General features: G+C 40.3%; 2 protein-coding genes across 2 annotated transcripts; one reads left to right on the forward strand and one right to left on the reverse strand.

Annotated features, from left to right (window-relative positions):
* Positions 1-41,097: 41,097 nt before the first annotated feature.
* LOC149029121 (uncharacterized) lies at positions 41,098-51,662 on the reverse strand. Its single transcript, XM_089142153.1, has 5 exons — positions 51,365-51,662; positions 51,156-51,284; positions 48,083-51,069; positions 41,559-41,665; positions 41,098-41,458 (listed from the first exon to the last, which is right to left on the reverse strand). Exons 1-5 carry the CDS (start codon positions 51,660-51,662, stop codon positions 41,098-41,100), a joined length of 3,882 nt encoding a protein of 1,293 aa, XP_088998279.1.
* A 12,325-nt stretch (positions 51,663-63,987) lies between these two features.
* Positions 63,988-114,545, forward strand: LOC149029122 (ultraviolet-B receptor UVR8-like). Its single transcript, XM_089140474.1, has 11 exons — positions 63,988-64,338; positions 64,458-64,602; positions 65,128-65,238; positions 65,317-65,377; positions 65,453-65,571; positions 85,476-85,561; positions 85,682-85,883; positions 111,127-111,180; positions 112,254-112,364; positions 112,564-112,620; positions 113,481-114,545. The coding sequence occupies exons 1-11, from the start codon at positions 64,307-64,309 to the stop codon at positions 113,694-113,696; spliced, it is 1,194 nt and encodes a 397-aa protein (XP_088996600.1). The 5' UTR covers positions 63,988-64,306; the 3' UTR covers positions 113,697-114,545.
* Positions 114,546-144,179: the final 29,634 nt, after the last annotated feature.

A 144,179-nucleotide genomic window follows, 5' to 3' on the forward strand; every position in this document is an offset into this window, starting at 1 on the left:
TTAACATGCTCAAACTTAATATTAAAACCTTTATTAATTACTATATCTCGAAAGATGAGCCATCTTCTCTGGGAAATTTTATTTTCATTCAAATTCTTGTAGAATTTAACTATGGCTTCGCAATCAGTGCGAACCATAAACTTTTTGTTTTGTAAAAAACCTCAAATGCTTCAAGTCCCTTGATTACAGATTCTACTTCAAAATCTATTGTAGAAAGAGTTTTATTCTTATGTAATCCTAAAGCATATCTACATAGAACTTCAGTATTCTTAGTAGAATACTCATTAGGTCTGATTTTAAGGATTGCTCCCCATCCATCCGTTTATATAGAGGTTACCTGGAGGCGGCGATTCCTTAAGTTCCAGATCGATAGTTGAGGAGTGAGTGGAGTAGTGGAATAATGGCTCCTTCTTTGTCGCACCTGATAGTGCCGTTATGCTAACTCACCTCCCCAATTCTCGGAATAGATATGCTGAGTATTTATGCGTAGCTAACTCTTCTTGACTTGGTCAAGAGAATCTTCTGAGAAATGCTAGAGTTGGATATAGATATATATTTTTCCCAAGTGTGGCACTCGGGACCCTTCTCCAACGAAGAAATGAGCCTGCTCAAGAGGGAGGTATCTCTCCCGAATGAGGCCCTCGGGACCTTCTTCAAGGATGAGGTGAGCCATCCCAAGAGGGAGATATCTCTCCCGAATGAGGCCCTCGGGACCTTCTAAGAGGGAAGAGATGCACCCGCCCACGGGGGTGCCTCTCTCTCCCGAGATGGGGACTCGGGACTTTAGCTCCCCACAACAGAGCCCCCCATTCCATGCGATTGACTTCTCGAACGTATGGAATGTTACTCCCAGACTTCTTAAAAAATTTCCTTTTTTCTTGGAGAAACTTTAAGACGTCGTCTTGAATAATAGCCATTATTCGAGGCCTTTGTAACTCCCAACCATCGTACTAATTCACATTATTGCTGCTTCTGATATGCGAATGGTCATGCTTTCTCAGCCGTTGATTTACTCGATCATGGGCCATTTGATTGAGATCTTGAGTCCCTCAATCTCAACCGTTGTGTCTGTTCATTGTTGGTCGTTGGATCGCGACCTTTCATGTGCCAGATCTCAACCGTCGCCTTGCTTGATTCACGACCGTTGGATGTGTCTCTTCATCTTCCTCCTCCTCACTATAAATAGAGGTTCAATCTTCTTTTTACTCTTTTGCTTGCAAACTCTCTCTGAAGTCTCCTGATTGCGTTGCTTGCTTTCTTCAACTAGCTATTCCAATCCTTCAACCAGTAAGTTATCTCTAACCTTTCTTCATTTCTTTCCGTTGTCATTTATGTATTATGGATAAGTTAAGAAAAGGCAAGGAAATAGCCCGAGCCACCTCCCGACTGGAGGTCCCGACTACTGAGATCTCCAGTCCTGAGATGTCTTCCCGAACTCAATCTGTGCACTATTCCAATGAAGATGATTTCTCTGATTCTTCTATTGTTAGAGCTGCTGCTGACTTAGCTAGGGACGACCCTCTTGACCAAGAACCCCTATGCTCTGATTTAGGAACAGACTTAGTCAATTTTGATGTTTCTGTGAATTCTCTGGCTGAGCAGGAGGTTGACAGTATTAGTCTATCTCCTACTAAATTCTGAGTTGCTAGTCAGAGGCATTATTCGCCTCGTCCTCCCCTTTCTCGTCCTCAAGATTACCGGAATCGTTGGCCACCCTTTCTCCCTGCTACGTTGCTTTCTGAGGAGGAAACTCTTGAAGAAAGGAACAAACCAAAGACACCTTCTCACATTGATTACGATCTCAAGTTTTCGGGTCCCGAATTGGACATTGACGCTCTTCGAGCCCTTACTCGTGGGAATTCCAAAGAGGCTTTCGCTCGTAAGCCGGTGAAGAAAGGCGGAGCCACAGAGATGGGTCCCGTCGTCCAAGTCCCGAGCGCCCCTAACTCGTCCAAGCCTTCGGGCAAGAAGACCGCCAGGAAGAGCTCCTCAGTTGGAGGAGGTCCTCCCGAGATAGGCGTCCCTCAGGTGTCCCCATCAAGACGCTCGTGCAGGCCTTCCAAGAGGCATCGGGACAGCGAGGATGCTGCCGGGAGGGATTCCCAGAAGTCCCCCGTGTTCTTTCCCGGGTGGGACTTGACCTCGAGCGATACTGTGCTGGGGGATTCCAACGTAGCCAGGACTTGGCTTCTCGAAGGGATGATTCCTTCTGATCGCCAATATTTGAAGAATCTCTCGGATGACAAGTTTTATGCCAGTGCCTATAGGTAATTCTCTGTCCTTAACTTTCATGTTTCTTCAAGTGACTTCTGTAACATGATATTCCATATTTTCTTCAGGTACTTCTCTGGAGGGACACACTTTATGGGAGAGTGCATAATTCCCACGAGTAAGGGCTCGAAGAGTGTCAATGTCCAATTTGCTAGCCACTGCAACAACAAACGAAGAAGATTAGAAAATGCAAAGATAAGAAAATCCACAAAATTGAAGAACGTCAATGAAGAAGGGGCTCACCCGGAGAAAAGCCCCACAATTGAAGAACAGACAGATACTCAGACAAGTATCCATGAACTGCGGCTGAGTCTCCGTCAACTTGGATGATCTTTTCTAAGGCCGCTTCTTCGGCGGCGGATAACTCAATGAGAATATTGGGTTCTTTGAGATCTGATTTAGATTTCTTCACAAAAATAGTTGGGAATGGCGGCGGGACCGGGGGCTTGCAGAAGAAAAAGTGATGTCTCCACCACTTGGTGGACGTAGGCATAGACCTCAGCAAAATGATGTTGCCCGACCAGTCCACCGCGTCGGTTGCCCGACGTTGAAGAGAGAGCCAACCCCCCCTTCGACTGACTCTTAACTTCGAAGAAACGCTGGAGAAGGGGGAATGTTGGTTCGACTCCAACATTATGACAGAAACCCACGAAACAAGTGACATTTCTCCAACTATTTGGAATAAGGTTGGAAGGAGAAATTCCATAATGAATTAGAAGGTCTTCAATAATTTTCTGGACGGGAAGGCGAAGACCCCCTAAGAAAGCATCGTAATAAAGGGAGAAGGCCCCATTCGGGGGCTCTCCAACCCGACTGGATGGAGACGAGAGCAAGAAGGAATAATCCTCTGGAATTTCAAAGAAATCCCTTAAACGTTGGAGATGGTGTTGGTTAAGATCTCCGGGATAGAATTCGGGACCCGAAAACTTGAGATCATAATCAATGTGAGAAGGTGTCTTTGGTTTGTTCCTTTCTTCAAGAGTTTCCTCCTCAGAAAGCAACGTAGCAGGGAGAAAGGGTGGCCAACGATTCCGGCAATCTTGAGGACGAGAAAGGGGAGGATGAGGCGAATAATGCCTCTGACTAGCAACTCAGAATTTAGTAGGAGATAGACTAATCTTGTCAACCTCCTGCTCAGCCAGAGAATTCACAGAAACATCAAAATTGACTAAGTCTGTTCCTAAATTAGAGCATAGGGGTTCTTGGTTAAGAGAGTCGTCCCTAGCTAAGTCAGCAGCAGCTCTAACAATAGAAGAATCAGAGAAATCATCTTCATTGGAATAGTGCACAGATTGAGTTCGGGAAGACATCTCAGGACTGGAGATCTCAGTAGTCGGGACCTCCAGTCGGGAGGTGGCTCGGGCTATTTCCTTGCCTTTTCTTAACTTATCCATAATACATAAATGACAACGGAAAGAAATGAAGAAAGGTTAGAGATAACTTACTGGTTGAAGGATTGGAATAACTAGTTGAAGAAAGCAAGCAACGCAATCAGGAGACTTCAGAGAGAGTTTGCAAGCAAAAGAGTAAAAAGAAGATTGAACCTCTATTTATAGTGAGGAGGAGGAAGATGAAGAGACACATCCAACGGTCGTGAATCAAGCAAGGCGACGGTTGAGATCTGGCACATGAAAGGTCGCGATCCAACGACCAACAATGAACAGACACAACGGTTGAGATTGAGGGACTCAAGATCTCAATCAAATGGCCCATGATCGAGTAAATCAACGGCTGAGAAAGCATGACCATTCGCATATCAGAAGCACCAATAAATGTGAATTAGTACGATGGTTGGGAGTTACAAAGGCCTCGAATAATGGCTATTATTCAAGACGACGTCTTAAAGTTTCTCCAAGAAAAAAGGAAATTTTTTAAGAAGTCTGGGAGTAACATTCCATACGTTCGAGAAGTCAATCGCATGGAATGGGGGGCTCTGTTGTGGGGAGCTAAAGTCCCGAGTCCCCATCTCGGGAGAGAGAGGCACCCCCGTGGGCGGGTGCATCTCTTCCCTCTTAGAAGGTCCCGAGGGCCTCATTCGAGAGAGATATCTCCCTCTTGGGATGGCTCACCTCATCCTTGAAGAAGGTCCCGAGGGCCTCATTCGGGAGAGATACCTCCCTCTTGGGCAGGCTCATTTCTTCGTTGGAGAAGGGTCCCGAGTGCCACACTTGGGAAAAATATATATCTATATCCAACTCTAGCATTTCTTAGAAGATTCTCTTGACCAAGTCAAGAAGAGTTAGTTACGCATAAACACTCAGCATATCTATTCCGAGAATTGGGGAGATGAGTCAGCATAACGACACTATCAGGTGCGACAAAGAAGGAGCCATTATTCCACTACTCCACTCACTCCTCAACTATCGATCCGGAACTTAAGGAATCGCCGCCTCCAGGTAACCTCTATATAAACCCACCTCCTACATGGAGAAAGGTACGAGAACTTTCATCTGAATAATTACTCATTACGTTCTTGAGAACTCTCTCAAGAACTCCTATTGTTGCCTAGGCTGACTTGAGCGTCGGAGGCGGTTCCCCGGCCAAAACTAGGCCGGACCGTTCTTGCTTTCTTTGTGTGTACAGGCATCCCAGTTATTCCAACTTGGCTGGAGAGCTCTTAAGGTGGTCATCTCAATATCCGGCCCTCGAAGAAGTTCTAGACGCAACACCATCAATTTCAACAATGTGGAACCAATCTTCTTTAGGGTATCTCATAGGTTGTACCTTAGAAATAAGCTCTTTTATTTTCTTGACTAAGGTAATATATTGCTGATTAAATATTTTTTATCCTTTTTGCGAGGTTTTCGCATAAAGGGGTCCAAGCATTTTTCCTAGGTCTTTTATAAAGTCTCTAGCCTGGTTAACTAGTCCAATAAAGAATCTTATTTGGGTAACTCCTTTGAGTTTATCTAGGAATTCAGGGGATTTTCTGGCAATATGGTCTTGTAAAGATACAAGTTCTTTACCTAAATTTAAGCCTAAGAATTTTATTTCATCTCTTCCTATTTCCATTTCTTTTTGGAAATAACTAGACCATGATCTTTAAATAATCTAAATATCGTCAACAGATGTTGGAAGTGGTCTTTTTCATTCTAGGAATATACCATAATATCATCTATGTAAACAACTACAAATTTCCTATAGGGTAAGAAAATTTGATCCATTCTTCGCTGGAATACAAAAGGGGCATTTTTCAGGCCAAATGACATAACTAGCCATTCATAATGTCCCCTACTTGTGACAAAAGCAAGTCAAGGAATGGAATCTTTATGTACCATAATCTGGTGGAAACCTGATTTTAAATCAAATTTGCTAAAAATCTTAGCTTTATCAATGTGAGTTATAAGGAAATATCTTCTAGGAATATTATAAGCATCATCAACTGTGTTATCATTAAGACGCTTATAATTTATTACCATTCTGCTTTTTCCTTTTTTCTTTTCAAATTATTTATTGACAATAAAAGCAGCTGATCTATGAGGACTATCAGAATTCCTGATTAATTCAAGCTTTAAGAGTTCATTTATATGTAAATCAAACTCTTCATCATCCTTAGTATTGTATTTAGGAGTGCCTGTAACAATCCTAAGATCTGGGTTTTTTATCTCAAGCTTAATATAATGTTTGTCTTTATCCCAATGTTCAAGAGGGTTTACATCTTGAATAACCTTAGCCTTTTCAAGCTTTTCTATGATCTGTCTTATCTGGTTATCAACTGAAATGTTTAACCTTCTGAAGTCTACATAATCTATATCAATTCATTTTCATATTCGAAAATATCTGTATCTTCAGAACATTTTGAAATTTTACCAGATCCAAGGATCTTGCATTTGCAACTGTGCTTATCTTCCTTGTTCCAAAGCTACCTGGACCTTTAGGTCAAAAGATCAAAGATTCTTGGGAACCAATACCCAATGCGTTGTTGACGCGTCCCCTTTGTGATGGCGACATAAAGGATATCAGATTTAGGCAGAAGCCATTTAGCTTTAATTTGCATTTGCATTAAAGACTACTTTTTCTCACCTATATAAGCGAGGCTATGTACATGTAAAGAAGTAAAAATGAATGATAGCAATACAATTTCTCTGTTAGAAAAATCTCCTGATGTCTCTTCTTCTTGCTCTCTGAACTCTGAATCCCAACAGCACAAGATAAGGAGAAGGTTGTTGCCTCCTTTGGTAAGTTCCTTTCTTTAAACCTTAGGGATGGGCCTGGAGTAAGATATCAAATATGAATTTCTTTATATTTTTCTTTTCTTCTTCAGACTGGATAACCATAAAGCATGCCTACAGTCGTGCCTCTGTTGTTGGTGACGACCAGTGTTATAAAATAATCCTTGACGAGTAGCTCAGAACAAAACTCCTCTGTAGCATGGCCAGTGAAACAATCGGTGATGCCTTGCATAGCTGCGTGAGGAGGTGATGTTCTTTGCGAAAGAAAACGATAATATAATCCCAGAAAGTATTAGGATTATATGATATGTTCACAATTCCGTGAAACAGTCATTGAATCTCACATTGTCATATAATCATAATATGAGTATGAAGCATAAGTAGACTTAAAGAGTCCTATCACCAAATTGAGATGAAGTGATTGTGACTGTTAACAGTTGGGTAAAAGCCTCTCGAGACTCTTCTAAAGGGTAAAAAGTGAGTAAGTCCCTGCATATAAGTGATGAGAGGTGCCAAAGAACTCAGTCATGAAGTGCCTATCTTAAAATGGAGAGACAAGGTTTTGTAAAAGACCGGACCACTCCTCAAAAGTTTTAAAAAAAATCTATAAACCATCTGATTATAGACACCCCCCCCCCTTTTCCCTAATCTATATACCATCTGATTATAGACCCCCCCCCTTTTCCCTATTAATCTGTAAATGGCATCTTCTCCAACCTCAGAGAAAAAGGAAGTACTTTCGAATCTTTCTCGTACGGCAAACTTCCTTTTTAACTTTTTCTTAGTTTTTGCCAAGTATCTAACATCTAGTCCTAGATATAATTTACATCCTGAACTCTAATATGGAAACTTCCTGCTCTATGTTTCCATGTATGTTTATCTTTTCCACAGCTTGATTTCATCATAGCAATATTTATCAATTGATGAAATAGATCTGTCACTTCTTCTTCGCAAAGATTTTCTGTATCTTCACAGCGTGATTCTATTAAGACAATACTATATATCTGATTTAGGCAAGTGTTTATACACAATCAATCTATCTATCATGTGAAAGAAACATGAATAAATCTGGAACATTCTCTTATATTAAACTTAGGGTCTATTTCATTTATCAAATATGAGAAAATAGTACATAGTTCCTTAAGGAAAGAAACTGCTCTGATACCATAGGGAAAAGGGGGGTATACACAACCAATCTATCTATCATGTGAAAGAAACATGAATAAATGGAACATTCTTTTATATTAAGCTTAGGGCTTGTTTCATTTATCAAATATGAGAAAATAGTACACAGTTCCTTAAGGAAATAAACTGCTCTGATACCATAGGGAAAAGGGGGGTCTATAATCAGATGGTATATAGATTAGGGAAAAGGGAGGGTCTATAATCAAATGGTATATACATATATATATATATATATATATATATATATATATATATATATATATAAATGTAGATCGAAAGTAATAAGAAAGATTACAACCAATTCCCAAAATAAGAGGAATAGAAAATAAGTAATAAAAAACTAAACTAGTGTCTCTTCAAGCCTATAGAGAACACTTCTAAAAGTATGTCTTAGTATCCACATAACGCTGAACTAGCACATGGGTGTGACTAATCCTAGTACGATACACTGTCACAGTGGAATTCTTCACCGTCGTAGTCATTGTAGCCAGTACCTTGGGCGTAGTATGTGTCATCCAGTTGGGGTTCATAGTACTGGCATTCATAGTCATCAGTACCTGCAGATAAGTCTAACAAAGATGTTTGCAAAAATGAGTGAGTTCAAAAGAACTCAGCAAGGTGATTTATTCCATAATAACACAATAAAGCATGATAGCAAAACATAAGGAATGCAAGATGATATGAAACAGACAATGCATGTATGATTCTAACTCTATGTATGTTGGTCTCTATTGGCAAACATGATTTAAGTCATAGTACCATAGTACCATACTCCTCTGGGTAGGTCTCAAATCACTCTCCCTCAACCATCTCGGTATCTTGGGTTCTCTGGTAGTAATTCTGTCACATCCACCCTAAGGGTACCCTATATGGATTATCCGGTGGAGTGTTCCACAGCTCAAAAGATCAAGTTTAGGAACAATCATATCCATTTAGCACAATAATTTAATCGAAAGCAAGAACAAATCAAAATTTTCAAATAACTTAATAGTAAAAGTCAAGGAAGAATCTCAGAAGAATCACAAAGAGCATCAGAGTGCGGAAAGATACTAATAAAATAATTATTCGAAATGTGAAATGAGGCGGAAACCCATTCTATAATAACAACGGAAGGTAGATCGAGATAAGGTGCAAGTTCCAACCAGTTCTTAAAAGAAGGGAAAGGAAAGGTAAACAACTAAATTACAGTTTCTTCTAACTTATACAATGTTTCCTAAATAACAAACTTATAAGAAACTAAGCAAGGCCGCATCTGCTCCTGACAAATATCAGTCTCGGACTGCTAATCTTTATCAATGTGTTCACCGCCACCAGTGTGATACGAGTCACCAACTTGGTCTTCAGAGTGTTGACTATCACGAGTCCAACGATAGTAGTACTGCGAAAAAAGTCTAACAAAATATGTTGCAAAAGAAGTGAGTTCAAAAGAACTCAGCAAGGTAGTCATTCCATAAAACATAAGCCATATGATGCAAGCCATAACATGATGCAATATGATATGAAACACATGATGCAAGTATGGTTCTAACTCTATAAATGCTGGTCTCTAAGGTAGACATGCTTTAAGTCATAGCACGATACTTCTTTGGGTAGGTCTCAATCACTCAAGCCGGTGGGAATTGGGTCCTGAAACCTTCCGGACAACCTTGGCTGGGGTTTCGGTCACCGCTCTCTCACATCACCATTTGGTCTAAGTATTGGCGCATGTCAAGGTAAAGCTTAGCCCAATGCAAGTCATCTACTCAGTCATATCATGTCAGATCCAAATACGTCCATTCCTCACCCCTGGCAATCCTTTCCGGTATCCTTCACACTAGAGTCAGCGTAATCCCGGATTACGGACTCATCAACCCTATTATTGGTCATCCACAAATAGTAAACGGGAAGCTCTGACGTCCTCTCACAGGTTGGTTACCTGTCTAGAGTGCCCGTGAGCTCAGGTCTATCCATTTGCAACCCTACCAATAAATGGTCCTTTTCGGGTATCCACAGTATGGTTTATGTCCTCTCACGGGGTGGTTACCGGTCTTAAGTGCCCATCAAACCATACCCTACCACAGGTCGTTTGGTCTCAATGCCCTTCCGATTCGGGTCTGATACGACAAGGATAATCCTAGCCATACAACTAGACAATCCTATGTATGTCATCCAATAACCCGGAAAAGTGTCGATGGGCACCTTCGGAGAACATCCCATACTATTCCCTCTGATGCCCAAGGACAGAAGCGTCAATAGAACACTCCCCAATCCCAAGTTATACCTAAGCAACCACATACTCAAGTCCAACATCTCGCATAGAAGTTCAGTCATAATATTGAAATGATTCATCATAAGTATAAGTGACAATAATAATTAATCATTATAACAAGAATATATGAAATCACAATACTACTATTCTAAAGCATGTATAACAGTCCTATGATGTTCAAAAGTAATAAAGAGACCATGTTCACCATGTTATGAAAAATCAAGGCATAAGCACATAGCCTATGTATTTATGGTGATAACCATCCTTACCTTAATCGAGTAGAAACTAATCCCAAAGATCACTTAGAATAGCCCAAAAGTCAGTGTTTGTACCCTAGACAACACACAAGTAACATCAGAGAAGAAAACAATCGAATCGGAGGTCAAACAAAGCAATTCGGCCAAGTACAGGGTTGTTACCATCTCTTGGTTGACTGGCTTGGTCGACTGTCAGTTGACCAAGGCAGTCGACCAAGACTTGTTAACAATGGGCAGAATTGAAGATTTGGCCCAAAACTGACCTTCCAGTGCTCCGATCGACACGAAATTTGGAGGGCATGATTATAACAATATGAGGACACTACACACTAAATTTCATGACGATCCAACGGTCCAATTATAAATACCCAAATCGAAGCCCTATGTTCTATATGATAAATATCAAAAATCGAATTGGAATTGATTGAAAATGTAAAGAATGATGGGAATCAATCAAGTGAATGTTAAGGATTAAATTAGAATCATAAATTCATAATAATCTAGACCTAACATGCATCTACATATCAGTTTTGAATCAAGAATAGGTTGAAATGAAAGGAATCAAAGCAATGAAATGTAAGCAATCCTAATGGGAGCATAACATAGCAAGAGTGGGGTGATAATCATGGAATTGAAAGGGGGAAACTCATGGTTAAGTGTTTGCAAGGTTGCAGCACTTCAACCATGGTCTTAAGATCATAAATTGATAGAATAATTAATAGATTAGAACTTAATAAGAGGAATCATACCTTGAGTTGATGATTGAGGTGAAAAACTAACGATTGAAGTCAAGGATCTTCACAAACACCAAGGAAGGCCCAAGAGAGTGTCACTTTTCGTTCTCTGGAGTGACAAATCTTAGTTTAGACCTTCATTCACGAGTTTCACAAAGGTAGGTCAAAACAGTCAAGATTTTTTATGTTTTTCGAATTCCATTACTGCTGGTCGACTGGCTTGGTTGATGGGCAGTCAACCAAGGCATGACAGCAACTTCAGGAGTGGATTTGAAAGGCTATACAAGGTCAAATTGAGCGGGGTTTTCTCCTACAAGTCAATAAAGAAGTCTAGTTTCCATAATTAGCTTCGGATCAAGAATTGGAGTTCATTAGGTACTTCAAATAATTCAATCTTCTTCCATGCGCAGGCAGGATTGGCCAGACATAGTTCAGCAACTTCGGACAAGGATTCAGAAGGCTATACAAGGTCAAATTGGGTGGGGTTTTCTTCTACAAGTCCATCAAGAAGTCTAGTTTCTGAAAATACCTTCAGATTGAGTACGGAAGTTCATTAAGTCCACCAACTAAGCTCACCTTCTTCAGGCTGCAGATTCAAAACTAACACTGATAATGCTCTCAAGTGAGGGGGCATCATCGACAATGTCCAAGGGTTGGGCTCCGACACCAAATCATTAATCAAAAGGGCCCACAAGTCTCTATTTCCCCCACTTTGGGTCTTCAGACCTACAAACATAACAGATTCCGGGCCGGGTAAAGGTTAGGATAAGGCCGGATATTATAGATCTACCCTAAGTGAAGGGTCTGGCATGATTTCTTAAGGCTTTCAAAGATAGAAACATTGAAATCAAGGTCCGACTTCAAGGTCTAACATTAAACAAGCCTTGCTTCACCCAAAATAAATAGGGTGCCCCAGGCTAGGTTTGGGCTGGATTTCACAAATTGGGTCCTGCATCCCTCTCAGACATTCCATGGCTGGGGTTTAGGCCACCACTCTCTCACATCACCATTGGTCTAAGGTTAAGCCTAGCCCAATGCAAGTCTTCTACTTAGTTATATCAAGTCAGAGTCAGATACTTCCATTCCTCCTCGCCTCTCACGATCCTTTCCGGTATCCTTCTCACTAAAGTCAGCGTATCCTATGGCTACAACCAACTCGAACTAGGACTCATCAACCCTATTGGTCATCCACAAATAGTAAATGGAAAGCTCTCATGTCTTCTCACGGGTTGGTTACCAGTCTTGAGCGCCCATAAGCCCAAGTCTACTACTGCAACCCTACCAATGAATGGCCCCCACAATATGATTCATGTCCTCTCAAGGGTTGGTTACCGGTCTTGAGCACCCACAAACCCCCATTGCTGCCACAGGTTACTCAGTCTCAAAACCCTTCCGAATCGGGTCTAATATAATAGGGACATCCTAGCCAAAACACTGCAAGACAAGCCCTAGGTATGTCAGCCAATAATCCAGGAAAGAGTCAAGGGGCACCATAGGAAATGTCCCATACCACTTCCACTAATGTCCAAAGATAGAAACGTCAAAATGACATTCCCCATTCCTAAATTATACTTAAGCAATCACATTCCCAAAATCAGTCATTCACATACACAACCGACAATTCAATACATAGAAAGATAATCAATCATACATGACCAAATTGATAAAAGAGTCACATGAACAAGACCTATTGTAGTTGAAGAAATTACAACAGTAATATAATTATAAGAAAACTAAGACAACAGTAGTATGACCATGCAAATCCGAATCATAAACCAAGATCATGCATTCTAGGTTATTAGAGAATCAACTGTCCTTACCTTAAATAACTTCGAATAATTTCAGAAGAACAAAGAGGATAGGTCCAAGGTTAGCAAATAAACCCTAAACAATCATAATTTAATCATTAGGAACAAACCCTAGAAGATTAGAAGTCCAATGGATCGAAACAGACGAACAACTATTGTCAGCTTGGGCAGCTTGGCTGGTCGATTGGTCCAGTCGACCAAATGAATAATACGAAGCAAAAATCAGAAAATTGATCCAAAACGCATCTTTCGGGATTCAAAACACTCCAAAAATTCAAAGGAACTTCTAGAACAGTAAACTAAGATTAACTAGCATAGATTAGACATCAACATTGCTCAAAAGAATGGAATTCTAAATTGATCAAAAATAGGGTCTTCAAAGAAAACAATCTGTTGATTCAACAAAGAGGCTAGAGAGAATGAGAATTCACTCTAAAAGAATAACAACAGTAGATCAATGATAGAAACCAATATATGAGTGAATCTAGCATGCTTTGAAATCAAAAACAAAAGAATGATCACACCTTCATGAAGATTTCACAAGAACTCTTCATGAAATTCAATTGTGTAGATCATAAGAGCATTGGAGTGAATGGAGATTCACTCACAACTACAGAGATTGAAGAAGAGGTGTTTGCAAGGATACAAAACCATCTTCATAAACACAGCGATGAGAAGAAATCAATAGAAGATTAAGAGAGATTACTAACCTTACTGAGGAATAATCACCGAAGAACTTGAGAACTCGTAATGGATCTTTCACAACACCAAGGAGAGGGCTTGAGAGAGGTTCTCCACGTTCTCCAGAGGTTTTAGAAACAAGTTTGGTTGAAAACCACGTAGTCCTATTAAGTAGAGCATCAAAAACCCTAAGATTAGAGGTTTTACAAAACAGTCCCTGTGACTATGGGTCGATTGGCCCAGTCAACCCAAGCAGTTGACCCAGGGTGGCAGAAAGCCCAAGCCAAGGAATTGAAGCTCCAAACCTCAAAATTTTCAATGGGGCTTCTCCCAACTCACCTAGCATTGAGGGGTGGCTTCAAACCATGTCCAAATAGGCTTCAAGTCCATCAACCAGGCTCTTCTTCATCAAGGTGCAGTTTCTTCTCCAACTCTGACAAGGTTTCCAAGTATGGAACTCCATCATTAATCTCCATGGGTTTTGGGTCAAACACCATGTCTTCCATTGAGATAGCCCCTAGTTGTCTTCTACCTTCACTTCGAGTCTTCGGACCTACAAACAACTGGGTTTTCGAGTTAGGGTTAGGGCTAGATTCCACAATCTAGACCTAGTTGAAGGTTTCTAGTTATTGTATCAACCTAATTCTTCTACCATTTACTCTAGAGTGAATCCCAATTCATTCTGGCTTATCCATGAATCTTTCGGATCGATATCGAAGAAAACCTAATAGGTTTTCATTCATTTTGCTTTGTTTGATGTCTAAACTATGATAGATCGTGTTTTCATATTATTTCAGAATTTTCTAGGTATTTTCAAAGTAGTTTAGAACCCAATAGGGAAGCCTTCTGATGATCAAAGTCAATTTTGTTCGTACTCGTAGGCTAGTTGATTGGCCTAGTCGCTAGAGGCGACTAGCCCTGCTCTTGTCGCTTGGCCTAGGCAACCACTCCAACCAACCTCTACCTGTTGGTCTTTTGTTTTCCTTATCAATATAGGACCTCTAGGGTTATTTCTAACTTTGAACCAACACGTTAGGAAGCTTGAACATACTCTTTGACTTATTTTTCAAAGTTGCAAGTCAATAGCAAGGTGAGGACATTCACTTGCACATAACCATTGTCGCTTTCTTATTTGATTTGAAACTTGCATATTGATATACATGCTGCTGTTATAAGACTTAGGAATCATGATTATGTTCCAAAATTATAGAATACAAGATGATTGTTTATGATATTTTTGTATGGTTTAAACTTGAGGCATTATGGACTTGAATTGGATTGTGGATTGTAAATAATTTGAACCTTTTATTCTTTGTGGGAGGTTGATGTTGTTGTGATTGTGAATTGGGGAATACATATGGGGTGCTCTTGTCTTGGGATATTAGTGGAGGTGGTATGGGACACTATCCTTTGATGTCCCTAGCACTTTTCGTGGTTACTATTTGCCATGACTAGGAGGTCTAGAAGAGTATGGTTAGGTACCCCGTCAAATCATCACCCTATTGGTGGGGTATTGATGCCAAGTGATCCGTGGTAGAGGTATTTGGTTGGTAGGTGCTCAAGAGTGCAAGAAGCATGAGGGGACACAACATTGCCATGTGGGCCACTAATTGGTAGGGTTAAATATAATAGGTTTGGGCTCGTGGGCGCCAAGAAGGCGAGAAGCATGAGGGCACATGAGAGCTTCCCACCCATTATGTGTGGATGACTAATATAGTTAAGGGAAGGCGTAGTCCGAGAAGGAAACATTGACTCTAGATAGGGAAGGATACTGAACCAAGAAGGTGAGAAGCATGAGGGGAGGTATCTGGACCTAGAATGATGTGACTACGTAGATGACTTGCATTGGGTTAGGCTTATCCCTGATACGTGCCATTTCTCATGCCAATGGTGTGGTGAGAGAGTGGTGGCCTAAACCCCAACCATGGTGATAGTCCAAGAAGGATGACTATACCCCTTACCTAGGATCTCAAGGCCGATAACCAACCCATGAGATATCTGAGTGATGAGACCTACCTAGAGGAGGCTGGTGTCCTATCTTAATGCATGTCTACCATATAGAGACTAGAATCCGTTAAAGTATAGTAGCATTGTTGCATTCCACATCATGTCACGTTGCATTATATGATGTTTTGACTTAAATTGTGATCATGGTTATATGTTTGTGAACTACTCGCTAAATTCTTTTGAGCTCACCCTTCAAGGGATATGTTGTTTTTAGATGTCTATGTAGGTGAAGAAGAAATCATGGGCATGAATTCAGAGAACTTTTCCTCTATTTATACAGCTGAGGAAACAATGGGAACTGACTGTGACACGTGGTACGATCCCAATACCAGTGTGGAGTACTATTATGGCCCCGATCAATAATGATAGACGACACCTTATTTGCTGGTGGGAATTCGAGCTAGACATTGACCCTAAGTTGCAAGTGTACAAATGGATGGAGAAGAATGCAAAACATTAGAAGTTTTAGAATTTTGACTTACCTTATTCTTTTCAGTTTGAATACTTTAGTTTTGTCATCACTTCTGCACTTTGATTTGGTTTTGAGATCCTTTTAAGATCCTTGTTACTTGATATATTCCTTTATTAATATTTATGACATTAATTTATTTTTGCTCATGATTGGTCTATTGTGTGGAATGGTTAGTGATTGTTTGAGATCTGATCTGTTGGGCTGTGGATCAATCCTTCGGGTATTCAAGTGGATGGATACCGGTTGGGTGGATGTGACATGAGTAGATGTTGTAAAATATAATATAAGCCAAATCCGAATGGAAACATTTGAAAAGCAAACATATCAAATTAAAGGAAACCCAATTTATCATCATTAAGTAAAGGTTAGAGTCAACATGGTAAATCATATAGTCATCAAGTAGTTGAATGGAATAGAAAATAAAATGTATTGTAATCCAAAGATTGGAAATGACAAAACCATCATCTTCATTCCTTGCTTTACAACAGGATAAGATGTCACACCACCTTCCAAAATATATCATTAACTTTGCTTTTTTCCCCAAATTCGCATATGTGCTTCTTTGGTAAATTACTTTTGAGGCTCATACTTTATCTCTATTCACTGTACATCTTGAATGTGTTAAGCAAGACAAAGCCCTTGCTTTGTCTCTTTAATTATGTTTAATGTATTTCCCTTCCCTCTTGAAATTTTAAATGATGCTTACATTGTACATTACACAAAATATCTATCATGACCCGAAACTGAGTCTACACACTCTACCTTGATGTGTACAAGTATGTGCTCTCCCATCGTTTCTCTACCATATAAAAAAGTATGGGTTCTCTTTTGAATACTAATAAAATTAACCAGAATAAGACTAAAGTGTGTTGATCTACCCTTACCCTTCTTAGGCCCCAAACCCCCGGCATTTAGCTTGTCAATAAAAGAACAAATGTCTTTACTATAGAATTAAGACCTCTGCTTACGACATAACCAATTCACATATACTCACGTCACCATAGATTGCCACTAAATAGAACTCATTCAAATCCACAAAGCATAGAGTTATAAAGAAATGAAGCAAACCACTATAAATTAAACCCACTAAATAGAACTCATTCAAACCACAAAGCATAGAGTTATAAAGAAATGAAGCAAACCACTATAAATTAAACCCAAGACTATGAAGAAAATACCAAACTTTAAAACAAACCATTTCTCTCAAGAAAGATGGTTGATAAATCTTACCTGCAGTGGTACTCACTTTGAAGTAACCATGGATTGAACTTGTAAAGGTTGATTCATCAATCAATTGCAGAGAGAAATTCTTGTAGGCTTGTAGTGGAAAGACTAAATAACAAACAACAAGAAGTCAAAATATTAAGTCAAAACAATTGCCCAACAGAAGTTATAAAAATAAATTCAGTGACAACAAAGAAGTATTTGCTTCAAGATATAGGGGATTTGTGGTTTTATATTTTGGTTGGTGTGAGGTTTTCAGCCGATAGGTCCCTGGGCAGTAGTTATTGGCATTTAGCATTTGGTAATGAGGGTGTTGTTTAGGTTGGGCTCAGCCCTTTTTTTAAATTGTGGTGCTCCATTTGGGTGGGGTGGGGTAGGTGTAACAACCCCTGTATTTCTAACCCGGGATCCGTATTGCAGGTCCGAGAACCCGAAGGTCTAGTCGGGTAAATTTGTGGAGTGTTCGGATAGAAGTCCATGATCCATACCCTGAACCCATGGATCTGGATTCTCTGACTGAAGAGCCTGCCTTACTTTGTAGTTGGACTTATGGAAGGCAAGTGATGTCTGGAGATGTCCGGAATGAAAGTAAGATCTCCCCCATGTCTTCTTTAGGGCTAGGTTGTACTTGGACATCAACCCCCTGGAAAAAGCACCCTTGTATAGCAAAATACATGGGACGGTTGCTAGTGGCGGTTGATTGAACCAAGCGACCGCCTGGAGAGACCGCCTGGTTCTGGTTGCGGGGTTTTGCCCTATTTTGCCCTATTTTGCCCCCTGACTTCTATAAATAGTAACCCTCGCCTATTTTACGAATATTTTATTCGTGTTACCGTTTTTGGAAGTTAGACGAAGTGCTGAAGGCAGATCTGAAGTCTTGGTTGGAGTCCCGAAGGTTCCACTATCTTCCATAGTTGATCTGGTTGAGGTAAGTGATTCACTGTTCACTTATGCTTCACCACTTGCTATGATTAAGGTAGTTCAGTGTTCATCTTTGGTTGTTCTTGATCCTTCAATTTCATTGTCTATCCTTTTGATGATCTTGGTCAAATCAGATCCGAAAACGAAACCTTGCTTTCATGAAAAGGGTTGATCTGATCAAGGGAAGGTTTCTGAGTAATCCATTTGTGATGATTGTTAGGTTTCATATCACCCAATGGTTATGGGAGTAATAGATTTGAGATTTGGACTATGATCATCCAAATTTTGGATTGAAAAAGGGTGATCGAAGCCTTGAGTTTCAGATTGAAACTCTCTGTTTTTGGGGCGGTCACTAGTGGCGGTCGCTCAACCTAAGCAACCGGCACGAGCGACCGGCTGGTTTCCAGTGACCAAATGGCTTTTGGTTTTTATCCAATTTGATTCATTTGACTTATACCTTATTGTAACCCTATGTATAGGTGTCCTCCGTTTGAAGAGAAAGTTTTATGATTGTTTACGGATTTGTTTTTACAGACGAATTACTTATATGTAGGTAAGGGCATACAATCCTACCTTTTTGAATTGACTTGAACATGCTAGTCTAGTGTCTGTTAGTATTAATCTTTCATTTTATATACTGTTGTAACCTTGTTTCATCTGCTGATCTTATTATATTACTACTATTTGTATTGTTTATACATGCACTTTGTTGAATATGAATGTGATATGATGTTGGTTGATGGTGCGTGGTTCTGATGGAATAGATATTCTAATTGGATATCTTAGCATGGGATATCAGAAGGATGTGGTATGTGACACATGCCTGCTGATGTCTCCAGCACTGTCATAACTATTGGATGACATTCTTAGGTAAAGTCTAGAGTTGCATGGCTAGGTACCCCACATGCTACTACCCTTTCGGTAGGGGAATTGAAACCGGATGACCCGTGATGACAGTGATGTGACGTTGGTCCACTGTTAGTCATATAAATGGTAGGGTTGCATATGTTAGGGTTGGGCTCATGGACGTCCAAGGAACGAACCTGGTGTCATGAGGAGTCATGAGAGCATTCCGCCCCAACAATATGTGGATGACCTATGGTTATGGAGTGAAGTCCAACAGTAGTAGCCAGTCCGTGAGGATTCTCATTCCTAGGTTGCGAAGGATACTGAACCGAGTTGGTTGGTGCCATAGGGGATTTATCTGGACTTCATGTAGTGTGTTACCTGTATGACCTTGCATTGGATTAGAAACCCCGACATGCGCTAGTACTCATTGCCAATGGTCGTGGTGAGAGAGTGTTGACTTAACCCCAGCCATGGTTTGAGAGCCAGGTGTGGACTTTCCATTTTACCCAGGATCTCTATAGAGGTAACTAGTCCTTGCCGGAGCAGAGTGACTAGACCTACCCAGAGGAGGGCTGGTTTATATCTTAAAGCATGTCAACTATTAAAGACTTGCATAGTTAGATCTAGCAGCATTCATACTTTGCACTCATACATGTCTGTTGTGGGGAAATATGGTCCCGATCATCCCCCCTCGGGAGAGAGGCACCCCCACTCGGGAGAGAGGCACCCCCACTCGGGAGAGATGCACCCCCCTCGGGAGAGATGCACCTCCCTCGGGCTGGTGCATCTCTTCCCTCATAAAGGGTCCTGAGTGCCTCACTCGGGACAGATGCCTCCCTCTTTTTGTCATCTGGTTTCTTCCTTGAAGAAGGTCCCGAGGACCTCAGTCGAGAGAGACACCTCCCATGTGGGATGGCTCACTTCTTCCCTAAAGAAGGTCCCGAGGGCCTCATTCGGGAGAGACACCTCCATCTTGGCAGGTTCATTTCTTCGTTGGAGAAGTGCCACACTTGGGAAAAATATCCAACTCTAGCATTTCTCAGAAGACTCTCTTGACTAAGTCAAGAAGAGTTAGTTACGCATAAACACTCAGCATATCTATTCCGAGAATTGGGGAGGTGAGTCAGCATAACGGCGTTATCAGGTGCGACAAAGAAGGAGCCGTTATTCCACTACTCCACTCACTCCTCAACTATCGATCCGGAATCTAAGGAATCGCCGCCTCCAGGTAACTTCTATATAAACCTACCTCCAACATGGAGAAAGGTAACGAGAACTTTCATCTGAGTACTTACTCATTACGTTCCTGAGAACTCTCTCAAGAACCATTATTGTTACCTAGGCTGATTTGAGCGTCGGAGGCGGTTCCCCGGCCAAAACTAGGCCGGACCGTTCTTGCTTTCTTTGTGTGTGCAGGCATCTCAGTTATTCCAACTTAGTTGGAGAACTCTTAAGGTGGTCATCTCAATATCCGGCTCTCGAAGAAGTTCTAGACGCAACAATGTCATATATGCATTTCTGATCTGTTGGACATATGGATGGAAATTGTTATTGTTCTTACTGAGTTCTCCAGAACTCATTCCTTTATTTGTATATGTTTTATTAGTCTCGTTAGATGGAGGAAATGTGTCGGAAGATGGATTGGTTTCCTATGAAGGAACCTTCCCGTATGAAAAAGATGTGGCACCAACAATGAAATGGAGATAGCCTGTGCGGGAGCTCCTGTGAGTGCATGGAATGTGCTTATCGCACCCATTGATGGGCGGAGAAGACAAGTTGCCAAACAGTTTGCTCACTGTATAGAGGAGAATTGGAGGACCCCTCATCTTGATAAACTTGAGTCTAAGTTTATTTGTTTAGAAAAAGAAACTGGGAAGAAAATAATTTAACCCTTTTTGAATTGCTTCCGCTGAACTCGTATTCTTTTGATTTATTATTCTTTCATTGATTATTTTATTGGATTATTTGGACTCCTGTAATCCTTTAATTCATTAATTGAACTATTATTGCTCTTGATTGTCTTTATTTGTATTTATTATTATTGATAGACTAAAACCGTGGATCCTGTGACGAATCACTCCCACAGGTTGTCGGCCGGATAACCGAGACCGGCGGGTGGGGTGTGACAATAGGTGGCATTGTATTTGGTACTTAGAGAAAGTTGATGTATGTTGGGTATTTAGGTATGTCGTTTGGGTTGAGACCAGGGTGCGAAATATCAGATCGCCAGCTCGCTACCCATCGAATCGGTATTGCGAAATATCGACAAGATTTCGCCTATATTTCGGTAGGTATTTTTGGTCAATTTGGGCTGAAACTTGTATCTACCCTAATTTGATGCCAATAAACACAGTGGAATGACTGGTTTTGCCTAAAACTCATCCAAATTAGTGTTCTCGATCAGCATATACCTGACCATATACATGTAAAATGCTGTAATTCTATAACATTATGTTAAACAATTATACCAACATAAATATGCACAATGACAATAGAGTGATAAACATCATTAAAAAAAATACTACTATACTAGTATAAAAATACAAGTATACAACTATGTACCTGTCAATACTCAATACCAAGTACTATGCCTCGATGGATCCGTCAGCTCTATGTTCTGTGATAGTGTGGTACAAGGCCCAAAGGCTACAACTTCAAGCTTTTTTGAAGTCACTCCAAGACATCTCATGCTGATGGTTGTTGACATACAAAGAAACCAGAGCTCTGTAATTGGCATCATCTATGGCTGGAAAACTACTCCCATCAGGGGGGTAACATGAATAGAGCTCTTCAATTGGCATCGTACGATCCAAAGGATATTGGTATGCTGTCTCCAACATAGCAGTCGTCTCCAAGCCAAATGGAGGAATAAGCGGGACACTTTGATGATGATGACCCCAACCATCATAACCCCCATAAGTAGATGTGTTGCCATCCTGCAAACCCAAGCTCATGGAAGATCCATCATTATACCCATGGTAGTGCAAACTCCTAGAAGACATGCATGTATCATCGTGTCCATAAGCGGAAGGGACACCATAACCATAAGCCCCGTAGCCATAAGCAAATGTGGAGCCTACAAACTCCTCCAAGCTCATGGACTCCATCACTGCCGACAACCTATCCATCGGATCGAAATGGTTGTATGAGCCATACAATCGAGTATCATCACTATAACCATAGCCATACGGCCCATACCCATGCATGTGTTGCTGCTCCCCCCCCCCCTCATGAGCCTCCCCCCTCCCTGGCCGAGTGTAGCTATTAAGACGACCACGATAAAGCTCACCACCATGATCGTCATCCTGGGTGGCATGCGTGTACTGAGTCTCTCCAGTGTATCTCTGGGGGGGATGTTGTGTCTCTAATAATGGAACATGTAATCACTCATGTACTCCTCCACCACCACCACCAAGACCATCATCATCATCGTCATCATCATTATCATCCCTCCGAGTCTGACTGAGATTGGGAACAAGGGTGTCATTTGGATCATCCTCGTGCGTGCCAGGCTCCACCATCCAATCCTCATCCGCAGTGGTGGAAGCCGCCTGTCATGTATTTGCCCCTCTCGAGATGCCATGTACTCATCTACTCCCGTAGCTTAAGCAATGACTGGGTTTGGCCTACCTCCAGGCCGGTCTAACACTGACTTAGTGAGATGGACAGGGACATCCAGCTCGATGATATCTTCGAGGTCACTGCAGATGAGCAGCATTTAACTTGGCATGCTCTAACTTTAGCCTCATGTTGTAGTGGCAATACACGAGGTCATTCAGACATTGACTTCCCAACCTGTTCCTCCTCTTAGAGTGAATCATGCCAAATGTACTCCAGTTCCTCCCACACCCAGAGGCAGAGCAAGTCTGGGAGAGGATCTTCATTGCCACTCTCCGGAGGTTCTCTGCATCGCCCCCATACCGAACCCACCACTCAGCTGCATTATCACAAATAAATTAAGTTAATACTTTAATGCTTAACAAAAAATCCTACTTATATAATTATATACTTATATGTAAAATGTAATAATAATAATAATAGTAATCATGCATCTAACCTGGATCATAATTTGTTGGTTATGTAGAGCAGCAACTAAACCAAAGGCCCCCAGTGCATCCTTAAACATTTTGATCTGCAATAATTTGTATTGATAGTAGCTAAATTCTTTCACAAATAAAAAGCAAGTACTAAGTTCTAACCTCTATTTGGCAATTTGACTGGACCACTGGATTTGGCTCCAACTTCGAGATAACCTCCATAACGGCATTGAGCAGGTTTGACCGCAACCCCAAATTTTCACTATACTGATATTTGGGATTGAGATAATAGGATGCACAATTCACAAACTCACAGTTAGAGACTTAATATCTACTACAAGTTACAAATTAATAATAATAACCCACACTAATTACGTACCCGCCCTATGCATCGGATGCATTAGATGTGCGATCCATCTAGCATGCACAATGTTCAGGTAAGCGGTGCAACCTCTAGGGTTAGCTCTTTGGATTGCTATCTTTATTTGCTCAAGGGTTGCATAAATGTGGGGCATAGTGGGCCCCCTCAGGGAGGAATCAACCATACGTAAGACCTTTATTATGGGATCTAAGGTCTCCAGCACAATTGTCACATTCCTCCAAAACTCATCAGACAAGATTGTTGTCTGTGTGGTGCTATGAAATCCAGCCCTAGCCTAACCCTAACCTTGACCCAAAAACCTTGATGTTTGTAGGTCCGAAGACCCAAAGTGGAGGAAGAAGCCAACTATGGGCCCTCTCAGTAGAAGACATGGTGTTTGACTCCAAACACATGGATATTGATGATGGTGCTCCATACTTGGAAGCATTATCAGTGTTTGATAAGAAACTACACCTTGAAGAAGGGGAGTTTAGTTGATGGACCTAATGCACTCCCGGACTTGATTCGAAGGTAACTCTCTGACCTAGTGTCACATCCCCCCAGCCGGTACCGTAACTGGCATACTCGGGTGTGTGATCCACAGCCCCGAAGATCAATTATCGAGGAAATCATCCTCCCACATATGCAATAACATGATCATGAACAGAAAAATAATCAACGTTTTAATATTATAGATGTCACATCCTCCCAGCCGGTACCCTATCTGGCATACCCGAGAGTGTGATCCACAGCCCGAAGATCAGGTATCGAGTAATCAACCTCCCACATAAACAATAACATAATCATGAACAATCAAAATAAAAGTGCGGAAGATAAACCATAGATCCAATAAGGAAAGAATGAATCATAAATAAATCAGAGTACTAGATATAATCAGAGTGTCAAAAACAGATATGTAAAGGGAGGCAAAATCCCACTCTACAACCAGCGGAAAAGTAGCTCTAAAAGAGAATAAACTAGACAAAATCTAATCCCAGTAGCAAGTACAATGGGTAACTAAATTGTTCTCCAATTTATAGACAACATCCCTATAAGTGTAAATCTCATAAACAGCACAAGGACGCTTCCACTCAATGGTCGGACTAAGCATCGTACGGAGCATAACCACTCGCGGGATCTTCAGTGTAATTGTTGTAACCACAATCACCTTCCTGGAGATATGCCTCTTTGCCTTGCGCTTCTTCATAGAAACCGTCATAATACTCAGTACCTGCAAAATAGTCTAACAAACATTGTACAATAAAGGAATGAGTTTCAAAGAAACTCAGTAAGGCAGTTAAATCCATAATAACATAAATGGCGGGATTTCGTAACAAACATAAATGCAATATGATATGAGACAAGCAATGAATGAATGAATCTAACTCTATGTATGCTGGTCTCTATTGGCAGACATGCTTTAAGTCATAGCACCGTACTTCTTTAGGAAGGTCTCAATCACTCATCATCAATTGGTAATGGGTCCGGCATCCCTCGGGACATTCCATGGCTGGGGGTATAGGTCACCACTCTCTCACATCACCATTGGTCTAAGTACCGGCGCATGTCAGGGTAAAGCCTAGCCAAATGCAAGTCTTCTACTTAGTTACATCAAGTCAGATCTAGATACGTCCATTCCTCGTCCCTGACGATCCTTTCCGGTATCCTTCACACTAGAGTCCTCATAGTCCCTGACTACGGACTCATCAACCCTATTGATCATCCACATATGGTAAACGGGAAGCTCTCACGTCCTCTCACGGGTTGGTTACCGGTCTTAAGCGCCCGTGAGCCCAGGTCTAACCATATGCAACCCTACCAATAAATGGCCCCCACAATGTGATTCCTGTCCTCTCACGGGTTGGTTACCGGTCTTGAGCGCCCATGAATCCCCATTGCTACCATGGGTCGTTCGGTCTCAATACCCCTCCGATTAGGGTCTGACATAACAGGACATCCTAGCCAAACACTACTAGACAATCCTAAATATGTCATCCAACAGTTTAGGAAGGTGTCCATAGGGCATCTCCGGAAACATCCCATAATATTCCCGTAGTAGTCCAAGGACAGAAGTGTCAAAAGGACACCTCTCCTTTCCAAACCATACTTAAGCATACACATGCATCAATTCATACCATCACATATATGGTAACTTCAAATATGGAAAGAAATCAATAATTGCAATCACTTTGTATATAATTGGTAAGTAAATCATACATGAGTCAATTCAATATGAATAAGTAATGCTACTGTAATCAAAGTTATGCAACAGTAGTATATCATTGTAAGAATCTAATTAAGGAAACATATCAATGATATTCAAATATAGAAACTAGATTCATGCTATCTATGCAATTAAGGAAATAACCATCCTTACCTTTTATAACTCGCAAAGGAATCCTAAGAAATCAAGTAAGATCTTGGCAAACTTGAGAAGAAGGTCCTAAACAAGTGCATACAACATATTAGGAAAGATCCCTAACAGAAAAGATACCAAAACATCCAACACAGACCAATTCTGGAGTTGCTGTACTCATTGGTCGAGTGGATTGGTCGACTGGTCCAGTCGACCAATCAGTCGACCAATGCAGACAGTAGCCTAAAAAAACAGAGTTTTAAAATATGAAATCCGAATTTGGTGGTTCAAAAGGGTACTAATCAAGGGGTAAACTACATCAGTAGTATCCTAACATATAGGGGACCTCAAAACACTAATCCAATCAAGCCATCAAGATCCAAATTAGGAAACAAAAAGTTACCATAATTAGATCAACCATGGATCTTGAAGAATTCAAGATAGAAAACAAAGACAAGAACAATAGGAGAATGGATCATTGCTTCAGGTAAAGGTATCATGAAAAGCATACTTAGATCTTCAAGGAAATAGGCTTAAAAGCATAAATCTAAATAAGGAAACAAAACCTACCATATATGTAACTATCATGATTCATGAAGAACACATAGTATGGTAGAAGAGAACAACTAGAGATTGATAGATCATGGATCATGAAAAGAAAACACAGCAATTGACTACTAACATGATCAATATAGAAGATCCAAGGAGATCAGAATTCAAATCAGAAGTTAAACAAAGATTAGATCATGGTTTGATCATGATTCCTTCAAAAGCTTGCAATGATCATGGTTAAGATCATTGTTCTAGCCATTAATCCTTAGGATGATCATGAGAGACAAGTCCAGAGATGTTTGCAATAGAGAATGCAGCATCTCCTCTACTGTCTCAACTCAAAAAGGAAAGAAAATAAGAGATGGAGGAGAAGAAGAGAGTGTAGACATACCTTTGATGCAAAAGGAAGAGTTTCGACGAAGATCCGTCAAGAAAATCACCAAGGATGCAAGGGAGATGACTTGCAGAGGTCTTTGGTTCGTTCCAAAGAGTTTGGAGGCAGCAAATACGAAGTAGACTCGAGATTGGACTTAAATAGAGCAAGCAAGACCTAATTGCCAAAGACAAGACTCATTGGTCGAGGATTGGTCGATTGGTCCATCGACCAATCGACGACCAATGCTTGACAAAGATTCCAAAACAGGGAATTGAAGACCCAGATCAAATCCAATCCTAAAGGGGTTTTGCACACATAACAAATGACTTACCTAATAGGTAGAAATGCCTTCAAACCATGATAGAGAGCACTCCAAGTCCATCAACTAATCCGATCTTCATCAAGATTCAGTTTCCATAAATAGAACTTCATCATCAACTCTCATGGATTCAAAGCCAGACACCAAGTCCTCCACTGGGATGGCCCAAAGCTGACTTCTTACCTTACTTCGGGTCACTAGACCTACAAATAACAAGGTTTCCGGGTCAAGGTTAGGGCTGGGTTTTACCTTCTCCCCCCCTTAAAGAAATTTCGTCCTCGAAATTGAAAGCGTACCTGTGCTTCCAAAGAGGTAAGGAAACTTCTCCTTCATGTCTTCTTCGTCTTCTTCCTTCTCCCAAGAAGCTTCTTCAGGGGTATGGTTCTTCCACCGAATCTTCACCAAAGGGATGGTGCGATTCCGCAGCTGCTTGTCCTTCCTATCCAAGATTTCGGCCGGTTCTTCATCGTAGGTCAAATCAGCACTAAGTCCTTCAGGTGCTTGCTGCAAAATGTGTTCCGGATTCTCTATGTATTTTCGGAGCATCGAAATATGAAACACATTGTGAACACCAGCAAGAGGCGGAGGTAATGCTAATCGATACGCAACAGGTCCAACCTTTTCCAAAATCTCGAAAGGTCCAATGAAACGAGGGCTAAGCTTTCCCTTAACATTGAATCTCATCACACCCTTCATTGGTGAAACCTTCAGAAAGACTTTCTCTCCAACTTGAAATTCCAAATCGGTCCTTCTCTTATCAAGATAAGATTTCTGTCTTGATCAAGGCAGACTTAATCCTTTCTCTTATCATATCTACCATAGCACTCGTAGCTTCAATCATTTCAGGACCTAAGACTTTTCTTTCACCTGTCTCGACCCAAAGACAAAGGTGTCCTACAAGTACTACCATACAAAGCCTTGAATGGAGCCATGCCTATTGTTGCTTGATAACCGTTGTTATAGGCAAACTCAACCAAAGCTAGGTGTTCATCCCAATTACCACCCATATCCACCACACAAGATCTCGAGCATGTCTTCCAATGTCCGAATTGTCCGCTCGGATTGTCCATCGACCGTGGATGATGAGCTGTACTCAAGTTCGATTGGGTTCCCAAGGCCTTTTGCAAACTATTCCAAAACCTTGAGGTGAACCTAGGATCACGATCCGAAACAATACTCAATGGCACACCATGCAGACGAACCACATTATCCACGTAAAGCCTTGCTAGCTTATCCAGAGTATGAGTGATCTTCATAGGAATGAAGTGGGCTGATTTGGTCAACCTATCAACAATCACCCACACGGTGTCATTGCCTTTACTTGTCCGAGGCAAGCTAGTCACAAAGTCCATAGAGATATCCTCCCACTTCCAACTAGGAATAGGAAGAGGTTGAAGTAATCCAGATGGGGGTTGTCGAACGGCTTTCACACGTTGGCAAGTCTCACACTTGGCAACAAAATCATCAACATCAGCCTTCAGACCAATCCACCAAAAATGTTCCTTCAAGTCCTTGTACATCTTGGTGCTTCCCGGGTGTATAGTAAAGACCGATCGGTGTGCTTCCTTCAATATTTCTTTCTTAATTTCTTCATTTGCAGTGCACGCACAGTCTTCCTCTAAACAATAAAGCACCATCCATGGATATACCAAAGTCGGGGTCCGACTCAGAATTCGAAGAAATCTTCTCAACTTTGATCAAAAGCTCTTGATCGGAACTCTGCAGAGCAACAATCTTATCTCTAAGACCAGATCTTGCCGTCATGGCAGAAAGAATAAAGTCAGAATTCTCAGGGACGATTTCCAAATCAAAACTCTCAATAGAAGACCACAATGGTAAACTGAAAGCATTCAAATCCAAAGTCTTCTTCCGGTTCTTCCTACTAAGAGCATCAGCAACAACGTTTGCTTTCCCGGGTGATACCGAATATCACAATCATAATCGGAGACTAGTTCCAACCATCTCCTTTGTCTCATGTTCAACTCCTTTTGGGTGAAGAAGTTTTTCAAACTCTTATGATCCGTGAAAATGGCAATCTTCTCACCGTAGAGGTAATGTCTCCAAATCTTCAAAGTAAAGACAACAGCGGCAAGTTCTAGATCGTGAGTGGGGTAATTCCGCTCATAATCTTTCAATTGCCGAGAAGCATAGGCTACGACCTTGCCATGTTGCATCAAGACGCAACCCAATCCAATCTTTGACGCATCGGTATAAACTCGTCATACCACCGGAACTATCGGGTATAGTCAAAACCGGGGCACTTGTCAATCTATCTTTCAACTCTTGGAAATTCTTCTCACAGCGTCGACCAAACAAACTTTTCTTCTTTCCTGGTCAACTTAGTCATAGGAGCAGCCAACCGAGAAAAGTTCTCAATAAACCTTCTGTAGTAACCCGCCAATCCAAGAAAACTTCTTATTTTCGTTACCGACTTCGGTCTTTCCCAATCAGCCACAGCTTGAACCTTTTCAGGATCGACACGAATACCTTTGGCTGAAACTACATGACCAAGGAATACCACTCTCTTAAGCCAGAAATCACACTTGCTAAACTTAGCGAACAACTTCTTTTCTCGCAACCTTTGCAAAGTGAAACTTAGATGACTCGCATGCTCTTCTTCGCTCTTCGAATAGATCAAGATGTCATCAATGAAAACAATCACAAACTTATCAAGCACATCGTGAAATACTCGGTTCATGAGGTCCATGAACACCGCAGGAGCATTGGTCAATCCGAAGGGCATGACTCTAAACTCGTAGTGACCATACCGCGTTCGGAAAGCTGTCTTGAAGATATCACTAGACTTCACTTTCAATTGGTGATATCCGGACCTTAAGTCAATCTTTGAGAACACAACTGCACCCTTCAACTGATCGAAGAGATCATCAATTTTGGGCAGTGGGTATCTATTCTTGATAGTCAGCTTATTCAACTCACGGTAGTCGATGCACAAGCGCATACTACCGTCTTTCTTCTTGACAAACAAGACCGGAGCTCCCCAAGGTGACACACTAGGCTGTACAAAACCTCTATCAATGAGCTCATTCAACTGATTTTGCAACTCTTTCAACTCGCTAGGAGCCATCCTATATGGAGCTTTAGATACCGGAGCGGCACCAGGGACGAGATCAATAGAAAACTCGACATCCCCGTCTGGAGGCACTCCCGATAGATCATCAGGGAAGACATCAACAAAATCGCAGACAACCCTGACTTCATCGACTCTTTTCTCCACTTTACCCTTGCCTTCGATGAAGCATCATCCACTAGGGCATAGACTTGCATCAAAGCGGACAAGCACCTTCTTACAAACCCTTCTCTTTTCCCCCCCGAAATTCTAAGACCGGACTTCCACAAATATGGAACTCGAATCTTCTTTGAGGAACAAAGGAACACAGCTTTGTGGGCTGTTAACCAATCGATTCCCAAAATAATATCGAAGTCCTTCATATCAAGAATTACAAAATTGGCTTCCAAGTTCTTCTCACCAATCAACACAGGACATTTAGATAACCCCTTATCTAGTTTCACAACAGACCAAGAGGTGTACTAATCAATAAACAACTAGACAACTTCTCGGGGATTAGGTTAGTCTTCTTGATGAATGCGAGATGACATAAACGAATGAGATGCACCCGTATCAAATAAGACAAATGCAGAAATAGAAGCAACTAACAATGTACCCGTAATCACTTCATGGCTTGGATCCCGCTCAACACTGGAAATACCGAAAACTCTACCGGAGGGAGGAGCAGGAGCACTCTTCACCACCGGAGCAGGCTGTCAAGGGCCGCTTCGGACAGCACGAGCGAAATGACCAGCTTGCTTGCAGTAGAAACAAACAGGATTGCTGGATCCAACAGGGGTGGCTGCAACAGAGGGCTTCTGAACAAAAGGCCTAGCACTTGCACTTGCACTTGCTGGTGGTCGGTTTCCGCCATACTGTCTAAACTGGCCGGGCTGCTGAAAACCCGAGTTCTGACCTACACTCTTAGGCTGAAAGGTAGGAGTGGGGTAGGGTGTAGGTCTCACAAAATGCCGGTCATTACGATCCACCAAACCAGAATTCCTTGACTGCCAGGGCTTTTGCACACGAGCACTTTCCTTCTCTGTTTCTTCCAACTTCTTCGAGTTCTGCACCACTTGAGCATAGCTCACTATAGGCTGGACTCGTGAGGTAAGCTTTAATAGCAGTGGCGCAGTCCTTTGAAGAACTTCTTTGCTTTGGCGAGGTCATCCTTCGGAGAATCTGGAGCAAAGAAATGAAGCTCCTCGAACTTCTGTTGGTACTCCAACACAGACAGAGATCCTTGTGTAAGAACCATGAACTCAGCTTCCTTCGCATCTTTCACCGCCTCGGGAAAGTAATTCATACAAAAAGCCTCTTTTCCACATTCCAACTTCATTCTAACTTCTTCCAAAGGTGAGAGAGCTCTAGGGAAAGTCTCCAAAGGTTCTCACAAGTGTTCTTGAGGTGTTTTGGTGCTTCAACAACAACACAACAACACACAATCATCACAAACAAGGTAAATCTCTCATTCTTTCTTCCATTTTCATCTTCTCATGCTTGCATTTCAAACAAAACCATGCTTTGCTTGTGTCCAATGCTAGAAATCATGCTTAGGAATGCTTAGAAACATATTCCCTAGGTTTTAAACACAATGCCATGCATAGACAACAAGTTTTAACATATAGGTGTTCATCTCGCAACGTTTTCATACCGAAATCGTTATCTTTAGAAAATTTTCGTTTTCTCACAAACCGCTTGAAATTTTCGCACGAAATCAAATGCTACATGCTCAAGATGATATTGTAGATAGGTCCATACAATTTGATTTAACCAATTTCAACTTTTCAAAAATCCCATTTTGAAGGACATTCTGACCCGGATCCACTGTTGTATTCAGGTCCGAGGACCCAAAGAGGTGGAAGAAGAGATTTATGGACCATTCTGATTGATGATCATGATTCGGAGACCGAGCCCATGGATATGGACAATGATGCCCCTTGCTTAAATGCATTGTCAGTGTTTAAGGAAAGTCTGCGCATCGGAGAAGATTAATATGGTTGATGTACCAAATGACCTCCTGTGCACAATCCGAAGGTATTCCCCGGAACTAGACTTCTTGATTAAATTGTGGAAGAAAACCTCACTCAATTTGACCTTGTATAGCCTTTCAAATCCCTACTTGAAGTTGTTGTTCTAAACCTGAGTTTTCTGCTGAAATTATTTTGGTCGATCATTTTGGTCGATACCATCGACCAAGGACCATCGACCAAAATATCCCAATCTGCCAAGTTAATGATTCCATGGAATATTCCTTTTCTATTTAATATGACCTCGAGCCTTGAGCCTTTTGCAATCATTTTTCTCACCTGGGAACGTGGGGAGAGCTTCCCAAAGCAGCTCCTTGGTTAGTGTGAAGGGTATCTCATCAAAGACACTTAGTTTATCATTGATTCTTGTCTTCATCTTCCACACTAAGGTATGACTCCTCCTTCCACTCTCTACCCTACCCTTTTCTACTCTTTTCTATTGTCATCTTGCTGATGGGACATTTGGAATGGTGCTGCAACCTTGCAACCACCACTCCAAGTGCCTACTCATGCTCAATCCATGATTCCCTTAGCCATTCATTGATGCTAATGCTTATATCTCATGCCTAGCATATGTATTCCATGATTTACCTATTAACATCATACAATTTGATATCAAACTGAGCTATAAAGTGTATTATGTTCATGTTTAACATTGCCATATGATTCCAATCGAATTTCTATTAGTTCCTCTAGCTATTGCATGCTATTCCTCATCAATGCAATCAATTCCAACTCATTCCATGATGTGTATCACTTGAACTTGATAGCTCAAATTGGGGCTTTTTAATTAGACCATTGGATTGGGTTAATTCCTTGATTTATAGTGTCCTACTACTGTTGTTAAGTATGCCTCCAAGTCTCAGATTGATCCGAACACCGGAAGACTCATTTCGGACCAAAATCCACTATTCTGCCCCGAGGACAATTTTGGTCGATACTTTTGGTCGATACCATCGACCAAGACCATCGACCAAAGTTGTTGCTGACAGCAACCTTGGTCAGTTTTGACCCAAATGACATCCGATCTTCCCGACTTGTTTTCTAACTTATTATTGATGTTTGTTTAGGGCCTTAACAATTCTATTGGACTATTCTTGGTATTCTCAATTCATCATCAACTCATCCAAGGTAAGGATGGTTATATCCATAAACATATAAGTCATCAAATATTGAATTGTGCTTTATTTAAAGAATGAAATCCCTAAATTTCCTTTCAATCATTATGAGACTGTTACATATGTGTTAGAACAGTAGCATTGAAATCTTTATACTTTTGTTGTGTTACTTTATCATTTTGATTTGCTTATGATTATAATGATTCGTTTCAATATCATGATTTGATTACTATTGTGAATATGCATTGGATGCATGAGAAATGATGAGATTGGATGTGTGATTGCTTACGTATGACTTGGGATTTGGGGAGTGTCCTACTGACACTTCTGTCTTTGGGCATCGGAGGGAATAGTATGGGATGTTCTCCGATGGTGCCTATCGACACTCTCCCGAGTTATTGGATGACATACATAGGATTGTCTAGTTGTGTGGCTAGGTTCATCCTTGTCGTGTCAGACCCGAATCGGAAGGGCATTGAGACCGAACAACCCGTGGTAGTGTATGGTTGGATGGGCGCTCTAGGCCGGTAACCAATCCGGTAGGGGACATAAACCATGCTACAGATACCTGAAAGGGGCCATTTATTGGTAGAGTTGCATATGGATAGACTTGGGCTCACGGGCGCTCAAGACCGATAACCAATCCGTGAGAGGACGTGAGAGCTTCCCGTTTACTATATGTGGATGACCAATAGGGTTGATGAGTCCGAAATCCGGGATTTCGCTGACTCTAGTGTGAAGGATACCGGAAAGGATCGCCGGGGGCGAGGAATGGACGTATCTGAATCTGACTTGACCGACTGAGTAGATGACTTGCATTGGGCTAGGCTTTACTGTGACATGCGCCAGTACTTGACCAAATGGTGATGTGAGAGAGTGGTGACCGATCCCCTTACCACGGCTTTTGATGACCTTACCGATCTTCCCTGGGCATTCCCAAGATATGGAAATGGGAGAGTGACTGACGACCCAGAGAAGTACGGTGCTATGACTTAAAGCATGTCTACCCTAGAGACCAGCATTCATAGAGTTAGGCTCATATCTGCATCATATGTTCCATATCACATTGCATTATTATATGTTCTGAATGTGTATGATTTCTAGTTATGGAATAACTTCCTTGCTGAGTTCTTCGAACTCATTCCTTTTTGTGCAAATGTTTTAGATTACATTCCAGGTACTGAGGATTACGATGGCACCTCCTATGAAGCGGACTATGATTTCACATACTACCCTCCGGGTAGTGGCGTCGGTGAGGATCCGTATATTGGAGCCGAGGAGGATTACTATCCGCACCAGGGTTAGCCCCACAGTTGTGCGGGAGCGGCAGCGCTGGGTTTACTTCATCCGTACTGTTGAGGAGACTACCATTAGTATAGAAGAAACCCTAGCATAGTGCCCCATTCCCCTGGTGTATTTGTGGAACCTTGGATATTGTAATTAACTTGTCTTTGAATTATTCCGGTGACACTTGGATATGTAACTAACTTGATTTACTTCTTTTCCGCTGCTCTGAGAGGGTGGCTACCACACCTTCTCACCCTTTATGATTTTGATCACATTTTATTATTATCTATACTCCGCACTCTGATTTAGTTAATCTTATCTTATTCATGATACTTAGTATTAGCTATTTTTACCATTAATTATTACTGTTCATGACTGTGTTACCGTGTATGTGGGAGGCATGGACCTCAGATCATTGATCCTTGGACTGTGGATCACATCCCGGGTATTCCAAATGGGGTACCGGCTGGGCGGATGTGACATATAGAATAATCTAACAAAAATATTGCACAAAAAGGAGTGAGTTCGAATGAACTCAGCAAGGCAAGTTAACTCATAACAACATAAATAACATGTAGCAGAACATATCAAGATACAATGCAATATGAAACAGATAATGTATGTATGCATCTAAACTCTATGTATGCTAGTCTCTATTAGCAGACATGCTTTAAGTCATAGCACCATACTTCTTTGGGAAGGTCACAAATCACTCATCATTGGTTGGTAGTGGGTCCGGCATCTCTCAGGACAATCCATGGCTGGGGGTTAGGTCACCGCTCTCTCACATCACCATTGGTCTAAGTACTGGCGCATGTCAAGGTTAAGCCTAGCCCAATGCAAGTCATCTACTCAGTCACATCAATTCAATTCCAGATACGTCCATTCCTCGCCCTTGGCTATCCTTTTCGGTATCCTTCACACTAGAGTCCTCATAGTCCCTGACTTCGGACTCATCAACCCTATTGGTCATCCACATATGGTAAACGGGAAGCTCTCATGTCCCCTCACGGGTTGGTTACCGGTCTTGAGCACCCATGAGCCCAAGTCTATCCATATGCAACCCTCCCAATAAATGGCCACCACAATGTGATTCCTGTCCTCTCACAGGTTGGTTACCGGTCTTAAGCGCTCATGAATCCCCATTGCTACTAGGGGTCGTTCGGTCTCAATACCCTTCCGACTAGGGTCTGATATAACGGGGACATCCTAGCCAAACACTGCTAGACAACCCTAAGTATGACAACCAATGGTTCACGAAGGTGTCAATGGGCAACCCTGAAAACATCCCATACTATTTCCGTTGATGTCCAAGGACAGAAGTGTCAAAAGGACACCTCTCAATCCCAAACCATACTTAATCAAACAAATTCTCAGATCAGTCTTGACATACACAATCAACACCTCATCATACAAAAGAGGATGTAAAAGCATGATCCAATCATTAAACAATATGCAGTAATAAGCATTTCATATAAGCTTGAATAATGAAAAAGAAAACATAAATAAAGTGCTACTGTACTTACAGTAGTACGTCATAAGTATAAAATACAATAACAGTAGTTAAACTCAGAGTTTCTTAAATTAGAAACCAAAGTATACGCGATCTATGTAATCATGAAATAATTGTCCTTACCTTAATTATCGCCGAAGATAATCCAAAGATCAAAGAGAGAGGTTCCAAACTTAGCAATTAAACCCCTAACAATCATAGATACAACATTAGGAGAGAAGCCCAAAAGATTGGAGAGCAAACGAATCAAACTGCGTGAAAAACAGAGCTTCTGACTTCATTGGTCAATTGATTGGTCTACTGACCCAGTCGACCAATCAGTCGACCCAACAGAGTCAGATGAAGCAAATACAGGAAATTTGATCCTAAACTCAATTACAGGGTTCAGAACTTCACGAAACGTGGAGGAAAACTTTAGGATAGTATTCTAACACTAAGGGAGCAAAGATTGGGCACTAATAATGATTAAAAACACTACCTTCTAATTTAAAATCATGGTTTCCCCAATTGGGTGAAAACCCTAGAATTCAATGAAAAATATACTATGAAATCACGGAAAGACTAGGGATGATTTAGATCTCATCCAAGAAAAAGGTAATCAGAATTAAACACAAGTATGTTATGAAAATTAGATTCAGTCGGCTAAGCAATCAGATCCATAAGAAGAACTAGGGTTTCAAAAGGATCTTACAAGGATTAGGGTTGAGATCTCTATGTTGATCATAAACCCTAAAGAAAAGAATGAGATCATGGAAAAGATGGTTGCAAGGATGCAGCATCTTCTTCTAAATCTCGACCAAGAACAAGATCGTAAGATAAATCGTGACACCGAAAAGATTACTAACCTTGAATTGGCAGATCGAAGATGAGAGACTTCAGATCTTGCGGAGAATTCTTCGAAATCACCAAAGAGAGTTTCAAACGAGTCTTCCCACGTTCTCAGAGTGTTTTGGAGGAAAAGGACACTAAGAAACACGAAGTGTGTTTAAATAGAGAGTGAAAAACCCTAAAATTGGATTTTCTCAGATTTACACACAGTTGGTCGACTGGCCCAGTCGACCAATCAATAGACCAATCAGGTCAGCAAAGTCCAAACAGGGAAATGGAGGATCAAATGAACACCAAACCTAAAGAGCTTTTACACACACATCAAGTGACATACCTAGGGTGTAGAAATGCCTTCGAACCAAGTCAGATAATACTCCAAGTCTTTCAACTAATCTCATCTTCATTTAGGTGCAGTTTCCTTTCTAGTTCCAAGCAAGTTTCCAAAATTGGAACACCAACATCAACATCCATGGGTTCAGAGTTAAACTTCATATCATCCACTGAGATGGCCGACAGTTGACTTCTTCCTTTACTCCGGATCATCGGACCTACAAACAACAGAGTTTCTGGGTCAAGGTTAGGGCTAGGTTTCACACCTAGACTAGTCAATTGAGATGTAGGAAGAAGCCCATTTGATTTTGAGTTGATCTTGGCCTCCATTTCCTTAACTACCTGGTCGACTGGCCAGTCGACCAAGCAGTCACCCAGCTGATTATTAAATACGAGAAAATTTGATTTTTAGGTTATTTTATGCTCTACTTAAGTGGACTTCGTAGTTATAACCCTATTCTATTGCTATAACCTCCTGAGAACGTGGGAAGACTCCTCTTAGGCCTCTCCTTGGTATTGGTGAAGAACTCCTACAAGATTCTTAGTTTCTCTCCTTTAACTTCATCTACAAGGTATGTAATCTCTCATTCCCTCTCTAATCTACTCTTGTCTCATTTTATTCTTGCTATTGAGACTATGAAGAAGGTGTTGCAACCTTGCAACCACCTCTTCTATTGTCTCTTTTGATTTGTATAAACCCCCTTCCTATTCTATCAATGCTATACATCTCATATTGGATTCTTAACCTTGCATTCCTATGATTTTCTTCATAACAACATGATTTCATCTCCTAAACTAATTTCTCTAGCATACTAGGTCTGATTACATGTTAGTAATTGTCTCTAATCTATTGCTCATCATTTCATTGATTGAATCCCTGATTTCCCTTTGTATTTCAATTGATTTCATTGAAGAACATGATTTTAGCAATTAGAAAGTTAGGGTTTCAAATTGGGGAATCTTGATTTGATCTTTGTTGTATATCTAATCTTCATTAGATAGTCTTCATTTAATGTTCCTAATATTCCTTTCAAATTTCAGAGTGGTCTGGGTCCCGAAAGCTAGGTTTCGGATAAAAAAATCCGTTTTCAGCCCCATTACTGTTCATTGGTTGACTGCCTGGTCGACTAGGTCAGTTGACCAAGCAGTTAGCCAGCCGAATACAGCTTTGATGTATTCGGCCGTTTTGATCCGTTTGACCTCTGATTTGCTTGATTTTTCTTCTGATATTGCGCCTATGATTGTCTAGGGTTCAAGTACTAACCTTTGGACCATTCTCTTTGATATCCGAACTATCTTTGATTCGAGTTAAGGTAAGGACGGTTGTTACCATAATTACATAGAATGCATGAATCTTGTTTCTATTTTGGGAACTTCTTAGATTCACTTTCATTATAGTATTTCTAAATGTTGTATTACTGCTGTAAGTACTTCAAGTACGGTAGTACCATGTTTATGTATTCTTTACTATTATGAATATTTATTCTTGTCATTACATATGTGATTGATCATATTATTTGTATCTTTCTATATGATAAAATATTGGTTGTGTATGATATGATTGAATTGGGAATGTGATTGATTAAGTATGATTTGGGATTGGGGAATGTCCTTTTGACATTTTTGTCCTTGGACATCAGTGGGAATAGAATGGGGTATGTCCGATGATGCCCTTAGACGCTTTCCTAGATTATTGGATGTCATACTTAAGGCTTGTCTAGCGGTGTTTGGCTAGGATGTCCTTGTTGCATCAGACCCGATTCGGAAGGGTATTGAGACCAAACGACCCATGATAGCAGTGTGGATTTGTGGGCACTCGAGACCGGTGTGTTATATCCGTGAGAGGTCATAGATCACATTGTGGTTACTCGTGAGAGGCCATTTATTGGTAGGGTTGCAAATAGTAGACTTGGGCTCACAGGCGCTCGAGACCGGTGAGTTATATCCGTGAGAGGACGTGAGAGCTTCCCGTCTATTATTTGTGGATGACCAATAGGGTTGATGAATCCGTATTCCGAGTTGGTCATAGCCATACACTGACTCTAGTGTGAAGGATACCGAACCAAGTTGATTGGTGCCATAGGGGAAGTACTTGGATCTGACTTGATACGACTGAGTAGATGACTTGCATTGGGCTAGGCTTTACCTTGACATGCGCCAATACTTAGACCAAATGGTGATGTGAGAGAGCAATGACCTAAACCCCAGCCATGGATTGTCTAAGAGGGATGCAGGACCCATTACCAACCGATGCTGAGTGATTGGACTTTTCCCAAAGAAGTATGGTGCTATGACTTTAAGCATGTCTGCCATAGAGACCATCATACATAGAGTTAGATTCATACATGTATTGTCTGTTTCATATCATATTGCATCATGCTATGTTTTGTATCATGTTATTTATGTTATTATGGAATAACTGCCTTACTGAGTTCTTTTGAACTCACTCCTTTTTGTGCAAATATCTTTGTTAGATTATCCTGCAGGAACGGAAGAACATGATGGCCCATACTACGAGGCGCCCATTGATGAAGTATACTACCATCAAGGTGCTTGCGATCATGAAGATTACACTGAAGATCCCTTGATGGGTTATGTTGTATACCAGGATTAGTCCCACCCTGGAGCGGAGGCGGCCATGTCTTGTTTCTTGTTTATGTTTATGAGGATATACTATATAAGACCGAAGAGACACTAGCTTAGTTGTTAATTCCTTTCATTCCTTTCTTTTGAGAACTGGATTGTAACCTTTAATTGTATTCAAACTACTTTTCCGCTGTGGTTTGGGGAGTGATTTCTCCACATACTCTCTACTTGTGATTTTTCATATACTGGTATCATTTATTTCCGCACTCTGATTATATTGTCTCTCTTCTTCTTATCTTGATCTCATGGTTTATATGGTATTACATTGATTATATCTACCCATGATTATGTTATTGTATATGTGGGAGGTTGGTTTCCTCGATACTTGATCTTCAAGACTATAGATCACACACCCGGGTATGCCAGGTAGGGTATCGGCTGGGTGGATGTGACAGGTGCGCCCACTACTTGTATTGAATTATCACAAACACATTAAGTTAGTAATAAATACTACATACTTAATATTCATGGTATAAATGTATAAGAAGTTAAGAACTTATTAAATCAAATAGTAGAGAGAGAAAAAAAATACTTACTTTGATCTAACCCATCGAACCACTCCTCTTGCTGCAAACATGGATCTCAAGCCCACCTTCCTTTCCTTAATGCTGCTGAGAGCGATGAAATTCGTGGCGAAATCTCATAGGACCGGGTCATAGTAGCTCACCCTTGCATGCTTGCCTCATCATATCCAGAGCATCAATATGACTATAGATGAAATTTGTTACCTGCCTGGCCCTCTCCACTGTGCTCTGGATAATATTAATCTTACCGATGTCCTTTAACATGAAGTCGATACAGTGAGCTGCGTAGGGTGTCCAATATAGATTATATCCAGATGTATTCATCAGTACCTCACCTGTCTTCTTGAAGTTGGAGCCATTGTCGGTGACAATTTGCACCATATTATTCTCCCCAACCTCATCAATAACATCCTGCAGGAGTCTAAGTATATACCTGTGGTCTTTTGTTTTCCCAATAGCATCCACAGATTTTTTAAAAATGGTCCTCCTATCACAATACATTATAAAGTTGATGATAGACTTTCTTGTCGGACTGGTCCATCCACCACACATAATGGTCATCCAAATGACCCCCACATCTATCTCAAACCACTAATGTACTCCTGCAACTCCTCCTTCTCCTCAATCAGTAAGGTGGTCATCACCTCTTTAGAGGTGGACCAACATATCCAGGAGTTGCATCGGCAATAGTGTCAATCATATTTTCCTATAATAAGGACCTTGTGCAATGTTTGCTGGAACCGAACTGTAGTACATCCACTTCGACACTGCCTTCTTCACTTTCTTAGCCCTGCTCTAGGATAGGATCCCTTCTCTGTGGATAGTCACGTGGTCCCCATAGATTTGATGTACCCTTTGACTCTGTGATCGACTAAACATACCACGTATACCACACCTGTCCCTAGATCCAGATGCTCCAGCCCCTTATCCAGATTCTCCAACCCCTAATACAGCCCCTGCAGGCCTAAAGGGACCAGTTCCTATAAATCTAGCTTTGGCCCTATCCTCCTCCTGGTACTGCATCTCCCTATTCTCAACCATCACTCGTCTAATGTCCCTCCTGCTCTCTGATATCAACGGGATCAACATCTCGATCGAACCTTGAATCAACTTATAAGATGATGGTGCCCGCACTGCCTCATCCAATGCATCATTCACCCTCCTCTTCTCTTGTTTCTTCTTCCCCTTTTCATTCTCCATCTTTCTAACTGCCTTCATGATATCAACATTCACCTTAGTGCACATGGCCACATCCTTTGAACTACCAATGATGTGAGCCTTAAACCTACTTATGCCACCTGATTTCAACTCCTTATCACAGAAGTTGCATTTTGTTTTACTCTTGTTGCCATCAATAGCAACACAATACTGCCAGCAGGATCAACCCTCCCCCTCGCTGCAGGCCCAGCTCCCTGTGGCTATGGTTGTCCCTGTCTCCAGCCCTGCTATACTCCTTGTGAACCTGCTCCTCTCCCACTGCTAGACATGATAACTGTTGCAACGCAAATGATTGTATAAACAATTAAACAATACCAATATAATAATTTAAATAATATTTTAAAAAATTTCTACAAAAGAAAAGGCTACCATATCAAAATCGACAATGAAACCACACAAGTAGCACTTGAAAATAATTATATAGGTATTCCATATTTTTCTCTAATTTTCAAAATCATTTCCCTTATTTGTTCCTAATTTTTTATTTTTATTTTTATAATTACCAGAAAAAGACTACGTGTAGATGCACGTGGTGTAGTGCTGTTTTGTTGAGGTTGTGATTATTATGTTGGCATCGAATGTAAATTTTTAATCTTTGTGCTTAACAAGCATCTTCCTGTTTAAACATTACAAAATATGACTCATTTTAAACGTTTCAAATGGTGTTGAACGAGTAACGTGTAAACCATGTGATACCTCGATCGTTTAATATCGGAATGGAATGGCTTTGTAATTCTCATAGAGTAATTTCCAATGCGCATTGAATTTGTTAGGATTTATATGAGTAATTGTAAACGTAAATCTGAATATTTGATTGGATTTTATTCATTGTATTCTTTTAATTTCTTAATATCTTTCGCGTTCATTTTTTTTTTCCCCGATTGTACAAGAAGAAGGAAATAAAGCCGAGAAACTCCAGCCAACGTCAGCCTGTCGTTGATGTCATTGTTCCTATCATTAATTTTGCGCAAAAGGGACATGGAATAGTAGAGGGAGCTAGTGGTGATCCATGGAATTGTGATCCATGAGATGGGGCATTGAAAATGATTAGTGGAATAGGGATAAGATGGTTGAGTTTAGCTGTGACATCCAGCCCAAACCTAGCCCGGGATACCCTATTTGTTTTGGGATAAAGAAAGACTTGTTTAATGTTAGACCTTGAAGTTGGACCTTGATTTCAATGTTGTTATCCTTGAAAGCCTTAGGAGGCCATATTCGGCCTTATCCTTACCCTGACCCGGCCCGGAATTTGTATTGTCTGTTGATCCAATGACCCGAAGTGGTGGGAAAAGTCCTTGTATACCCTTTTGGTTGATGATTTGGTGTCGGAGCCCAAGCCCATGGACATTGACGATGATGCCCCTCACTTGAGAGCGTTGTCAGTGTTAGTTTTGAATCTGCGCACCGAAGAGGGGTGAATTAGTTGGTAGACCTAATGAACACCTGTGCACAATCAAAAAGTATTTCCCGAAACTAGACTTCTTGATGGACTTGTAGGAGAAAACCCCACCCAATTTGACCCCATATAGCCCTCCAAATCCCTGTCCGAAGTTGCTGAACTATGTCTGGCAAATCCTGCTTGCGCATCGAAGAAGGTGAGCTTAGTTGGTAGACCTAATGAACTCCCATGCTTGATCCAAAGGTATTTCTGGAAACTAGACTTCTTTATTGACTTGTAGGAGAAAACCTCACTCAATTTGACCTTGTATAGCCTTCCGAATCCCTGTTCGAAGTTGCTGAACTATTCCTGAGAATTCTGTTGAAACTGCTGTTGGTCGATACTATCAACCAAAGGTATCGACCAAAACAAGCCCAGAATCGTGAAAAAGATGCTGTTTGGATATTCCTTTGTCCTTTTAAGTGAAACCTCGAACCTAAATCATTATTTCACTCATTTCAACATCTGAGAACGTGGGAAAGCTCCTCTAAGCCTCCTCCTTGGCTTGGGTGATGATCTTCTACAAGAATCATTGTTTCTCTTCTCTAATCTCTTCTCCAAGGTATGTAATCTCTCACTCTCTCTCTAATCTACTTCTACCTCATCTTGTTCTTGCTACTGAGTTCGTGAAGAAGGTGCTGCAACCTTGCAACCACCTCTTCTACAAGCTCTCTTGGGTTGATTAAACCTCTCTTCATTCCTTCCATGCTATGTTTCTTATACTTGATATTCTTGCTTTCTTATTTTGATTTCCTCTTCATGGAAACATGAGTTCATATTCTTAATCTGATTTTCTTTAGCAAATAGGTCTGATTATATGTTAGTAATTGTCTATATTCTGCTGCTCATCATTCTATTGATTAAATTCCTAAGTTCTCTTGCAATTTCAATTGATTCCATTGAAGAACATGATTCTTGCAAGTTTACACCTAGGACCTCAATTTGGGGGTTTTCAATTTGACCATTGGATCATGTTAATTCTTGCTACGTAGTCTCCTGCTACTGTTCTTAAGCATCCCTCCAAGTTTCATACCGATCCGAGACCCGGAAGACCAATTTTGAGCCAAAACCCAAAGAAATAGCCAATGCCATGATTAACAACTCTTGAACTTGATATGCCAATTTGGGGATTTCTAATTTGACCATTGGATGATGTTAATTCTTTGATAATTAGTGTCTCTATATTGTGTTTGAACTGTTCCCCAAGTTTCGTATCGATCCGAGACCCGAAAGACCAATTTTGAGCCAAAACCCAAAAAGCCAGCTTGCTGTCCGAAATTCTTTTGGTCGATGCCTATTGGTCGATACTATCGACCCAATGTATCGACCAACAAGGTTGCTGTCAGAAACTTTTTCCCAGTTTTGATCCATTCGATCTTCGATTGTTTTGATTTCTTCTCTAATCCTTCATGTATGTTTGTTTAGGGTTTTAAGACTATAATTGGACCATTCTCTTGTGACTTCGGATCATCTTCTTCACAATTTGAGGTAAGGATGGTTATTGCCATATAACATAGACTGTATGACTTTTACACTGCTATTGGTAACTTAGTAGACTTAACTTATTAATTGATTTTAGACATCATATGACTACTGTAGTTACCTTATGATAGTAACACCATGCTTAATTACTTGATTTATCATGTTTACTTATTCTTGTCATTTATTTATATACTGTATTATGAGATGTTATGACATGTTTTCAATATGATAATGTATTGTTGATATGTAATGGATGGAAATAAGCATGTGATTGCTTAGGTATGATTTGGGATTGGGGAGTGCCCTACTGGTACTTCTGTCCTTGGACATCGGAGGGAATAGTATGGGATGTTCTCCAAAGATGCCCATCGACACTTTCCTGGATCATTGGATGACATACATAGGACTTGTCTAGATGTATGGCTAGGATGCCCCTGTCATATCAGACCCGAATCGGAAGGGCATTGAGACCGAACGACCCGTGGTAGTAGTGTGGATTTGTGGGCGCTCAAGACCGGTAACCACTCCGTGAGAGGACATAAATTGCATTGCGGATACCCGGAAGGGGCCATTTATTGGTAAGGTTGCAAATGGCTAGACTTGGGCTCACGGGCACTCAAGACCGGTGAAATGATCCGTGAGGGGACGTGAGAGCTTCCCGTTTACCATTTGTGGATGACCAATAGGGTTGATGAGTCCGGTGAGTATTATCCGTGACTCTAGTGTGAAGGATACCGGAAAGGATCCCGAGAGGGGAGGAATGGACGTATCTGGAACTGACATGATATGACTAAGTAGATGACTTGCATTGGGCTAGGCTTTACTTTGACATGCACCAATACTTAGACCAAATGGTGATGTGAGAGAGTGGTGACCGAAACCCCCAACCATGGATTTGTCCGAGAGGGATGCAGGACCCAACTTTCCCCCCGGTGATGAGTGACTGAGACTACCTAAAGAAGTATGGTGCTATGACTTAAAGCATGTCTACCATAGAGACCAGCATACTTAGAGTTAGAATCATATTTGCATCTTATGTCTCATATCATCTGCATCAGTTCATGATTGATATCATATGGCTTATGTATTATGGAATAACTTTCCTTGCTGAGTTCTTTTGAACTCACTCCTTTTTGCAACATATTTTGTTAGACTTTTCTGCAGTACTCCTCTACCGTTGGACTCGTGACGGTCAACACTTTGAGGACTAAGTTGGTGACTCATACCACTTTGGCTACGGTGACTACATCGGTGAAGGCTATCGGTTCAAGACTCATATTTGTCGGGAGTAGATCCGGCTCGGCTTAGTTTCTTATGATTATGTTATTGAGGAGACATTGTATAAGTTAGAAGAAATTGTAACTAAGTTGCTTACCTTTTTATTTTCCTTCTTTGGAGATTTGGTTGTAACCTTTACCTTATTTCGATCTACCTTCCGCACAGTTGTCTTTTGATTTGATACTTGTTATTCCGCACTCTGATGTTCGTTGTGATCCTTCTGTGATCATTTCTTAACTTTTATTATTAGATTACTTGAATACTATAAATTGTTCTTGCTTTTGATTATATTATTGTGATAAGTGGATATGATCGTTCCTAAACTGGATCTGTTGGGCTGTGGATCACTCCCGAGTAACCCAGATAGGGTACCCCCCCCCCCACTTAGGCCGGGGGGGGCCATAACCACCCTTCCCCCCCCACAAAGGGCGAAAAAAAAGGGGGGGCCCCCCCCCACAACCCGACCCCCCCCCCCCCCTTAAAAAAAAAAGGGCGGTCCCGATACAATCGTTAGGCCTGTAATACCATGTTCTCTGTTTTGAATCATCAACCTAGTTCCACCATACCATACCCATATCTATGAACCTCGAGCATACCTATGATTTAATGAAATTTTTTATTGATAAATTCAGTGTATTTTATATTAATAAATGTCACGGTAGTCATACTGTTAGAATAATAATAGTAGGAAAAAGAATTCAGATAAGAAAAGTTGACATGGAATACAGTAAATAACATGGCATTGAATAAAATAACATACATTTATTGGAATTGAATTTCTTTACATCTTACAGGGATGGAATCAATTAATTGCTTATTCAGTATATACGGAAGTTTGTAACTCACTTTAGGAAGCTTTAGGTGGGCCAAAATTGTTCCTCTTCTATGATAACGGGTATGAAATCCTAAAGAAGCATATGAAGCCTTCTTTGCAATCAGGGAGACATACTCTGTAAAAAAACCTTTTACAAGATTTTTATAACTTCCATTTGTACTTTCTTTTTTCCATAGTGATTCTAGAGTGGCCTTCTCAGTTGGTGTAGGTAACACAGATCTAAGGGTCATATATTTTTGTATATCACTTAGTAAGCCACCTTCCCATACTATATGTTGCAAATTTTCATTAAATTTTCTAATAAAATTTGCTAGACAAACTAAATCATCTGCTTTTTTATCTGGAATCATCTTTAGGCGGAGCAAATTACCAATCATTCCATTGACCATTAGACGTTGCTGTTGAGTCCTAATGGCCTTGGGTACCCTGATACACCTTGGCATGCTTCTCTGTAAAAGAAACCGAGAGATTAATGTGATTGTCCCTTTTGTATAATAATTAAGAGTAAATTTGACAAAATAATACTAATTTAGTAGAAGTTGGGATATAACAATCATGTTTTAATCACAGCGTATGAAGAGATTGTACCCATATTCATCATTTCGATATAGCATTATTACAAACCACTTCTACAGTGTATATCATTATAGAACAATATGACGGAGAAGTGTAACATATTAGTAATTGATCATTATATGTTTGAAGAAATGACGCATGAATCAGGCTATCAGGATTAATTTTGTAGTGACAGTTGTTGGAAGGCTATCATAGTAATGAAGGAGATGATTAATGCGATCTCATAAGAGATTCAGTTGTCTTGGGAAAATGTTATATTATTGTATTATGGTTTAGATGTTAGGGTGTGTGAATTACATTTATAAATTACTAAAGGTTTGCCTCCGCTACAGATGGAGTTGTTAGATGGTCAGACAGTATTTCTATAAATTCTTTATGAATTCCTATTTTCATTTTTAAAGTTGATCAGTTATCCTATAAATATTGAACCCAAATTAACTATTCATTTACCATTTGTTGATTCCACTCTGTGTTTTGTAAATTATAAGAATGCTAACATTTCTTTTGATGTTTAGGTGATGACATTGCAATTAAGAAAATGTGAAGTTGCAGAAAGAAGGTTTATTACTCCTAAACACATCCAAAATGGTTTTGGAACGTTGGTTATTGATAATTAACTTATTCAATGGGCCAATTTGCGTTAGACACAATAGGCACAGATGAAGGAAGAATGTAGGTTACAGATACCTTTTACATTTGAGACCAGTAGTTTAGGCATTCTAGAGATGGGTGTTTGCTGTTTTGCAAAGTACTTCTGACAGTCATGATATAATGATAGCTGTTGGAGTAGTTAGGTGAAGTTCCATTTCAGTGATAATTGTTATTTGTGCCGTTCTCCATGTCTGCTAGTTGGTGGTCTCTGAGAAGTAACGGTCGTTGTCGTGGTTCCCTGCATCCAAATCGAAGATGTGTTGGTTAAGTTATCTGCTTGTTAATATTGTTATGTAAAACTTGTTACATTTGGGTTTGGGGTTGTTGTTTGAATAAGAAACGTACTCAGTTGGTAGTAACACCTCTTTGTAAACCACGTTCTTCGTGCAGCATTTGTCCTCCTTTCTTCTAGTTGATTTATTTAGTAAGACCTTTGTTGTTGCCATTGAGATACCTCTTGATAGTGCAACATATAGTTGTCCATGTGAGAATACTGGTTGGGGTAGATAAATCCCTACGTATGGAATTGTCTGTCCTTGGGATTTGTTTATAGTCATTGCAAAACATAGCCTTATAGGAAATTGTTCCCTTCGTAAATGGAATGGGTACCTTTCATTTTCAGCCGGGCATAATGGTATTCTTGGTAGGGGCACAAGAGTGCCTGTAAATTGTCCTGTTGTAATCTCAGCTAGTATTAAATTTGGCCTGAAGTCTCTGCAGATTAATCTGGTGCCATTGCATTCCCCATGTGCTGGATCCAGATTGCGGAGCAACATTATTGGGCAGCTTCTCTTGAGGACCAATTTATGTGGAGGAAGGCCATTAGGAGCTAGTGAGTTTAGGAACTCTTGTGGGTAATGTGTTTCTGCATCATCCGCCGCTGTGTCAAAGCTGTAGTATATTACTGCATCACCTGGGAATTGGTGAATAAGTTTCTCATTTATCCGATCGACCAATTCATTTTTGGTTGCCAAGATTGCTCGATTCTTAATGTATGTGACTGACTGTGCATCATGCTGCAGCGATGGGAACATTACTTTTATTAGCTCATCTTCATCTGAAGCTTCTTCTGAATGTTGTACCAGCATCTCATTTGGTATGTTAATTAGGCCATCTGAATGACTTCCTTCTTCCCCATTCCCCACCCTCAATAGGAAGTTGCTGAAGTTTTGGTCTGTTCTTGCTCTCATGTTAGTTCGAAGTTGTATCTTCATCATCTTGTGCCACAAATACGACTTCACTAAGCTTGCATCTACTTGTTCTGCTTTGGTTGCCCGAGGTACTACTGGTAGTACTTGTCGAAAATCACCTCCGAATACAAATGTTTTCCCTCCAAAAGTGTTTTTGCTGCCCAAAATGTCTTGGAATGTCCGATCTACTGCTTCTATTGCTTGTCGCTTAGCCATGGGTGCTTCATCCCAAATAATTAGCTTTGCTTGACGAATCAACTCTGCTGTGCTGCTTTGTTTAGAGAAGTTACACATAGTTGTATCATTGATATTTATGGGTATTTTAAATCTTGAGTGTGCTGTTCTACCCCCTGGCATTATGGCAGCAGCTACTCCTGATGTCGCAGTAGCAATTTGTCCCTTTGATCTTATGGTTGCTAGAAGAGCTCTATATAAGTAAGTTTTCCCTGTGCCTCCTGGACCATCGATGAAGAATATGGCATTCTTGTTGTGTTCCACATGCTGTAGAATTAATGTATAAGCTGCCTTCTGTTCAGAGTTGAGGTTTTTGGGAGCTTCATAGTCTTCTGCTGGTATTTGTAGAGCATATTCATCTCTGATTTCCTTTGCTTTGTCTTGGGTAGGTTGTTCTTCGAACAATGGCAGGTCATAGTCTTTGATGTTTTTGCTCGTGCTTTGTAGGTGGTCATGTATATCTTTGTATGCTAGCATGATGTGGTTAGGCAAGACATTCTGATTCTTATAGTCCTCAGACATAGCTTCTATGTTTTCATCCCATAACCTCCTGACATTTGCTGGTTCACAGTACACAAGTATTAGTGCAAAAAGCTTTCGAATTACTGTTGGCATCTGGAAATGTGTTGCTTCTATAAGACATTCCGATATTGCATCATCACTTTTAAGAAGACCTCTTCTTTGGGCTGCCTCTTTAAAGCTATGATATTCTATGCCGTTGATGCATAGGAGGTCTTCGAATGAGGTGGGGCCTTTGATGTGATTTAGGAGTAGCCTTAGATAGAATCGTTCACCTTCTATAGGATTGGCTGAATTGACACGACCAATTGATTCTTGTAGCTTCCTTGGTGACCAACATTTGCCTTGTTTGTTCCACACATAATGCTTGGGTATGTCTTTGTAGAGAAGCTGCCTTGCTACTTCAGAGATTTTATTAAGGTTGAAGAACTCCGTAAGCATTGTTTTGGCGGTGTTATCTAATTGAATTACATTTTGTAGGTTATTGTTTCCCCAGTAACATACCATTTGTTTATTTGGTAAATGTAACTGCAAATTCATAACATGAGGATACATCTCATTTAGGTTGAACTCAAAGATTCGCCATATTGCTTCTTTTGCAGAGACCCATCTTCCATCTCTGAATTGGCTGATTTCATCCACTTGATTGTCCCCGTTCTCATTTATCATTGAGAATGCTATCCTGTCATGACCCTTATACACATATTTATAGAGATATTTCACTGCCTTTAGTCCAGAGCAAATTTCGACGTTGATGTGACAATCATATCTTGTAAGAAGGTATGGATTATAGGGGACTACCCACCTATTGTCCAACATTTGTCTGCGTACCCTCTCTTGTGTCCCAGTATTTCTTCTCCTGTATATGGGGTATGAGTCTCGTCCTTGGATTGTGTGCTCTGTGAATGGACGGGGATATCGGTTCCGGCATACTCCATTTCTCATACATGCATTCTTGCTGTTTAAAACTCCACATGGGTCGTGCATCATGTGTTTGATGACTTTATTGTATAACTCTGGGTACCTATTTTTTTCTGGTATCTCTGCCGACACAATTGTATCAAATTGATCGGCACTTGTGAGCTTGTAATCCTTCTGTAGGATCACTAATATATGTGCATGTGGTAGACCCCTTTTCTGGAACTCTACAACATGAACATGTGCTGCGACTTTCCCCAACACTGATTTCTTGAAGACTTGATCTTTGAAGTCTTGTAGCTTCGCTCTGAAAACCCTTGCTGTAAGATCTGGCCGGTCTTGTGGAAGTTGTCCTGGGTGCAATTCTTTTAATATCTCTTTCCATTCTGGGTTGCATGTCATAGTAATGAAGAGATCCGGCTTTCCAAACTGTTGTACTAAGGCCATCGCGTCGAAATACCTTTTCCGCATATCTCTTGGGCCTCCAATAAAAGATGCTGGTAGGACAATTCTTTTGCCTACTTGTTCTCCTCTTGTCTCTCCAGCTAAAATGCTATCTACAATTCCTTGGTAAAGTTCAGCACGAATATTTGTTTGTCCTGAACGGTAGTAATCCAATCTTGTTGCTTCTATTTTTATGTACATGTCAACGACGAATTGATGCAGTAGACGCCCGCATGTAAAAGAATTGAATGGTTAGCATCATTGATCTGTAGCTTTTGGCAATAGTAAGCTCTTGGTGATACCATGTTTCTTTTATTCTCATTGAATCCTGCATTTCAGAATAAAAAGTTATTAGTCTGTATCTCTTAAGTTGGTGTCATTTTGGCACTCCTCCCTTTTAATTCATACCTTCGTTGTCATCAGTTTCGCTATTGAATAATGCTTCTTCTGTACTTATCTCATTTTCTACTGCATAGGTTTGACAATTTTTCCTGATTTTTCTATGCCAACCAACTTCTCCATTTGGGAATAGCAATGGGTATTGTAAGGCGTCATAACAACCATAGTAATGTCGCACTTGATGTGTCTTCCCTGAGTGGCCATGGATAATGATGTCGCATTTCTGATGTGTGTTTGGGTTGTTCCCTTCTTCCCATATTGCTCCAACTTGGTCCATTGTTGGTGCATTGTATACTCTCTGGTCCATTTGTACGTCGCTTCTAATCATTATCTCATGGCTCTCCAATGACGGCACGTCCTTGAGGCTTCTAAAAAACTTGCTATAAGGGTTGGTATTAAGTATCCACATTAGCTTTTGTACCATTGGCTCCTTGAGATGAGATGATTCTATAATTTTCATTCTGTTGTCCAATTCATGATCGGTGTCATAAAAGTACAGCTGCAAGTAACGTGGTCTGTTGTCGCTGTGAATTGCAATTGGCGGAAGCTCATGGTAGACTTGCCCTTGGGCTCTGAATGTGTAAACGCCTTGTTTTGCATTTGCCAGTTGCTTGTCAAGTCGTACCCCAAAGGATGTGAATGAAAATATGCTATTGTATGCTCGTATGTATCTTCTGAATTGTGTAGCTTCTTCAATTTGGGATGTGAATAGTGGTACAGCTCGTCTGGAACTATTGTTGGTGGCAGAATCACAGTCCCATTTGAGCAGCAGAATGAAGGTGGCTCATGTTCTAATTTTTGGGATCCACAATATGTACATTTTTCAACTCTTTGTAACACATGTAACTCTGAGCATTGAGGTTCCATATCTGCAGTGTAATATAGAGTTTGTTAATATGTTGGTTTCATTTATGTGTATTTTGTTCGGAATGTGTATAACACTTTTTATATAGTTATCGGTCTTACTATCTTCTAGTATAGGCTGTTCTGTGGTTTCCCCTGGGTTTGTTTGCACTCTAATGGTTTTCGTCATCTGCGCTTTGAGCAACCATTTTTCCCTGCGCTTCACAGTTCCTGAGTGTTGACCTGTTTTTAATAACTGAGTTAAATACTTATTTGTTTTCCACATTAAAAAGTTGCTATTCAAATATACAATTGTATGCTTTGTTCAACCTTCATTTGTCTGTGGTGGATCGATGATTTGCAGATCTTGCCCTCTCTGTTGTAATTCCAGCCTCCTTCGCTTTCTGTTTTCGTTTACCCTTTGTTTTTGTGCTGTTGTCAGCGGATTCCTGGTGGGCATTTTTGGTTTGGTATATTGTTCTACTCCTGTGTGAAGAATGAGTGTTTTATTCATGTGTGCATAATGAGTAAGTAGCATTTAGTTATACAGGTAGCAATCCAAAATGAGTATTTGATTCACATATGCAGAGAGAGAAAATTCATTTATTTATACAAGTAGTGCAGAGTGTGTGGTTTATTGATGTGTACAGCAAGAGTAGAAGTCTTTATTTCTATCTGTATTTTTATTATAAAGTGTGAGTTGTTGGTTGTTACCTGTAGTGTGTTGTTTTCTTCCCTTTTTGTAAATGTATTACTAAGCCAGTCTCTGAAATTCCAGTGCCTTTTGTTTGTTTTTGACTTCTGTTGGTGTTTTGGCAGCTGGGATTGTGAGATGTTGTACCTGTAATGAATTTTTAAAAATTTAATTTTATTGAATTCATGGATGCACAAAATATCGATGTAATTGAATAGTGAAATGTAAATTTTTTGTTAATACCTTTGAGACGTTGGTTTGCTGCTGGTTTTTGTTTTCTGCTTCGTTTCTTTTTTCTTTCTTCTAGTTTCTGCGGGTGTGGGTGCATCAGTGACATTCCGTGTTGTTATTCCGAATTTGATAGGCTTGTGTTTGGTCTTCATTTTTAGAGGCGCCGTTCTGGAGGGTCGTTTCTTTACGTATGTTTATGGTTGTCTCGATCGAATGACCGGTTGTTCATGGGTTCGGTGTCAGGTTTTCTCGGTTGTTTAATATTCTAAGTTTTAGTTATTGATAGTGTTTTTCCGGGGTGTATGTTGTTTTAATCGCAGGAGTGTTGCAGTTCGTAATGGTGGATTTCATGTTTTGGGCGTCAATGTTGCAGGTTATTTTTAATGGCGGTTTACAGGGAGTCGGAAGTGACGTTTGGTAGTTTTTTTTTGTTTTTTTTATTTGCTTCCCGATTCCTTATTGTTTGAAGATGTTTCATTTTATTCTTTTTTGGTTTTCCGTGTATATTTTTATAAATCTCTAGGGTCGCAAGATGCTTTTTCTATTTTATTTTCCTTTGTCTTATTCTAGTTATGTTGTATCGTGGGCTTTTGAAATAGTTATGAGAGTGATAGTGGGAGTTTTATTGAGTTGCGTGTTTGTTATTTATTTTGTTTGTTAGGTTTTGTTAAATCAGGTATGAGTTGTTTCCTTCTCTACTCTGTCGGCTTTGTTGATTTAGGGCTTTTTGTATGTTTGTTTCCGGTGGTTGCTTCTTATTCTTCGAATTAGTATGGCTATTCGTTGATTCAGGGTGTAGTCACACACAGGATCTTGGTAACTGTTGGGGGTGCCGGCGCTAGGTTTTTTTTTTTTTGGGTTTTCGAAGCCTCAATGGTAAGCACTCCGTGATTTTAATCCAGCTGAGGAGGGACAGACATGAATCTAGCATTTGTGGCAAGCGTTGTAGACTGGTTGCTATGAGCCAGTGTTGTGGCACGCTCGGTTGCTTGTGACGATAGTGTTGTGTTGTAATCTCGGCCCGATTCTCTCCTTCAACGTTTGCAATTTAAACACGGTAAGCCCAAGGTAAGGGAAATTCGTGTTTCACTAATACATCGAATATGTGGTGTGTTTGTTAGTCTTTCTAGGGATTTTAGCAGCTCACTTCTGTTGTGATTTTGTTAGTTTTTTCCCACCCATTATTCTTTGTTGATTTTGTGTTTTTCGCGTCTTTCTTACCGGCGGCCGGCAAAATCCAATACACCCCTGTCCATTTGTTGAAGCAATTTATGGGACTGTCCTTGTGGTTGCCAATTATGAAGTAGTCTTATGTTAGTGTCTTGGTAGAATCTAGCCACGAAATTTTAGAACAACGTTTTGAATATATTAGATTTGATTCCATTATGTATGTGCAACTTTTCATGATAACATGGTCACAATGCTCTAATTAGATTGATTTAGATAGGTGACGCTGCCATTTCGTTGTGCAGGGAAACTTACATGTTGCAAGCGTATTTGGTGGTAAAGATAGTCTGGAGCTTCGAGTACCTGAAATAACTGCTGATCTCAAAAGCCTTCTATAACTGTTGAACCTTTGTTGGTTTTTCTCAAACAAACCCTTCCCATTATTTTTGGAGGAGACAGGGTACTCTCAAGAAGATGTTCTACTTCAGGAACCAAAGGCAGGAGTGAGTACGTTTAGATTTCAATCCAAATATTACTTGCTCTTCTTCAGGCAAGGTGGGATCAAAGGGGTTGTGTACTACTTAATATAAATGGTCATACAGGTCACCTTTGTTTGAATCATAGAATGTTTTGGTAGTGGTTATTGATCTGGAACAGCCTTCAGTGATTGTTAGAGAAAATTGTTAGTTGATAGTCTGGGTTAATAAACTTGTGCTTTAGAGCGGGCATCCATTGTTCTGTTCGAATTGTACAAGTAGTATTTTCCTCTGTTTCCAATTATTATGAAGAAGTTCATTCATAGGTTGCTGATATATTTTAAACCTAAATTCTAACATGGCATCCACCATAATGTTTTTATGTTTCAGTTATGGTATGTTTGTTCAATGTTAAAAAGTTTTGCCTAAATTGGATGGTTGTTCTCGCATGAAATAGATACTAATTTCCCATGACCTGGGGAGGTCAGATTATTAGATCAACACATCTAAGATATAGTTTATTTGAATGAATCTTAAAATTATGTTTGTGCATCGATTGTAGTGCCTTTTGTGATGTAGTTTCAAACCTGTAAGAGGTTACTTGACATTCTTCTCCATGGTTCCAAAGGAAGCTACTGCTATAGTTCAACTTGTTAAATTTGATGGTCCAATTGGTGCCTCCGTTTTTCTACTGTCCTCCCGTTTGAAAACTCATTTATTTGGATCAGGGAAGTATTAGAGGTATGCTTTAAATTACTACTTGAAGTGAGATCAATTTTAATAGGTGACTATTGGAGTTGGAATCATTTTCTATGCCTGGGTTACTCCTTTTTATTAATTCTACATTTCTTTGTTGCCAATGGAGAAGATAAGTCATTCAGATATAGTTTATCTTCCATTGTGTTGTTGCCAATAGTGAAGATATGAGCTGATTTTTCTGTGTATGTCCGTTTTTTATGTTTTTTTCTCTATTATTTGAGTGGTATAAATTTAGGTTTGATGATGAAGTAGATATTATTCCCAGTTGGAGGAATGTGTTAGTTGCTGAATATTAAAGCATGAGCATATATCTTCCCTGGAGGTAGCGTTGGAGATTTATCCCCATACAATCAGTTATCCAAGTTTCTTTTGATATCCAAAATTCCACCATAGGTGAAAGGAATCAAATATGTAATTTCCACCTGATCATGGCTAAGCCTATGGGAATTCAAACGATCTCAATAGTCAAAGCCAAACTAAGAAACTCTAAATATTTTTAAAATAGATTCCCAAAATTTCTAATTGTCATTGAGTGGTAGCAACCATCGAAATGGGATCAATCAATTGAGTTGTCTGGCTGAAAGGGCCATGCATCTTTCTCCTTGCATGGCAATTTCCAAGACCCAATGGCCGGTCGCCAACTTGGACTGGTAAGCTGTTCAGCAAGTGTAGAAGCTCTAGAAAGAAGTAAACAGGGAATATTTTCAGTTTTATTCACAAATCTGAGCACTAACTGAGCTCCTAAACAGGCAACTGTACAGTTAAATCATGTTCAGCCATGCAACTCTATTAAAGCCATGTAGCTGTCAACCCCAAAGCCATACATATATTCCCACAACTTTTGGATTCTTCATCGTACAACTTTTTCTTTTAGTTCCTTTGACCCTCCAATATTGGTATTCCCTCACTTCAAGGAAACAGCCCTGAAAGTATCATCTGTATCGACATTGTCTCTAGATCTTCCAACTCGGTTAGAAGTCAGAACCAGACCCAAGGGGGGGGGATTGCTACTGGTATATCTGATATACTACAAGGAGCAAACATATAATATTTTCAGATTTATTTTACTTTCTGTTGCTTTCTTCTATTTGTCCTTGTTGAAGTTCCATCCTCATAAACCCTCTCTTGAACTCCTACTTTAAGGAAGAACATCAATTTGCTTAAAATAAGAAGCTGGGCTTTTTTACATTTCTTGCCCTTTTACATTGCTCTATTCCATCACCACATTCATTTTTATCCATTTAATAAGAAGCTGGCCTTTTTTAAATTAAGAACTGAATTGCTCTACTGGTATGGTCTCATGTTGGTTTGTCGTGTATTCATTATTAGCCTTCACTGCTAACATATTATGTAGGTAGACATCGTGGATCGTATTATTCATGTATTCTTTCTATTGCATATCACATTCGATAGATATGTGGTTTGAATTTCAGCTCCCGTCTGTCTGTCAGCAAAGAGGGAGTGAATAGAAGCAACACTGAAGTTGCTTCTAGATTATAAATTTCTAACCATTTATTAATGTGGTGTATGACCTCGGAAGGTGTGTTGCATGAATTGTATGCTTTTCATATATGTGAATGTTAGGCCTAAGTTTATTAAAAAGGGTGTTGGACTTGTACATTAAAAGTTGGATACAAAGTTGTCACTGCTAGGAAGGGGGGTATCACTGCTAAATCTTTCTTTTCTTCGCTGCTCGCTTTGTGTCTGCAGTAGAGGGTGATGCTTCGTTGTTGACTTCTATAACATGGTCCGCCACTATTTTCTTCGATATCCTGCTTTGTTCATTAACTCGGCTCATCTTGAAGAAGAATCGACATGCTTTGGTGATGCAGCTCTGCAACTTTTCTTCATGTTGTTGGGAGTCCAATTTTAGGAGGAGGGCTATAATTTATTTTTTTTGGCTTCCTTTCTTATAAAAGAACCTTATTTATTGAAGAGGGTTACGGGAAGTGGGTGTCGAGTTATTGTGTTTTAGAGTTTACCTCTTTGATGGAGTTGCAGTACTCGTTTGCTGTGCAGCCTGTTAAGTCTTCAACACCATCGAAGAGTGTTATAGTTATTGTGTCGGTTTTGTCTGTCACCCTGATTCGCAGCATGTACCTGGAATTATGGGAGATTGGGTTAGTGTTGTGTATAACATGAGTGAGTCAAATAGCATGAAATGGGCTAGAGATTAGGCAGTTGCTGTACTTTTTAATGTACTCAGCCTCTATGTTGTTGCACTTGTCGCATGATGCCTGCTGCGCTATTAGTTGAACCTTTTTGTTGCATGTTTTGCAGGCGTTACAGCATGGGTGTGCATTCTCTAGATTTTCGATCACTCCTTCCACATATAGATTTTGTGGCTGGATTTGATGCGGTTTTTGTAAGTTTTATTCCATTTTAATAATGGGGGATGTGGGGAAAAAATTAATTTTTTTTGGGGGGGGGTTAATTTTGTTGTGAGTTGCTTACCTCGAATGAGGATGTGGGGCTGGAAGTTAGATCACATATGCTGACATGCTTTGCGTTTTTGTACTTCATGTGCTGCGCTACAGTTTGAGATGTCTCCTGTATTCCCGTTGGAGTTTGAGTCCTGCATGGTGTTGGTAGGGGAGATTTTGTACCATTATTATGTTTTGTGTAGTTGTTGGTTCTCGGGTCTGACCTTACCATTGCTTCAACTGTTGGGTCTGTTGGATGGGTGGTTCTATTTGGATTGTTGAACCATCTGTTGTCATAATTGATGCCCCTATGTTATAACAACATAAAATTAGTCATTGGTATGCTAGTGTAATGGTATGCCAAATTTCGTTGGGTGTGTCAAGAGTAGGTGGAAGGTAGTTGATTATGTACTTACCTTGGTATGATGATGGGATCACTAAAGTGACTGCAACAACTGGCTTGTTTGGCAGTATGTTCCTTAGTTGTTGTCCTTCGTTGGTGGCATAATCACCCCATAGTGTTAAGAGTGTTGGGTCACAGCTGCAAAAGAAACAATTTGATGCAGGGAGTGGGTAGTTTGTAGAACTCATAATGTAACGATAATGTAGGTTGCTACTTGCATTAGGTCTCTGTAGTACTTGCTTGGGGCTTGCCAGTTGTATCTCTCTTTTGTATTTGTTTGCTGCACCTAGGGATGATTTTAGTGGGATTGCTTGGCCAACTTGTACGAGTACGCCGATCACATCTGCAGAACAAGGAAGCAGCTGATGGTGAGTTGCTGGTTAATTTTTTTTTTAACTACATGATGCAGTATAGAAGGTAGTTGTTGTCACTTCTTACCATATGCCCTGTCTTGGCCGACAGTTTGGGTGATGTCTTTGAGGTCAACAAAATTGTAGTTTATGCTGTATCTGGTGTGGTTCGCATGTTCTTCTTCAATTGTGGTGTGGTTGTTCAGGGATAGCTCATACCTTTCATGGATGTTCCTGTACTTTGTGTTCACACCCTTGACCATACCATTTGCTATGGTATATGTTGTTCCTTCTACCAAGCTGTTTTCGAATTTGTCAATTGTCTCGTTGAATAGCACTGCGTGGATTTTGGTACCCTGGGAATGAGGTTAAGTATATTTGTGAGCGGCTGAACCAGCTCCCATGGAATAGAGATCCGCAATGAACATGGTGCCAATTCAACATGAGTATCCGATAAAACATTAACCAACAAACAATCAGACATTCCAAATAACATGCTGCATTTGGTACAGACTCATTCACTGAAGAATTCCATTTTGTAGTCCTAAACTTGTATGAATATCAGTAATTTAGTTTGAGAATTTCAGATGTTTCTATCACTATTATAGAGCTTATATCTTATATTTGTGACTTTGTTTGATGTTATCTATATAAGAATAAGCTAGTGTTTATTATGAGTGGGCTTGTGTTTGTTCCTTCAGTTGTTATCATGTTAATTTCTGTTTGAGATTAATTGAATAAAAATCATTGTAGACATGTTATGGTTTTGTTTATTAGGTGACGTACATATGGTTGCTGGATAATTCTCACTTCATATTATGGTTTTGTTTACCTGTCCTTTCAAAAAAAATTATTATTTTTTGAATTATATCCTTTATTTGGGTTGCTGATGAGCTGTTTTGTTTTATGTGTTTCGTATTGAATGTGTGGGTTGTAGGTAGAACCAGATGAGGGGATCTCAAGAGAATTCTGGAAATAGGAAGGGAAGACATCAGTGCAAAAGAAGTTCCATTATAAATCTGATGACAACCAAATAGTAAGAATTAGTACAATTTCTAGTAGGAAGAAGCGTGGGCATTCCTCAGATGGACACTCCTCTTCAGTGAGAATGGTTGTGATTTTGATTACAGGAAATATGAGAAGAGGAGGAAAAAGGAGATGTATGATGAGAGCTCTCCCAATGAAGGGAGTGGTAGAGTCAAGAAGAGGACAAAAATAAGTATGGAAAAACCGAATTCTCTCTCTGAAAGTGAAGGCTCTAATGATTCTTCTGGTGTGAAAGAAAGATCCAAAATGGAAAGTGGGAAACATAGAGTTGAGTTACGCTCTTTCTCAGCTGTACCTGTGGGTATATTTGATCTGCAGTTGTTTTAATGTATGTGTTTTCAGTGCAGGGGATGCTCTTTTAGGCGGGGAGTATAAACTGGAGTGGATAGGGTTGCTAACCTTAGTTGCTCAATTTGGCAGTTGGTTGTTGTTTAGATATCTTGGTAGATGTGGCTGTTAGCTGTTCGTATTCAGTCTACGGCTACAAAAATTACTGGGTGAAACCCTTAGTGCATCACCCCTAAGTTTTGCGTTCCTGGTAAGAATCGAACATCATTTCTCTGGTAACCTTGAGGTTTAGTTTCAGATTTTAGTCCTCCTCTTTAATTGCCGATTGGGGTAGATGTTAGCAGTTTCCATTCAATAATTTCAGATGTTTCTATCACTGTTATAGAACCTACAGCTTATATTTGTGACTTTGTTTGATGATATCTATATAAGAATAAGCTAGGGGTGTTTATGATGAGTGGGCCTGTGTTGGTTCCTTCAGCATTTATCATGTTAATAATTTATGTCTGAGATTAATTTAGTAATAATAATTGTCGACATGTTTTGGTTTTGTTTATCAGGTGACGTACATATATTTGCTGGATAATACTTACTTTATGTTATGGTTTTGTTTACTTGTTGTTTAAAATTTTTTTTATTATCTTGTGAATTCTATCCTTTATTTGGGTTGCTGATGACTTGATCTGTTTTATGTGTTTTGTTTTGATTGTTGGGGTTGTAGGTAGAACCAGATGAGGAGAACCCAAAGAATTCTGGAAATAAGAAGGGAAGACATTAGCCCGAAAGAAGCTCTCATTATATTGATGATGACAACCAAATAGTAAGAATTAGTAGAAGTTCTAGTAGGAAGAAGCATTGGCATAAGTCAGATGAACACTGCTCTTCGGTGAGAATGGTGCTGATTTGGATGTCAGGAAATATGAGAAGTGGAGAAAGATGCAGATGTATGATGAGAGCTCTCCCGATGAAGTATTACTGATATTTTTGGTGCGAAAGAAAGACCCAAAAAGGAAAGGGGGAAACATAGAGTCAACGTGCATGATTTCTCATCTGTACCGGTGGGTATATTTAAGCTATAATTGTTTTAATGCATGTGTTTTCAGTGCAAGGAATGGTCTTTTAGACAGGAAGTAAAAACAGGAGTGGATAGGGTTGCTAACCTCTTCATTCAGGAGTATGGTTTTTTGCAGTCGGCCAGATCCCTTCACAGTGTTGTATTCGTGGATGCAACCTTTTTGAAGTACGGTAACTCTGAGTTTCCATTCTTGTTGGTGAAGTTTGAGGGAGTTGATGTTTTGCAATTCGTTCCGGTTTTTCGAGCCCTGTAGGAGATTTGTATGTTAGTGTGTGGTTCTGCTGGTTGTGCATGGTGAGTATAATAATAGGTGGAATTCCCATACCTGTGTACTGTTGGTACTCTTTGTGCTGTTGGTACTCTCCATGCGTGTGTTTGGAGTGATTTATTGGGAACTTGCAGTTGCTGGTAATGTGTAAACTTTGGGCGTCATTAATGGTGTGTTAAATTTGTTGTAGGTGGGCTCGTGGACCGTAGGGGCAGCTTGCGAAAGTCACTTCTTTTCGTTGACAGTGGCTTTTAGAGGTGTCGATTCATGGAGCAGCAAGTCACGATTGTGTTGTTTCTGAAGAGGTGTCTATTTGTGAAATTTGAGCGGAACAGCCATATGACATATGAGTAGTTTAGAATATAAATTTTGTAACTATGTGGGGTTCATTTAAAGTTTTTTGTCCCATTCATCTTTGGTAGTGGTAATTGAGTACTCATGTGTGTGGGTGGATATTTGTTTATATACAAATCGTCTTTGGGAATGGGTCTTTTAATATGTAACATTGAAGACAGTGAAGTTAAGAGTGTCGTGTTTGGGGAATAGGTTTTTGAATAATTTAGTATGAAGAAGGTTAAGTTATATATTTATGGTTGTTGGATATTTACGTATGTGTATAATGTGAAATGTGTTTTTATAATTGGATATTTAACTGTGTTGCTGCCCTCTTCAGTGAGTAAAGGTGACGGTTCGTTTTCCATTGTAGGGGGTTTTTTTTTGGGGAAACTGTTGTACGGGCGGGAGTGTAGGGGTTCAGTTCTTTGAGGAGGTGCATGTCTATTTAGGAAGGGTATTTTAGACAAAGAAAATACGTGCCACAACTTTTGCAGGTTTTCCTTTTATATAGTAGTATGATTTATATTTTATATTAATATTTTAATAAATTTTAAAAAATAAAATAATTATTTATTGGGTTGAAAAATATTTCAACTCCTTGAGTCTATAGATTAGCCCATGGAGATCCACATATATTTTTTCAATCACGATACAACACATATATCATGAAAAAAATAACCATTTTGCAATGTAGAAAAATACAATTTTTTACGCCTGAAAATAAATAAATAAATTACTTAGCGAAAAAAATTCCGACTCCGTGAGTTTGTAGATCAGCCTACTGTATTCAACATATATTAATTTCATACTCATCCAACAACATTATGACATGTATTTAAAAAAAAAAAAGAAGTTTAGAGAACAATATTTACCTCTTGGATGAAAAACTCAACAAAACACCCAGATCTGTGTAAAATCTCGTTTGATCGTCGTAAATAATGCTATACCTGTTAATAATGAAGTGAGAACTAAGGTTTTATGTCAAAGATCGAATGAAAATATGGCAAAAATGCAAAGATCTAGGAGAGAGAAGATTGGAAAAGAGCGAGAAAATTCTAGAAATGATTTGGATAATTCGACAAGAAATTGCCGAAATCCATCATTTATTGCGATATATCATCGAACTAACGAGAAAATGGTGAGATAACTTCGAATATCGGAGTTGGTTTCGGTTTGCCATGATATAGCTGAATTCGACGATATCGCATACCATGGTTGAGACCAAGGAACGAAAGTTCGGTAAATTTCGCCGGTTCGCACTTGGGTGAACTCGGCAAAATTCGCCGATGAAAAAGAGGTGACAGTTGAAATCCTCAATCTCGTTATTCATTAAATATCTTAAAATTGCTGTGGTTATCCTCAATATCCTGTCAATTAATGAAAACGAGTATTTAAATACTGAAATAACACTCTTTACAAATTTGATGGGACATCCATTACTCAATTTTCTACGCATTAAATATTTAAAAATCAAAAGCTGACAGTCCACGTGAATACAACAAACAAAATGCATTAGTTGCATCAAATGTGTTGAACAAAAATTATATTTGTTGAAGAATGAAATTCACTTTTGTTAGAGGTGTTTTTTATCCTTTCTTCACGGTGGTTGCAGACTCGTAGAGACGAAGGCTGAAGCTCGCGACGGTGGTTCCGGCTAGGCGAAGCATGCGTGGTTATTTTTAATGGTGATTCTATTGAAGAAAAACAGCGACTAAGACAGAGTGCTGGAAGATTGTTTCTCTTTTTTTTTTTTTTATTTCTTCTACTTTTGTTGTTGGTTTCTTTCAGAAGCAAGAGTGCCTGAGAAAAACCCCAACTTCTTTCACCCTATAACAAAAATTCCATTAAAAGACCAGATACTTAACATGGAGAGAGAAAAGAAGGAATAGCAGGGAAGATTTGGCGACTCCGCCGAATGGAGTTTTACTTTCGGCGAAATTTCGATCATATTTCATCATTTGCCGAAAAAAAGCGATTTTCCGATGATATAGATTATATGTCGTTTTCAGTGCACAAAAAATTTCGCTGTTTGGCGAAATGACCGAAATTCGCTGAAAGGTTGTTCCCTGGTTGAGACTATGCCTCTGCATTGTTTGAGGGGCAGGGGCGAGGTGGCATCCGCTGATGGGTTCATTGAAATATTAGTCTCATGGAGAGGGTATTAAGAAAAAGTAATACCAAAAAGGAGTTTGTACTTAATTAACTCTTACCACAGAAAAGAAAAAAAAAACCATGATTAATGACTTCTCAGCCTAACAGAATATTCATCAATTTTTTTTGGTAATGATATTTTTTTAATATTGGAATGAAATGCCCACCGCAAAGATCGAACTCATGACCTCTCCACTGAGAAGTATAATTCTTTACCACTAAACCAACCCTACATTGACTCATCATCACTTTTTTTTTTTATTCTCACTGCCCACCTCACCTCACTTGCGTTTCAGTATATTGCGTCGCTCGCCCGAGATTTCCTCCGTTATCAAATCCACTTTCTCTGGTTTTCTCGTCAGTGTACTTACCTTGGAGTCCCTTTCGTTTTATAATTAATTTCTGCTTCTTTATTGAACCGTCGCAATCTTTAAACTTCCATGGCTTCCGTAAATCCCAAAATCCTTGCATGGTATGAATGCTGAGGCGGCCTTCCCTTCCTTCCAACTAGTAGGTTTTGAGGTGAAGCTGATTTAGAACTGTGATTTTGCTGATAGTACGATATTTTCTCTTTTTTTCTTTTCTTCTCAGGGGTTCCGGAGAAGATGGTCAATTGGGTATTGGCAACAATGAAGAGAAAGAATGGGTTTGCACAGTTAAGGCCCTCGAGTCTGAGAGGGTTTGCTCTGTTGTCGCCGGCAGTAGGAACTCGCTTGCCATTTGTGAAGACGGAAAAGTTAATCGTCATAATCACTTATCTGATCCTTCTCTAGCTTTTGAGTCCATTCTTTTTTCGCTTATGAGTATTTTATTTATTTATTGGGGGAACTCGTATTTTCTACTTTGAGGAGAAGGAATATCAGAACCTGGGAGTCTCGTGGGTTTTAACACTACACACCCTATAATGTTGGGGCCTCGCCTGTTGAGGTTTGCTGAGGTTGCCCAAGTCCCACCCAGATGGTAGCTGCTGGCTAATTATATGAAATATCTGTAGTGTATCCGGACTTTTGGAGCTTGCCAATCCTACTAGTGGTACCAGAGCTAGTATTGTGGTGGTGAGGTTCAGTTATCCAATAATCTTGGATCTGGGGGAATTGTTGGGAATTGTCGGTACGGTCCAGGACGGTCCTGAGCGGGGTAGTATGAAATATTAGGGCATGCTCCTATATGAATTGCCCAAAATCTCAATTTGGCATTCTTAGCTCTGCTTTGTCTTCACTTGTACTTGAAAAAATGATAATGTACTTTTTCTTGGTTGTAGCTGTTTACATGGGGATGGAATCAGAGAGGAACCTTAGGCCATCCACCAGAAACTAAAACTGAAAACATTCCTAGTCAGGTTAAGGCTCTTGCTAATGTGAAGATTGTTCAAGTAAGTAAATCTCAAATCCTGAATTTATTTTAAATGTTGAATATTCTATATGCATTTAATATTGATTTCTCGCTGCAGGCTGCCATTGGTGGGTGGCATTGTCTAGCTGTTGATGATCATGGCCGTGCTTATGCTTGGGGTATTTTGTTGAAAGATTCTTTGCTTAGAGGTGGTTCATGTGTTGGTTAAATATTACTTAGTATGTCTGCCGCAGGTGGTAATGAATATGGGCAATGTGGCGAGGAACCTGAGCGGAAAGATGATAGCAGTAAGGCTCTCAGAAGGGATATTGTCATTCCTCAACGCTGTGCTCCAAAGCTTAAAGTTCGTCAGGTTTGTCAATTTAATTTTATGATTCCCATAATGCTTTATACGGTGTAACTTAAAATTGTAGTTCTGAAGATACATGAGTTTTCTGACTAGATGTCTTTGGAGAGACATGAGAGGGTAATTATTTGAAGCTAATGTATCAAAGACTTGAATGAATTGCTATGACATTGGCCTTTTGCTTGAGAACCATTATTGCACGTTGCTCTTGTGTAGCAAAAATGCTATGATATCCCTTTTCCTTTATTATTATTATTATTATTATTTTACTCTATTGTATCCTGACACCCTTTATCTGTTTAATTTTAGAACATATCATGGGATTCTTTTGTTCTTAGATATTGGAAAGAAAAGAAAAACGTATTATCACTACTGCTTTCTTGCATATTTTTTGGTTTTGTATGCATGTGGATGGTGGGTGTATGCAATGGATGGAGTGGGGGAGTGAACATTGGTAGTGTTAGACCAGCAGTCACCCAACCACGAATTTCAGATCTTCATTGTGACTTGTTAAGCGTAGTTTTGGTAACTCATAGTTAGAATTCCAGCTGAATTTGTTTATGCCATCTTGCAGTATGGAACTTTTGTGTATCCTATATATAATTGAATCAATGAACTTAATCAGTTTGTTCAATTCCATTCACTTCAAACTTCAGCATGGTATCATTGAGTGGGTAGTTCTGTTTTGGGGTTTAGTTCAGTTCTTGAGTACAAAGTTCTTCTTGGTTCTTGGTTCTTGGTTCTTGAAGTTTCTTGCTTAGGGTCTCATTCGTTCTTGTGCTCTTTGTTCTCCGATTTTTCTCGCTGCAGCCTCTTCTCCCTTGCTTTCGAATCTATTGATGTGAACCAGAATTTAGCCCCTTGCTGAAACCCTGGTTTGGGCCCTAAGGCCCAACCAAACTTGTTGGGGGCAATTTGGTCATTTTCCAGCCCTAATTAGATGACTATTTTTTTTCTCCAGATTATTTGTTTTTGTTTCCTGAGTCCAATTATGTTTTGAATTCTTAGATTGAGTTAGTTGTTGAGTTCTTGTCTCATAGAAAGTTTTTCTTTTAAGTAGGACTCTCTATGGATAATAATTTCTTTTATTTATGTGAGGCTGTTATTTATCTGTAAAGGGTCTCCTAACTTATAAAGGAAACCCTAGTTGAGGTGGTTCCTTAGTTGAGTCAAGTAAGGTCTCTTTGAAGTTGGTTTACTTTGGAGTCTTGTAAAGGCTACAGAAGAAATTAGCTTTGGTGAATAAAATTATTGAGAGTATTGCAGCCAAGGAGGTATTGGCGGGGTTCCTTTGAGGGGGACCTTGCAGTTGTCTAAGTTTCCATTCTTCAAGCTTCTAAGATCAGTTCTGCAATTCCAGTGAGCATCTTCAGCCTTCAACGAACAATTCCAGCAAGCATCCACAACTTCCAACAAGTACAGCCCCTTCCCAACTGATGTATCTAGGGTTGGGCCCAAGCCCAATTGTGAGTCCAGGAGGCCGAATGCATCCCAGGTTTAGAATGGTCAATTCCTACCCCCTGGATTGAGCTATAATGAAGACCAAAATCTAATAATTAGGTTATTTTGAAGTGTTGAAAGTCAAGTTATTTGTTTAGAGTTGTGTATTTAGGAAAACATTGTTTCCTATTTAAGAAGTCCTGCTTTTAAGGATAACTTAAATTAGGAAGAGTTATTTCATTTTTTGGTCCAGTTTGTTTGCTATCTAATTAGCATTAGGTAACTTAAGTGAGATCTCAGTCCAAGGGCTGAGATTGCGCAGTGATTAGATAACTTTTTCAGAGTCCAAGTTAAATTATGATGGGACCCTAATTGTGTGGGTAATCTAGTATGAGCTGAGTCCTTTGTTTCAAGCTATAAATTGCCTTTCTAGTGTAAGTTATTTTGAGATTTTATTGATTGAATGAAATAGAGTTTGAATATTGATTTGGGAAGTTGTGGGGATCCTTGGTGGAGAACCTATGGCTGGTGTGGTATTTTGTTTCTTCAACTTTCAAGACATTCACTCACTGTTTACAAAATTCAACTAAAGTTCCTGCAGTTCATCATCAACCAAGTAAGTACTAAGCCCTCTCCCCTAGCTCTTACACTTCCCTCTTAAGTCTGCAGCCTTACCAACCCCTCCCCTTTTGTTTCAGACCTTAGGAACAGTCCTAAACCCATTGCAAATACCCTCTCACCCTTCCCCTTCAGTTTTCTGAAAATTCCAGCCCTTTTCTAAGCCCTGGAAGTCATCTCCCATCCTCTTCTTTTTCCCCACGTTTACAGTCCTAACCCTAATAGAAAACCCACATTCCCAGCCCCAATTGAACCCTTTTTTCTTCCCTTTTGGTCGCCCTAAAGCCTAGAATACAGTCTTAATCCTAGTTTGCCCAAACCAGCCTTCTTTCCTGGGTTTTGAAATTTTCTGCGCATCATCTTCTTCCTTGAGAAGTTGCAGAATTTTTAAACTCCAGAAAATTCTCAAACCTTCATCCCTCAGTCCCTACCTCCTCTAAAAGTTCCTAACTGCAGAACAGAGATATAACCAACTCTGAACTGCAGGATACCTTCCCCACTCCAATCCCTAACCCTAGCCGAATTCTAATTAACTTAGGATTTGAGTTTCAGATCTGAAATTGTATAAGTGAAATAACAAATCCAACAGCCTTATAAACCCTAAAATCCTTAGCTCCATAAACCCTTATCAATGCTTGTTTTTATTAAGAGGGTCCTAGTTAACAAACCCTAAACCTGGGTCTACATCTCCAACCTACAATCAAACCAAGATCCTCCCCAACCTGCGACACCCCTAAGACTTCCCCCCTCTGTCCCTCTTCTTTCCTTTTCTTTAGCCTACGGCAGCCAAGAAACAACTGTAAAATTTCTGCAATTCACTTTATTCTTGAATCTGAACTGAAAGTTCAAGGAAGAGGGAGCAGAATTTTCAAGGAGAACAGCAGACTTCCAACAAAAGACCCCTCCCCCCCCCCCCTTCATTTTTCTTTCTTGCGACAACAACCAATCCCCCATTTCCCCTCTTACTTGTGATATCACCCAAACCCCCTTTTCTGTTTCTTTTTCTTTTTATTTTCTATGTATTTTTTGGTTCTTGCAGCAGAATTAGGAGGAAGAAAAAAAGAAGGAAAAAAAAAAAACCAAAAAAAAAGAAGAAAAGAAAAAGAAAAAAGAAAAAAGAAAAAAGAAAAAGAGAAGAAAGATTGCAAGAACTCCCCATCCCCTAATCATAAGCTTCCCTTCCCCTTCCTACCCTTCCTAGATAATTTTAGGTTACCCCAATAACAGCTCACATCTCTTACATCCAATCCCAAATTTTTTATATTGCTTATCCCTTTATCCCAAACCCTTCCCATTAATAATCTCAGGTTTCCTTTCCCTTCCCTTTCATTCCCCTTCCATTATTCCCTTGAGTTTTACACCATCTATCTTATCCAACATCTTCAGTTGCGTTAACTAATGTAACCACAATTTTAGGGTTAGAGGTGCTGTGATAGTTTCCATAGAATTAGCGTTAGCCCAAAATCATTTCCTTTGTGAACCAGCAAAGTAATTACTAAACCTGGGAATGGGAGATTTTAACAAACCTAGACTAGATGGGATGATTAAGTTTGGGAAAATTAAGATTTTGGGAAAAGATTGGGATTGATAAAAATCTAAATGGGTTGTAGATGTGGAGAAGAAGATAAATTTAAGGAAGACCCTAAGGACATGTTAGAACCCTTTATAAACTAGGAGTCCCCTTACAACTCAATAAATAATAACCACAAAAGAAGGAATTTTAGAGAAAAACAACTTGCAATATTAATGCCAATTATTCAAAAGGAATCTTACCTTAAACGGATTCCAATTGGGACTCCTACACTAATTAGGAGTTAGGACTCTGTCATAATTCAAAATACTAATCCAAATAATGAAAAAAATAAAGATAGATCCATAACCCTTGGATCAAGGGGGTTCCAACTTCCAACCATACCCCTTTTGAGCCCTAAAAGGGCTGGAAGAATGACCAAAATACCGCTGGGGTATTTGACCAGCTTTGAGTTGGGCCTTTTGGATCTGGGTTTTGGATCCAACTATAGGAGGGCTCAACCTTGTTTACATCATTAACCTTCTCTAATATCCATAAAACTATCTTCCACAAATTATTTGGTTTGGGGATCTCAGTTTTTGCCCTTGTTGGATTGTCCTGGTCTGCTAGGGTACATTGATGGTAGCATCCCTTGTCTATGTGTTTCTTTCTTCATTTTGTCGTCTTCTCTGGTTATCAACCCTGATATCTTGATTTTTGGCGTCGTCTGTTTAAGCTAGATTTTCTTGTCTTTAGCTAAAGAGGTTCAATCAATTGTGGTTGGTCCTACCTCATCTGAATCTTGCGTGCTCTTTCTACTGCATTTGCTTCTCCTTCTCAGGCAAATATTATGCAGCTCCAAATGTTGCTTCCTGGTCTTAAGTAAGTTGGCGATTCCATGGCAATTTATCATGTTAAAATCAAGAAGATCACTGATGAACTTGCTCTAGCTTCTCAGCCTATTTTGGAGGAAGACATTGTGCTTTTACTCTCGGTGGTTCGAGTCTAGAATACTCTTCCTTTGTGACTTCTATGACCACTCATGAATATCCAGCTTGTTCTCAAGATCTTCTTTGCTTACTCCTTGGTGAAGAAATCCGAATTGCTTTACTTGTCAAGGTGTGATGATACGGTTACAGGAATGTGTTGCTAGATGGCTCAGAAGGGATAACTATGGAAGATGTGCTGTAGCCACGTCGCTCAACTTGTAAAGGGAAACACCCTGCATTTCTTGAGGCTTACGCATAGTGTTTATTAGATGCTTCTAGATAATTAGCCACGTATTGTAATTTGTTTTTGCATTCAACGGGTATGAACTGTACTAGCTGGGCCCATATAAATGTTCTGTCAGAAGACAGTAGAAGGCATTAAATGAAAACAATAGCTACTTCTTCTTAATTCGTTCAATTCTTTCCCAACTCGTCTTCTTCCTTTGTCTCTTCTATTTTTCATCTCATTCTTCTGCAATTAACCATAACATTGGTCTGACTTGCTGGATCCCTACCATGGCCAAGGGAACACGAGGACGTCAAGCAGAAGAGCTTCTCCGTCAACTCAGTGTAGCATCTACAGATCATGTTGCTAAAATTGGATCACTACAAGATGCAATGGAGCAGAAAAATGCGATGTTGGAAAATCGAAATATCTTAATAGAAATTATGAGCCAGTTAACAACAATGGATGGAAGAGTAGCGCAATCATCACCGACAATTGATAGCAGAGGTTTATTGGGCTCTTCACTGGGAACCTCAAGCTTTAGTTCATCCAATTCCATTCAAACCAGGGCAGCGAGGGTGGATTTTCCTCGATTTGACGGCATAAATCCCACTGGATGGATTTTTAGAGCAGAGTGGTTCTTCGAGGTCCATGCTACGCCTGAAGATCAACGGTTATCCTTAGCGTCAATTCATATGGAGGGACTCGCATTGCAGTGGTTTCAATGGATCACCAAATCCAAGCTCGTCAACACTTGAGTTGCATTTACAAGAGCTATGGAAATTAGGTTTGGCCCGACGGCGTATGACGACCCTCGTGAATCGTTGTCGAAAATGATGCAACCACCACTGTAGAGAACTACCTGGCTCAGTTTGAAGCTTTGGCTAATCGAGTGGACGGCTTACCTAGTGACTATCTTACCAGTTGTTTTATCTCCGGGCTTAGATCTGATATAAAAAGTGCAGTAAAATCATTCCGACCGGTAGATCTAATGGAAGCCGTAATGTTAGCAAGGATTCAAGAGCAAAAGCTACTCGACTTAAAAAGGGGGTTCATCAGAGCAACACCACTACACACTAAGCCTCCACTAACTCCACTCATATTCCAATCCCTTACAATTCAAGAATGCCGATATTACCAGCCCTGCACCAAGCATCCCCATCAAGAAGTTGACTCCAACAGAGATGCATCAGCGTTGCGAGAGGGGACTTTGTTACAACTGTGATGAAAGATATGTTCCAGGCCACCGTTGCAAGAGTAAACAATTATTCTTGATGGAATATGAAGAAGATGAAGGAGCAACGTTGGCAAGCAACAATTCTTCCACCACAGAGCTGGAATAAGTGGCGGAGGGAACCACTGAGTTATCCTATCACTCCTTGACCGGAATTTCTTCACCTACAACAATTAGGTTCTCTGGAAAAGTGGCCGGACGGTCTGCACAAATTTTACTTGACGGTTGAAGCACACATAACTTCCTTCAGAATCATCTATTACAACATCTAAATTTGGAGGTGGAGGCAGTGACTAACGTCCACATGATGGTCGGAGATGGAAGTAGGTTGGTATGCGAAGGGCTGGTACGTAATTTACCTGTGCATATACACAATTATTCAATGTTAATTGATGCTTATGTGTTACCAATATGTGGAGCAGACTTGGTTTTGGGGGTTCAATGGCTGGCTTCCTTAGGCCCAATCATATTTGATTACACCCACGAACTATGCAATTCCAAAATGGACCTACTACAGTGACCTTACAAGGAGATGGGCCAAATGGGCCAGGATCTATAAAGTACCATGGACTTCGTAGAGTCATGGATACAGGCACGGGTTGGGCATTATTCTGATTGGAGCTTAGTACCAAGGCCCAGGAAGAACCTAAACAAATAGCGCCTGAATTGACTCAACTTCTGGAAGAATTCACAAAAGTATTTGAAGACCCATTGGGCCTACCACCTAGTAGGACTTAAGATCATTCAATCCATCTTATGCCAGGAGCCAAACCTGTCAATGTGAAACCTTATAGGTATCCATATTTTCAAAAGATCGAAATTGAGAACCAAGTCAACCAGATGCTTGTTTTAGGGCTTTTGGCATTATTTGACCCAGCACTAGCCCCTTCTCATCTCCGGTATTGTTGGTTAAGAAGAGGGATGGAACATGGCGCTTTTGTGTGGACTATAAAGCACTGAATGTAGTGACAGTAAAAGGATCGGTTCCCAATTCCAACAATTGACGAACTATTTGATGACTTACATGGAGCTAAATTTTTTTCCACCATTGACCTACGGTCCGGCTACCATAAGATTAGGGTACGGGCTGAAGATGTACCTAAAACAGCTTTTCGCACTTATGAAGGCCATTACGAATTTTTGGTGATGCCTTTCGGACTCACCAATGCCCCATCCACCTTCCAATTTATGATGAATGCGGTCTTTAAGCCATACCTCCAAAGATTTGTGTTAGTTTTCTTTGATGATCTCCTCATTTACAGCCCAACTTGGCGGGCCCATCTAATGCATTTAAAAAGGGTCCTTGAGATATTACAAGCCCACCATTTATTTGCAAAACTAACCAAGTGTGCTTTTGGACAGAGTAGTGTCGAATATTTGGGCCATATTGTGTCTGCACAGGGTTTAGCAGTTGATCAATCTAAGGTGACAGCAGTGCTTGCTTGGCCTCTTCCAACTACACTTAAGCTTCTTGGGCCTAACGGGGTATTATTGAAGATTTATACAAAATTATGTACGCATCGCAGCTCCTCTTACAACCCTTCTTAAAAAGGGGAATTTTCATTGGACTGATGATGCCCAACAAGCTTTTCACTAGCTTCAACACTCATTGACACAAGCCCCAGTTCTAACTTTGCCAAATTTTGAAGAAACTTTCTTTGTTGAAACGGATGCCTCTAGCTGTGGAATTGGGGCCGTGCTACATTGAGGGGGCCATCCAATTGCATATTTCAGCAAAAAGTTTACTCCTACAATGCAACACAGCTCTACATAAGTTAGAGAAATGTATGCCATTACTCAAGCGGTGGGTTGATGGCGGCAATACTTATTGGGCCGTAAGTTTGTGATCCTTACAGATTAGTGGAGCCTAAGGGAGCTTACAAGTCGGACTATTCAAACCCCTGAACAAGCAAAATGGTTAACCAAGTTGGTGGGCTATGTCTTTGACATTCACTATAAACCTGGCAAGGAAAATGGCACTGCCGATTCTTTATCAAGAGCCCATGGTAAAATGACTCACAATATTTGGCCCACACGGTCCATGCTACAAAAATGGGCCAAATTAAGTCTGCCCAGTACATCACTTATCCCTGAGTCAGCTCAGTTGGCAGTTTTTACCTGAGTTGCGTGCAGAGATGTTAACTTCGCCGGAGTTACAACAAGTTTTAACTGCTGTTCGTGCCAATGATGGCTCTACCATGGTGTACAAGCTCAATAAGGGCATATTGTTATTTCGAAACCGCCTGGTTATACCCAAAGCCCTACAACAGAAATTTCTACATGAATTTCACAATACACTTCAAGGGGGTCATTCTGGATGTTTTCGCACTTATCAATGAATCTCTACAAATTTGTTTTGGACAGGGCTTCGTGCCGATGTCAAACGATTTGTAGCAGCGTGCTCCATTTGTCAACAAGTTAAAACCACTCCAGTCCAAACCAGCCGTACTTTTACAGCCATTACCTGTTCCATCTCTAATTTGGGAAGATTTATCGATGGATTTTATTACTGGATTACCTCTTAGCTCCGGCAAGAACGCAATAATGGTGGTTGTTGATCGCTTGAGTAAATACGCTCACTTAGCCGCTTTCACACCTAATTTCATAGTGCCTCGTGTCGCAGCCATCTTCCTCCAAGATATTGTTCGGTTACATGGGCTTCCCCACACACTGGTTAGTGATCGTGACCCTCTCTTCCTTAGTTCTTTTTGGCGTGAATTGTTGTGGTTGCAAGGTACTACCTTGTCCATGAGTACCTCCTACCATCCGCAAACTGACGGGCAAACGGAAGTTGTTAATTGGTGTGTGGAAACTTATTTGCGTAGTTTTGCTGATGACATTCCTAGCAGTTGGGTGAAACACCTTCCATGGGCTGAATATTGGTACAATATGACCTTCCACACATCTTCTGGCACCACACCCTTCCACACATCTTTTGGCACCACACCCTTCCACAGTGTGTATGGTCGACCCCGCCCACTTTGATCCGTTACATTCTAGGGGCAACCTCAAATGATGTTGTAGAGCAGAATCTGGTTGAACGAGACTCTGCCCTAGCACCTCTTGCGAGCATAGAGTAGAATGAAATCGCAAGCGGATCAACACCACTCTGAGAGGGAATACAACGTGGGAGAGTGGGTACCCGTAAAAATCCGACCCTATCGCCTTACAACTTTAGCTCCACGCTTGCATCACAAGCTATCCAAAGATTCCAAACGTTATTTTGGCCCTTACCGCATCTCTGAAAGAATTGGCAAAGTTGCTTACCAACTAGATCTGCCGCCTGAGACACTGATCCACAATGTTTTTCATGTCTCCTTGCTCAAGTCCTTTGTGGGACCTCCACCACCTACAACAGCAATTGCAGTATAGATTCCACCCGCCAATCTTGCCCCATTAGCCATTTTGCGGCAACGCATCCTTCATTGTCACAGTGCCTCTTATCCTCAAGTCGTTGTTTAGTGGGAAGGCTTGCTACCTGACAATGCTACTTGGGAGGATTTTCACAATTTTCGGCGTCGCTACCCTCACCTGAACCTTGAGGACAAGGTTCTCTTCCCTGGGTGGAGCACTAATACGGTTACAGCGGAACCGAATGTGTTGCTAGATGGCTTAGAAGGGATAACTATGGAAGATGCGCTGAAGCCACGTCGCTCGACTCGTAAAGGGAAACGCCCTGCATTTCTTGAGGCTTACGCATAGTGTTTATTAGATGCTTCTAGATAATTAGCCACGTATTGTAATCTGTTTTTGCATTCATCGGGTATGAACTGTACTAGCTGGGCCCATATAAATGTTCTATCAGAAGACAGTAGAAGGCATTAAATGAAAACAGTAGCTACTTCTTCTTAATTCGTTCAATTCTTTCCCAACTCGTCTTCTTCCTCTGTCTCTTCTATTTTTCATCTCATTCTTCTGCAATTAACCATAACATGTGACTTATTTTTCATTCTAGCTTAGTCAAACGAATCTGTCCTTGGGTGCTTCCAAATCTCTTTCTAAATAATTCTAGCTTGGTTTCAACCTTGAGCAAGTGGATCTTGTGGTTCCAGTTCTTCTTGGTCTGCTTCAGATTAGTCTTGTGGGGCTCATGGTGATGGGAATTCTTCCATTTATAGGTTTGTGAAATTTATAATTGAGTTGGTCGCTCAGCAAAGTTTTGTTACCAGTGTTGTGATTCTTCAACTTCTTTGGCTTCATGACCAGGTTCTGGTAATGCCTATTTTGCTTTTTCAAGTTCATCTTTGAATGTGCCTTATCAGGCTTGATTCTTAGACATCAGAGCTTTTCATTATGTCACCCTAAACATAAACACTCTGCAGGCATCCTCCCCTTATTGTGGAAATGACACTGTCTAGATTGGAAATGGTTCAGGTTTGATCATATGGAACTTGGGGCAATTTTCCTTTTCTAGTAATAATTCTTAGTTTTGTTTGCGTAATGTTCTACATGTACCATCTATGTAGTACAATTTCTCTCTGTTAGTCAATTTGCTTATGATAATGATGTCTATTTTGAGTTCCACGGTTCCACCGTTCATGTTTTCTTGTTGAGGATCAATCCTCGATGAATACGCTGTTGCAGGGTCCACTCAAGGATGGACTTATAAGATGCTGCTTCCTTGCTCTTCTTCTCTGACTGACTCATCACCCATGGTTGCAGCACTCTCTGCAGTTCGCGCTTCTCCTTCCTTGTGGCATGCACGTGTTGACCGTGCCTTTACTTCTGTGGTTCAAAGAGTTTTTCATGAGTTTCAACTTCCAGTATCAAAGTCTTTGATGTAAACCCAAGTTTAGGGTTAATCTGCAGGATCATCTAATTGGGAACCAACACACAATTAGGGATCATAGAATGTTTCGGCTAAGTCAAAATAAGGGGTTATAAGGATGCTGGATTTGTTATTTCAGATCTGAAATTTTATAAGATTCCAAATTTTAGATTTGAAACTCAAATCCTAGCTCAACTAGAATTCGACTATGGTTAGGGTTTGGAGAATGGGTTTCCGTTGGTGGGTTTTACAGCTCTGACTTTGCTGGTTTTATGTTTCAGATTTAGGACTCAGCGTTTTGGAAAGGTTAATGGGGTATGGAAGGTCTGATCTAGGGTTTAATGAAGCTTCTAAAAATTCTGCAGAGGTCCAAGGTTGAAGAAGACATGCAGAAAATTTCAGATTAGGGTAAAATAGGTTGGAGAGGCTAATTTGCTTAGGGGTTATGTCCTAGGGTTGGTTGCGATTCCAGGGAAGGGGAAAAAGGCTTCAAGAGAGGCTGGGAAAGTCAGCGTTTACACAAGGTGAGGTTCTGCTGCTTGCTCAGAAACAGGGAGGGGCAGGGATGGCCTACGGTTGTAAGAGGAAGGTCTTTTGGTCTAAGGGAAGGGGCTGGAGTTGTGGGAAACTAAAGGGAATTAGCCTAAGGGAGTTTGCGATGGGTTGGGGGTGTAGAACTAGGCCAAATGAGAGAGCAAAGGGTTTGTTAGGGTGGCAGACAGAAGGAGGTAGGGCTAGGGTTTTGGTGGGAGTATCTTGCTTGAAGTTGAAGAACTACAAAAAACTCTTTGTATAATGATTGACTTGGTGATTTAAGGTCTTGAGGTTGAAGAACAGTGCACAAACCCAGTCACATGTCACCCCTCCCAAGGATTCCTCGACTTCCCAAGTCGAATTTCTAAAAAGCTCAATTCATTCAATTCATCTAATCTGAAAATAACTTACACTAGAAAGGCTATTTATAGCCTGAAACAAAGGATTTAACCCTGACGATTAGGGTCCCATCACAACTTAACTTGGACTTTGAAAAGGGTATCTAATTACTACACGTTCTTAGCCCTTGAATCTGAGAACTCTCTTAAGTTGCCTAATGCTAATTAGATAACAAACAAACTGAACCCTCAAGGAAATAACTCTTCCTAATTTATGTTCTCTTTAAAAGTAGGACTTCTTAAATAGGAAACAATGCTTTCCTAAATTAACACAACTCTATGGCTCTTTCCAACTGCAAAACAAATAACTTGACTCTCAAGCCTTCAAAATAAACTAAATTACCAGATTTTGGTCTTCATTATAGCTCAATCCAAGGGTAGGAATTGATCGTTCTACCCCTGGGATGGATTCGGCCACCCTGACTTAGTTGGGCTTGGGACCTTTTTTTTGGGGGGGGAGGGCGAGGGGGGGGGTTTCCAACCGTAGATACATCAGCTCTCCCCTTCTTTAAAACATTCATCAATTGATAAATGTGCCTGTCATGTGTGTTTGGGTTGACTCTGTGGAGGGCTTTTAGGTGGACTCGACCTCTCATCTTGTAGTGAGGAGGAAGTAGTAGGTACAAAGACGCCAATATTGCTCCTAGATAGAGCTCTAGAAGGATGATGACTTGGGTGATATGGTTAGTCTAGGAGTGTCTGTGTCAACGAACCACGAGGGCATGGGGGGATGACTGGTGAAGCCTTTGGAGTCCTTCTCCATCAGTACTATTATTTTTGATTGTTGCTATGGCCCTGAGAATGCTGACAACGTCTTCTCTAAGAAGTGGAAGGCTCGAAGGAGGGCCCATTCCACCTGGGGGGTGGGGTTGGTGTGGTCTTGCTATCTGTTACCTCTGGTGGAGTGGGTGCCTCGACTTCTTCTTTGGTTACTAGGATCTTGGCATCCTAGGCTAGGTCCTCTGTTTGTACTTTGTTTGTGTCAGTCTCTTCTTGAAGAACTAGTGGACCCTTGTTAAAGTCAACAACTTCTCTCTTTGAATGTTCTTACTGATTTGTTCAAGGCTTGTAACTCTGTTGTGCATCTTAGTGAGTTGCGTGAAGATCTGCTTCAGTTGTTTACTTATTTCTGGCCCCCTCTGATGGTCAGTAACTTGAATATTGTAGCTGATGTGGTCATCCCTATTTCTCGTTCTTCTGTACCAGTCTTCTTGATCTCTTCTATCAACTTTGGTGATCTTCCTGGAGTAGGGCATGGTTGGTGTTGTCTGGCTTGATGTTCTTAGGGAAAAAAATAATTAACTCCACATCTTTGGCAGAGAGTGCTTGATTCAGTGTCTTCATCCCATAACTGCTTCATCTTGTGACTCTTATCTTTCTCGGGCATAACCTACCAAGTGTCTTTGTGCAAGCTTCATCTTATCATGCTCTGAATGATGGTACCTCTCAAAGTAGTTGTCTAGATCATACAACATTCATAGAACGCTGGAGGTCTTTGACACCATCATATGTCTCTAATTTGAACATCTCTGGAGGTCTCTGTGGTTGCCGTATTCCTCTGGATATGATGGTGAGATTATTAGTGGTCTCTATTTGTTTTTACCGTATTTAGTGCTTCATCTACAATGGTTATAAACTTGGGGAAGTGCTGGAACTTATTGTTCTGATACCATTGACGTAAACCCAAGTTTAGGGTTTAATCTTCAGGATCATCTAATTTGAAACCAACACATTGTTAGGGGTTATAGGGTGTTTTGGCTAAGGCAGAATAAGGGTTATTAGGTTGCTGGATTTGTTATTCAGATCTGAAAGTGTGTAAGATTTCAAATTTCAAACAAGGTTGTAAAGGCGGCAAGGCGACCAAAGTGATTGGGGCTCTGCCTAGGTGATTAGGGGACAAAGCGGCGCCTAGGCGACCAAAGCGGTTGGGTCAAAATTTTTTAATACAACTACTTTCTATAATAAGTTAAAAAAATAAATTCAATAGTCGCACTTTTCCAAAAAAGAAAGTATTCAAGAATCATAATTATGAAAAATTATTCAAAAAAAAGAACACAAACATAAGTTCATCTCATCAAACATCATAACAATGACTATGTACTAACAGGGCGAACACGATAAATTAATAGATCTCATTATTCCGATTTCCAAGTCATTGCCCATTAAATGATTCATTGATTCTCGATGGTGAGTATGACTCATGCTTCACATTCTATTGCTGACGGACATGGGGTCTGGGGAGGCCGCCTCAACAAGGGTTTGGGGGCAGCGCCTCCGGAGCTTCTAGAGGTCCTATGTCACTTTGGGCCTCGGAGTTCCTTTGGAATTTGGGACTCGATTCCGAAATGACTAAGCTATTAAATTTATATATGGTTTCGTAGAATAAATTTTGATTTAAAAAAAAAGCTTACAAAAAAAATATTATGTACAAAAAGTAAAAAAATCGGTTGCTCTAGCGTTTAGGCGGCAATAAGGTGCACAAGGAGACAAAGAGGTGGCGCTTAGGCGAAAAAGCGGAAAAAAAATAGTGTGTCAATTAAGCGGTTCAAACGAACGGTTGAAAAACCGCTTTGCCACCTAGGCGCGCTGAGGCGGACGCTTTGACAACACTTATTTCAAATTTGAAACTCAAATCCTAGGTCAACTAGAATTCGGCTACGGTTTGGGTTTGGAGAATGGGTTTTTGTTAGTGAGTTTTAGAGCTCTGACTTTGCTGGTTTTATGTTTCAGATTTAGGACTCAGGATTTTGGAAAGGTTGATGTGGTTTGGAATGTCTGATCTAGGGTTATTGAAGCTTCTAAAGATTCTGCAGTAAGTCCAAGGTTGAAGAAGATATGCAGAAAATTTCAGATTTGGGTAAAATAGGTTGGATAGGATAATTTGCTTAGGGGGTTATGTCCTAGGGTTGGTTGCGATTCTAGGGAAGGGGAAAAGGCTTCAAGAGAGGCTGGGAATGTAGGGTTTACACAAGGTGAGGTGCTGCTGCTTGCGCAGAGACAGGAAGGGGCAAGGATGGCCTACGGTTGTAAGAGGAAGGTCTTTGGGTATAAGGGAAGGGGCTGGAGTTGTGGGAAACTAAAGGGAATTTGCCTAAGGGAGTTTGCGATGGGTTGGGGGTGTAGAACTTGGCCAAACAAGAGAGCTAAGGGACTGTTAGGGTGGCGGACAAAAGGAGATAAGGCTAGGGTTTTGGTGGGAGTATCTTACTTGAAGTTGAAGAACTACAGAAAACTCGTTGTATAATGATTGACTTGGTGATTGAAGCCTTGAAGGTCTTCAGGTTGAAGAACAATGCACAAACCAGCCGCAGGTCACCCTCCCAAGGATTCCTCGACTTCCCAAGTCTAATTTCTCAAAACTCAATTCATTCGATTCATCTAATCTGAAAATAACTTACACTAGAAGGCTATTTATAACCTGAAGCAAAGGACTCAGACTCATACTAGGTTAACCTGACTGTTAGGGTCCCATCACAACTTAACTTGGACATTGAAAAAGGTGTTTAATTACTACACAATCTCAGCCCTTGAATCTGAGATCTCACTTAAGTCGCCTAGTGCTAATTAGATAACAAACAAACTGGACCTAAAATGAAATAACTCTTCCTAATTTAAGTTCTCCTTTAAAGTAGGACTTCTTAAATAGGAAACAATGCTTTCCTAAATTAACGCAATTCTGTGACTCTTTCCAACTGCCACTTCAAAACAAATAATTTGACACTTAAAGACTTAAAAATAAACTAAATTACTGGATTTTGGTCTTCATTATAGTTCGATTCATGGGTAGAAATTAACCATTCTACCCTTGGGATGGATCTGGCCTCCATGACTCATAGTTGGGCTTGGGCCCATTTTGGGGGGGGGGGTCCAATCTTGGATACATCAGTCTTCCTCTGTTTCAAGTGTATGTTCAGCTTGCCAACTTATAAGTTGCCATTTTCATCTTGGCAATCAGTTTTAACTGGCCCTCTTCAACTTGTGCATTCAGATTTATGGGGACCAACCCCTCTTTTATCTTTGGAAGGACATTGGTTTTACGTACTGTTTGTGGACAATTATACTAGAGAAAAAAAAAGTTTTCATGGTTATATCCTATAGCTAAGAAACTTGATGCACTATTTTTGGTGTCAAGATATGTTTTGTTGAAATGTGCTTTCCATTTCCTGATTTTGTGTACCTTCACCTATTGCTTCTTCACAGTGGTTGTCTCAACCCCCTATGGCAATAACTTCTTTTTGGCTCTTTGCAATCTTCTTTTGAAATTGGGCCTATTACTATTGGGCATGGACGAAGTGAAGCAATCTCTATAGGTTGTGGGCCCAATGAGGACATTCCTACAGGTTATGGGCCCACTATGCCGCCTTTAGAGTCTATGAGAGCTCATTTTGAACCTTTTAAGATTGCTATTGGACCCACAGCTTCTCTTGAGCTCATGGATACTTCCGCTTCTCAACCATTGCATGGGTCTAATAGTTTTTTCATTTAGGTTATTCTCGATCTTGCCATCTATTGCTAGGCCTAGTTTTGATAAAGGCCTATTGCCTTCTTTAAATGGTCCTATTTGTCGTGCAACTGACTTGTTGACTTTTGTTGAGCCTCTAGTTTCTTGACCAGAATTCCATTATTTGGCCTTTCTTGTTGGGCCCATAACAAATTCCAATATGAATGTTCATCCCATTCCCATGATCACTAGATCTAGGGATGGTAGTAGGGTGCCTGGATGTGTGTTATGTGCAACCCATTATTTGTTGCCTCATGCTTTATTAGCTACTATAGATTTGGAATTTTAGCCAACATGTTACACTCAAGCTTCCAAATTCCTTGCTTCACGTCATGCGATGGATTTAGAGTTTAATGCTTTGATATCCAAGAAGACTTGGGTTCTCACACCTCCTTAATGCCATGTCATTGGTTGTAAGTGGATTTTTATTTTAAAAAAAGGTCTGACAATTCTATTGAGCAATATAAGGCCAGACCTGTGGCCAAAGGCTTCACTTGAGAATATGGCTATAATTATGTGGACACCATTAGTTTCAAAGTGAAAGCCACAACTATTCACCTTATGTTGGCCTTGGCTGTTTCGCTAGGTTAGCTGATTCACCAACTTGATATTACTAATGCATTCCTACATGGCATGTTTTATGAGGAAATCTATAAGGCTCAACCTCTGGGTTATGTCGACTATGATTTTCCAAATCATGTTTGTTTTCTTAATAGGTCTCTCTACGGCTTAAAATAGGCTCCTTGTGCTTGGTTTGAGTGGCTTAATGGTTATATCCTTAAGCTTGGGTTTTTTGGTTTAAGGTTTATCATTTCCTAACTTCATTGGCACTCTTTGAGTGACCCTTTTCTCATTCTTATTTATGTTGATGACATACTTATCACTGGCCCATCTATCCCTGCCTTCCAGTATGCGCTTGGTAGTGGTCTTTCTGAGAATGGCGTTTTTTCCCAGAATCATTTTCTAGCATTCTCATTAAGGAATGATGGTCTAAGCACAATTTTGTTTGTTTGGTAAAACTTGTGCTCAGAACATTTAAGAACGACTATGGAACAAATTGACATTTGGTTATTTATGTTCTTAAGAACGATTTTTATGACAAAGATGCCATTAATACATATATGAAATAAACTCAATTTTTTTTTTAAAAGTCTTGACACACTAAATTGTACTTTAATATTTAAAATACAAACAACTAAAAAAAAAAATAATATTGTTGCTCCCTTGTACCATAGCTTATTACTAATAGAACCATGCTCTTATGAATTTACTATTGCCTTCTCACTTCTAATGGTGTTAAAAAGCTGTTAAGGTTAAATGTGTAATGTCCATTTTGCTCTTCCTTAGAACCAAGCAACCAAAAGACGAATTACCCTCATTTAAAAGAACCATATGGAATACCAATTTTTGCCCTCATATGTTGTCATTTTGGATTTCAAAGAGTTAGATCCTAATGAGATGAATAAATTAGTAATAGACCTTAGGGTTAGTTTGGGGTTTTTGAAAAATGCCAACATGCCATGTCATCAGTTAACTAACAAAGCTTAACACTAGAGGACATCAGTAATTTCAGACAAAGTTTGGGGGTACATTACTAATTTCAAGAACTACTGGAGATATGGTATTAATTAAGCTATATATATATGTTTTTTATTGGGGGGGGGGGCATCAGGAGTTGAATCATGTACGAAGGAAATTTAAGTTGAGCGTAATCCCTTTTCCTTTCCATTGAAAGTTGTTTTCTGATTTTGAGAGCAATGAAACATGTCAAAGTTGTTTTGCAAAAAGCTTTGTCAAGCACAAAAATTGGACCAGTTTTTTTTCTTCTTGAGGACGGTAGAAACACCCAATTTTCCAAACGCATTTTTGTCGTTTTTCCATGCGCTAAGAACGATAGAATGCCAAAAACAGTTCTCTGGCCCGTTACCACGAACGTGCCTTCACGATATTATGGTTCATCTTTCTTCTGAATTTGCAATATAGGATTAGTGCCTGACCCGTTACTTTTTAGGAGTTGAGCTGATTCCCATGTCTTCAGGCTTACTTTTATCCCACTGAAGTATGTGTATGATATTCTTCTACGGGCCAATATGTTAGATGCTAAAATGGTTTCTTCTCCCATGGCTTCTTCATTGCATCTTTCTTGTGACAGGTTGATCCTTTACCTGATCCTACTGAGTGTTGGAGTCTTGTTGGCACCCTTCAATATGCTACTATGACTAGGCCCGATATTGCTGTCTCCGTTAATAGCTTTGTCAGTTTCTCTCTCGCCTGACTACTGGGCATTGGTTGCTTTAAAGCGTGTTCTTCGTTATCTCAAAAGGAGTATCCTACAATGGATTGATGTCGTCTTGATCTTCCTTTTGTTTTCTACTGGCCTTTAGTAATGCTGATTGGGCTGGGCATATTGATGATCACAAGTCTACGAGTGGTCATCTCATTTTTCTTGGGGACAACCTTGTCTGTTGGCAGCCACATAAGCAAACTACAGTTGCTTGGTCAAGTATAGAGAGTGAATGTGGGGCTCTTGGTTTGGATCCACTCTCTTCTTCACAAGCTTCATGTCTCTCTCACATGGCCTCCAACCTTGTGGTGGTGATAATATTGGGGCCACATCTCTCGCTGCCATTCCAGTTTTTTATGCCTGTACTAGACACATTGAAATTGATTTTCATTTTGTTTAAGCTGCTTAGATCCTAACATCGGCTCCTTTATGGACCCTTACTTTTGAAGGGGATGCTAAGGGTAGTCCTGGTAATTCATATTTAGAATTCCAGATGTATCTGTTTATGCCATCTGTCATTATGTAACCATTGTTTATCCTATAAATAATTGAATCAATGAGCCCAATTGGTTCATAAACTTCCATGACACTGGCGCTTAACATTTGATGTTTACAATGAAATTCATGTTACATGTCAAATTAAACAGCTTCTGTACTGCCTCATATAAATTGCAGATGTTCTTGAAAAATAACTGCTTCTGTCATCTAGGATTGCCTTATACATGCATTGCACGGTTAGCTTTTTGAATCATCATCAAAATTGCCATCAAAGTAATTTCTAGTGCTCTCAAATTTCTGCTATTTTTTCCCACTTTTAATTGTTGTACTTCTGGCTACAGCAATTTAAAATAACTCTTTATTCTAAGACTGAGCTGTTATCCTCCATGCTTTCCGATCCCCAATTTTAATCCATCTATTTTAGGTTTTGAAATTGTTATTTCTTAAGGTAGGAAAAATCTCAATGAGACTTTTTTTCCCCTCGTTTTTCTCATTTTCTGGGAGTCCGGAATGAAAATCGCTACTACAGGTTATTCTCTGAACTCTTGCCTGATCTTACTTCGCTCTCTTGGCATACTCTCCCAGATCATCATGGGGCCTCATCCTCTCTCTCTCAGTTCCCTCCCTCCCTACTATCATTTGTTTTACCATTCTCATTTTTGTTTGTGATACAACTCCGTTGCACACTTGAGCATTCTTGCCTCACTGGGATTTGTTTATTACATTCTTATTGTCTTCACACGATTATGCTAGTGTAATTTAATATAAGGATCGGTACTTGTATTAATAAGTTGTCTAATTGTAACTACTTGTTCATCTTGATTCTCCTATTTGTATTTGCATGTCAAATAAGTGTCAACTTTGTGTCAGTGCTTAACAGTTTCCATTCTGTGAACACAATATTTTTTAGGTGGCTGCTGGAGGTACTCACTCTGTAGTGCTTACATGTGAGGGGCATGTATGGACATGGGGTCAACCATGGCCTCCCGGAGACATGTATGAGCCTTAACTTACTGATTTTTTAAAAACTAAATCCGTATTTGTGTGCCATCATATACGTCGAGCCCATGTTACATTACATGCTTGGTGTACTTATAGTGACATTGGTTGTGATAGAAAACAGATATCAACTCCTGTACGAGTACAAGGTCTTGAAAAGGTCAGGCTTATTGCAGTTGGTGCATTCCACAATTTGGCACTAGTAGAGGAAGGGGTATTATGGTCGTGGGGTAATAATGAATATGGACAACTTGGAACTGGAGATACTCAGCCAAGATCTCAACCTATTCCTGTTAAAGGGCTCCATGGTCTCACTCTGGTGTGTATAGTATACACATCCCTTACCTGCATTTTATTAGTTCTATCCTGTCGTCGTTCATTTTCAGTGTTAGTTACTTTTTGGATCTAATTTCTATCTACTAGTGAGCTGTGAATTTCATCGTGACTGAAAGATAGAGAAATTATTTCTGAGTACTCATTTTTATTTGCCTTCTTTGAAGTACTGGATATGGATGTGATTTATTTACTCTCTTTCTTTTTATGGGGGGGGGGGGAAGGCTAGGATAATCCTAAAAAACCTTCCAGATAGGGTCAAAAGCAAACCTTAAATCAGAGAGTAAACTCGAATGTCAACCTCTCTGGTGAGGGTTGAACTTGAACAGTCAATCATCAATAATTTCTATTGTTAATGTGTTCCCAAACTGATATAAAAATAGCAGTGGCTGGAACTAAATCCAAAAAATCTAGCCACCAAAAGAACCGCAGCAACCAACTACAGCAACATTACATTAAAGATCTGAGAAATAAAATCTAGGGCTTCCCTCATTGTCATGTAATAGTGCATCCCTTATAGAAGAAGGGGGGAAATTTGAAACCTTGGGCAAGGATTAGCCTCTCTTTGCTGCTTATATAACTTAATAATCTAGCACATGGTTCACCTCTTTGAAACAGTGGAAAATCTTGGAAGATATGTTTCTCAAGTATTACCCACTTGTGCATAATGCACTAAGGATATTATTAGACTAGATAGCCATTGTAAAAGCCACTAAATCACATTCAGTCCAGTTTCTGCTGACCCTCCGGAGTTGTGCTATTTTAAGGACGGTAGTGTCAAACTCTGTCACAAAGTTTGTTGTCACACCCAAAGCACACTGAATGCCAAGATGTTAAGAGTGCACCTTATCCTGCTGAATGCCACCTGCACCAGCCCTTCCTAGATTGCCAATAGAGGAACCATCTACACTCAACTTGATACAACAATTTGGCGATCTGCACCAAAGCACCTCTCTGATTGTCTTAACACACACAGGTACCACAGGTATAATCTGCCATTCTGTGTACACCAAATGTTGGGCATTATACACTGGATATGTAAAAGAGCTGGGTATTTCCCTTAGAAATTTGTTCACCTTGTTTAGTGAGAAGCATGTTTCCCTTGAGACACCATCAAACTTCCAATTATTGCACCTTCCAAATTATGTATGGTATTAAAACCACTCCTGGTAGCCAAGCATTGGCAAGGTTAATTGCTTAGCTTTCCTCTTCCAGCAAATCACCCCTAGCTTTCAAGAGATAGTGCTGGCGAGAATCATCTAAGAAACCACACAATACCTGCATAGAGTAAGGGCACTCCAAAAGAACATGAATTAGGGACTCTGAGTTGTTTAACACAGCTCACGCCGAGAAGCAAAGCTGAACCCCTTTACTTCCAAGCAAAGTTTTGAGTACCGTTGCAACGGCACCTTGTCCCAGACTACTCCAGGGCACTTTTGGATTTCTCCTGCAAATGTTATCCCAAACAGAATGAACTGACAACTTCCTAATCTGGGTGCAGTTCCAAAAGCAGTGGTCTTCTGTGGGAGAGGAGAATGGGTTTGCCGTGTCGGCTGGTAAAAAATCCCCAATGAATGTGGGGGCAACCCAATGAAAAGTCGATTTGGGGAGGCAATAAAATCGAAATCCTTGGTTGAATTATCAAGAAACAAGTCCCAGCAAAGGCCTAAGACTTCTGCAATTGACTCATTCTGAAGCCAACAATCCTTCCAAAAAATTCCCTGGTGCTCTATTCTCGATTCTTCACTGCTCATGCTGATGGATTTCAACCCACATCTTGTACAAGACTAGTAGATAAAGATTTTTAACACCTCTTAAAGGACCCATCTGCCTTAGCAAATCTTCCCCTGAAAAATCTACTACTAAGAGAAAGATCAATCTTAATGGACAACGTCAGCTTGCAGAGAAGTGCCCCATTGACATCATGAAGCATGTGAATCCCCAAGTTACGTTTGACCATTTTGCACCATTACTGCCTTTCAATCATCAACATCCCCACACTAAAGAAATTTCAAATCTCCTTCTCCATCAGCTACACAAGTGAAGTAGATCACCAACGTAATGAGTTGTGGACTTGGAACTGTCAAAATGACTGATCTAACCAGCTCCCCTCGACCTGCAAAGGATAAAAACTTACCTTCCAGCCTGATAGCCACATCTTAAATTTATCTACCAGTAGCAACATTACTTCCCTCATGACCCTGCCGTTGAAAATTTCCCTGCCTAGTCATTGGAACTTACATTTGTAATATTCACCAATTCCGATATAGGGCTATTGTGGAGGAGCTGATGTTGTCAAGAGCAACTTACTCTTGTCCAAGTTAATTTTTTGGCCAGAAAAGCGTTGTTATTTTACCAAAAAGTCTTTAAGAGCATGTATATATGCCTGAAAGATCCACTAGATAGATAAACACATCATCAGCAAACAGAAGATGTCCAGGGGTTGTCGCACCACATGGATCATTCAATGGGTCTGATTTTAGTTGTTCTCTACCATTTGTTTAGGACATCTGAACAGAACATCCTCTACAAAAATAAATAATAAAGTGAATAGAGGATCCGTATGCTGAAGGCCCCACTTGGCTCAAAAGAATCTCCCTGGGTGAGGTTTACAGAACAGAGAGACAGTAGAAATGAAGTCAATGCAGCTAAGCAAGGTTTAAAGTATCAGTATCGACTATCGTATCAGTTAGGTGATTTTAAGAGACGTATCGTCCCGTATTGAGTATTATATCGCTTTGGCTAATGTATTTTAGCATAGTTCAATAGAGAGATGTATCGATATGTATCGTATCGCTTGGGTCAAATATGGATACGTATCGGCTAGTATCGTATGGTATAGTGGGATACTTTAAACCTTGCAACTAAGTATTCCATCAATTACTAAAACCAAATATCAAAGGAACCTGAAACAGAAAACTCTAAGATAAAAGAATTATAGGCCTTTTGAAGCTTCAGCCCTATCCCCCTGCTTTTCTCCAGCTAATGCATTGATTTCCCTTCTCCAATGAAGGCTGATCTTAGAGAAAATGGCCTGTCCTCTTTGAACACCCCTTGCTCCTCACATATCGTTTTTGTAGAAAAAGACATAATCTGTTAGCCATAAGATTTTGCAGAAGAAACTCTCCATGCTTATGGGTGGACTTACCCAAAGCGATTGCTCCCTTCACTTCACGAATAAGATTAATGAAGCAGTTATTATGCCTTTTGAAATGACTCTTTCCATAAGAAGTTCTTCACCACCATATAGATATCAGTAGCAATCATATCCAAGCAATGTCAAAAGAAAGACCCCCAAAAATCCATCTGGCGATGGTACACTTTCAGGTTCCAGGTACCACACTGCCCTTTTATTATCTCTGCGTTCCCAGGAATGGCATCTAGACTGGCTGGTATCCTTCACACCAAGAGATTTAGGAATAAAATTCAAGAGCTCAAATGTTAATCTAAGAGAACTTATCGAGATGCTCATAGAAGCTCTTGGTGTAGTCACCAATAGCTCCATCATCAACCAGTTATCCATCTTCTTCAGTTCTTTTCCAGGCAATGTAGTTACTGTTCGCCCTTCTGGTCATGATGCTGCTAAATGAAAAAATTCTGTCTGTCATCACCCTTCCTCCATCTGTAGATTGATTTTTCCTGCTAGATCATCTCACTAGTGTGCAAGGCAGTTAAATAGGCTATTTTAGCACTGGCTTCCAGCCCAAATAACCACGCCAATGGTACCCATTACTTCTAGTGTCTCCTTGAGAGCTATTTGTGCCTCCTTTAAGGTAGCATTTGATAGATGTTATGAGGAGAAGAAGGATTAATGTAGCTTGCATCCAAAAGACTAGATGGAGGGGTAAAAAAGCCAAAGAGTTGGAGGACTTTAAACTTTGGTATACTGGGGATAAAACAAATAAAAATGGAGTGGGTATAATAGTGGATAAAGATTGAAAAAATGATGTGGTGGATGTTAAAAGAGTGGGTGATAGGATTATTGCTATCAAGCTTGTAATGGAGAAAGAGTTCATAAATATAATTTGTGCATATGCACTTCAAGTAGGATTATATGAAAGTCTAAAGCTAGAATTTTGGGAAAATATGGATGGATTAATACAAGGAATTCGTCAAGGAGAAAAGATTATCATAGGAGGTGATTTGAATGGACATATTGGAAAAGATCAAAGAGGATATGAGAGTGTTCATGGAGGATATGGTTTTGGAGAAAGGAATGAGGAGGGGATTTCAATTTTGGATTTTGCTATTGCTTTTGATCTATCTATTATAAATACTTACTTAAAAAAGAGAGATGAACATTTAATTACTTTCAAAAGTAGACTGCATAGAAGCCAAATAGATTTCTTCCTAACTAGAAGGATTGATAGATTGTTGTGCAAGGATTGCAAGGTGATTACCGGGGGAAAGCTTAACTGCACAACATAGACTTGTGGTCTTGGATATGTGCTTAGTCCCAAGAACACATAAAAGGTCCAAGGTAAACTATCCCATAATAAGATGGTGGAATTTGAAAGGAGAGTACTCTAAATCCTTTGTTAATGAAGTAGTCAAACAAGGAAAGTGGGATTTTAAAGGGGATACCAATGCAGTGTGGAATGAGATGGTTATGTGTATTAAGAAGGTGGCTAAAGATGTTATAGGTGAATCAAAAGGAAAGATCCATTCTTATAGAGAGACGTGGTGTTGGGATAGTGAGGTTCAAGCTGCCATTAGGAATAAAAAAGCTAGTTTTAAGACATGGCAAAGAACTAAGGATGTTGAGGATCTTCAAAGGTATAGGTTGGATAGAAATGAAGCTAAGAAAATTGCGGGAAAAGCAAGGGAAAGGAAGTATGAAGAGTTATACAATAAGTTGGGCACAAAGGAAGGAGAAAAATCTATTTATAAGATAGCTAAGATGAGGGACAGGAAGAGTAGAGATCTTGACCATGTTAGATGTATTAAAAATGGAGATGGTAAAGTATTAGTTTGTGAGGAGGATATTAAGAAAAGATGGGAAACCTATTTCTCTAGTTTACTAAATGAGCATTCTTCAAGCACTGATGTTTCGGACGATTACACTTTTCACCAAGGCACCAATGTCCAAACTTATGTACGTAGAATTTCGATGTCCGAAGTAAAAGAAGCTTTAAGGAGGATGAAACTCGGCAAGACACAAGGTCCTGATGAAATCCCATTTGAAGTATGGAAGAGCTTAGGAACCCATGGACTAGTTTGGTTGACTAAGTTGTTTAATAAGATTATGAGCACAGGGAAAATGCCAGATGATTGGAGGAGAAGTGTTGTGGTTCCAATTTACAAAAATAAAGGAGATATTCAAAGTTGTAATAACTATAGGGGCATTAAATTGATGAGCTATACGATGAAATTATGGGAGAGAATAATTGAAACTCGTTTGAGACACTTAACTACAGTTACGGAGAACCAATTTGGGTTTATGCCGGGAAGATCTACAACGGAGGCTATTTACTTAATTAGGAGACTTATGGAAAGGTATAGAGAATGTAGGAAAGATCTTCATATGGTATTTATTGACCTAGAAAAAGCTTATGATAGAGTCCCTAGAGCATTAATTTGGCAAGTACTAGAGAAAAGAAGTGTTGCAAGTAAATATATAGATATAGTTAAGGATATGTATGATGGTTCGGTGACTAGTGTTAGAACAGTGGGGGGTCAAAGTAATGAATTCCCGATAACAGTTGGGCTACATCAAGGGTCAACTTTAAGCCCATATCTATTTGCACTGGTAATGGATGAATTAATCAAAGACATTCAAGATGAGGTCCCCTGGTGTATGTTTTTTGCGGATGATATTGTGTTGATTGATGAGACCCAAGTGGGGATTAATACCAAATTTGAATCATGGAGATTAGCTTTGGAATCAAAAGGCTTTAAACTTAGTAGATCGAAGATGTAATATTTAGTTTGTAACTTTAGTCATGATCGGGCAGATGATGAGGTGGTGATACTTGACGATAAAGAGATTCCTCAGAGTGATTGTTTTAGGTACCTAGGTTCAATCATAAGTAAAAGAGGTGATTTAGAAGATGAGGTTTCCCAAAGAATTAAAATAGGGTGGATGAAGTGGAGAGGTGCGTCCGGGGTCTTATGTGATCGGCGTATTCCATTAAAGCTTAAAGGAAAATTTTATAGGACCGTTGTTCGACCAGCTATGATGTACGGTGCAGAGTGTTGGGCTGTTAAAAAGAATCATATAGATAAACTCAGTGTAGCAGAAATGAGGATGCTAAGATGGATGAGTGGCAAAACTAGGATGGATAAGATAAGAAACGATCATATTAGAGTTGGTCTGGGAGTTGCTCCCATAAGTGATAAGCTTAGAGAAAGTCGTTTGAGGTGGCACGACCACGTTCAACGGAGACCTATAAATGCTCCTGTACGGAGAAGTGATATAATCCATATTGAAGGAACTAGAAGAGCTAGGGGTAGACCTAAGATAACATTAGGAGAAGTGGTGAGAAAGGATATGTATAGCTTAGGCCTTGTATCTAGCATGGCCTCGAACAAAACTGATTGGAGGGCAAGAATCCATGTAGCCGACCCCATTTAGTTGGGACAAGGCTTATTGTTGTTGTTGTTGTTGTTGTTGTTTAAGGTAGCATCAAAATGAGGAAACTCAAGTACACCCAGCTTCTCAGAATAGCTTTCAGGTGCTGGCTTAATGAAAAAACAGAATTCATGGAGAATCTGTCACTGGAATAAGCTATAAGCTTCTAATAGGGGTGTTAGTTGGTCCAGTTCTAGGCTCTTGGTCTAGTTCCTTAGTGGTTATGATTCTATGACATCAAGACCAGAACTGAACCAACAGGCTTACTGTTTCATCTAAGATCCGAAACCATTAACTACCGGTTTTGGTTCCTTATCAATTCCAACTTATCCGAGAATATACATTTTCAAAACTTTGCAATAACTTCTTTACTAACATTCCAATTCTTGCAAGTTGCTATAATATGTGTTTGGTGTTCTTGGGTTTCATCCTGAGGCAAATGAAACCCTGCAGTGTTTCTCACAGTCACTCTTTTATTTATCTACTTATGTCGTAGAAGCTCTCTTCATTTGGACTAATCTAGAGACTAAAGAGTAGTTAGCTATTTATATTTAAGAAAAGTGCAAATTTCTTGCATTTATGTACATACCAACCAGTCCTACTGGTTCCAATTACTAAGATCAGATCAAGCCATTCACAAATCACTAGGACCAAATCCCTCCCAATAAGATAACGAGTGGCTGGTTTTGCTTCCTAGCGGGAGGTTCCAGTTCTGGTCCAAAATCGACACCCCTAGATTTTAACCACATCCATGAAGCTTGTCCATTCCAACTAGAGTTTATGTATCTTGAATGGTTAATTTTAGGTCTGTTGAAAGCTTTAGCCACAACAGGGATTGGTGAGACTCTGATGCCACCCGTTGCAAGACCTGTTGATCATAAGCTGTGAAGTTACCAAGCCAGGTATAATTATGGAAACTTCTGTATATCACTGCAGCAATGTTGCTTGTGCGCCAATCAGTTGGTTAGGTGTACTGCCTACCTTGAGAGTGGATTCTCAGAAATGAGCAGGAGTCCACTGGAGATCCAAATTCCATACTTGAGCCCATCAAGAAAGACACAAGGCCTCGCTACTCCTTGGAGGAAAGAATGGCCTTAAAAATGCCCAACTTCAAGCCATGGAGCAGAGACACTATTGAGCCTTCCCAGATATATCTACTGCTTGATACGTGAAGCATGTATACACGTAATAAAAATTTGAGCATTACACCGGTCAACATAAACCAAGAGCTGTTGCTCAGAGACAGATACAGCAGGCTGCTCTTCTCCTACACCTTCACCTGACTTTGAGATTAGGAACTTCCTCTGGTTTATTATTGTAATTTACAACTTTATATAAGACCAAAAAGATAGACTACTACTCTAAAAAGGGAAGGCCTAACCCAATCCTTAACGTATTAGGTAACTTAAACTAAGTAGGAAACTAAAATAGATTCAAAAGATAGAATCTTAATTACATTTTGCTAATTACTCATGTGCTATTTGCATGGTAACTTAAATTGAACGACATAGAACCGGTTCCATTCATCTAGCAAAACAACTTAAATAAACTAAGTTAATAACCTATTTTAGTGTTCTACATAATTACCCATATTTTAGGTCCATTAAGTTGGCTGGTTAGTGGTTACCATGGAAACCCATCCAATGAAGGCCCAGCCCATATACATACATCAACCTTGGGTCGTTTCCTAATAAAACAAGGTACATTTTGCCTTTCGGTGCTGGATTTGCATCAGGGGAGCTGGGTGTTGACTGCTTCAGTCCCTTCCAATGAGTTCACGTCAATCTCGGTCCCAACTGAGTCACCAGATAATGGAGATTCCAGCACTGGTGTAACCTGCTTCCTTGAAATGAGCCTTCTTTGATCTGCCTTGTTGACACACTGAGTTCTTTGTTGGAGAATTTATTGGTTGTCTAGTAGTGCAGCTTAGGCCTTCATTTACACCTTCCTCTGCCTCAAATATGTGTCTGCCTGTCTGCATATATTCAGTGTGTGCCCAAAATGGCGGCAGAAGCCACACTAAGACAAACCATCCTCATAAATAATCACTTTTTTGAATCAAACTTCGCTGGGGATACTGGATGCTGTGTTCTACCATTATCTCGTCCAATCTGGACTGGTACATCTCCAAGTCCACCATAACTCTTGCGAAGTGACCAACAGAGCTTGCCTTGGTCCTTTAAGCAAGAGCTACGGGGGTTCCCCAAATGCCTTCGCTATGGGGAGAAGGATATTCAAATGCCAATATTCAAATGGTAGATGAGGGAACTTTACCAAAGTAAGCTTACATGTTAATTGTTTCCCATTGATGTTGAAGCCTGAGCACTACCTGTAAAATCTCAACACCTTACCAGCTACTTTGGAGAACTACACCTCCAAATCATGCCTTTGCCTGCTGCTGAGGAGAAACCCTAATGCCCAAAGTGATATAAAGCCTCTATAGGCCTGGGGCAATTCCCCCACACCCCCGCCTTGGAGTCCGAAATTGAAACCTCGATCCTTGATACCATCCAACAGTTATTATCATGCTTGTCTTTAATTACTATACCACGCTTTGTTAAGTACCAGTCCTCTCTAGGATGGTCTCTCAATCCATGAAAAAGGAAGTGCACGACTAGGGTTTTAGGGTAAAGGCCACACTTTGTACCTTAACCGGGGTTAAGGAAATCTCTGTCCGCTCATATCACATCACCACTTCCTTCATCTTCTCCCCACACTCATCATCCTCACCATCCACTCATAATTGCTCATGAAGATGAATGACATGATTGTTGGTTCAGGACTGGCGCGTGTTCGGGACTTACCTAGCCCAGTGCAAGGTCTCTACTTTCTGTGCATCCTATGATCAGACAATACCATCCGTAGGCACCACCCGCCGCCCGGTATCTCTCACCACTCTAGGAGTGTGAATCCTCAAGCACCCATTATTGTTGATGTACACCCTGAAATCTCATGTTAAACCTCAAACCCAGTGCAAGGTCTCTACTTTCTGTGCATCCTATGATCAGACAATACCATCCGTAGGCACCACCCGCCGCCCGGTATCTCTCACCACTCTAGGAGTGTGAATCCTCAAGCACCCATTATTGTTGATGTACACCCTGAAATCTCATGTTAAACCTCAAACCCGCTATCTTGATTTGACATAAATGGTACAATAGGGTACTCACTGTCACCTCATGGTCCTACTACCGCTTGTTGGGCATCCACTAGTACCACCATAGGTTGCCAACTCAATACCCCGGTCGGCAGGGTGGTTGAACTTCGGGGTTGATCCTAGCCCCAAAGCAACTATATGATTAAGCACATTTGTAGGTTTGCTTGATCATGTAAAGAGTATGAGTAATTGGAGGCAATGGCCGTAGCCACCATCCCCTGCATATTGTAAGGATGCATTCACCCCAAAACCCACAGTAATTCATATTCACCTATAGCATTTGAATAAATAAGTAGATATGGTGTTTAACGGGCAATGTGTGTCAAGTGTGATACTTGCATGAATGCATGCACTATTGTATTTACTTCCAACAGTCATGTTACAGCACGGGCAATGTCAATAAGATAAGCAAAGTGCATAATCAATTCCCCTCACCTTGTTTGTATTTTCGAATCGATCCGATTGACGTTCCAAAAGTGGGGTGACAAACCCTATCTCCAGTGAATTTCCCTATCCACAATGTGCACATGTTAGTGGTTGTGTAGGTTGGTTGTCTCCCCAAACAGAACTCTGCCACTTTTGGGGCGCCTGGTTGATACAGCAACACCAGCCGGTTGTTGCAGCATTGATCTGCTGCATCGATCAGTAGGCCTGTTGACAGAATTCCAACCCGGAATTTGGGGCTTTTCTCCCCCATTTATAGCGGCTTTCACAATGAACATTCCTTACCCTTTCAACCCGTTTTTGAGGTAGTTTCGTACCTAATTGGCCCCTCAATTACCCCTTTACTTTGGGTTCCAAGTCACTCAATCCTTGGCTTTGAACTCCTCTTCTCTTCCCCTCTTTCAGGGCTCTACACTGATTCTGACGAGATTACCTTCTTTCATATTAGGGTTGCTAGTAGGGCATTAAGGTCTTATCTAACTTTTTAACTTTCCATTTTTACCATCGACCGGGTGTTTATATTGTTTAATGGGGTATCGACCCCTATAACTACCTCCTGTTCCAATTGTCAACAAATGGGTCCCCATCCTTTCCCTTGAAATTCCTTATCATCCTCTCCCCGTTCTCTATGTTCTCCCCCTTTATGTGTCTTTGGATATCAGACTGATCCTGGGATGGGTTCTCACAATAAGGTCCTTCTTTAGTGTCATTGATTTCCAGCAGTCCCCTAGGTAGCCCATACTGTTCAGGTTGGCAAGGATGGGGGATATCACAGAGAGGGTGGGGGTGGTTTACGTGTTATTTAATAGAAGGTTTGGCAAAGGGAGGAGGACTAACAAAACTTTGGGATGATTTGGGTAAGTTTGACTTTTTAGGGATAGTTGAGTGAGGCTTGGTATTCATGGTCAATGGCCGTTTAGGGTTCAGGTGAGGCTGAGATTTGGATTAAATGCTAAGCTTATGTTGTTGAAGGTTTTGTTTGAAAATCAGCAAATTCAAATGGTAGAAAAGTAGGCTTCTAGTTGGACAGTACTTGGGGAAGATGAAAGGCAGATTTAATGACCGCCAAACAAAAAATATAAGTAAAATAGTAGGGCAAAGAAGAAGCTGAGAAACTCCTCTATGGAGTGCTTGCTTTGCCTAACGAAAGAGATGTGTGCCTAGCAGCTTTGAAGGTCGCTTACATGATGATAATGGAGTCCAACTCGAAGTCAGATTGACTCTCCGAGAGGGAACTACAGCATCATGTCACGGCCCTAGCATTTGACTAAGCCAATTGTGCCTGCACTTAGCACCAACTCATACTAAGTCAGCCCTTAACCCCAAATTGAGTGAGTAGGAGAGAACTTAGAGAGAGCTTTGAGAGAAAAAACTTGTATTGCTTTATTTTTTTCTTGACTACAACTTGATTGATCACTTGATGGTCTGTACAAATGAGGCTCACCCCTATTTATTGGTGGGGAAGTATACAACGAACGATTAAGATTATGTAGAAGTGCTCTCCATCCAACAGTGGAGAACCTTCTAGGGAGACTTCTAGACTCTATATATTTTACAAGTCTTGGAATCCTCCCTTGTGTAGCACCTTCTAGATGTTGGGCTAGGTTTAGCCCATTAATAACCCTCTTGGTGGACTAGGCCAAGTGTGGCCTTCCATGCTAAACCGTGGGCCTATGATGAACTGGTCCGTGTCGTTCTCCCCCACCTAATTCATTGACGTCCTTGTCGAATCTTCCTCGTGGAACTTCCTTATTTGCTCTTGGAACTACCATGAAGATTCTGCCGGTTCCCAACTTGCTTCACTCATGGGTAGTCTCTTCCACTTCATCAAATACTCCCTACTAGGAGGTACTCTTCTCTTCCGCATGACACGATCTGCCATTATGTACTCCGCCTCTTTTTCGTAGGTTGTCATCATGCTCATTGGCACTTTTGTAGGTGTTCCACGACTTGGTTCCCCCACGTCTCCATGATATGGCTTGAGCATGCTTGCATGGAAGACTAGATGTATCTTCAACTTAGGCAGTTGGCTTGACTGATAGGAAAACCTTCTTGATCTCCTCATTCCAAAACCTCCTCATGAAGTTAGGTTCATGATCACTTATGATTGATTGTGGTGCACCCCAATACTTGAAAACATTCTTTAGGAATAGCCTTGCTGCCTCTTCCACTGGGCAATCCCTTGGTGCCACCATAGATGTGCCATTCTTGGAAAATCTGTCCACCACCTCCATAAGCGACCCACACCCTTCGGACTTGGGTAGAGCGCTAATGAAGTCCATGGATACACTCTCCCAAGCACGACTTGGTGTAGGCAATGGCTCCAATAAACCCTGTGGGGGTTGTTGCTCCTTGTCTTGTTAGCACACAAGACAAGGCCTCACATAGGCCTTAATGTCATCTCTCATCTGAGGCCAATAATACGCTGTCTCCAATAGTGCATAAGTGTGTCGTTGCCCTAGTTGATCGGCCCACTTTGTGTTGTGCTGTCCAGGATAAGATTCCTCCTCAAGTTGTTCCACTTGGGAACATAAATCCTCCTCTTCTTGGCATATAACACACCATCTTTCTCCCAAAACCTCCTCGTCTTGCCTTCCTTGGCTAGGGCAAGTAAGCTCTTTGCCACAACATCATACTTATACCCTCCTTGATTAAGCTTAATAGCTCCCCTTTCGGTTGGCTAAGAGATGCCAATTCCCCTTTCCTACATAGTGCGTCGAACGCCTCATTAGCTTTGCCCGACTTATACTCAAAGATGAAGTCGAACTTCGCCAAGAAGTTTTGCCGCGTTACTTGCTTGGGACTCAACTTCTTTTGGGTTTGGAAGTAGCTAGTGGCTATATTGTCGGTCTTCACCACGAACCTTATTCCCGATAAGCAGGGACACCATGTCGTTAGGCAATGCACCACCATGGTCATCTCCTTCTTATGTACTGTGTACCTCCGCTTTAGGTCATTGAGCTTGCGGCTCTTATGAGCAATAGGGTGTAGGGTGTCTTTCTTGCATCAACACTTGTCTGGTAGCAAAGTTGGATGCATTAGTAGCACCTCGAACGACTTGCCATAGTCTGGCAATACAAGTGTTGGTTCCTCCATCACCGCCTTCTTCAGATCATCAAAGGCGTCTTGCCATGCATCGGACTGCTCCCATGCCTTGTTCTTCTTGACTAGGTCCTTAAGCTTAGCACCCTTTTAGAGTACCCTGCTATGAACCACCAATAGTGGTTCACCAAGCCAATAAATGACCTCAACTCGAAGCCCTTGGTAGGTGCTTCCCGTCTCCATATAGCTTGCACCTTGCTCTCTTCCATCCTTAGTGTTCCACCCCCTACCTTGTGGCTCAAGAATATCACTTCTTCTTGTGCAAATGAACGCTTCTCCTTCTTGACATAAAGTTGATTCTCCTTTAGTGTTTGAAGAACAACTCATAAGCATTGAGTGTGTTCCTCTTCAGTGTTACTATTGACGACTATGTCATCCAAGACACCACCACGAACTTGTCGAGGTAGGGATGGAATATCTTGTTCATCAAAGTGCAAAATGTGGCTGGTGCATTGGTGAGGCCAAAGGGCATGACTAGGAACTTGTATGCCCTATACCGTGTCACACATTGGGTCTTCGGCTCATCACCCTCTGCAATTCAGGCTTGATAATACCTGGACCGCAAGTCTAACTTGGTGAAGTACCGTGCACCTCCAAGCCTATCAAACAAGTCTTCAATCAATGGAATGTGGTACTTGATCTTGATAATTACCTTGTTCAACGCTCGTTAGTCGATGCATAGGCGTAATGACCCATCATGCTTCCTTTGGAACAACACCGGTGCGCCGTAGGGAGCCTTTGAAGGTCTTATGAAGCCTGCATCGAGTAGCTCCTTGAGTTGCTTCCAATTCTTCCAACTTTGAGGGGACATCCAATAAGGTGCCATGGCTGGTGGTTTGGCACCCGGCTCAAACTCGATTGCATGGTCCACCTCCCTCCTAGGTGGTAACCTCTTTGGTAGCACCGGGGGCATCACATCCTTGATCTTGTTAAGAGTCTTCTCGATTTCCTTTGGCAACATTGTCTTCAAAGCATCTTCTTTATCCTCCAATAGTGCCACCAAGTTAGTGACTTACCCCTTCTTGACTCCCTTCTTCAATTGTATGGCCGAGAGAAGCTTCGGTCCTTCCTTGGATCCTTAACCATTTGAATCATACATGGTGCACCTTCCTCCATGATGCACGCCATGCTAATGAAAGGCATTGTATGGCCTTGACTTGCTTTAAGATTCCATACCTAACACCACTTAAAAGTCGTCCATTGGCACCACCGACAAGTCTATGGTGCTCTTCCATGCCCCAATGGTCATCTTGACCCCTTGAGTTACCCATTGATGGGGCAAGCTTGCTAGTTGACAGCCTTAAGCGATCCTCCTCCTTTGGACATCTAAGTCCCAATTGCTTTGCCTCCTCTATCAAGACAATGTTATGTGTCGCACCCATGTCAACCATCGCTGACATCGACTAGTTGTTGACATGCGCCTCCACATACATTAACCCCTTTTGTGGTGTAGGGGCCTTCACCTTCGATGCCTTGGTGTCCATTGCCTTGGCCTTAATGACACCCAATTGTTGGAATGACCCCATGTGTGCATCATACGCACCCATGTCTTCAGGCAACGCATTGAGAGCCTTTCTCTTTGGGCAATCCCTAGCCCAATGGGGACCATCACATAAGAAGCACTTGTCCTTTGGCGTGAACTTCTTCTTCTTGTCTTGTTGTGCCTTGCCTTCCTTGCTTGAGGAGGGCTTGCTTGTGCATTCCTTCGAGTGGTTGGCCTTGAACCCTTTCTCTCCCCCACCTTTGCCGCTGTTACCCTTCTTGGCTTTGGATTGCTCGTCTCTCCTAAACTCCACCAATGACTCCGTTGCTGCTATAGCAGATTCAAGGTCTTGCACACCACGACATTAAAGCTCTTGCAACGCCCACCTTGGAGACCATCCATGAAGTCAAAGAGTAGTTCTTCCTCTGTCATACTCGGAACCTTGAGCATTAGCGTAGAGAACTCCTTAACATAGTCCCGAATAGAAACCACATGTTTCAACCTCTTGATGTTCCTCCTAGCCAAGAAGGTTGCATTCTCTGGTTAGAAGTGCTTCTTCAATTCCTTTTTGAAATCTTCCCAATGTCTATGGTGCCTATACCCCTTTGCATGTTGATGTACCTCCTCCGCACCATAGAGTCGCGATGTCGGTGAGGTAGAGCATCATGGTTCTTATCTTATTAGGCTCGTCCTCAATCGCCATTGCCTCGAAGCAATGGTCGTGTGCCACAAGAAGTTGTCAACCTCTGGTGCATCTCTCTTTCCCTCATATGTCTTTGGCTTTGGCACCTCCGTCCTTGGCTCCTCTCACTATATGGTCCCTCCAACCATTGTCCTCTTGCATGTTGCCAACTCCCACTCAATTCTTTAACATGAGTCTCCAATGCAGCAGCCCTCTCCAATACTATGAGCTAGAAGGGCCTCGGGTAATTGTTGTTTGTGGTCCATGGCATTGAGAGCACCCAAGAGGACTCCCTGAGCTTCTCAACCTGACCGTCGAGCTTCTCCCTAATTTGCTTCTCAATGTGGAGGCATTCCAAGCCTTTGCCATAGTCAACTCTTACCCTCAATGTGTTTTCTGCTTCTTCTTTTTCTGCTGCAAGAAAGAGAGACAGAGACAGAGAGTCTGAGAGGATTGGAAGGGAAAAGGGAAGGGTAGTAGGGCAGGGACAGGCGTTTTACAGGGAGGTAGGAGAGGGGTGGGGAGTCATAGGGGCCTAGGGATACTGCTGCACAGGTGCGGCAGCAAGGGCGGGGGTGGGGAATATTGCAGAAGGGGAAGGGAGGGGCAGGGGCTGGGTGATGGGCCTTGTGAAGGTGGGAAGGGTGGGGGTTTGTACTTGCTTGATTGAAAGGCTGCTGTATAAATGGTTGCTGGAATTTGTTGAAGACTGCAGAGAATTGCTTGATCTTGAAGGAACTTGAATGAAGATGCTGAATATTGAAGAACCTTTTCTTAAAATCTGCCGAGGCTCCCTCAGAACAGGGAGACCTTGGTCCTTAATTACTTTTCATTCAATAATCCAGACTGAAAAGTTACATAGACCATTTAACTATTTATAGCAAAAGACTCTTAACTTGGGGTTGGAATCCTTAATTGACAGGGATCCCACCTCTTGACCAAAACACTTAATTTGGAATCTAATTACTTAAAGACCTCAACTCTAGATCTTGAATCTACTAAAAGACACATGCTAATTAAACTTTAACTAAAAAAGCACACTAATTTAAGATAACTCAGGACTCATCGAAAACAATTTTGAATCAAAATAAAACTCTCTAAGCCTAACCAAACTCAACTCAACTCATCATGCTAATTAAACTTCTGAAATTTTCTAGAAACAAATTCAAAAATTTTTAAAAAGTGCAAAATGGTCAAAATACCCTCCAACTAGGGGTTCAGCCAGGTCATGGTGGTTTCTTGGAGCCATCCTGGGGTCCCCACTTGAGGTTTCGGCCAAGGGGGTCCTTGTGTTCACATCATGATCATAACGAAAGATCAATATCTCATTTCATCTTTGAGCTTTTTGTGGGGTCGAGACCACCAACTGAAATCTCATCGAACCCTGGTACAAAATCGTATGTTTCTGTGGGTTTTATGCGTCTTTTGGGTCTGGTTCTTCATGGATAGCCTATTTTGAGGCCTATACACACATATTCATGTTGGTTTGACTATAAGTCGACGCAATGGTCCTTAGGATTCGCACATATTTTGTTGTATGAGAATGAAACTAAATATATTTCACATATCTAAACATGCTTGAAGCATAAATTGACATAAATGATAAGCAATTTCAATTGATAATGAAGTAAAACCTTAACCTACATTAAAATATGCATAACACATAACACATAACCAAAACATACTCACGTACGCCATCAGTAGTCAAATATTAATTATAATTCATGTGTGAACTGTGCAAGAATAAGAGTTTATATGACTACTTTGATTCATAGGAAATACAAAACGAAAGGAATTCCTCTTGAGTACTAAAATAATAGAAGCTGCTATGTCAGCCTCGCTCAATCTGGCTATAAGTCTGTTTGACTTGACGTACATTGCATTCTGATTGTGACACATGGGAATCCCACGTCATAGACATTGAGAAGAAAAGACATAATCTTACACCACATACATGTATGTTGCATCATCAACATACTAGAGATAATCTATCCCAGGATATCGGTCACCAAATTGTGATGTACTAGCTGCTAGAGACTTGACCCAACTACCCTTGAAGTGTTATGATGATAACCAATGCATATGTAGTTATCTTCATATAACTATGTGCTAACCATCTACTTATGTGATTCAAAGATAGGCATACTCATGCATAACATACATATTCAAGTAGAGAGTGTACGTTGCACGACTGCTGTCCAAAAGCTACAAAGTAAAGATCTAAGAGGACTCAAGATGTTGAAGACCAAAGAATGGACTTCCCCGTGTGTGAGCACATGTTAAAGGCTCAAGATCGTTGAAGAAACATTTTTATAATTCTATGTATACTGTTATAAAAGGTGGCACATGTAAAATCATGGAAAAATGAAGTTAGGCATTTTAGGATGTTAAGTCAGTCCCTAGGGCTGTACATAGAATTCCCTAAATGTCCTTGGATAACCCTAAATTTACAATCGGTCTAAGCACCAGTCGACTGGTTGGCTATTAAGCCTGATCGACCAGTTGCTTCCTAGTGACCTCACTGTATGTACTAGAGGCGGCTCCTGGTCGACCGGTTGGTGTACCAAGCCTAAAGGTCGATAGACCTAGTCGACCGACAACTAACCAGTTCTGACAGCATTACTAAAATGGCTATATCCTAATGACTATATTGTACAGGTCAACAAGGAGATGCCCAAGGCCGACCGCTTGTTCAAAAATGTGACTGTTTTCTATCCGTTAGAACCATATTTGGATCAATCTCTTGGCTAAAAATAGAGATCTTTTTGATACTCTTAAGCACGAATCCCGAGGAGCAAAAAACCCTCATTTATTGTACATTGAATATAGCCATTCAACCTCCCCTTTACTGGTCTCCTATTGGAGATCCAATTCCTCTTGTGAGAGAAGGTTGAGTGTTGATCTTGAGGTTGACTTGGTTCAGTAGTGGCTGTCTCATTCACTTGCATTCGTTCATCTCAAGGGAAATGCCACCCCTTTATGGTTTTGTAAGTGTCTCATCCAAGCTAGAGCCTTTGATATGTATAACCCAGCCTTTTTTTTCTTGGGGGGGGGGTGGTGGTTAAGATATGCATGATTTACCTATTCAGTGGTAACCACATTATGTGGGTCCACTACAGATTGGATTAGATTTGATTTTATTTCCTCAAATCCTACTTATGAGATCAGGATATTGCTTCTTATTTCAGCACTTTCTATTTTTATGTAGCTTGACTAGCAAGCAATACTTGGGGAGATTTGTTTCATTTCCTTCTTGTTACTTGGGTATCAAGTGATTCTATTTTAGGAGAGTAAAATTTGAAGATCCTGTACTTGGATTTAGGGATATTTGGATCTCTCTCTAATCTTGAAACCTTTCAATAATAAATAAACTACTTTGAAATCTTGAGACAAGGATTGAAATTCTGAAATTTCATGAAATATTGGTCGAATTGGTTTCCCCCCAACCCCACCCCCCCCCCCCCAAAAAAAAAAAAAAAAAATCTCATCTCCGGGGGGTGGGGTGGAAACAAATGCGACCAATGTTTCGACCAATATTTCGTGAAATTTCAGAATTTTGATCCATGATTATAACACAACTAATTTTCCATTGCATGGAATAATTTTAGAACTAACAGCCTAATTAAATAATTGTAACTGAAAAAACCCTTATACCTAACTTATTGACCCAAATTATATCAAATGAGCCAAATTGAACCAATGCTGATCTGGGTTTCTTTGAACTAACGTGAATACACATACTAAAACTAAATCCACACACACACACACACAAAAAGGTATGGTGCCTAGAACACCCTTCTATAAGAAAATATGAGAAGGTTGTTCAGCTGATGCCTCATTTTAAGAAGGTTTGAGGGGTGACTTCTCAATCTACATCATGGTGGCCAACTGACTCGTTTTAGCAGTTGATCGGAGTTCAAAAAATAGATTCATTAGAAAAGAAAAAAGGCATTTCTTTTTTTCATTATGGTATGAGTGATATAACCAAGAGGATGAATCAGCTTATGGTTCAATTCCTTCCCCCACAGCAATAATTCTAGGGTTTTGTGATGGCTTGGGGGAGGGTTTTAGGGTCTTAACAATTTCAAATGGGCTGGTTTTGGGATGTCTAAGGTTTAGGGAAAGTTTGAATTAACAAAAACCTATATGGGTTGAGAAGGAAATAAAGTTAGGGTCTTAACAAATTGGAATGGAACTGGGAAAAGGTTCAAATTTTGAGGATTTGGGCTATATGGGAAACTTGCGGCTAGAGGTGAATAGGATTTTTGCTTAATCTTGCTCACTTTCTTTCTTTTCTTTTCTTTCTTCTTTCTTCTTTCTTCTTTTTTCTTTTTTCTTTCTTCTTTCTTTCTTTTCTTCTTTCTTGGTTGCCCAGGATGGGAAGGGGCTGCTTCTTGAATTCGAAATCTCGAATGGGGGAGAGCGCTGGAACTATTGGCTGAAGGGTTTAGGTAACCTAAAAGAGGTCTAGAAGCTGTATTCTTAGCCTGGGGTTTGGGACAGCAGGATTCTCCGGAGTTTCTTGCACAGAAATTGAAGGAGAGAGTTGCTGCAGGGTGGAGGCAGGGAGGGGAATGAAGAAGGATGAGGGCTGGGGCTTGGGGAGGGGTTTAATTTGTTTGTTGGTTCTTTCTGTGAAAGAATGCTGGGATCACTTTCTGGAGTTGGAGAACAGGATGTTGGCTTCAAGATGGCAAGAAAGAGCTTCTTAGACAACCATAGGGTCCCCCTGGAAAAGACCCTACTCACTAGCTCCTTGGCTGTAAATTTTCTGATATTTTTATTGATCAAAACTGATTTGCTACAGCAGTGGGCTTTGAATTTATAGCCAATACATAAAGACTCCAAAAAAGACTCAATCTAGGAGACTTAGACTCTACAACTACTAACTGAAATAAAAGCACAATTAGGATTCTTTAATTGAATAAGAATCCAACAAAAGAAATAAAACAACTAAAATTAGAATACAAGGACAAAGATACCTCTAGGGGCTTGCACTGCTAGACATAAGTGTTGGGCCCCTGTCCCATACATTTTTGTGGTCATGGCCCTATCCTATGGGTCTAAAAGTTAAAGTGTCTAGGCTAAGTATGAAAGTAAGTCTATTGAGTGGTTTAATTGGTCTAATTATGTAAATTTTTCCCAACCTACATTAGGGCAGAATAGTCTTTTTTTTTCTTCTTTTAATTTATTTTTTAATATGTTTTATTTTAGTTTTAAGTGTCCAAGTCATAAGTCTAGGAGGAACCCTAATAGGTTTTTAAGTTCTGTTTCTTTTAGGAATTCTTTCCTATTTTTATTAAGAGTTGTGAGGCTGAATAGACATCTATTAATCCCTCCCTTGATGGAAGAGTACAAGGACAGACTGATTATTTGATATTTTGCTTCAGCTTTCCTGCTATGTGTATGAGTGAATAACTGGTTTAAGGTTACATGTTGGTGTTCAACCTTAGTAAGGTACCTCCAAGGTGGGTTTCTTTTTCTTAGTGAAGTCAAGCCAGATTCTGTTTTGGTTGAGGGTTCAACCCATATTACATTCCAGCTATCTAACCATTAGATTTTCCCCCCCAAACTTTAACTATCATACCCATAGACCTCCCTACCTTTGTAGCAAGTTGACTCCTATTCCTATCATCCTAACTCTTGAGTTTTCATACTCCCTAAAACCTTATAGACAAGAAACTGTACCTTCCCATGTAGCTATCCACAACCAACCAAACTTGGAGGATCATATCCCTATATCGTTACCAACATTCACTCCATGTTTCAACCCATTCTAACACCCATAGGCCCTAGATCCCCAACGCTTGAGATTTCATCCCATATCAAGATTTTCTATTGTCCGTTTTAGCTTTCTTCCCACTCTTGACAACTTAGTGTCTAATTCTTATTATCAACTCATTCGATTGCATGTCATGATTTTAACCTGCAGCAAACCCTAGAAGGCCCCATTTGAGATGTCCCCGGTTTTACATGGACCCCGTAACTGAATCTGCAATAAACCCTTTTTTGAACTCATTTGAGTTGGTTTTGATCAAGATGTGGAAGAACAGGCTTCCTAGTTGCTCATCTATCAGTGTAGAACTACATTAGTAGCAAGATAGGATAGTAGAGGTATTTCTTTCCCATGGCCTGTCACCGTAGTTTGGTCTACTGCAAGAGTAGTTCAAGTGAGAACGACTATATAGGACGTATTGATATGTTGCAGCAGAATTGGAATGTAAAAGGAGGATAGAAAGACTGTAGGCTATCTCAGCCTTTGGTTTCTGATAAGAACCTGGAATTCAACAGCAAAACAGAGAAATACACAAGGTAGATTTGGTTTTACTGGCGCCAGGCACCCCAACATCTAAATGGCGTCCTCAGCCAGAGGCTCCCCCGACACTAATATCAAATGCCCGATCGCCTCTACTCATGACTTCTCCCTATTTATAACCCCCATCCATAGCCTCTCGCTTTCTCTCTCCCCTTCACCTGGCCTAACCAGGTTCCTGTCATTCCTGCCCCCTTAAATTTCACCTTGACCTCAAGGTGAAGGAAGGTTATGAATTTGTTTTTCATATGCTTGCCACATAACCAGGCTAGTTCAGCAACCAATTCACGCATGAGTGTCTGGGAAAAAAAAAACAATGCATAGCAGAGGCCAACTTGCAACTTGAACCAGAAATAGAGTAGTCTTTTCTTCTGTTAGATTTGCATGTGACTTGAGGCAAAAGTACTTAATTCCTGCGACTAGATCAACCAATTCCACTGAATCCTCTGCTGCTCCATTTGCAGTCCAATCACTGGCACAGTTATCCCTGTCAGATCTGGCGTTTTAACCTCAATGCCTTGAGAATATGATTGTCACCTTGTAACTAAAAAGGGACACTACAGAAGTAAAAATGCGCCAGTTGCAGGCCCTCTTATATTTTCCCTTCAACTGTTGCATAGGGACATATTTCTGGGCATGAATAAATGGTAAAGCCACCCCACCTACAAGCCAAACCCATATAAACCTCCATTCCTCTGTATCATATTTTGAAGACCCGAGAATTTGTCCTCTAGTTCTTTCAAACAGGGAGATTGCTTTTCAATTCTGTTTCGCAATCCAACACGTTCAGCCTAATGCTTGTGCAAGGCATACCCTCCCACTCTATTTCCTTCTTGTACTTAGAGATAACCATAGCCATAAGGACATTGAATGCATCATATGCCTTTTTTATACTGTTGCCGAAGTAAGGGATGCAGGCTATTGCTAAGGTGGAAAATTCATCTCCAAGTTCCTCAGCCACCTGAAAAAAGCCCTGCATCAAGGAGGAATTTGAGGGCTTCCTTGGGGGGGGGGGGGCAGAAACCATGGGAGAGTCACCGTTGGAACCTCCAGATTCATGTTCAACTGCTAGCAGCAGTACCGCCTCCAACCCCCCAGAATCGAAGCATTTCCTCCATATTTCACCCTTGCCGCTAACACAGTGCCACGGAAAACTTGAAGCAGAAGCCCAGACATCGCCGTTGGACCCTCCGGGTTTGTTCTCAATGGCAATATGCAGAACCTCCTGTCGGAAGGTTCCACCAACCTTCACCACTGCCAAAAGCTCCAGATGTCCCTGTTTCACCAATCTTGCAAAGTCCTCCGTCACAGCTGAGACTCCTGCATGAGATCTGAAGGTAGAAGACAATGGTTTAGTTTGGCTCTGGATGGTTTGGTTTGTTTCACCGGTCGACAGGTTAGTCTTTGGGTTAGCTTTTGATCCAGAGTTGGACCATGGCACAACTAAAATGACTGGGCTTAAGTAAACAAAGTGCTGAAGTGGGCTTCGGTTGATTGGATTGGTCTGGGCCCAATTTACTTAGAACTTCAAAGAGCCCAGTTTTTGACTTCTACAGACTGGGCCAAGTCCCTCATCTGGCCCAGTACATTAGGCCTGAGAACTGTAGCTCTGTTGTCCCCAGCCCCAGATACCCACCCTTTTAAACTGTCATTTTCTAGCTCCGGCAGCCGGCGCGAGCTTTTCTGAGCCTCCTCTGCCTGCCACGATGGTGGTGATCTGCATCTGCCTACATTCTTTTGGTCGCATCACTGAGTTCTCTCCAGTGAGACAAAGCTCCTGCTCTCTCTTCTCTTCTTGAATCGATGAAAACGGCAGTGTTAACGTCTACCTCTCCTCTGGTATTTCCAGCGTCTGTGAATCAGCTTCTTAGGCTTTCCCACGCAGAAAGTATGCTCTAATTTCTTCCCTGAACTTCTGGTTCTCCTTGTCCTCTTCCAAGTGTTGGATTCTGGATTCATTTCTGAATTTCATGGCCGTGACTTGATTCTGCAAATTCTGCACTCGTGGTTCCAGGTCTTCAACTCTGGATTCCATATGATTGCTAGCCATAGCTGGATCCATGTGCTCTGGTACCAATTTGATAAGAACCTTCAATTCACTATGGAGTTCAACAGCAAAACAGAGGAAATTCACAAGATAGATATGGTTTTAATGGTGCTAGTCACCCCCACACCCTGAATGGAGTCCTCAGCCAGAGGCTACCCCAACACTAACATCAAATGCCCGATCCTGTCTACTGCCAACTTCTCCCTATTTATAACCCCCAGCCATATCCTCTCTCTTTCTTTCTCCCTTGCACGTGGACTAACCAGGGTCCTATCAGTTTATCATTCACATTTATCTCATTTGTTGAACAGGAACTTTCTCCCAAAATTGACTGTAAGGTTTCCCTGAAGATTTTCATTCATTATTTCATTGTCAATCTCTGGTAAAGGCTGCTTAATCAATGACTTAGCTTACTAGAATTAGAAAGTAGAAAATAGCAACTACTAAAATTCATCAACTAGTAACAATGGTAATAATTGAGATTAGGAACTATTGAAGGCGTTGTAATCTAGCTTTCTAAACGTGAAAAAATAATTGCATTAGTGACTAAGCAACTAAAATTTGATTGTGTGAATCCCAAGTTGACACTACCAGAAGGGGAGGGGGGAATCAGTGTTCACACTTCTTAAAATTTTAATATTACTTTCCAGCACTATTGTATGGTCTCAGAGATGTCATCAAGCATACCAGATTTTACCAAAATAGTAGACATGCATGCCCACCTTGCAACCACTGCAACCCACACTGCAAATCAACTAGGCTCCAATATACAAACTAGAAATTTTTGTGGAGTGACCAAATTGCCTGTCCATAGAGCCTTACTTTATGTAGGGTTTTGTTTATTTGTCAATATGCTACTCAATTTTTTTTACTACTACAACAGCCTAGGATTCTAATCCCTGCTTCAATTTGAGCTACTACTTAGAAAAGGGCAACAACCCCAAGCTCTAAACGAACCCAACTTGCTAGATTTTAAATATAGAATGGGAAAATCTATTTCCCCCACTTACATCAATGGTATAGGTGTTTCATTATTAAACACAGCCTAGAAAAATAAAGATCAGAACTTGAGAATGTGGGTTGCCCAACAGCCAAAAAATATATATATATAAAAGCTTACGGAGTACTGATTAATCTTCAAAACAATTAACCAATTATTAGCATAAAAAAAATAAAAAATAAAAAACCAAAGTTGTCCTTTCACCATAGAAATTGGGGGTTTTCTATCTTAGAGTACCTCTCCATGGTATTACCGTACTGAGCTGCTGCAGCAGCACCATCACCTCTGATCCATAGAAATCATCTCTGTATTTTAATTATTTTTATTGCACTTTTTCATGATATTACTAACTTGCCCACATGCATGTTGATTTAGCATTTATTTATATTATCCAGAGATTTACAATAGTTATATATTCCTGCTTCTTCAGGTTGATATTGCTGCAGGAGGATGGCATTCCACTGCTTTGACAATTGAAGGAGAGGTATTTTCAATAAACATACACATACCCACACTTTATTGGCATTTTTAGACTTCAATTCAGTCGATACTGCTTTCGTTGTGTTGTAACATAAGTCTTATGTGCTTCTCTTTCTAACTTCTATGGGGGATGGGATGCTGAGAAGGAAGGCAACAGATGTATTTATTAGTGTCATTGGAACTGCTGATTTCAACTGAATAGTGGAATCCCTTCCCCTCCTTTCATTTCCTTGTTTCCTCATTTCTCTTTCCAAAACTAACTGATGAAAGGAAATTAGTTAACTATGATGAAATTTAATACAGAAACATCCTGTTCTTCTATATATGTTTAGATTTAGCTTCTCATGCTTTTCCAGTTTAACATCCTAAACAAATGGACTGACTTTTCTCATCCAAATGGGCTTATTTTCACTTATACTGAGCTCAACAACAACAACAACAACAACAACAACAACAATAAGTCTTGTCCCAACTAAATGGGGTCACTTATACTAAGCTCATTGTGAGAATTTGAACTATTTTGAAGTATCAATTACAAAAGTGTTGATTGAATATAAAGATGGAAGATCAGTGAATTTCTTAACTATGACACAGAGACATGGTTGGTACTTTCATACAATTTCTTGGAATGTTATAAATGCCAAATAGGAAAGTGTTATTTATTTCAGAACTGAGCTTGTGCTCAAGGGAATTATTGTTTTTATTGGTTCACCACCATAACCTTTGTTCAAAATCAGAGAAGAGTATCGGGGAAAGATCTTGGGTAATGATTGAGTTCCATGATGTTACCCTAGGAGAGACTGGGTAAATGAATTATATTGCAAATACTGAGGGGTACTTCTTTAGAAATGAATCAGGTTCTCTCATTTTGTGCTATGGTGGCCCATATAAAAAAGATTGCACAAAGGCTTCTGCCATCGTGGGGTCTCAAGAGGGTAATATGTAACCCAGCCATTTCTTTTCATGTTCTTTTATATATGTTAAACCAGAAGGCGGCATTTCTTTGCTCACTACCATATGGAATTGGATACTGTTGGTTACCTACATTATGCCACTGCCTTCATCCTTGCATTGCAGGTATTTGCTTGGGGAAGAGGGGAGCATGGTAGGCTTGGATTTGGAGATGACAAAAGCAGTAAAATGGTGCCACAAAGGGTTCAACTCCTTGTAGGGGAAGACATTATTCAGGTATATTTTGCTAACTACATCTTCTGTAGCCAAACCATGGCATTGTCAGGCATGTCTTAATATGTTACATAAATGAATGAAAATATTGAATACATTCCTTAGTTTGTATGTTACTAAAATATGGCCTTGGTTGGCATGCATTTTTACCGCTTTCAGGCTCAACTTTATTTAATTTATTCTTCCACTATTTCGTATTCAGGTTTCATGTGGTGGTACACACTCAGTGGCTTTGACACGTGATGGGAGAATGTTCTCTGTGAGTACCTCATCCTTGCTTGCTCACCTAGATATGAATCTAAAATTCATTTTAAGCATGCACCATTATCTTTTTACATTGCTTTAGCTGCGGTGTCATTTAAAGGCTGCTGGAAAATTATATTTAAGCTACTTTTTAGGGTATAAATTATCTTTACCCATTTCTAGATGGCCTTTTCTATTTGTGACGTATGTGGGATGATATGAAGAATCCAGAATGTCCACTTCAATACTCTGTTAGGCTGCATTTGTTTGCAAAGGTGGGGTGGAAAAAAAAATGTGGGCCCCATGGGTAATGGGGTGAGGGAGAAGGAAATGAAAGGGTTTTGTGGAAAAGTGATAGTGGTGGGTCCCACTTTTTACTTTTCCAAACTTTCCCACAAAGTCCCACCAAATTTGTATAGTTTTGAAAAAGCTTGGGGTGGGAAAGTTGGGTTGCCACCTCACCTTGTCTCTCACTTTCCCACCCCAAGCAACCAAAATTTTCACTTTTGGAATTTAAAGGAGAAGTAAGAAAAGTTTGCTTTTTTCAAGAATTTTCCCACCCCACCTTTATTCCAGCAAACAAATGCAGCCTTAGAGAAAGGCTTGGCAATGTAGGCATCATTTTTACCTCATTTCTCATATGGTGGGGCCCCACTAGGATGGATAAGCTGCATGATGGAAAATGTCCAAATTGGTGCTGCTAAGGCCTGGTTCTACCTTAGAGTTGGGAAGTGACAATATTCGCATCTTACATGTCAGTCAAGTCATTTAGTAAAAGGAAATGTGATCTGGTTAGATCAGTAAATGGCCTTATCTTTTAGGGTTAGAGTACACCCGGTATTTGCTCAACATAGCTAACTGGTTTCTTTATGGCAGTTTGGACGAGGAGACCATGGACGCCTAGGATATGGAAGGAAAGTGACAACCGGCCACCCAAATGAGGTGCCGATAAAACTCCCACCTCCCAGGAATTTCAGCGGCAGTGGCAGCAACGGACATTTCTGTGCTAAGCTTGTTGCTTGTGGGGGACGCCATACTCTAGCAATAGCTGTGTGGCAGAATGATGAATCGGAACAATCTGAAATTCAGTAGACCAAACTTCTTACTCTAAAGATTAAAATCTACATACTGGTAGACTTTGATCATTTATAGAACAAATTAAATAAATTTTGATCGGCTGATTACATTTTGCACTGGTTTACTCTGCTATATATGGTGCTTGTAAATGTTTTTTGGAGTTGGCTACTGGGCTGGTGGTGGGTCTGTGTTAAACCTTCTATGGGTTCATGTGCTTCTGCGGTTTAGACCTTAGGACTTTTAGACATCATCTGGTCTGAAATTATGTATTATTATGTTAATTAGTAAGTGATCTTCAACATGGCAGATATACGAGTAGGCGACAGCACTTTCTACTATCACCAGCCCTCACAGAAAATTGAACATTTCATAATTAACATTGGATGGTGTCGTGTAGAAGACAAACAGAAGGATTACTTGCACTTTCACTTGATCTTAACAGCTATGTGATTTGATTTCACTTACCTGAGGGAGTGTTTTCATTCTATAATGTATATGCTATTGGTGTCCAAGTTCCACATTTCCACCCCAAGTGGGGATTAATTTTCCTTGGGTCAAACTTCCTTTAGACAAAAGCACTTGATCATTATCTGAATTTGTGCTCGAAAAATAGCATCAAGAGAGGAAATCGAGTCCTCCCTCTGGAAGGAATGAGGATGCCTCGGGGCATCAGCTTTATTTGATTGCCCCTAAATACAAAACAGTCTCGTGGCTTACGCTCTATTTGATTGCCCCTAAATACAAAAGACAGTTTTATGAGAGAAAAGGGTTTGGTGCAAATCTTGTAAAAAAGAAGGTAAATTTTCATCTGGACCCCTTGAGGTTTGGTCCAGATCACTTTTAGGACACACTAAACAAAAATAGTTAGTTTTAATAAATTTTGTGACAAAAATACCCTTGTGTCATTTGAACTTATTTTTATTATTTTATTTTAATTTATTAAAATAGAATATCAAAATACCCTTCGATTCCCCAATCTGATTGAGTTGCAGCTTCTGATTGGTTTCTTGAATCCGATTATCTTGGCCATCTCTACAGTTTCTTTAAGCAGTCAATAAGCCTTTGGTTGGAGAAACTTTTCATACAGGTAGCCCGTTAAAATTTGTGTAATGCTACAGTTTTTTATTCCATCTATTATGCAATGCTAGCTTGGAAGTAGTACTCCAGGTGATACTTCAACAAAATCAGAATTGTGGGAACCATTAGAAGATCCTTCTTGCTGTGATTTTACAATCTTCGACAACAAATTTCCATGGGAATGAAGCTGAGATGAGAATGGTGAAATTCTTTTTGGAGAAAGCAGTAATACTTGAGTCTTTGATTTTTGTTTTTCCACTTGATTCGAACTTGGGAGAACAGAGCAACACCGCCGGTGACATGTATTCACAAGTGAAGCTTCTTGAAGACAGATTGTCCAGGTTGCTAAAGTATTCACAAGTGAAGCTTCTTGAAGACAGATTGTCCAGGTTGCTAAAGGCATTAGGCGAAGCAGAGATAATATTATGTGAGCAGAACTGGAGAGATGAAAGAGAGGGCTTTAAATCAGAGCTGAGATTCTGGAATGGATTGGCCTTATAATCGGGTGGAAAGCTTCAGAATTGCTGGCCCTACGGCAAAGTAAAAGGAGGCATCATCAACTGATAAATCCCTCGCCCAAGCTCTGAGCCCAACTTAATTGTAAATCAATTAATCTGGAATTCAAGTGGTGCTACTGGTTTCGGGAACCGTGAGGGCGATTCTGGTGTTGTCGGTTCATCAATTGCATGGTGGTGGTGGTAGTGATGGTGGAATTGGAGGTGGAGAAGAAGAAGATGAGAAGCTAAGAGGTGAAGAGGGTGAACGGAAGGGTATTTTGATAGTATCTATTTTAATAAATTAAAATTAAAATAATAAAAAGAAGTCCAAAGGACACAAGGGTATTTTTGTCATGAAATTTATTAAACTAACTATTTTTATTAAGTGTGCCCTTATTTAATCATTTCTTAAAACCACAAGGGAGCCATATGCAAAAGAAAACTTAAACTGGACTAAAAGTGACCTAGACCAAACCTCAAGGGGTCCAAAAGGAAATCAGGATAAACTGTATTTCTTTCAAGAGTGCCGTCTTCTAAATGTGTGATGAAAGAATGTGAAGGGAGTGCTATCGTCTATTTGTCAGGGTATCGGATCCAGACTCTAGTAGAATATCTTTTCCCTCTTCAAGAGTTTATTATTTAGTCTTATTTTTTCACAAAATGGAATTATGTTCTACTACTAAAAGCACACGTGCAACTACATGTGTCTCGTGAAGTTCTAATATAACTTAAATATAATTTTTTCCCAATATTTAGTCTACCTGGTGTATATTTTTATAAATAGTGTAACATATTGAGATCTTAGAAAACAACCACAGTTTTATGAAGAGCAAGCTAATGTCAACAGCGACAGTTTAACATTAATTAGAAGCAAACATTAATTTATTATTTTAATTATGATATATACGATTAGATAACAATGATTGTGAGGTAATGTTGGAATAGGAACATCAAATGAAAGATTTAGCAGATTCAATGATTCGGGAAACAATTGATTTCTTTGTTGTGAAATTGATAAGAAAGTGCAGTAGAATCTAATGGTTAAAGAATCATAATTTCTTAGACTTTAATGTAATTGTACTATATAAAGCAGGTTTCATGTTATGACGTATACACTCCTGACTTTTGAGGTGAACTATCGACATTTATTTTGATCCGGTTACTGATAAAAGTATCCCATTTTATATGATATAGACTCTGTAGATCCCTACTCGGTGCTGTACTGCCTGAATTAAAAGTTTCATATTCTTCTTCTTTTATTCAAGAGAGAGATACAATTTGGTGAGCCGTCAAAGTTTACCTCCATGAGATTTTTCATTGAAACTTTTCAAGATTAAAACTGCATTGCATTGGAGATTATAGCAATGAGAAAATTCCTTTGATCCTAGTTGGAGCTTGAGTAACTCAAATCTTGAATTTGTTCTTGAGTTGGTCTACCAAGAGACCACTTAATAGACAAAAGAAACCAAACCTTTTCGCTCAGAGGGCATTGAAAAAACGATTATGCAATGAGCACACAAATCCCAACTGTTACAACCTTTTTCTAACCAAAAGATCTGGAGATGGTAGTTTTCCTAGCAGAATCTTCCAAAGAAGAACTTGGATCCGAGGGGAGACTTTGGTATGCCACAAGAATAAGCATACTTTAGGATCAAAACTATTTGTATTCAAGCAATCCAAGCTATAGGCTAAAGCCACTGAAAAGTTACCTGAAAGAAGTGGGATGCCAGATTAGTTCATCTTTTTGATCAAATAAAGGTATTTGAATATTGCTAATTGCTGTGACATAGTCAGGTGTCCACCACTACATAAGCATAGCTCTTTTCCACTTCTTATTACTATGTTCAACGAACTTTGCTACAATGTTGGGTACTGATGAAGAACTTTGAGTTGGTATAGGGATTCAAGGAAGGTTGGGAGTCCACCAAACTAGCCAAGGTGGATATTTCAACCTGTTGGTTCTATCTAAATGGACAACATGATATTCAGATTTATCATTCCACAGAAGGTGAAGATAGAGTCTTACCTGGATATGCTAGTCCCAAATAGAAAATACAATGAAAGGGATGGTGGTTACCAATATATCCTTATACATTATAACCGCCCAATTATGCAATTCCATAATTCCCCTTGGGCATAATTAAAATTTCCAACATCTCCACTTGCACAAGGGCAAATATTGATCTCTCTATCATAGTGTGTCCCAGACATATGTATATTTCAGATATACACATTTTGATCTCTCTACTAATATCCCAAATATATTGGACCACTTGGTCCCATACACCAACATCCACTAGTCATACTAGTAAATGGGTTGTGCGACCGGTGATATACCTACACTCGTGAGCTCCAAATTAGAAACCTTCCCAAAAGGCCAGAATGACAACATTACTTAAAGAAACACATCAAATAAACATCAATATACTATAGTGTCCTAGATATATTCAAACTCACCAAACCCTCCCTTTGAGAGATCACCTTCTTGTCCTTAAAATGTTTGCTATTGTAACTATTATAGCTAGCGCCAGCAAACACTCTTATGGTGCAGCTGAATCAAACCTTTCCTTGGCAAGAGTTATTGGTTAAAATCCAATAGTAGGTAAAACCAGCCAAAACCCCTGCTTTTGCCAGCATGACAGCAAGGTGCTAGTTGCTCTGTCACATCTCGTCAGCCGGTGCCCTATCTGGAATATTTGTAGGTGTGATCCACAGCCTCGAAGATCAAGTTTAAGAACGATCATATTCATTTAGCACAATAACATAATCAAAAGCAATAACAAATCATAATATTCAAGTAATTTATTAATAAAAGTCAAGAAAGGATCTAAGAAGGATCACAAAAGAATATCAGAGTGCGGATAACAAGATACAAAATCAAAAGACAACTGTAGAGTATAGCGGAAATATACCCCACAACATATGCGGAAGGTAGCTCGAAATCTAAAGTAAAGCTCTAAGCTAATACAAGTAAAAGAAAAAAGACTAGAAGAAAAGAGAAATCTAATGAACATCTTCTGTGAAACCCAGCACTAATCTTGACCCGGAAACCCTGTTGTTTGTAGGCCCGAAAACCTGAAGTAAGGCAAGAAGTCAGCTATGGGCCATCCTAGTGGAAGACTTGGCGGCTGGCTTAGAATCCATGAGTGTTGATGACAGTGTTCCATTTATGGAAATTGCACCCTGATGAAGATGGAATTAGTTGATAGACTTGGAGTACTCTCTGGCTTGGTTCGAAGGCATTTCTACCTACTAGGTAAGTCATTTAGTGTGTGTGCAAAACCCCTTTATGTTTGGATTTGATCTGAGCCTTCATTTCCCTGTTTTGGACTTGCTGTCCTGATTGGTCGACTCATTGGTCGACTAATGAGATCTGGTTTTGCTAATTAGGTCTTTGCTTGCTCTATTTAAGCCCAATCTCGAGTCTACTTCGTATTTTCTGCCTCCAAACTCTTTGGAACGTACTAGAGCCCTCTGCAAGTCATCTCCCTTGCATCCTTGGTGATTTTCTTGACGGATCTTCGTCAAATCTCATGCTTTTGCACAAAAAGGTATGTGATCATCCTCTTCTATGTTTCATCTTTGATTCTCCATTACTTTTCTTCCCTTTTCTGATTGAGGACAGTAGAGATGATATTGTATCTCTGTTGCAACTATCTCTTTACTCATTCCCTCTCTTTTCCTAAGGATCTAAAGCTTGGTGGATGATCTTCATCAAGATCATCACTCGCTTTTGAAGGAAAGCATGTATTCATTCTCTTTCCTTATTTAGATTGATGTTCTTCAGTCTTAGATCTATTTTTCTTCAAGATCTATGCATGTTTTTCATGATTTCTTTATCACATTAGTGATCCATCATCCTATTGTTTCTTGTCCATGATTTTTACTATGAATTCTTCAAGAACCATGATTGATCTAATTATGGTAACTTTTTGTTTCCTAATTTGTAACTTGAAGACTTGATATGATTAGAGTTTTGAAGTCCTCTATATACTAGCATACTATCCTTATAGTTTCCCCCTTGTTTGGTACCCTTTTGAACCACCAAATTTGGTTTTATATTCAAAAATCTCTGATTTTGTAAGCCACTGTCTCTGTTGGTCGACTCATTGGTCGACTGAGGTAGTAGACCAATCAATCGACCAATGAGGACAACAACCTCATATTTGGTCTATTTTGGATGATTTGGTTTCTTTCCTTCTAGGTATCTTTCCTAATATATTATATATACTTGTTTAGGACCTTCTTTCCAAGTTTAGTCAAGGTCTTACTTGATTCCCTAAGATCCTTTGCGAGTTATATAAGGTAAGGATGGTTATTTCCTTAATTACATAGATTGCATGAATCTAGTTTCTATATTTGAATCTCCTTGATTTATTTCCTTAATTGAATCCTTACACTGATATAGTACTGATGCAACTACTTTGAATTACAGTAGCATTACTTGTTTATGTTAATTGATTCATGTATGATTTACTTACCAGTTATATACAAGTTGGATGTTGCTATTGATTTCTTTCCATAAAAGAAGTTACCATATATGTGATGTTATGGATTTATGTTTGTGAATGATTAAGTATGGTTTGGAAAGGAGAGGTGTCCTTTTGACACTTTTGTCCTTGGACAACTATTGGAATATTATGGGATGTTTCCGGAGATGCCCTTTGGACACCTTCCTAAACTTTTGGATAACATATTTAGGGCTGTCTAGTAGTGTTTGGCTAGGATGTCCAGTTATGTCAGACCCTAATTGTCACACCCCACCCAGCCGGATCCGGTCATACCCGAATGCCCGTGGGGGTGATACACCGCAAGATCTAGGTTCAGTGACAAATCCATACAAAACATGATATAGCATAATTAAATGGACAAGAATAAATCAAGTTCAAGTAATAAATTATCAAAATAGAAATAATGGTTACAGTCATCCATTACTTCAAAATAAAAATATAACATCAGAGTTTTGAAAAGAAAAGAGAGTAGTTTTCAACGCAGCGGAAAACTAAACTAGACTAGTTTTCTAATGGAATCCCACCCAAAAGAATAGTCTTGATACTGGCATGAAGCTCCATGTGCATCCACTTCTTCTTCGGTCACTCCTTCAAGAAGATATACTAACAACGAATCCTCCATTTGGAAGAAGTCCTCATCACCTGCAGTATAATCTAATAGAAAAAGACATATAAAAGGAATGAGTTCAACAGAACTCAGTGAGGTCAACTCAACATCATATCACACATTCATTCTCAAGATTCCACACCACACATATAACATGAATATCAATAATGTAATTAATGACAATGATATGATATGTGAATGATTATGCTCCTAACTCTATCATGAAGTCTCTATGGTAGACACGCATTAAGTCATACACCAGTCTTCTTTGGGCGGTCTCATCACTCTTCCCTCACGGCACTCAAGCACGTCTGTTGGGTTCTCCGCGGTTGTTGTGTAAAGTCTTGTCAAGCCATGGTTGGGGATTAGGTCACCACTCTCTCACATCACCATTGGTATAAGATCTGGCGCGTGTCAAGGATAATCTTAGGCCCAATGCAAAGTCATATGGTCTCGTACTACATATGGTCCGGATATTTCCCCTCACGCCTAGTGCTCTGTTGGTTCAATACCTTCCCACCTATGAATGGAATCCTCAATGGAGGCATCTGTTGGACCCCATTCATTAACCCAGTGGTCATCCACATATAATGGACAGGATGATCTCCATGTCCTCTCACGGGTCATTTCACCGGTCTTGAGCGTCCATGAGCCCTTATCTATTATATGCAACCCTACCTCTCTATGATGATAGTGGGCCCGCTGACATACGGGACCCAGCCACTAACATCACGGGTTAACCGGCTTCAATACCCCTGCCGAAAGGGTAGTAGTACTCATGAGGTCACCTAACCAAACACTTCTAGACATGCCCTAAATATGTAAATTAGTAATCGGGAAAGAGCCAAGGGCACCATAGGAATGCGTCCCATACCGCCTCCTTTGGTATCCTATGGCAGAAATGCCAAAAGGGCATTCCCCATTCCCAACCACAATATAAACAATCATATAATATCACTAGGGCAATGGGTGAACCCACAACCCTAGTAGAAAATACAAGGTAGAAGAAATAATAATATTTATCCTCTCATACAATCACATTCCATTTCATAACAACAATAATAGATTTCAAAGCAAGGAGCAACACCAGAAGTAATAATAAACATAGATTATAGCAATTCATATTTAACAAAAGACATAAAATAACCACAAAATAATACTAAAGCAATACAAGATATCAATAATGAAAAGTAACTAATATCATTACACATGTAATATAAAGTTAAGTATATTCCTCACCTTTTACTTTGTTCTTCCTCCAATGATCAATAATTCCTTCTCACAAATTAGTGACTAAAGATATATTAACCTATTTATGCAAAAGAAATAATTATCACAAATTAGAGCCAATTTGGGTTTCAAATGATATCTTAAAATCTTTCCACAAAAACCCAAATCTGAAAACTAGGTTAAAAAGGGTAGTTCTCAACCTCACTAGTGAATGGTCACTAATTTGCCACCAACTCAAAGTCTAAACGAAACGAAACTTTGGGAGAATCTAATTGGAAACAAAAGGATCCTACGGGTACCTTCAATTTTATTAAATTTGACCAAAATCAAAATGCCCCAAATTTGGCTCTCATAAATCACCCGTGGGTGACCTAGAGAGTCAAATTCTAAAATCTTTTGCAAGGAGATAAAGCATTACTCCCAAACTCAAGGGAAACATTAATATAAGAAAATATAAGCATCTAGGGTACCTAACATTATTCCCTTTCACAGATCCCTCAATAGAAGAGAAAAGATATCACTCCCACAAACTAGGAAGGGACATTAATACAATAAAGGAAAGCAATACCTAACAACCTTCCCTTTCAAGATTCCTTAAAAGGAAAGGAGAGAAGATACTCACAAAATTGTGAGTAAGAGAAGCATTAAAGAAAACTAACCTTTCGTAATGATTTTGCAAAGATTCGGATCACAGACACCTTCGGAAGAATGGAAATCGCTCCTCTATTTCGTTTATCCTTTTCTCCAAAGCCTCCGCCTCTTTCTAGCCTCCAAAAATGCGTTTACGGATGAGATAAAACATAAATAGGGTTTAAAAATCCGAATTTCCAATTTTGCCCCTAAATAGAAAATAGGGTGGGGGTTGGTTCACCTAAACGGCTCAAACTTCTGGCTCATGGTTGGACCCCCAAACGAACTCCGATTTTGATGATCTTTGGCTCGTTGGAAAGGTCTTTCGACGATCTTCGATTTGGTACATTATTTGCGTCAATCGGATTCTCCATCACTGATCTACAGATATTACAAAATTACCCTTTTTACACTATCGAGACTAATTTTCTCTCTTCACTTAAACTCTAGGAGAGTTTTTGAGTCATTATAAGGGTCATCTACCAACATTTGTTTAATTTCCAATCCTTCGGGCTCGAATTGAATGGTCCACAATTGTCGCCGAATCAAGGCCCAGGTTCTCGGTCTTAAAACCACGGGTTAAAGGGGTAGAAATCTGGGGGATTTCACACTAATCGGAGGGGTATTGACCACCCCCCCCCCCCGGGGGGCACGGGGGGTTTTTGGGCCCCCCACCCCCCGAACCAATCCCTGAGAGGATAGGAATCACATTGTGGGGGCCATTTGTTGGTAGGGTTGCATATGGATAGACTTGGGCTCACGGGCGCTCAAGACCGGTAACCAACCCGTGAGGGGACGTGAGAGCTTCTCGTTTACCATATGTGGATAACCAATAGGGTTGATGAGTCCGTAGTCAGGGACTATGAGGACTCTAGTGTGAAGGATACCGGAAAGGATCGCCAAGGGCGAGGAATGGACGTATCTGGATCTGACTTGATGTAACTAAGTAGGAGACTTGCATTTGGCTAGGCTTTGACCCTGACATGTGCCAGTACTTAGACCAATGGTGATGTGAGAGAGTGATGATTTAACCTCCAGCCATGGAATGTCTCTAGGGATGCCGGACCCACTACCAAAAGGCGTTGTGTCATGAGACCTTCCTAAAGAAATACGGTGCTATGACTTAAAGCATGTTTGCCAATAGAGACCAGCATACATAGAGTTAGAATCATAATGCATCATGTGTTTCATATCATATAGCATCTTACGTTGCTTTGAATTCTTGCTATTTATGTTATTATGGATTAACTACCTTACTGGGTTTCATTGAAACTCACTCCTTTTTGTACAATATCTTTTGTTAGATTACTCTACAGGTACTGATGACTATGAAGGTCAATATGAGGAAGCGCAAACTGAAGATGCGTACTTCATGCAAGGTGCTGGCAACCATGAAGATTACATTGAGGATTCCTCAAGTGGTCTTAGTTGTTACCAGAATTAGCCCTACTGTGGAGTGGGAACGTCTGAGCGTCATTGATGAAGTCTATGTTTATGAAGACGTTCTCTATAAAGTAGAATAGACTTTAGTTTAGTTTGTTATATCTTTCTTTCTTATCTTAGAACCAGATTTAATCTTTCTTTTGACTTGCGATCTACTTTCCGCTGTTTGTGGAGTGAGATTTCGCCTCACTTTACTTATTGATCTAGACATTTTGATTGTCTTTCATACTCTGATGATATGTGATTTATTCTTTCCTTATTTGGAACTTTTGTTTATCTTTTGCACATTGATTATTTATGTTCATGATTATGTTATTGTCTATGTGGGAGGTTGATTACCTTGATACTTGATCTTCGGAGCTGTGGATCACACACTCGGGTATGCCAGGTAGGGTACCGGCTGGGTGGATGTGACATCTTCCATCGGCGAACAAGACGATGCCGGCTGCCGTCAATAGGAGCCATCAATGAAGTCCAAACTTGAGTGTTGACTACCTCGTTGGTCAACACCTTGTCTAAAGACTTCCAGAGTTGTATCATATATGGAAGGCTCCTCCACACCGTGGCACTGGTTCTCTTCCGATCCTGCAAAGTCATTTAAAAACAAGTCCCCCGAAGGGTAAGCTGAAAAGAACTTAGCAAGTATATCCAATCACAATAAGCATCTTCACACAAAATCAAGGCAAACATAAATGTCACATCCACCCAGTCGGTACCCTATCTGGAATACACGGAGGAGTGATCCACAGTCCCAAAGATCAAGTTTAAGAACGATCATATCCACTTAGCACAATAATATAATCAAAAGCAAGAATAAATCGAATGTTTAACTTTATTAATCAAAATATCAAGATACGGTTCAAGAATACAATCGAGTGCCAGAAGCAAATGTAGAGTGAGGCGAAAAAATCACTCCACAGACAAGCGAAAGGTAGATCAAAAGAAAATGAAGACTACAACTGGTTCCCAACATGAAAGGGGAACAAAGCTAAACTATGGTCTCAACGAATCTAATAAACATCAGAAAAAGGATGGAACGATATCCCATCGCTGGCACACAAGTGCAAAAGTCGAACTAATCCTGATAAGCTTCAGTCTCATACTAATAGTCTTCACCGACGTAGTTACCATAATCAGTATTGTATGAGTCATCAACTTGGTCTTCAAAGTACTGACCATCATAATCAAAAATAGTAGTATTACCTGCAGAAAAGTCTAACAGAAGATATTGCAAAAAGGAATGAGTTCAAAAGAACTCAGCAAGGCAGTTCAATCAATAATAACATAATAACACATGGAAGCAAACCATACAGAATGCAAAACGATATGAAACAGACAATGCATATATGCTTCTAACTCTATGTATGCTGGTCTCTATTGGTAGACATGCTTTAAGTCATAGCACCATACTTCTTTAGGTCGTCAATCACTCCCCCTCAACCATTTAAGATATCTTGGGTCTGCCGTGGTAATTGGGTTAAGGCATCCATCTCGAACATTCTGTTGCTGGGGTTTAGGTCACCGCTCTCTCACATCACCATTGGTCAAGTATTGGTGCATGTCAGGGTTAAGCCTAGCCAAATGCAAGTCTTCTACTTAGTTATATCAACTTAGTTCCAGATACTTCCATTCCTCGCCCCAGGCGATCCTTTTCGGTATCCTTCACCCTAGAGTGAACGCATCTTTCTTCATGGTAAAATCCACCATCTCAGACTGCGGACTCATCAACCCTATTGGCCAGTTACATCACGCTAACAAGAAGTTCTTGTTTCCTCTCACGGGTTGGTTACCAGTCTTGATTTCAGGGGCCCATGTTCCACATCTGCAACTATACCAATGAATGGCCTCTCACGAGTATCCGTAGTGTGATTCATGTCCTTAACAGATGTAACCCGATATCTGAAGTGCCACACAAATCCCCATTGCTACCACGGGTTGCTCGGTCATTCCCTTTCGATCGGGTCTGATATAATAGGGACATCCTAACCAAACACTTCTAGGCATTACCTAGGTATGTCAACCAGTAACCACGGAAAGAGCCAAGGGGCACCATAGGAAAATGTCCCATACCACCTCCACTGGTGTCCAAAGGCAGGAACGCCAAAAGGGCATTCCCCATTCCCCAATCAAAACCTAGGCAATCACATTCCCAATCAGTCATTCACAAGCACAATTGTTAATGCAACATATAATCATTCATAATTGAAATAACGATTGAATAATAAGAACAAGTACTACTGTAGTTGAAGAACTACAACAACCATATGATTATAAGAAACTAATTACTGCAGTGATATGATCATGTAATTCTAAAACAAATACAAGTAAGCATGCATATTAGGTTATTAGAGATCAACCGTCCTTACCTTAAGTAGTCTTTAAAGGATTCCGTAGAATTAATGAGGAAGAGGTCCAAGACTAGCAATTAAGACCTAAACAAGCATATAATAATGATTCGGAGTAAGACCTAGAAGATTAGAAGTCAAATGGAAGCAAACAGAGCTGTTTTGAGGCTACTGTCTATGTTGGTCGATTGGTTGGTCTACTGGCCCAGTCGATCAATCAATTGACCAATGGAACAGTACGGGGCTGCAAACCCTAATTTGATCATAACTTCTTCATTTGAAGTCTGATTGGTCCGAAATTCGAAAGGGAGCTTCCTAGAACATATTAGGACTATTCAAGAAGGTCAAAGAATCAAATAAAGGTAAAAATATAGGTTTTTGACTTGAACCAAGAAGTTAGGGTTTTAAGGCATATAGTCCAAGATCTCATGTAAGAACCAGGGAGAATAAAGATTCACCCTAGGGGAATATAGAAGAAGAGATCATAATTAAGAAAGGGTGTTGGAGAGAATCAAATTGAATTAACGATAATCATTAGGGTTACCAGTTGGATACCCTCACATGAGAGTCACCAAAAATTGACTCTCAAAATAAAGTGATGTTTGTTAAGTCCTAATTATTATGTATTATCCAACAAACATATTATACTTCATTAATTTAGTTTCTAGTCCAAGTGTTCTATTATTCATATCTAAGAATACTTGAGTCACTTTTGGATCTATGATTCAGGAATGTTTCGTTATTGTTTTCTGTGGTTAGGGTTTCCTTGAACTTGGGGCTCTGATACCACTCTGTCACATCCACCCAGCAGGTACCCTACCTGACATAACCGGGTGTGTGATCCACAACTCCGAGGATCAAGTATCGAGGAACCAACCTCCCACATATACAATAACATAATCATGAACAAGATAAAATTAGTATAATATCATATAAACAATGAGATCAAGATAAGAATAAGAGAGACGATAATCAGAGTGCGGAATTTAAATGATACCAGTTACAAAAATCATAAGTAAAGAGTATGTGGAGAAATCATTCCCCAAATCGCAGCAGAAAAGTAGTTCGAATATCATTAAGATTACAATCCAGTTTTCAAAAGAAGGAAATAAAGGGATAAACATCTAGACTAATGTTTCTTCGGTCTTATACAAAATATCCTCATAAGTATAAACAAAAGACACGAGACATGGCCAACTCTGCTCCAGGGTGGGACTAATCCTGGTATGCAGCATAATCCATCGAGGGATCTTCAGAGTAATCTTCGTGATCGCCAGCACCTTGATGGTAGTATGCCTCATCAACGGTCGTCTCATAGTAGGGGCCATCAAGCACTTCTATTCCTATAGGATAGTCTAACAAAACATTTGCACAAAAAGGAGTGAGTTCAAAAGAACTCAGCAAGGCAGTTACTCTATAATAACATAAGTAATATGATACAAAACATAGCATGATGCAATGTGATATGAGACAGATGATGCATGTATGAATCTAACTCTATGTATGCTGGTCTCTATAGGCAGACATGCTTTAAGTCATAGCACCATACTTATTTGGGAAAAGTCCAATCACTCATCATCGGTTGGTATTGGGTCCTGCATCCCTCTCAAACAATCCATGGCTGGGGTTTTGATCACCGCTCTCTCACGTCATCGTTTGGTAGAAGTATTGGAGCATGTTAAGGTAAAGCCTAGCCCAATGCAAGTCATCTACTCAGTCGTATCAAGTCAAATCCGAGATACTTCCCCTATGGCACCAACCAACTAGGTTCAATATCCTTCACACTAGAGTCGCGTATCCTATGGCTACAACCAACTCGGACTACATACACATAAACCCTATTGGTCATCCACAAATAATAGACGGGAAGCTCTTACGTCCTCTCACGGATATAACTTGGTCTCGAGCACCCGTGAGCCCAAGTCTACTATTTGCAACCCTACAAATAAATGGCCTCTCACGAGTAATCGCAATTTGATCTATGAACTCTCACGGATATAACACACTGGTCTCGAGTTCCCACAAATCCACATTGCTACCATGGGTTGTTCGGTCTCAATACCCTTCCGAATCGAGTCTGATACAACAAGGACATCCTAGCCAAACACTGCTAGACAAGCCCTATGTATGACATCCAATAATTTGAGAAAGTGTCCAAGGGCACCATTTGAAATATCCCATTCTATTCCCATTGATGTCTAAGGACAAAAATGTCAAAAGGACATTCCCCAATCCCAAATCATACTTAATCAATCACATTCTCGATTCAATCACACAAATGATATTTCATCATATAGAAACATATATAATAACATGATCAATCGCACATGTAATTAACATAATGAATATTCATGATCACAAAAGAATACATAAGTATGGCATTCTTGTACTTGAAGTACTTATTGTAAAATTCGGCCTTAACCTAACCATGACCCGGCCCGGATTTTATATTGTTGCAGGTCCGAAGACCCAAAGTGGTGGTAGAAGAGACTTAGGGCCCTCATAGTTGAAGATTCGATGGTTGATCCAGAGACTATGGACATTGACAATGATGCCCCTTACCTGAGCACATTGTCAGTGTTGAGTGAAAATCTGCGCATCAATGAAGATTGAATTAGTTGAAGCACTTATTGGACCCCCCGTGATCAATCCGAAGGTGTTTCTTGAAACTAGACTTGTCGATTGACTTGTAGGAGAAAACCCAACTCAATTCGGATCTATCTGGCCTTCCAAATCCACTCCTGAAGTTGCTGTCATGCCTTTGTCGACTGACAAGTCGACCAGCAGTAATGGAATTCGAATTTTTACAAAATCACTTCCCATCTTGCCCCTACCTTTTTGGAACTCGTGAATGAGGACCTAAGCTAATCATTTGCATTCTAGAGCACAAAGTTGGACACTCTCTTGGGCTTTTCTTGGTGTTTAGGAAGATCTTTGACTCCAATCATTAGTATTGCACATCAATCATCAACTCAAGGTATGATTCCATCTATTCTTCTTCTAATCTATTCATTTTCTACCAAATTATGATCTTAAGGCCATGGTTGAAGTGCTGCAACCTTTCAAACACTTAACCATGAGTTTTCCCCATTCAATCCCATGATTATCACCCCATTCTTGCTATGTTATGATTCAATTAGGATTGCTTACATTTCATTACTTTGATTCCTCCCATTTCAACCTTGTCTTGATTCAAAACTAATATGTAAATGCATGTTAGGTCTAGATTACTATGAATTCTTGATTCTAATTTAATTCTTACCATTCACTTAATTGATTTCCATCATTCTTTACAATTTTAATCAATCCCAATTCGATTCTTGATTCTAATTTAATTCTTACCATTCACTTAATTGATTTCCATCATTCTTTACAATTTTAATCAATCCCAATTCGATTCTTGATATTTAGCATATAGAACATAAGGCTTCGATTTGGGTATTTTTAATTGGACCGTTGGATCGTCATGAAATTTAGTGTGTAATATCCTCATATTGTTATAATCATGCCCTCCAAATTTCGTGTCGATCGGAGCACCGGAAGGTTAGTTTCGGATCAAGTTTTCAATTCTGCCCATGGTTAACAAGTCTTGGTCGACTGCAGTCAACCAAGATATGAGAACATCCTGTACTTGGCCGAATTGATTTGTCTGACCTTCGATTCGACTATTTTCTTCCCTGATGTTACTTGTATGTTGTCTAGGGTACCAGCACTGATTTTTGGGACTGTTATTGATGGTCATTGATTTTATTTACGACTCGATTAAGGTAAGGATGGTCGTTAACACAATTACATTAATTATGTAATCATGCTTATGCTTTGAGAATTCAGTAAATATATTTTCTATGTGTACTTCTTTACCATGCATGACTTTTACACACATTCTTATCAGTAATAGTATGTTACATGTCATTCGGAATATCATGCTTAATTATATTTCATGATTTCGTATATGATCAATCATGTTATGATATGTCTTTGTTTATATGATGAATTATTGATTGTGAACGATATGATGAGATTGAGCTTGTGATTGACTACGTATGACTTGGGTTTGGGAAGTGTCCTTCCGACACTTCTGTCCTTTGACATCGGAGGGAATAGTATGGGATATTCTCCGAAGGTGTCCATCGATGCTTTCCCGGGTTATTGGATGACATACATAGGATTGTCTAGGTGTATGGTTAGGATTTGCCTTGTCGTATCAGACCCGATTCGGAAGGGTATTGAGACCGAACGACCCGTGGTAGGGTATGGTTGATGGGCGCTCAAGACCGGTATCCACTCCGTGAGAGGATTTGAACCATACTGCGGATACCCGAAAGGGGCCATTTATTGGTAGGGTTGCAAATGGATAGACCTGGGCTCACGGGCGCTCAAGACCGGTAACCAATCCGTGAGAGGATGCGAGAGCTTCCCGTTTACCATTTGTGGATGACCAATAGGGTTGATGAGTCCGTAGTCCGAGTTGGTCGGTGCCATAGGATACGCTAACTCTAGTGTGAAGGATATGGAATCGAGTTGGTCAGTGCCATAGGGGAAGTATCCGGATCTGACATGATACGACTGAGTAGATGACTTGCATTGGGCTAGGCTATGCCGTGACATGCGCCAGTACTTATACCAATGGTGATGTGAGAGAGTGGTGTCTTAACCCCAACATGGTTGATGAGGACTTTACCCAATTACCCCGGAGACCCAAGATATCTTGTATGATTGAGGGGGAGTGATAGACGACCTAAAGAAGTATGGTGCTATGGCTTAAAGCATGTCTACCTTAGAGACCAACATACTTAGGGTTAGAATCATATATCATCATTGTCTCATATCATATTGCATCATATCATGAATTGTATTGGATGAACTATGTATTATGAAACGACTTGCCTTGCTGAGTTCTTTTGAACTCATTCCTTTCGTGCAATTTGTTAGATTATCCTGCAGGTATAGAAGACTCTGATGGCGCACACTACGACCCGAGCTATGATCCCGCATACTAACCTTCGGGTGATGGCTACGATGAGTGTCAGGATTATTGTTCCGAGGAGGATTATGGTTTGTACCAGGGTTAGCCCCACCATGGTGAGGGAGCGGCCACTCTAGGTTCACTTCATCCACACTTACGAAGAAACATTGATTAGGATAGAAGAAACCTTTGTGTAGTGCCCCATTTCCCTGGATGACTGTAAAACTTATGGATATATTGTCTTTAACTCTGATGGAATTACTCTTAATACTATTTGTAATTAAGTTTGAATAACCACTTTTTCGCTATTTTGAAGGGGTGACTTCTGATCACTCTTTCCCCTTGAAATTACTTTTCTGAGAAGTTGATACTTGATATTTCCGCACTGTGATTGATTATCTTTTATTATCCATTTGATCTATTTATTGCTTACTTTAAACTTTGATTATATTGTTCATGATTATGTTATCGTGTATGTGGGAGGCATGGCCGCTCGATCTGGATCTTCGGGCTATGGATCACATCCCGGGTATGCCAGATAGGATACCTGCTGGGTGGATGTGACAGAGTGGTATTAGAGCCCAAGATCAAGTAAGGCCCCAACCACAGAAACGATAATGGAATATTCCGAGTCACAGATCCAAGGTGACTCAATTATTCTTAGAAGTGAATAATAGATAACTCGGACTAGAAACCCGATTAATGAAGCATAAGTGAATTGTACAATAATTATAATTTAATAATCATCACTTAATAAAACGAAAAAGAAAAGTGAATAATGCACAATAATAGATGAAACAAAAATAACTTTCATTAACTTAAATAAGTTTTACAACGGATTACATATGGGAAGCATAAACTGAAATCCTAGCACAATCTATCGATCTAGGGGATCACTGTCGATCTCTGGAGTGCTCGGACATCCTCAGTAATCTGATTGAGCTGAGACAGCATTTGATCCTGTCTGGACTCTATCTATACAAGCCTCACCTCCAGCCTCTCATACATATGTGACTGACTCGCCTCCATCCTCTCGTATATTTGAGTATGCCTGGCTCTTAAACTCTCGAACAATTGCTCCTGTCTGACCCCCATCCTCTCCATTATGGAAGTCATAGACAACATCTGAGCATACAGATCCGGTGCCTCTGGTGCAGCCTGTGATGGACCCCTAGCCTCAAACTGTGGCGCAAGAATCTCCTGATCATCGGGACCGACCTCCTGCATGCCTATGTCATCCCCAACCCTGTTCCTCTGCTGGAACATCCTCATCATCATCCTTGGACTCCGACTCGTCCCCTAGACTGGGAGACCTGGCAACTCGATCTAACTGCATCAATCCAATAGTCCTCGTACCGATGGAATATCCTGCACCTCCAACAACTCTCTCCTCACCATCCAAGTCTACCCCGAAATACCTGATGATGCGTGTCAATAGGATCCCAAAGCAAAGTTTCTTAACACCCGGATGCGTGACAACCTCGATCATAACATTCTGTATGATATAAGCCGATCGATCTTGAATCCCATGTAGATCCGATAGATGAGGAAGACATCCAACCCCATAACCACATGATGATGTCCCACTCTCGGTATGATGTTCCTCCCTACAATCCACCCAATGACTCTGGATGATGGAATCATCTCACCATTGTTCCTAGGCTGATAGCACCTATCATCATTCCAAAGTGTCATGCATACCTCGTACAACTCATATGGAAGCATATGTTGGCTGAAATCCTCCCCTACTGATATCCACACACATGCATGTGGACAATGTGGAACCCCGAGAATCTCTGCTAGTGTACGAGTAGTAAATCTAATCTGAGTCTCTTTGATCTGACTCGCTATCACTAACTCCATCTGATTTGTTGGACCCTCCACAAAAGAAGTCAAGTTGCTGTAAAACAGCTGAACTAACTTTGGGTACACCGGTAAATCCTCAGTAAGTAGGTGTGTCCATCCCAAAGTATCGAACCTCTCCCCGATCCGAAATGCGTCAACTCTCCAACCCGAAATGGTCGACCATACTCTATGTGACAATGTCCAAAGTATACATCGTAGAGGAACTCAACCAATGGTGTAACGAAGCGGTGTCGATCAATCACCTCCGCTCGTGGCAGCAAAGGCACCTGACCTCTACCTCTCCTGGCTCCTACTACCCTACCTCAAGCTTGACCACCTCGTCCTCGTCTCTCCATAGTGTATAAATACCTGTAGAGAAGATCAACAAGTCAATGTTAGAAGATTACTCAAAATAGGACATGAAGGGCGTTTTCGTAATTTTTCGGAAATTTTCAACTTTGGGGAAAATTCAAATCGAGTATATTGACATATGCACAATACTTAGAATTTGTGTGATTATGAAGTTCGTTAAAAGAAAACCGGTCGAAATCGCGTCCTAAAGTTGAAAATTCAGCAAGCTAGAAAAGAGGAATTTCGACGTTTAGGCTAAATTTGGGGATTTTTGATTTTGTTGAAATCGGTTGAAACAAATTTCATGGTAATGTGTAGCATGTCATTTGGATTGTGTCGCATCAAATTTGGTGTTAAAACTCCTAGCAGTTTGGGAGAAATCGAAGTTTTACTAAATTTTGGAAAATTTCAGCTACGTTAACGAGAATAAGTTGAAATTTTATGTTTGCTTGATGTTTAAGCACTGTTGTTGCATGTAAACTATGGGATTATGTTTCTAAGCATGCATGAACATGTTTCTAACCTAGAACAACAAGTTTATCACAGTATTTTGAGAAATCTAAGTGAAGAAATCAATTGAGAAGATGATGAATAGTATTTTCCTTACTTGGTTGAGTAATACTTGTTGGGTTGATGTTGTGGAAGCCTCAAACCACTTGGAATCTACTTAGAAGTGTTTACTAATGTGTTCTCCAGAGCCCCTCCACAAGGAAAATGAGTTAGAAGTGAGAAATGAAGTTTAAAAGCCTGATTTTTCGTTACTGTTGAGCTTGGTCGACTGACAGTCGACCAGCCAGTCGACCAAGGCTATTAAAAGTGAGAAAAATTGGATTTTTGGTGAAATTTTTGGATTTTGACCAATGTTTGATTATTTGCTTATAATGTTGATGAACCTATGTATGAATTGAGCATTTTAATCATATGGTCAAGTGAGTTTTGATGAATCTTCGTGTCTCGATGTGATCAATTTTCTTTTGCAGAATGGTTCTACTAAGAAATCGTCTTGTCGGCTCCAGTAGTACCGGTAACGAGGAGACACCTGCTGGAGGGTCTGACCAACAGACCCAAGAGGACAGCCATACTACCAATGGCATCCCCAATGCCCCTGACATTGGAAGCTTTAAGGACATTGCAAGCGTCATGATGAACATGATGCAGCAGCAGCAAACTTAGTTCAACCAGATGATGGCTGGTTTTGTGAATCTCCGGGAGGAGAACCATGCAAGTGGGCATGGTAACCCCGGCATGGTGGCCCCATATGTGGAGAGGTTCACTTGAACCCCGCATACCAGGCTAATGGAAAGCTTCTTGAAACTGCAAGTGCCATCCTTCACTGGTGTATCAAAGGATGTTCTGTTCCCTAACAGATGGCTAAGGGAACTAGTAAAGGCCTTCCGGCATTTGCAGTGTACGGATGCTCAGAAAGTACTCTTCGCCGAGCAGAAGCTTCAGTAGGAAGCGGATGCATGGTGGACCTCTTCTCGCCCCATTCTGGAAACCCTCCATGCTGGTGTTGTCTCATGGGAAGTATTTAAGGAAGCCTTCTATAAGAACTATTTCCCCGAGGCAGTGAAGGATGCCAAGGAGACAGAGTTTATGGCATTGGCCCAAGGTTCCCTTTCTATGCTGGACTACCAGTAGAAGTTTGAAGAGTTGTTATTTTTCGCCCCTGATTCGATAAAGCCTGATAATGCGAAAGCAAGGAAATTCTTCAAAGGACTTCTTCTCGCTCAGGTGGTTCAGAATGCAAAGAAGTTGGAAGAAGCCAAAAGAGAAAATGCATGTGTTCAGAGGCCTTGGCAGCCTAGGCATCCCGGTCTTGTGGATCTCACCGAGCGTCAATTCGTGAGGCCTTTACCATATCCCACTCCTGTTGTGAAACTCGGCCCTAACCTTAACCCGGATACTCTTTTGTCTGTAGGTCCGAAGACCCGAAGTAGAAGTGATAGTCAACTATGGGCCATATTGGTAGAAGACATAGTGTTCAACTCCGAACCTATGGAGATTGAAGATGATGCCCCATACTTGGAGACACTGTTGGATATAGAAAAGAGACTACGCCTTGATGAAGAGAAGATTGGTTGATGACCATAGAGCTTGGTGGGATATGATTTAAAGCCATTTTTCCATGCTAGGTAAGTTATAGAATATGTGTTTAAAGTTTCGTTTGATTCCGAGTAGTGGAAGGCCCTCAATTCCCTATCTTCTTGCTGTCTGCCGGGTCGTCGATTGGGCCAGGCTACCCAGCCAATCGACCCAGAGATGCTGAACTCGAGCAGAATCTCCTTTTTAGGTTATGTTGCTATATATACCCCATGACTTCGTGATTTTAGTATCCCTAGCCTCCAAAACACTTAGAGAACGAAGGGAACTCATCTCCAAGCCACCAAAAGTGTAGAAGAAGACCTAATCTTGCAAACTTGCTAGTTCTCTCTCTTGTTCTTCAATCAAAGGTTAGTATTCAATCTTTTGTGTTCTTGATTTATTCTTTCCATGATCACTCTCATCTCTGAACTGAGATTATGATGAAGATGCTGCAACCTTGTAGTCATATCTTTACAATCTCTTTTCATTTTCTTGTCCCATGATCATCTTATTCATTCTTAATATGATTTTTATGATTTCTTCTTAAACTATGATCACATTCTTATTTTGATTTATTCTAGCATTGAAGTTGCCTCTCCATGATTATTCATACCTCTGATTTACTGTGTTCTTGTACTAAAATGAGACCTTATCATCTCTAGTTCATCTCTTTCATTCATAGCATGTTTCCAATGAAAACCATGATTTATACCAAAATAGAAACTATGATTTCAAATTAGTAAGTAATGTTTTAATGGTTGTTTGATGTCTAAATATGCTTTTTAGTCTTAGACTACTGTGTTAGACATTCTCTCCAAGTTTCATCGCATTCCGGATTGTGTAGCATAGGTTTTGGATCAAGATTCTCTTTTTGGATTCAGATTTGCTCTTGGGCAGACTGCCTGGGTTGACTGACTCAATCTACCCAGCCAATCAACCCGTAAGAATAGAATCTGATTTCTTCGTCCGTTTCAATTCGATTGATGCTTATTCTTTTAGGACTATTTCCTAATGATTGTGTGATGCTATTCTAGGGTTTATTTGCTTACTTTGGATTCATCCTCTTGTCCGTCCGGAGTATATTCGAATCTATTTAAGGTAAGGAAAGTTGTTACCATATTAACATGAATTGCATAGATTTAGTTTCTAATTTGGGAACTACTTAGATTACTACTGTTATGTTAGTTTCTATTATGATATGAATGCTGCAAGTACAGTAGGATCTTATTTCCTTATTTACTTTATGTACTTGGATCATGTATGAATACTTATTCATGTATGTTGCTTATTTATTTAATCTTGTTTATTTATACTCTTTCATATGATGAGATATCTGTCGTGGATGATATGACTGAATTTTGATTGTGATTGTTTAGGTATGATTTGGGATTGGGGAATGTCCTTTTGATATTTCTGTCCATGGACCTCATTGGGAGTAGTATGGGATATTTCCAATGTTGCCCTTTGACACTTTCCCGGATTATTGGTTTCATACCTAAGACTTGTCTAGCAGTGTTTGGCTAGGATTTTTCCCTGTTATATCAAACCCGATTCGGAAGGGTATTGAGACCGAACAACCCATGGTAGCAATGGGGATTTATGGGCGCTTGAGACCAGTAACCAACCCGTGAGGGGACATGAATCACATTGTGGGGGCCACTTATGGGTAGAGTTGCATATGGGTAGACTTGGGCACATGGGAGTTCAAGACCGGTAACCAACCCATGAGAGGACATGAGAGCTTCTCATTTACTATATGTGGATGACCTATAGGGTTGATGAGTCCATAGTCTGGGACTATGCTGACTCTAGTGTGAAGGATACCGGAAAGGATCGCCAGGGGCGAGGAATGAACGTATCTGGATCTGAGTTGATATGACTAAGTAGAAGACTTGCATTGGGCTAGGCTTTACCCTGACATGCGCCAATACTTAGACCAAACGGTGATGTGAGAGAGAGGTGACCTAAACCCCTAACCAAGGAATGTCCAAGAGGGATGCAAGACCCAACTACCACCGGCAGACCCAAGATGCCAAGATGGCTGAGGGGGAGTGATTGACCTTCCTAAAGAAGTATGGTGCTATGACTTAAAGCAAGTCTACCTATAGAGACCAGCATATATAGAGTTAGATTCATACATGCATTGTTTGTCTCATATCATATCACATTATGTTTTGTTTATGCGATCATGTTATTTATGCTATTATGGAATAACTTGCCTTGCTGAGTTTCTTTTGAAACTCACTCCTTTTGTACAACATCTTTTGTTAGATTATTCTGCAGGTCTTGATGACTATGAAGCACAATACGAAGAAGCACAATACGAAGAAGCGCAAGATGAAGAAGCGTACCATACGCAAGGTGTTGGCAACTATGAAGATTAAATTGAGGGTTCCTCGAGTGGTCTCACTTGTTACCAAGATTAGCCCTACTGTGGAGTGGGAGCGTCTGAGCGTAATTGATGAAGTCTATGTTTACGAAGACGTTCTTTACAAATTAGAATAGACTTAGCTTAGTTAGATTATATCTTTCTTTCTTGCCTTTAGAATCAGTTGTAATCTCCTTTGACTTTCGATCTAGATTCCGCTGTACTCATGGAGTGAGATTCCGCCTCACTCTATATTTGATTTTATATATCTATTGGTATCATTTCCGCACTCTGATGATTATCTCGTTACTTTACTTCAATTCATTTGAATAATATTGTTAACCTTGATTTAGTCTTGTTCTTGATTATATTGTTGTGAATATGGGAGGTTGATTTTACTAAATACTAAATCTTGTGGACTGTGGATCACACTCGGGTATGCCAGATAGGGTACCGGCTGGGTGGATGTGACACCTGCCTTCCAACCTAGGAGTGTGGGTCAGAGTTCCAGTGCTACTCATGTGGGTCCTCGTGGCCATCCTAGTGGAGCTCGACCTACGGGATTTGTGCAGCCCCCTCGGCCTGGTATGGTTCATCCTCGGCCTACATTTCAGAGACCTTCTATGGCAGCCACTTCTATGGGACAGAGAGATATTGTGTTCTTTCTTTGTAAGCAGCCCAGACATTTTGCTCGCTCTTGTTCGAAGAAGTCTTCCTTGCCTGGTGTTTCTGCTCCTACCATGAGAAGCGCTCCTGCTCCTGTTTCTACCCCTGCCCCTCCTTCTGGCAGAGTATTTAGCATATCTAGTACTGAGCAGCACCCTTGCCATGAAGTTGTAATAGGTACATTGTTAGTCGCTTCTTTTCCAGCATTTGTGTTGTTTGATACGGGTGCATCTCATTCATTCATTTCATCTACTTTTGCTGTGAAGACTAACCTAACACCCATATGCTTTATCTAGTTGTTTGTCAATTTGTACCATTGTTGGGTCTGCTGTTAAACTAGATAAAGTGTTAGAGGAATGTCCTTTTTTTGTTTGTGGATTGAACTTGAAGGCAAATCTAGTGTTGTTTGATACGAGGGATTTTGACGTGATCTTGGGAATTGATTGGTTGACATCCTACAATGCTATGATCTTGTGCTCTTCGAAGAAGATTCAGTTTCGATTGGAAGGGAACTCACTTTTCGAATTCCAAGGCCAAAGAGGAAGAGTGAGCAAGAAGACTTTGACCGGTTTAATGCAAGTCCATGCTTTGGTGAAAAGTGCTTCATCTGGAAGCAAGGTCAAGGAAGAGAAGAGACTTGAAGATGTCAGTGTTGGTAACTTTGCTGATGTGTTTCCAGATGATCTATCAGGACTACCCCCTGATAGAGAGGTTGAGTTCTCCATAGACTTGACTCCTGGAGTATCTCCACTGTCTAAGGCTCCTTATAGAATGGCGCCTACCGAGCTAGAAGAGTTGCAAACACAAATGAATGAACTCCTGGATATAGGTTTTGTGCAGCCAAGTGTGTCGCCTTGGGGAGCACCGGTCTTGTTCGTGAGGAAGAAAGACGGTAGTATGCGTCTGTGCATCGACTACCGGTTGTTGAACAAGTTAACGATCAAGAATAGATACCCGCTGCCCCGGATTGATGATCTGTTTGATCAGTTGAAAGGCGCGGCTGTGTTCTCAAAGATTGACTTAAGGTCTGGGTATCACCATTGAAAGTGAAGTCAAGTGATATCTTTAAGACGGCGTTTAGAAAAAGGTATGGGCATTATGAATTTAAAGTTATGCCTTTTGGCTTGACCAATGCTCCTGCCGTGTTTATGGACCTCATGAACCGGGTATTCCATGATGTGCTTGATAAGTTTGTAATCGTTTTCATTGATGACATCTTGATTTACTCGAAGAGTGAGGAGGAACATGTGAAACATCTGAACTTCACTTTGCAAAGGTTGAGAGAGAAGAAACTCTATGCTAAGTTTAGCAAGTGTGACTTTTGGCTCTCAAGGGTTGTGTTTCTTGGCCATGTTGTTTTAGCTGAAGGTATTCGTGTTGACCCGGAGAAAGTGCAAACTGTTACCGATTGGGAAAGACCGAAGACCATGATTGAGATAAGAAGTTTCCTTGGATTGGCAAGATACTATCGGAGATTTATTGAAAACTTTTCTAGGTTGGCTGCCCCTATGACTAAGCTAACTAGAAAAGAAGAGAAGTTTGTTTGGACCGAAGCCTGCAGAGAAGAATTTTGAGGAGCTGAAGGTTAGATTGACAAGTGCCTCGGTTTTAACTATAGCTGATAGTTCCGGTGGGTTGACAGTCTATACTGATGCTTCCAAGATCGATTTGGGTTGCGTGTTGATGCAACACGACAAGGTTGTGGCTTATGCCTCTCGGAAATTAAAGGATTATGAGCGGAATTATCCCACTCATGACTTAGAGCTTGCCGCCATTGTTTTTGCTTTAAAAATTTTGAGACATTACCTATACGGTGAGAAGATCGCTATCTTCACAGATCATAAGTGTAATATCGTGCCCTATTCTAACCCTGACCCTAACCCGGATCCACTGTTGTATTTAGGTCCGAAGACCCGAAGCGGTGGTAGAAGAGACCTATGGACCATTCTGATTGATGATCATGATTTGGAGACCGAGCCTATGGACATTGATGATGATACCCCTTGCTTAAATGCAATATCAGTGTTTAAGGAAAGTCTACGCATCGGAGAAGATTAATCTAGTTGATATACTTAATGACCTCCTATGCACAATCCGAAAGTATTCCCCGAAACTAGACTTCTTGATTTAATTGTGGAAGAAAACCTCACTCAAATTGACCTTGTATAGCCTTTCAAATCCCTACTTGAAGTTGCTAAACTAAACCTGTTTTTCTGCTGAGAAACATTTTGGTCGATGCCATCGACCAAAGTTTCCCAGTCTGCCAAGTTAATGATTCCATGGAATATTCCCATTCTATTTATTATGACCTCGAGCCTTGAGCCCTTTTGCAATCATTTTCTCACCTGAAATCGTGGGGAGAGCTTCCCAAAGCAACTCCTTGGCTAATGTGAAGGGCACCTCATCAAAAACTCATTGTTTACTATTGATTCTTGTCTACATCTTCCACACCAAGGTATGAATCACCATTCCACTCTCTATCCTACCATTTTCTATTCTTTTCTATTCCTATCTTGCTGGTGAGACATTGAAAATGGTGTTGCAACCTTGCAACCACCACTCCAAGTGTCTACACATGATTAACCTATGATCTTCTTAGCCATCCATTGATGCTATGCCTCCATCTCATGCCTAGCATATGTGTTCCTTAATTTTTCTATTAACATCATGTCATTTTGTACCAAACTGAGTTGTAGGGCATGCTATGTTCATGTTTATCACTACTATATGATTCCAATCGAAATTCTATTAGTTCCCCTAGCTATTACATGCCATTTCCATGACAATGCAATCAATCCCAACTCATGCCATGATGTTTGTCACTTGAACTTGTTAGCTCAATTTGGGGCTTTTTGTTTGGACCATTGGATTGGGTAAATTTCTTGACTTATAGTGTCCTACTACTGTTGTTAAGTATTCCTCCAAGTTTCAGATTGATCCGAACACCGGAAAACCGATTTCGGATGAAAACACCCAAAATCCACCATTCTGTCCCGAAGGAAATTTTGGTCGATCCTTTTGGTCGATACCATCGACCAAAAACATCGACCAAAGTTGTTGCTGACAGCAACCTTGGCCAGTTTTGATCCAATTAATATCCAATCTTCCTAATTTCTTCTCTAACTTATTATTGATGTTTGTTTAGGGCCTTAACAATTATTTTGGACTATTTCTTGGTATTCTCAATTCATCATCAATTCAACCCAAGGTAAGGATGGTTATCTCCATACACATATAGATCACCAACTTATGATTTATGTTCTTGTTTATGAATAAAACCTTTTGATTACTTTTAAATCTTTATAAGACTGTTATATATGTGTTAGAACAGTAGTATTGACATCTTCATACTTTTGTCATTTTACATTAGTATTCTTGTTTATTTATGTCTATGATGATTCATTTCAATATCATGATTTAACTTTTATGATAAGATGCATTGGATGCATGAAAGATGATGAACTTGAATATGTGATTGTTTACGTATGACTTGGGATTTGGGGAGTGTTCTATTGACACTTCTGTCCTTAGGCATCGGAGGGAATAGCATGGGATGTTCTCCGATGGTGCCTATCGACACTATCCCGGGTTATTTGATGACATACATAGGACTGTCTAGTTGGTTGGCTAGGTTTATCCTTGTCGCGTCAGACCCGAATCGGAAGGGCATTGAGATCGAACAACCCGTGGAAGTGTATGGTTGGATGGGCGCTCTAGGCCGGTAACCAATCCGGTAGGGGACATAAACCATGCTACGGATACCCGAAAGGGGCCATTTATTGGTAGGGTTACAAATGGCTAGACTTGGGCTCATGAGCGCTCAAGACCGGTAACCAATCCGTGAGAGGATGTGAGAGCTTCCCGTTTACTATTTGTGGACGACCAATAGTGTTGATGAGTCCGAAATTTGGGATTTCGCTGACTCTAGTGTGAAGGATACCGGAAAGGATCACTGGGGGCGAGGAATGGACGTATCTGGATCTGACTTGACCGACTGAGTAGATGACTTGCATTGGGCTAGGCTTTACTGTGACATGTGCCAGTACTTATACCAAATGGTGATGTGAGAGAGCGGTGACCTATTCCCTTACCATGGTTTTTGAGATGACTTTATCGAACTTCCCTGGCAGACCCAAGATATCTTGTATGATTGAGGGGGAGTGACTGACCACCCAAAGAAGTATGGTGCTATGACTTAAAGCATGTCTACCCTAGAGACTAGCATTCACAGAGTTAGAATCATACTGCATCATATGTTCCATATCACATTGCATTATGTATGTTCTGTATGTGTATGATTTCTAATTATGGAATAACTACCTTGCTGAGTTCTTCGAACTCATTCCTTTTGTTCAAATGTTTTTAGATTATCCTACAGGTACCGAAGACTATGATGGCACCCCCTTCGAGACGGACTATGATTCCGCATACTACCCTTTGGGTAGTGGCATCTGTGAAGATCCGACTGTTGGTGCCGAGGAGGATTACTATTCGCACCAAGGTTAGCCCCACGGTTGTGCTAGAGCGGCAAAGCTGGGTTTACTTCATTCGTACCATTGAGGAGACTATGATTAGAGTAGAGGAAACCCTAGCTTAGTGCCCCATTTCCCTGGTGTATTTTTGGAGTACTTGGACCTGTAATTAACTTACCTTTGGATTATCTTTAAATACTTGGACATGTAATTGACTTTATCACACTTCTTTTCCGCTGCTCTGAGAGGGTGGTTATCATACCTTCTCTCACCTTTATGATTATGTTCACACTTTAATATTATCTATCTTTCGCACTCTGATTTATTTAATCTTACCTTATTCATGATACTTAGTATTAATTGTTTTTACTTTGATTATCTTTGTTCATGATTATGTCATTGTGTATGTGGGAGGCATGGACCTACAAATCTTGATCCTTGGACTGTGGATCACATTCCTGGGTATTCCAAATGGGGTACCGGCTGGGTGGATGTGACAATAAGAGTTTGAAATACTTCTTCACCCAGAAAAAGTTGAACATGAGACAAAGAAGATGGTTGGAGTTGGTTTCTGACTATGATTGTGACATTCAGTATCACCCGGGTAAAGCAAATGTAGTTGCGGATGCTCTTAGTAGGAAAGGCCAAAGGAAGGAATTGGACTTGTGTGCTTTGAGTTGGCCCTTGTTGTCATCAATGGAAAGGTTTGGTTTAGAAGTGGTTCCTGAGGGTTCGGATTGTATTCTTTATGCCATGATGGCAAGATCCACCCTTAGAGACCTGATTGTTGCTTTGCAGAGTTCTGATCTTGAGTTCTGATCTTTTAGTACATCTTTGGATGGTACTTTATTGTTTAGACGTAGACTCTGTGTGCCTGCTGTTAATGAAATCAAGAAGGAAATATTGAAAGAAGCACATCAGGCGATCTTTACAATACACCCTGGTTGTACCAAAATGTACAAGGACTTGAGGGAACATTTTTGGTGGAATGGTTTGAAATCGGATGTTGAAGATTTTGTTGCTAAGTGTGAGACTTGCCAACGTGTGAAAGCCGTTCGTCAACCTCCATCCGGATTACTTTAGCCCCTTCCTATTCCTAGCTGGAAGTGGGAAGATATCTCCATGGACTTCGTGACTAGTGCCTAGGACAAGTAAGGGAAATGACACTGGGTGGGTGATCGTCGATAGGTTGACTAAATCAGCCCATTTTATTCCTATGAAGATCACTTACACTTTGGACAGGCTAGCTAGACTTTATGTGGACAATGTGGTTCGTCTGCACGGAGTGCCTGTGAGTATTGTTTCTAATCGTGATCCTAGGTTCACCTCAATGTTTTGGAATGGGTTGCAGAAAGCCTTGGGAACCCAATTAAATTTGAGTACCGCCCATCATCCACAGTCTGAT

This window comes from Hakea prostrata, chromosome 1 (assembly GCF_041222555.1).
Source record: "Hakea prostrata isolate BN-2017 chromosome 1, UWA_Hpros_2, whole genome shotgun sequence".
Classification (NCBI taxonomy): Eukaryota; Viridiplantae; Streptophyta; class Magnoliopsida; order Proteales; family Proteaceae; genus Hakea; species Hakea prostrata.

Coding starts and splice junctions, on each gene's coding strand:
- LOC149029121 (XM_089142153.1), bottom strand. CDS start 51,662: ATGGACCAGAGAGTATACAATGCACCAACAATGGACCAAGTTGGAGCA. Junction 41,666..48,082: donor TCTCAATGGCAACAACAAAG/GTCTTACTAAAT, acceptor GCGTTGCAACAG/TTATCATGTCTAGCAGTGGG. Junction 41,459..41,558: donor GGCCTGCAGCGAGGGGGAGG/GTTGATCCTGCT, acceptor TGGCATAAGTAG/GTTTAAGGCTCACATCATTG.
- LOC149029122 (XM_089140474.1), top strand. CDS start 64,307: ATGGCTTCCGTAAATCCCAAAATCCTTGCATG. Junction 85,562..85,681: donor CCATGGCCTCCCGGAGACAT/GTATGAGCCTTA, acceptor TGGTTGTGATAG/AAAACAGATATCAACTCCTG. Junction 112,621..113,480: donor GTGATGGGAGAATGTTCTCT/GTGAGTACCTCA, acceptor TCTTTATGGCAG/TTTGGACGAGGAGACCATGG.